Genomic DNA, 144,179 nt, shown 5'->3' with positions numbered 1-144,179 from the left:
GTGCAAATACCGATCCATTTACTTTTAGAAATAATATATGTATATATTGTAAACAAATTATAAAATGTGTTCCTATCCTAAACCTAAAGTCTTTTGCAGAGAACTTTGCTGCTGTGTGCTCTGTCCTTACCCAGCTGAGCTTCTCAGGGGGTTTTTGAATTGTCAGTGCCAGTGATCTGGGCACATGCACACTTTTTCCGGCAGCAGAGAGGCATCAAATTGTCAGGTTATTGCAACCACCTCTTACCTCTTAATGCTCACTGAAATGCAGTTCCATGAGTTCAGAAGTCATATTTATGATGTGTGAAACAGCCTGTCATTTTGCCTCCGACTGTTTCCAATATCACAGGCAGAAGTAAAGAAATGGAATGTTAAACAGTGTGAATGAACCGCAAATGCAAATGTACTCACAAAGCAAATTTAAGTCAGGGACTTTCAGGGGCTGCTTTTGTCTCTAGTCTCAGTTACATAATAATGACATTGTTGTTTCCCACAGCCGGCACAGTTCTCCATTGATCTTCTCACTGCAGGGAGCGTTTTCTGTTGTGAACGAGGCAGGTCTCCAGCACGTTTCTTTTTGTCTATTTTGTGTCTCCTCATCCTCCTGCCTGTGACTCAGAAATTTATCTGGAGGACAGAGGAGAGAGGAGGCTTGTTGACTAAGGATGCACAGATGTATCCTTTGCAGGATACTCCTACTTTACTTGGACTTTGAACAATTGCTGGGGCACACATGCAAAAATAAATGTGAATTTCCCACCCAACATATTTGTGTTTAATCAAGTTCCCTTTCTGTAAATTCAAACATTATACCATGATGTGAATTTTATTATCAGACAACATAAAATGTCATGAACAGTGTTATAACAGGCATCGGTAGGCCATAACAGAAAAGTGAACGGACAAGTGAAGCACAAATGCCTGAAGATATTTTGAAAGAGAAACAAACTTTGGGAAACAAATAAGGTGAAAAATGCAATTATGTATTACAACAAAGAGTCATTCATTTGGGGAATGTGATATTGAATTCAATTTAACTCAATTCCATTTTATTTATATAGCGCCGAATCACAACAACAGTCGCATCAAGGTGCTTTATATTGTAAGCTAGACCCTACAATAATACATACAGAGAAAAACCCAACAATCACATGAGCCCCTATGAGCAAGCACTTTGGCGACAGTGGGAAGGAAAAACTCCCTTTTAACAGGAAGAAACCTCCGGCAGAACCAGGCTCAGGGAGGGGCGGGGCCATCTGCCGAGACCGGCAAATATGAAAATTAAGAGATTAAAAAGTGCAATAGAAAAACAAAGCATCTTTGTAATATTTTTTAAATAATTAATGGCTATATTTTATGTCAATTTAATGTCACATTAGTCTATTGAATGATTTATTTCTCGTTATATTTTGTGATCAAGGGTGTTTTCGACCTTTTTGTTCGTCACACTTCCAGGTGCATTTGTTTGCACAGTTTGCTTCTTTCTTGTTAATTTTTAACAACAAAGAAAAAAAAGCAAACATCCATCCTATTATCCAATTCAGGGTTGCAGAGGGGTCAAAGATAAAGCTTGTCAAACCTTCTTAGCTCTATAAGTTAAAAAAAAAAAAAAAAACACAAAGGCTCAACTCACATTTGCCAAAACACATCTTGATGGCCTCTTTTAGGAAAATATTCTATGGTTTGACAACACAAAATTTGAACTTTTTGGGAGGTTTGCATCCCTTACACCTTAAACCTAACACAGCATTTCATAAAAAAGAACAGTTAAACATGGTGGTGGTGGTGGTGTGAGGGTCTGAGGCTGCTTTGCTGCTTCAGGACCTGGACGATCCAACATAATTGATGAAACCATGAATTCTGCTCTCTGCCAGAAAATCCTAAAGGAGAATGTCCATCAGTTCTTGCCTGATACAAAGTGCACTTGGGTTACACAGCAAGACAAAACTCACTAGCAAGTCCACATCATGTCAAAACAATGAAAATAAGGTTAAGGTTTAAGAGTGACCTTCTCCAAGTCCAGATTTAAATGTGAATAAAATGTTTTAGAATCACCTTAAACAGATTGTACATGTTTGAAAACCTTCCAGTGTGGCTAAATTAAAGAGAGTGGGCCAGAATTCCTCCACAGCAATGTGACAGCCTCATCATTAGTTATTGCAAATGCTCTATTGTAGTCCCTAGGTTTAGGTAGTGATTACTTATCACATAGTGACAGGTACGGTTAGACAGCTTTTTCTTTTTTTACCTTAATAAATGAAACCATTATTTAAAAAATTGATTTTATCATAACTTGGGCTATCTTAGGACTAATTTTTTTTTTTTTTGATGACCCCTAAACACGTAAGCATGATAAATTTAACAGGAAACAGTGAAACCGTGCAAATACTTTTTCACAGCACTGTATGTGTATTTTTATTTTTTTTACATAAACACAAATAGAAATATGAACTGAATATGTGATCAGCTAATTATCTTCATACACCAACTGTGGCAAAGGCACTCCAGCTTTACTGATATAAGGAAAGAAAACTCGTACTGTATGTGTGCACATCTTTCATCTTTCTTCATGATGCTTGCCATGGTGTTTTCTTAATATTCCCACTAGGGAGCAGCATTGAGAGGAAAAATGTTCAGCCATACATACACAGATCCATGAAAATGTAGAAAGTATTATAATAGCAGTTTTATTTGCAAATGTATACTGAGACCTGTAGTTGTAATTCCATTCAAGAAATATACTTTCTTATTCTTTATCATGAGTGAACACTGATTATTTTGTCCCTAAGCCAAGAAACACTGATCATCATTTACTTACATCTATGCAGGTAACTATAATTTTTTATCACTGCCCTGCAGTGCCTCAGAAAATAAAGACTGCATTGCTGCAGAAAAATTGCAACCGCTTCAGCATTAACAATCAATACTCACATCCGTCACCTGAATTTTGATGCACTGATGACCTCAGCAGGTTTAAATCTATTTCATGAAAAGGTGGCTACATGGGAATTAGCTAGTTTTCCCTGTAAATTATTCACAAAGTGATTTGATCTTCATCTAAATCTATAGACAGCATTAAGCTCAAAATGTTGATGTACAACATTTGGGGGAAAAATAGGTTCTACAGTCAGAATTTGCTCAGCATTGCCACATTTGCAGGATATGAGATGTGATGTGCCACTGTTAAAGACATGAGTTGCGATCTGGGCTTTAACTTGGCCAAACCCTAACATTTCCCTGGAACATGACTTGATAGATGACCCTAGCTGAACTTATTTTATTCCTAAGCCAAAGTGTTCTTTTGTAAACTTCAAGTAACATTTTTTGTCGTATCTGGTCTTTGGGTAGCTCGTATGTATTAGATTTGTGGACATCTAATAACTTATTTTAGCCATTTCCTTTGGGGTCATCTTAGCTGGTTTCCAATAGAGAACAGGCACAGTACCAATACATCTTCTTTGCCTTCCCCTGCTCTCTCTGGTAGCTTTCATTTTCACACTCCACTGTTTTGTCATAAAAGCTAAAAAAAAGGCCCAAAACTGAGATATTCTGAATGTCTGTAAGTGTTTTCATTGATGATGACAAAACCTCAGATGGTTAAGTGACAATACAGTGTTTTTGATAAGTTAAAGCAACACCAACCCTTTGCAGCTGTCCTCTTCATCCATATCCACCAAATGGTTGTAAGAGGATGACTAAAGCCGGGCAGCGAGATGACCATTAAGCAGAGGTGACACACTTGGGACACCACATGTTGCTGTTGAGCAGTCTGGAGTGTTTGTTGGATTAAATTAACGACACGCTGACGATGAACGGTGCCCACCTGACAATCAAACTCCTTTCAAACTCACTCAAGACATCAGGCAAGAGGCAGTGCTTTTAGGTATGGGATGGTACCATCAAGTCCTGTCAGCTCTTGAGATACACCTGGCAGTTTTCAGGAAGTTATTTTGAAATAATTTCTAAATTACACAAAAACTGCAAAGATACAATTACCAATCAAATGTCATGAGTTTAAAAAATGCCACATTTTACATTTCTACCACAACCTAAGTAGCAAGATGTGGCTATCAGTTCAAGATTCTTTTAGTTTGATCACTTTGTGGCAGCTGTATCAGGAGGTAGAGTTTTAGTGACACAAACCCCATCTTGTACAGTCCGCATGTGGAAGTGTCCTCGGGCAAAATGACGCCTAATTTTCCCCAGAGCCATGCATTAGAATCTGAGTGATGGTTAAAGGCATGAAATTAAGTGTTGCGTGAATCTCCAAGATTTTGTTGATGTCATTATCCCAGGTTTACATTATCAAGGGATTTTTTCTTTCAGTTTAAGGCAATATTTCTGTTTAATTTACACTGAGCATCATTCTGTGAGGATCTGTCCTATTCATCTGTCCCTCAGTTCTTTCTGCACTAAAAGAGAGCTCAGTTGCCCACATATCAGTTCAATTCAATGTTATTTATACAGCGCTAAATCACAACAACAGTTGCCTCAAGACGCTTTATATTGTAAGCTAGACCCTACAATAATACATACAGAGAAAAACCCAACAATCATATGACCTCATATGAGCAAGCACTTTGGCAAAAGTGGAAAGGAAAAACTCCCTTTTAACAGGAAGAAACCTCCAGCAGAACCAGGCTCAGGGAGGGGCGGCCATCTGCTGTGATTGGTTGGGGAGAGAGAAGGAAGGCGGGATAAAGACATGCTGTGGAAGAGAGCCAGAGATATCACACACTCACATTTATCTCCAAAAACAGCAGCAAATATTTTAATTAAAGTCAAATGTTTGAAAGAGAATAACAAACATGCATACTCATTTTATTTAGTTGTGTAAAGGCTTCTTAAAGATATCTTGTTCTTTTGTGTGTTATCTTTGTTAACTGGAGTGACATCCCAAAGGCATCACAACAGTGGACTTTTATGTTTTAGTGTCAGTTAATAAGCATGGTTTTGCTAACTTAACTCTCATAATCAGTTGATAAGATGACAATGACCCCTAATTATTTTATTTAAAATACTGTTTATATTTAAATATGCATACATATCATTTCAGGTTTTCACACACCAAAGGACAATAAAACTCAACACTTTCAGTTTTCTGTAAACATAGTTAAATATTTGCACAATTCTAATAGAAAAACTTACCATGAATAATTGACGGGGGTATATCAGGTATATGATCTTAAATGAGTTTCTTCAGCTAAATATAGCTATCCACGTAAAATCAGAAAAAAGAAGAAAATCCGAATATGACATAATGGAGCATAGGACAGTGTTCTCAGTAATGATATATAGGATCAACTTCCTACTTTTAGAAATATACTCATTAGAAAAGACACAAAGGTACGCAAGAAGTGCCTATTAACATTTTTAAGATTTTTTTTTCAAGTAAAAGGTATTATTTCTTGAACTATGGCTGAGACGGTCAGTATAGGACAATTTTGAGATTTGGCACAAAGTCTTTAAAAATAAGTCAAAGGAAGTCATGTTTCATTACAGGTCTATGTAAAACAAAGAAATGTTTAACCATTTAATAGCACTTTAAATGAGGACAATGAAAACTCACTAACTCTTGTTTATCTTGAACGCTGTACAAAAGTCTTTCTGGAGGTCTTTCAAAAAGTTTTTGTTTGGACACTGGCTGCTTGTCTACTTCTCTCTCATCCTCTGACCAACATCCCCTTGTGTCACACCAACCCTCTGCATGTCCTCCTTCACAACATCCTCGAACTTCTCTGTGCTCTTCCTCTTTTCCTACCTCAACATCCTTCACCCAGAATGTCCACGTCCCCTCCTCTGCACATGTCCGAGCCTTGCCTCTCTATATTTATCCCTCTGATTTACTCATTTAAAATCCTGTCGATCATTCCCAACGAATATTTTACATCTTCACAAGCCATAATAATAGCCATAATTATATATCTATTGCAGTGTTACCTAGTAACAGACCACTTTCTCCTTGCAGTGACAGCAGCCCTGTCTCTAAAGTATTCTCGGTGTTAAAGAAGCTGGGAACTGTAGCTTGCACTGAGCTGAAGCCCGACAAATGAAGTAGTGTTTCCCTTTAAAAAGATCAATCTGACGTAACGTGACGCAGATGCTTCCGTCCATATACCCTTGTGCCTCTCCTCCTCACGCGGCAGCCATCCAGTGCATCTCCCTGCATCCCTCCTGACTCAGCCCCCTCTCTCCCTCCTCCCCACTCCTCCTCGGACGTGCCGCCGCTCCATCAGGCGGAGCTCTTGGTGGAGGAAATGAGGGACACAACAACAACCGTGGCGATGGAAGTGTGGACGGACTAACAGCGCTATACGGGAAGCCGGGCACAGGTAAGCGGGGCCGGGTCAAGCCCGTTTATGGAAATCATCGGTGCCATCCGTGGATGCTGCAGAGCTCTCTCAGTGCGGAGAATGCGTCTGCGTGTAGTGGACAGAGTGGCTCGCAGCAGCGGTTAGAAATAATAAGTGAATGGAGCCCCCGTGCAGGGAATTTGTGGAGAGTAAAGCTCTTGGTTGTCGGGTCAGGCTGTTTCCTGGCCTGTCTGTTTGTTTTGGTGCAGCTGATGGAGGCATGATGATGATGATGTTGATGCGCAGTGCGCTTCCTCCGGCAGATGTTTTCGCGTCTTGTCATCCTGCGCGTCCATGTTTGAACTCTCACGGGCATTTGGGCGTCATATATAGTACACACTGTCCACGCAGCGTCACAGCAGACAGTTTTTAAAACCCCTGGCTCCGCATGCACAAGCAGCTCACACCAGCTCACACTCAAAGTGAGTGTCATCCATGTTTGCAGGCGGCAGAGTCGTGACGGGTTGCCTGGCGCTGCAGTTTGACCTTGCAGCATTCCTGTTTTTCCACTAACGTACCGTCCTGCCTGACAGATGACAGAGCCAGAGCTCTTTTTTCATGTCCACATGGCTTTTACTCTGATCATATCACAGAACAGTCTGGTTTCCGTGAGCAAATTCATTTGCGCACAGTTTCTTTTACGGGTTTTCTGACAGAGAGAGTGGCAGAGAAGCGTAGTCAGTGAATGGATGGAGTTATGAAGGAGTTTGATTGAAGATTCTGGCACAAGGATCTCCCTGAATATTCTTGGCACAGAAAGCATATTGTGCATTTCTGTGCCAGTGCTGACTGAAAGAACACTTTTCCTCCACTTTGTCATCATAAACGCTCAACGCTTTTTACAGTTAAGCAGGTAGACACTGAGAAGTACATCGTGTGCAAGCAAATACTGTTAAATACATTTGGACACTAATGCACTATGAGACAGTGAGCCCATTTTCTTTCATCTCTAGCAGCTTTTGCATTTTTTGTGTTGCCATGTTGCATGTCTTGGTAGTGATTGTGTCTTTTAGATTTGAATGTTCTACTTTTGTATATAACTGTCTTCAGTCTCTGTTTATAGGCTTTTGATCTTTATATGTAAGAAATGTTATTTTTGTTGTTTTCTGTCTCTTTGCCTCTACTTTTGTTTAATTTGCATCTTTGTGGAATGGTTTTGGGTGTTGTTTTATTGGATCTTTCATAGTTGTTTTGGGTCTTTGTAATTGTTTTTGAATCATTTGTTGTCTTTTTGAGGAAATGTGTGTATTTGTGCACTTAATTTTAAAGCCATTCCATCTTTCGTTGCGATTTTAAGTTCCATTTTCATGTTTAATTTGTTTGTTGTTGAGTCTCTTTTATCCTTTCATTTTGAATCTCTTTTTAGATACCCTTCAAAAAGGGGCTACCAGACCCAGGCACCCAAGGAGTCACAGGGGTTCTTGGGCATCTGAGCCTGTTCCTTTAGGACTGTTCAGTTCTCCAGCCACACTTATGAACCTTAATTAATTTATGAGGCCACATACGGTCAATACGTTGTCTGAAACAGAAGTCCAATGCATTGCTGCAAGCTGTAAGACTGAGCTGTCCTTTGCAGCATTGCCATCTTGTCAGCAGCAGGCTCCTTCCTTCATCCTGTTCCTCAGCGCACCCAGCCAATAGCCACTCTCCTTCTGGTCACGTTCCAAACAAGTGGCGGACTGACCGTTGCCATGGTGACGTAGTCACCAGGCAAAAAAGTGTGCCATTTATCCAGATGCACTCATGGAGAGTAAATTTTAGGAACAACAAGCAGAATTATTGATCCTTCAAGTGTGGCACTGCTCCGGTGGTCTCTCAGTATATGAAATGCTCTTTGTTCTATTTGTTGTAGTGTCAATCACACCTTCAAATCCATGAATGCTGCAAAGGAAGAAAGGGTATTCCCTTTTAGTACAGGTATAGCCCGCATGTGCAGTAAAGCATGTCACTTTGAATTCCAGTTGTTTGCACAATATTTCTACAGTAACTGGAGATAAAGTTTAGTGGCTATAAAGAAGAAAGAGCAGGGGAAATAGCAGAAAGCTTAATATTACATAATACTAAGTTTAATTGTATAAGTGGCTCTTCAGACCTCAGTTACACACCTAGAGACCAGTCTGCGGCCCTCTGGCAGCCTCGGATCTCTAGAGAAGAATGTGTACTCCCTGAGCAGATAGTGATTTGTAGCTGAAGGTTGCTGGTAGTCTTTAGTAGCAGTTGTTAGGTGAACCTGGTCGTAAAGACAATACTGCACAAGCAACCTTCATATAATTGCTTTGGTTGCTAGATTGCTGCAGTCACCTGTTATCTGCATGGAAGATGATGACTTGCTTGCAGACAGGGGTGGCTGTAGCTCAGGAGGTAGAGCAGGTCATCTGCTAGTCGCAAGGTTGGTGGATCTATTCCTGGCTGTTACTGCTACAGTCATACTCCAGTACATCTGTTGGAGTATGAACTCTGGTACTTCCATCAGAGTGTGAGTGTTCTTAGGTAGAAAAACTACATGTATAAATGGATGAATGAGGCAAGTTGTATAAAACACTTTGAGTGCTCAGGTAGACAATCAGCCCATTTACCAGATACTCGCTAAATAACCACCAAGCAGTAGTGAAACCTGAAAAAGTGCAGCACAAAGAAACTGAGAATGTTTGCTTTAATAAAACGTATGTCTTACTGCTGAAACCAACACATTTCCAAACACTGCAACTTTTACTATGAAGACAAACAGTCTCTCTTTGCATTCACACAAAATTCACCATCACTTAGAGACCAAGGCTAGTGATTGGTGGTTGCAAGGGGGTCAACGACCAGCCTCTATGCCTCTGTGACTTACTTTAGCAAAGGACTTAACAGGAAATGGCAGCAACCTCCAGTAACCACTCACCACTGGTTTCTCTAGTGGCCAGTGTTTGCCTGGTCACCAACTGGTGTCTAGGCCTGTGTAACTGGAAGCTAAATGTTGCTACAGGTAGATAAAGACAACCAATTTAACAAATTGAATCATTATTACAAATTGTTATTTGTAAGGTATTTTCAGTCACTGGGATGATAATCAAGTGTGAGTATGCACCCCTGTTTTTACATTACAAAAACAGAGATTAAAAAAGTCTCATCTTCACAACATGTTGGTGGAAATACACAAGTGAGATTTCTTATGATCTCATAAAATCTTCCAAGTTGTTCTACTGAACAAAGAAAAATAAATAAATAAAGGAATAAAAATAATGGTTTGGAACAGCCAAGTTCAAGTCCAAACCTTAAAGTTATGGAAGGAAACTTAGCAACATTAAATTATGTTATAAACTATGAAATGGGCAAAAGATCCTCCAAAGTCGATGCAGGACTCATCAACAGTTGTCCAAAAGATTAACTGCAATTATTGCTGCACAATGAAGTCAAACCAGAGGCTAAAAGCAAAGGTTGTAAACAATTTCCTCTCATTTTTTCAATTTATATGTTTTATTTTGGTCCTGTGGCAAATTGACGATCTGTTCTGTGTGTATTCCATCTCTCGCCCTTTCGTGGCTGTTCACAGTGAAGAATTGAGTGCATACGTTACTCAGGAGATGGTGGAGACCAACACAGAGAAAAAAGAGAGCAGATATTCTTCTATCCATCCAGTGTTCACAAAAATACCACTTCAGATGATACAAGCCTGAAATAGGCAGGAGAGATAAGCAACGTCAATCGACAGTGAAAGAGATTCATGTAGGCAGTGCTGAGTTGTACACTGTAATAATGTGATTATTGATTTCCTGCTTTTATCAATGCTCTTTGGTTCACACACACTATTAGCGCAATCATTTAGGCTGCAGCACTCTGGCGTGGTTTCATTTGCTGCTGCTTTGCTCACTAATGACAAACCTATGGTGTATTGGATATTTTGAGCATTTGACCTGATTAAGCTCAGACAGCCCCTTAGAAATCCAGAAGTGCTTTTTAACCAAAGCCAAATGAGGGCAAAAGTCCAATAAATGCCTGATGTAAGGAAACTATAAGAGCACAATTAACCCTGGTGAGCATAAAAGAGAAAAACAGAGTCTAATTATTATTCCTTCCCAAATCAAAAACCCTGGATTAACGGAGATGTTCGCACAGCACTGGCGGCACGGAGCACCGCTTTTGCCTCCGCGAACACATCGGACTACAAACACGCACATTACCAACTCCGGAAGACGATCAAAGCAGCCAAACGTGAGTACAGGGACAAGGTGGAGCAACATTTTGACAACCATCGGAGTATGTGGCAGGGACTAAACACGATCACAGACTTTAGAGGGAAAACCAGCACACCGCAGACCACGGCCTCTCTGTGTGAGGATCTAAACGTATTCTACGCTAGATTCGACACAGCGAACACCACGAGACCGGACAGTGTGCGCAGTTGATAGTGGACTTCCGGAGGTGCAGAGGAGTACACACCCCCATCACCATCAACGGCGCCGCTGTGGAGAGAGTGAGCAGCTTCCGCTTCCTTGGTGTACATCTGGCTGAGGATCTTACGTGGTCAGTACACATAAACAAAACAGTGAAGAAGGCGCAGCAGCGCCTCTTCTTTCTCAGGAGACTGAAGAGATTCGGCATGAGCCCCCGCATCCTCAGGACCTTCTATCGCTGTGCCATTGAGAGCATCCTCACTGGATGCATCACCACCTGGTACGGCAACAGCACCGCTCACAACCGCAAAGCTCTCCAGAGAGTAGTGCGGTGTGCTGAACGGATAATTGGAGGTGAGCTTCCCTCCCTCCAAGACATCTACAGGAAGCGGTGCCTGAGGAAAGCGGGGAGGATCATCAAGGACTCCAGTCACCCCAGCCATAAACTGTTCAGACTACTTCCATCAGGAAGGAGGTTCTGCAGCATCCGGTCCCGTACCAGCAGACTGAGAGACAGCTTTTTCCATCAGGCCATCAGACTGCTGAACACTTCATAGACACCTCACCCTCACTACTGGAACTTCAACATTATGCACTCCATACTGTACATTAATGCCACTGTTTTGCACATACCAACCTCTGTATATTTTATATATCTTATTTTATTGTTTACTTTATTTCATTTGTAAAACATGTATATACATACTATATACACACTCAAACACACACACGTAGAAAAACATATTTAGTATACACATTCAGTAATGTATATACCTTTACATATTGTACATATATTTATTACTTTTTAGATTAGCCATTTTTATATTTTGCTTGTTTTACATTATTGTATTTTGCACAACTCTGTTGCTTGTGAAGCTCGCACACAAGAATTTCACTCACATGTACTGTACCAGTGTACCTGCACATGTGATGTGACAATAAAAGTGATTTGATTTGATTTGATTGATTATATTTGTTCAAGGATTAGAACATTATTATTTTTTCTTTGTTATGTTAATTAGTAAGAGCACTGCTGTAGCAGCTTTATTGCTGTGCTCTGCTGGACCTTATTCTGCATGCACTGCGGCAATAGGGTGACTCTGCAGGACTGGCCTGATCTGCGTTTGCTGTTTTGACCTCCTTACTGAATGTGTGAACAAGTGTGTATATGCTCATGGCTCATGTTCATGGGGAAAGGCTTGTAAGAAAGAGGAGCTGGTCTTTACGTTGCCATCTGTTTTGAGAAACTGACATTGTGCAGCCTTTACTGCAGTGTGTATTTGCATCACTATCAGCTGCTGCTATAGAGACAGCTGAGCCAAGCAGAGTTGGGCAGAGCATAAATCAAATAAGTAGTGCACTTGATGCATTTGTATAAAACTTCCACAAAGAAATGCAGAGGATTAGTGACCTCTGTGATTGCTATGAAACAAAGTCCCAAGTGTCTTGTCGTTTTTTCCTTTAGCTGCGCTGTAGACTACAGAGACCAAACCTGACGACGGCTAACAAACAGATCAACCAGCAGATTTGTTTACATGTAATTTGTCCTTTGTAGGAAAAATCCAGGAAACCAGCACCTCTACCATCAACATCATAACCATGTTTTTTTTTCTTGTGTAAGACTGTTGGTATTTATAGCACTTATGGTGGAGGGTCATATTGTTATGTTTCCCCAGGTAGGATGCTACTAGAAGCTGCTGACTGTGCTGTATGTTAAGATAAAAGAATGAGTCATCATCCAGTGCGATAGAGACTGTTTACCTCGGAGAGCCGCAGTGTTCCATTCAGCCTACAGATTTATTGTTGAAATCAGATGAGGAGTTCACTGCTCATGAATTCTTCGCCTTCACTAGTTTGGGAGTAGTGTAGCAAATAAGACATAATTAACCTTTGACCCCTAACACTCGGAATATATCTAATTCTGACACTGTGACGCCGGAGCCAGCAGCTGTGTTGGAAAACTTCCTGGTGCCTAAAATATATCTATACATTTCTAACACTTCAAATGGACACAGTGATGGTGTTTCATTCATTGTGATCTGCTTTATTTTGCCACCTTTTAATTACATTAAGGTATTATTCCATGAAGAATTGTCATCCATTGAAATGCTAAAGATTTTAATTTAAAATAATTACAGAAAGGATTGCTTGTGTATTAACATTCTCTCTTTTTATGTGTAATAGTAACCCTGACCACAAGCTGAAACACATTAGTAAAGGACTGTGTTCTATATAATAACACTTGTTGCTGGAGTTTGACCTATATAAAAATATATCTTATATAAAAGATGAATGTCACCACTGTGACGTCATCCATTGCTTAGCTCGGGCCCAGCTTCTTTTATACGGATAGGCCATCTTAAACTATACGCTGATTTATCCTGATTTGCACCATTAACTATGACTTCAGTTGTTACTGGAATCAACCAATGGGAGACAGAGGCCTTTTTTATTAATAGACGTCTATGAAACAAAACTGCATTTTAAAACTAAAGGAGCCATTCCTTAGAAAGAATGCAGGTGTAAAGCTCTCCCAAATTGGGTTTCCGTTTAAAACCCAGGAAGCCATCTTTTATTTACAGTCTATGTTTGTCTTTTATTTGATCTTTCTCATTGATCATTGACCCCCTCAAGGGCAGGAGAATTGTTGAATTGTTACAGAACAACCACAGTTGCTTGGTAAGATCAACATTCAGCCCACAAGCACATCCAAACACACACCAGAGGTGTTGAATGGCTGTTCTGGAATAGCAGTAGTGACTCAGTGTTCAAGACCCTATGGCTATCAAGCAGTTTATGAACCTCTGGTTTCCAGCATTTTCCTGTTTATTAGATAGGCTTGCATTATGCATTCAGGAGGCTCTGGTAACTGGTGTGAGTCACACCTTCACACACACACACACACACACACAGCCTCCAGTCCCCCTATAGGGTCCAAGTCGTGAGTTATGTTACCACTGCAGTCTGCTCGATCTAGATGAAAGACTAAAGGAGGAGTTTAAATGCAGACTTGTGAGTCTGCATTCCTCTCACACATTATGCTGTGCATCCTGGAGTAAGTCAGATCTTTGTTACTGTTTAGTACTGCCTGTATGTACTTTCACGTACTGACACTGCAGAACATTTGTTGCAGATGCTCTGAGATTCATCAAGGTCACATCATGGTTGGACAACAAGGACACGCTGTCTTTCATGAGAGACAATGCACTGTGTGTTCTGCTCCAGACACATGGGGGGATGAATAATCCTGAGTTTGTGAATGTGTGTGTATGTAATCATGCCATTCCATAGTCCTGTGTGTCCAGAATCATCCTTCTTTCAAACCTCCTTTATTCTTTTCTCAGTTACCACTCTTCTCGCAACACGTGCTGTCTTCTCCTTTCATCTCATTGGCTCCTCTTTCCTCCTCTCATCCTCACGTTCTCTTGTCTCTTACCTCCTCTCTTTCATATACCAGCTTTGTGTTTCCATGTCGTCAGCACAGAAGCTGCTTGCCTGTTCAGCACACTCAGGCTGGGTATGGTGTTGCATAACAGGCCTAACTTAATAAATCATCTGCATCATGTGGTCTGGTGTGGTTTGATCTGTGGTGACAGCAACCAAAGCAGGATGATATGCTGACTTGAAGTTAGATATAAGATAGTTAAGACAGCTAAGATTGGTAGATATGAATTGTAAGATTAATAATAGAAGTAAATTTTTGCTCTAAAAAGTCAGAAACAGTGAAGTTAAGAGAGAAGGTTTTAAAGTGTCAAGGATCTTAGCCAAATGGTATAATTTAATGTAGATTAAACACACTTCCATGCTGGTTTCACTTTTCAGATCTACAAGTCACATTCATTATCTAGAGGAGCTTCAGAGTCCAAACACAAAGAAGGTGTCTTACCAGCTAAATTCATCATTTATATACAAATCTAATAATTACAAATACAAAACTAATAATTAATATAAAAGGTCCAGAAAAAACAGTATCTACTAGCAGAATAAGTTCTCTTGCTTATTTAAACTCAGCTAGTTGAATAAATATCTCTGTAAGCTGAAGCATTAACATTTCTCCTCACTGTGTCGAAGGAGCCCAGAAAAACAATGCCATAGCATTTTTCTTCCAACACCAAACTGTACAGTTGGCACTCCGGCAGGTAATGTTCTCCTGACATTTGCCAAACCAGACTTGTCCATCATAGTGCCAGATAACGAAATATGATTCATCACACCACAGACCACATTTCCACTGCTCCAGAGTCTAGTGGTGGTGTGCTTCACTCCACTCCATCTGACACGGCATTGTGCTTGGCAATGTATGTTTACATGTTGCAGCTCAGCCATGAAAACCCATGCCATGAAGCTCCTGGAACATGGTTTTTGTGCTGATGTTGCTGCTGGAGGAGATTTAAACTACATACTATAAAATTTGCATCTGTAATGTTAGATGGGCTGACACTTTGTGTCTATGTTGCCATGGTTCATAAATGCTTCCACTTTGCAATAATACTACCTACAGGTGGGATATCTAGGAGGAAGGAAATGTTGCAATTGTGGCATCTAATTACAGTATGACGCTTGAATTCAATGAGCTCATTAGAACAACCGATTTTTCACAAATCTTTAAAAGGACATACTGTGTGGCTAGGTGTTTGATTTTATACACCAGAATATATTATACGCTTGAATTTAAAGATAACTGTGATCCAGTACTTTTGTCCCTATAGTTGATTTCCAGGTCACGTCACACCATCAGGACCCATCCATCCATTCTCTTCCACTTATCCTTTTCAGGGTCACGGGGGGGTGCTGGAGCCTATCTCAGAAGTCTTAGGGTGAGAGGCAGGGTACACCCTGAACAGGTCGCCAGTCTGTCACTGGGCTAACACACAGACACAGACATCCATTCACACTCACATGCCCTTTGGGCAATTTAGAGTTTCCATTTAACCTATCCCTACTCACTACATGTCTTTGGACTGTGGGAGGAAGCCGGAGTACTACAGTAGATTCTCTGTGGATACATTTTTCTGTGATCTGCTCCTGAGGCTGGCTGTCTGTCTGCTTTGTGTTCATACAAAAACACTATCATCTTGTGTGTGTTTTCATTAGGATAGAGATTTGTGCCACTGCGCGGGTCTGTGGTTTAGATTGCTCACTGCTAACTATGCAACAATACATCTTAGACCAGCTTTAAAATCATGATAGAGAGCCGAGGAACAATGGAAGAGGATTTAAAGTTAGAGCTCAGATATGGATGAGGTTCTACAGTAGGTAGATTATTAGTATCGACAGGATTTGACTGAATAACTTTCTTTCATTCAGCTGTCTTTGTTCGCTGACTTTAGAAGCGGAAGAGAATATGAGCGAGGCTTTTTGAGCCAGTCATGGTTGATAGGAAAACAACACAGCAGAGAAGTGTTAATGCAGGAAGCTGACTGACAGCAGGCGTCCTGCGTTTCCACACATGCAGAAACCTGCCTCTCAAGGGCCCACCAAATTGTTTGTGGTGTATTATTGATGAGAATAATCCTCCTCTTTCCCCCCTCTAAGTTCTTCTTTCATCCGCTTTTCTCTCTCTTAGCCTGTCTTTCTCTCTCACAATACAACTCAGCAGGATGTTATTTGTAAATATTTTTGGACCTACTTACACTACAGCTGTGGCAGAAACCTGAAACATGTATATATGTGTACATTTACAGATTTCTTCCTTCTAAAAGGGAGTTTTTTCTTCCCAGTGTTGCCAGGTGCTTCCTCATAGGGGGCTGTAATATAAAGCGCCTTGAGGTGATTGTTGTTGTGATTTGGTGCTATGTAAATAAAACTGAACTGAATCTGTCCGGATGCAGATGCAACTCTCACTTCTCTTTGCTCACCTCTGCCACTGTTATTTGACCTGGAAACAGACAAAGAAGTGGTGATTGGCTAGTTGTACCACATGATTGGAATGTGATTTGTTGCTGAACGCTGATGTCCACTCTGTGCAAGCTAAGTGTCAGCTTGTGTCAGTAGCACAAGGGAGCCTGATGAAGGCATCTATAGTGGTGCACATGGGCAGTCAGCAAAAATCACGCTTTATTTGAGTGTGTAACAGTCCTCTCTTTCTTTGTGTGACTCTGTGTTCACTCACTGCCCATGTCTGTTTTCTGTCAGGCTCCAGGCTCTCAGTGTAGAGCTGAAAAACTCAGAGAAAAGGTTCGAGCACAAGAAACCCGAGACGTTGCCTGGCTCCATGTCTGCCCCTGCTCCGCCCAATCAGAGGTCTACATCGGTCTCTCGCCGGTAAGTAGAGTGAAGACCTGTTTTGTGATACCAGTGCTCACCTGTGATAATTATGGGCTTTCTGTGCACTGCAAGGTAACCATGGTTGAAAGGTCTGCAGGGAATAAGTATGTCATATTGTACTGTAGTGTCTCAGAGCCCTGAGAAATAAGTAGAGAAAAATTCATTTTAGTGATTCATCGTTTCTTAAATATTTTCTGTCTGTAAAATAAAAAAATAAGAAGCAAAAAATGAGATTCATCTGCTAAAAACCAGTAACTTCTTTTTATTGTACTCAATTCGACCACAAGAGTCTAAGTGTCCTGTCTCATGATCTAAACAGAGTAAAAACTATAAATACTAAACCATCCCTGGGTATTGTGTGGCTTGCAGGCAACATCCAGGCCCAGCCTGGTGAGGTGTGAGGTGTGCGTGAAGGTCAAACATAAAGAAGTACACATTTTGCAGTTTATCTCATTTCAGACACCAAACACTCTTCAATAAACTCCTCATCTCCTGTCTTTTGCAATTTTGTGAGAAATCATAATTCAGCTTTTTTGCTTTTACTTTAAAGGCAGCTGCTTTTTTTCACTAGTTTAAAAACCTGTGTGCGTGCAATTGAATCCAGCATCACTGTAAATGTTAGTGATAATAGCGTTGGTGCTTTTATTATGCCTGTTTCACCTTTTCATTGCCTAACTGTAACATCTACACTTACCAGTAGCGGATAATAAAGAGATAAAATTAATATTGTGCTGAAATGAGTTCAGCTTATTGGTGCAGTCCTTGCTCTCCAGTTTTTTCATATAAAGCAAAGCTGTATTTCCTTTGCACGAGCTTTCAGAATTATCCAGAAAAGAAGCTTTTTGTTGGCCTCTGAGACTCCACGCTCCCTATGAAATTGTGATGGGAGACTTGGGCTTTATATCAATATATACTGATTCCCCTTAAACACAGAACCTGCGCTTACATTGTTGGCTCATTTTTATCCCAATAATTTGATTCTCCTGGTAGATTGCCCTGGTCATTACTGAAATGAATTGGCTTCGTTACCCACAGAACTTTCCACTCCCATCAGTGCATTTTTACAAGCATGGCATTATGCTCAATTGCTCCGCAGTAAATCTTTTTGTGTAAATTAGACATAAATTTGGAGTAAATACAAGTGTCAAAGACTGGAAAAACTTTTTTCTTCTGTTTCACAGATGAAAAACAGATTAAGGGACAGATTATCCTGTCAAAAACGAATTTTGAATTGTTCTTAAATCGTCTTAAGTCAACAAAGAAAGCTGGATTAGAAAGCTGCTTTTCGTGGATGTCATTGATATCTTTGCTGGTTGGTTAAAAAGTTTTCAAAGAGTTTTAACTTAGGACCATCTTTGGGATCTACAAGTTGAGCATTGTTAGTTTAAAACTTTTAGTTTTTCTGTTATCAGAGACCAAAGTCTCGGTCTCTGATAGTATTTAGGAACCATCGTGAAATGGAAGGAGAAATAGAAACATGTTCTGTAGCACGATGGATTGGCGAACATATGGTTCCCCAAAAACATGCAGCTTTCCAGCAGTGATAATAATATATACACATATAATAATAATAATAATATACACAGACAGGACTACATCAGAATACATACATCTCAAAATATCACCTTTTTATAATGTCCCTTTCTAATCTTGCTGTAGTCCAAAATAAGGTCATGCTAAACAAAAAAACAACAAAAGCACATTTAAATCAACAGTTATTATCTCTACTACTCCCAGACAGAAACATTGCCGTATTCTGGCTCAGTCCTGAAGACAAACCATATGGTGCGATGACCTATGGGCATCTCAATCCTGGCTGCCTAATGTCAGCCATATGTGGGCAACAGATTAGCTAAATGTCAGCCACAAGTTAACCAAATAAACCATAAGTGGCCTTGAGCTGATTGAAAAATATGGTTTACAAAAACATGTGCAGGACTACACCATTCACCATGTAACACATTTTTTGGTGTTGTGTTTATTTTAATATCTGCTTATTCAAGGCTTTTTTTAATGTTTTAATATGATGTTTTAGTATTAGCATGGATTTGTATTACAAGCAAACAGACCAAAAAATGATCTGGCCTTTGATAACAGCTCAGCATACAGATGTGTGTGGACAGCCTTCATCAAGGCAAACAATAGCTGCTTTGTGGAAACTGAAATATGAAAATAATTTCCTGGTGCTTGATAAATACAAGACCAGTGTTGGTCAAGTTACCTGAAAAAAGTAATTAATTACTGATTACTTCTCCAAGAAAGTAAACCCGTTAATTTACTGATTACTTATTTTCAAAAGTAATTAATCACTTTTATTACTTAGTTACTTTTTAAAAACATGATACACAACCTGAATACGTAATAAAGCAACAGACCTTTCTGCCCAATTCTAATTTTTTTCTGCATAATCCATAATATAAAATTGAATCAAATGAAAGAGTGTCTTTTATTAGGTTTAATCTTTTAACTTTATGCACATTGCATCAAGCAAAAATTAAATCATATGCAACTGTCTTTGACTTGAAGAAATTTGTTTAACATTTAAACCTATTTTCTGCATATTCCAGCATATAAAATAAAATAATTTTTTGTGTTTACACTCACTCTTTCAAATAGATGCAAGTAAAACACAGCAAAAATAAATAAAATAAATGAATAAATAAACAAGATTCAGCGGCACTAACTCCTGTCACTCTTAAGTCTGTTTTCACCTGTTTTGCAGGAGTGGGGCCAGTGGAGGTTTGCCCGGTGTCAGTGGGGGGGAATTTCACATCCCCAACAGTATAATATTATGTGTAAGAGCACCCTGTGTGTGTGTGTGTGTGTGTGTGTGTGTGTGTGTGTGTGTGTGTGTGTGTGTGTGTGTGTGTGTGTGTGTGTGTGTGTGTGTGTATTTTATCTTTAACAAATATTCATAGTCAATGTGGTGCCACTTTTTAATAAGTGAGAGAAAATAGGGTGTTTTAAAATTAATTGACAGTTGTTTTAAACGGTAATAAGTAATTTAACTCCATTAATGAGTCCTTTATAAATTCTAAAAATTTTTAATGAGGCGTGGGGTGTGCGCCTTTAAGACTGCAGTGGGAACTGCGAGACTTGAGCTTTTTCCGACACGGTTAGCTGTCAGTATTTATGAAGGATTAAAAAAATATAAATGAAAAGTTAAGGCAACATTTACTGTTACTGTTACAATTTGTAGCAGCAATAATTAAAAATTTACAAAATTACACCACCAAATGGCAAGCTGGCATTGCAGTTAGCACTGAAACTCAGTTATCAGTACTTTCAGTAAAGAATGTGTAAAAATCTTCTGAATAAACAGTTAATGAAACTGCTGACTGCAAACCAGGAAAAACTGGCATGTGTATTGTAGCTTTATAATAAGTCAAATTGTAAAAGACCAACATATCATATAAATATATCTGTCTTTATTTAAAAAGTGGCACCATGCTCAATATGTTTCTGTACTTCCTGTAAGTAACTCGTCTAAGACTTGTTGATGAATAAATGGACCTAAAATTGAGAACTAGAGTGCTATGAAAAGTATTTGCTGCCTTCTTCTTTTTCTTTTTTCTTTTTTTATTTACTACATTTACATGTTGAGATCATCACACATTCCACATTCATTGTGCCCTTTCCAAATGAGGTAGCACTCTGGAATCTCGTCCCACAGTGTCCTTACAATGACAATAAATCTTACAAATTTTAATATTAGACAAAGATAAACACAAAATGCAGTTTTTAGATGATGATTTCATTTATTAAAGGAAATAAGTTATAGAGAAATAACCTTCCTGGCCCTACACGGAAAAAGTAATTGTTCTCCCTAACTAAATAATGTATTGAATAGAATAGAATAGAATAGAATAGAATAGAATAGAACAGAATAGAATAGAATAGAATAGAATAGCTCTTTATTATTTACGAAATTGTTGTGATCAACCACATTTTTTGAGTTCACTTTCACTAGTCCACCCCTCAGCTTGTGTCCTGAACGTTATGCAGCATGTTACTAATCCAAAACAGTAAGTCCAACTATAATTTTGGAGTGTTCAAAGTAAGTCTGGATCTAAATCCAGTTAAGATGTTTTGGCAAACATCTTAACCTCTTTTTTGAATTAAAACATTTCTGTAAAGAAAAGTGGGCCAAAATTCCTCCACGGTGATGTGAACGACTCAGTGCCAGTTATTGCAAACGCTTGATTGCAGTTCTTACTGCTAACGGTGGCGTAACCCGTCATTATTGTTCCACCAAGGCCAGTTAGGTTTAGATAACTTTTTTCTTTTTATATGAACTCGGTCTGTTTGTCTAATTTTAACATTTGTTTGAAGGCTGTGAGTGTGCCAAGAAGAAATTGGGAAGGGGGCAAATACTGTTTTCATAGCAGTGTATGTTCTACATGCTGTAAATAGCAACCAACTTGAACAGAGTTTATTGAGTATATTGATGTTCTCTCCTCTAGCCACTGGACTGACTTGGCCTGTTTACTGGACACAGGATAAAGGATAAGATGTATTTCTTGTCTGTAGGGACCACTGTTGACTTTTGCGCAACCATTAACTTGTTTCGGAATGTGAATGCTGCAATAATATTGTATGCATAATGTGTTGTTATATACTTAATGCATGAGTGATGGACATTGCTTTTCTTCTGTGGTCCAGTTTGACACTACCAGTACTTTAATACCACAGAAAGTCAATGTGTCGTTTCTTTCAGCTGATGTGTTAAATAGTCTTTGCTGTCATCTAGCTGTTGCTTGCTATGGTGTATGTGTTGGGCACAGACTGATAAATGGTCTCTTAAACTGGAGCCAAGCTGAATCTGTCTGGAGGGTTTAATGTTTTTACAGGAAAAGTTGTGTAACTGCAGACGGATCAACGTGTAGTTGTGGTGTCCTCCTCTCTCTTATTTATTTTCCTCAGATTCAACCCTCTGAAGGTGCTGCAGCCCAAACGTCGCTTGCAGCAAATACTGGCGTCCTCGCCCGTGCCGGTACCCAAGCCGGCGTCTGGGTCGGGGACTGCTGTGCCAGCCGCCACAGCACCAGTGGCCATTCCTGTGCCCGCGCCCCCTGCGTGAGACACACTTCAGTTACAGTCTGAGAGAGCATGCTCCATAGCTGTAGCTGTAGCTTTGGCATGCACTGTAGCCACTAAAACCAAAACTGGAAATTAAATGTTGGAAAAATAAACAACAGCACACAGGCAACTTAAGGTTCTAACCTGTGATTAATGCGGTGAAACGTGGTCAGGTTAGGATTAATCTTTGCAGTCAGGTGTGTGGCTTCTCCTGTCAACATCACCTGTTGCAAAGCTGCACAGCTCACCTTTTAGGGAATTTCAATGTCAACGATCAGGCAAGCGGTTGACACAAAGTAGATTTTTTATTTGAGTCTCCTGATGCTGTGAATCTAGTTAATTTCTCTTTTATTTGGTAGTTTTCATGCTAAAAAAGATGTGTTTGTGAGTTTAATAAAAAGTTGGAACAGAACAGATCCAGATCTACCGTAAATGGTGTCATAGGATCACAACTGCTAAAAGTCGATTTTTTATTTGACTGTTGTTTGCACTGAAGACTTTTTCTAAGATGCAGTACTGAAACTCAGAAGTTGGGATAAATATTTATCCCCAGCATAGATAAGAATAATTTAGCAGACACAGACATGTATGTGCAGGTAAACTGAAGAGTTTACCATCAGTAGCTAGCTTGTTTAGTTAGCTAACATTACCTCTGGATACTAGATGGGTACTTGCATGCAATCAATGCTAAAAGACTTATTCTTGTTATACAGCGTAGAGCTAGTTGATGACGTATAAGGTATAGTCCTGTTATTCATTAAGATTTAGCTTTAAACTATGTAAAGCAACAAGAGACTTTCAAAAGGTCTATGTATTGAATTTGTCAAAATCTGCTATATTTTGGTTTACTTTAGATGATGTTTGCTACAAGAAAACCTGCACCATGCTACTGTTAACATAAACGCTAAAGGTTTATGATTAGTTTAGCGCAGAATTAGCATAATTCTTTATAGTGCATTAAATCTTAAAGCCAAGATTATCCTCTGTTGTGGACACAGACATGGACTGCTGGAGACCCATAAGCCAAGTAGTCATTCCTCTTATACTACTTTGTCACCTGCTTGTTCTTCACCTGGGGAGCATGCCTATTTGGTGCATTGTAATGTAAAAATGTGGTCCCAAAAAAGCAGGCATGCCTGGAGTCTATTATACATAGGGCTATAGCAAAATGACTTCTGTTTGACTTCATGACATCTTTATAAACATTTTTTGATTGGAGTTGTGGCCACGGTTGCTATTTTCAAGACTTGTCCAAGCAACATGATGTACTTTTTAAAATAGATAGATATAGATAGATATAAATAGAAATAGATCCATCAATAACATAAACGCCTTGTGTGACTACCATGGATATGATAAGTCCTGACTGAAGTGTACAAAAATCAGAATGGTAATGTTGAAAATGCTCAAACCAAATCAGAGGGTAGTGCCATTGTGGCTACTTTCAGCACATGTATACAGTCTGTGGCCTGTAAGGAGCACAGAAAGTGGCAAGAACTGTGTGCGTGTTGTTGTGTCACATCACCTTCGAGTACAGAGTCTGTGATACTATCATGTACTTAAACGCAAGAATTGGTGCTAATCTTTCAAGGATTAGGTTTAGTGGCTACATGCACGGTAGAAATGGCACGTTTAATGTGCATACTGTGATCACTGGTTGACCGCAGCCACTCACTCAACAGCACTGTGTGAAACACTCATGTGCAGCAGCATTGCCTGTAATGCGAATGTGCTTTTGGTTTATCGAGATATTGTTTACTAAATCAGTTTCAGCCTCTTGAGCAAAGTTGCTTTCGTAAAGGAATATCTCTTCACTCCTCTCCACCCACTCATGCTAACACCTGACAAGTGGGAAATGCTTGCCTCAAGCAGACAACACTCACACCCCAGATATTAGTTCCATCCCAGCAGATGGCTGGGATGAACTGTCACGCCCTAAACACTGTTGTACTGTGTATTTTATCCCTTTCCAGGCTCAGTGTTTCTGCTGCTTCTCTCTCCCCATTTCTGTGCTATTAAGTGTTGAGCTGTCAATATCTGGCTTCCTCCCTAATTATGTAACACAGGACACGGTGACTCAGTTCAGTAGCAAAATATACAGTAAAAAAATGGAAACAACAGACGTGCGTTCATTAGTAGTTTAAATAAAATGTATCTGCCTATTACAAACTGTCTCCAGCGGTTTATTACATAATCCAGGTGATTAAGGTTTTTGTTCTTCTTACTTGACCTCATGCGTAAAATTACTTTTTGGAACCTTTGCTGAACATTAGCTGCATACTCAAACAAACCCTGAGTAAAAGTATTAATCTTTTACAAGGCACTCAAAATTCAAAATTTCATTTATAGTGTTGCAAGAGTTTTTTGTTTGTTTCTTTGTTTGGTCATTTGTTTGTGCACACATGTGCATGCATGATTTCATACACCACTAGTTGGACTTGGTGTATTGCTTAATTTTTTTTTAAAAGTAAATTTAAAAACTTTACCAAAGGTGCTTGGTGACAATAACAGGACAGAAATCAGCTTCTTCTCCGGTAACTTCCTCATTGTGTCGATGGACTTAAGCTCCATTGTCTTAGACAGCAGCAGACCATAGCAGTGCTTGTTCTGCTCTAGAGCCCTGGTGAAGTCAGCTTAGCAGCATTAGTTCCAAAAGTCTTTGAAGTTTTGATTATTGTGGCCCTCAAGCTCACAGCTGAACTCTGAGATGATTAAGACAGCCACTTTCCAATATCTAATAATTCAGTCATCAGGTGTTTCTCTAGTAACTTCCTCAGTTAGTAAAATCCTGTGACAATTAAAATCAGTCAAACAGTTTTGACCTGCAATTGGCAACTGTGCTCTTCTGAGAGTTCAACATAGCAGCAATTGAACTAGTTCTCCACCAGCTGTGCATTTTGGTTTAGAGTGAACCTCCAGCTTGTTCCAGATCTACAAGATTAGCATTGTAAGCTGCAGTCCATGATGGTGGAGCTGGAGAAAGAAAAGCTAATAGAAGAAGAAGCTGAGGACCCCCCAAACAGTGAGATGGTCACTTTGCCATCACGGAAACATGACGTAGTTAACAAATGAACTTTCAAAATAGAGTGAAACGAACTCATGAGCAATTAAAAAGTTCAGCCAAATTGCAAAAACATTGTGCTTCATTAGTTTTTCTGTGTTGGTGAAATAAGATATGTAATTCTGGGAAACACTGACTGTCATACTTTGCTTTATACATAAAGTATGATATATATATTTATATATATACATATATATGGCATGAACAGCAGAAAGTTTAAAGACAGAGACGAGTTATATACAAGACTATGTGCATGTTTAGTGTGGAGTTTTCGTGTCCTGTGTCCAGTACCATCATGGCTGCTCTGATTGACCCTGCTTGTCCTCCCCTCCCAGTGTGGTGTCCAGTGATTGGGCAACAGTTATGTCCTTGTTAAAGAACAACAGTAACTCAGTTGGTGAACATTCATTATAGACTTTAAAACCACACAGACGCTGACAGAAGTTGCCAATCACAGATAACCCTTTTTTTTTTTTCTATCTACCACTGATATACTTAAACTGTACTAACAAACTGTGTCATGTTTTGCTGGATAGTAAAAATGCCTAGAGGTGAAAATATATATACACCACTAATTCTACTCTTTGATATTATGTGGTTTTACTTGGTCTCTATAGTGGTTTTGCACAGGTGTTGGTTGTCTTAAAGTTAAACTTTTTTTATTCACTTGTTTAGCTAAGCTAGTTTGCACCTGTCATCAAAAGTGGGGGGAAATTTCTATAAGTTTGCTGAGATATTTTTGTGAAAGTGTGTTGCGAGTTAGAATGGGGCGTTTATGAATTATTGTTGTTGCCGCTGCTTCCATGTTACTCTTAGAAGACCTAAAACATTTTATCACTTGTAAATTGTGTTTCAGGATGCAGTGTTAGTTTACATTCCAGTAAAAGCCTCATAGCAGTAAACTGCTCCTATTAGCGGTGCAGTATAGGAAGCCAAACAGAGGAGCCTCAACAGTGAAGCACGGCTTTTAGAAATCAAGCACTCCTGAGCCACTTCACTGTTTGAGTTCTTACACTTTAAAATTATGCTGAGATATGCTAAATGTCAACCAACCTTACCTCCCTTCAGTGTGCAGCAGGCACATTGCCACCCTCTGTGATTTAACACCTTCTTGTTTCTGGTCAGGTTTGACTACTGCAGGTTCATAGAGTTAGACTACGTGCCCATGGAGTCAAGCTATATGGTGTCAATGCGCCCAACTAAAGGCTATGTATCGACCAAGTCACCGACCAAGGGATACGCTTCCACCAAGTCTCCGGATCGCCACGGTCGTTCAACAAACTCTCCCTCTACCCCTCGCTCCCGGTCTGTCCCGACTCGCTCTTCTTTCCTCCCGATCAGTCTTGATCCTTTAAAGCATGGGAATGGCAAGATGTTTTGCACTGCTGTAAATGTTTTGTGACGCCACATTCTAGAAAACATCCTGTCTAGTCTGACTCTTTTCTTCTTTTCTGTCTGATTGCTCTCTTTTAGTTCCCTTCTGGTGAAAACTTTCTTTTTTCATTTAAGTAATGCTAATTTGATGTCCTTTTCAGTTTCAGCATTGTTGTGAGTGCCAAGAGGAGTGTGTGCATTTGTTTCCCAGGCCGACATGCTGAAATATTGTACTCTGTGTATCTGTGTAAACCTGTGTTGTATAAGCATGTTGGTGGACCTGGACTGAAGTGTTTTCCATTCATTTCTGTTTGACCTGTGGATCTGTTTGTCATGGTTTAGCTTAGCAGCTCACTTAGTGTCTGGACTGTGGTTTCATGGTGTTGCCAGGAACACATTAACATGTCTCCTCTTACTGTGTACCAGGCGCACTCCGGCTGCGGCCAGTAATAGAGATCCCTATGGAAACGCTTCTCTCAGCAGCAGCAGCAACTCAGGCTCATGTAAAGGCAGTGAATGCAGCCCAACCAAAGGGTAAGAGGTGTAGCACATTTCTACTAGCTCTTGTACCAGCGTAGTCCCAGTGCTAGAGCTAAATATGTTTGCAATGCGGGCCACCGATTCTGCTTTCTTCCTCCTAATGTTTCCCCAAATTCCAACACTAACATTGCAAAATAATGACTTCTCTAACTTGTCAAATTGTGGGCTTGTTCTCTAACAGCAGTGCACCACAAACTCTGCACCACTACTGCATTGGTGGAAAAGAGGTATAACGTTAATGCCTTGGGATAGAAAATGAAACTCTTTGTGACTTTGTCAACTCAGTGAAAACAGAACTTAATATGATTTGCTGTCTTATTACCTCAATTAGCTATTTAATTAATATCGGTCATTTACAAAAATGAAGAGATATGGCTGCCAATTCACATTTCTGGAATCATTTTTATTAACTATTTTCTGAATTTTAGCGATGATATGACACAAGCAAAAATTATTTACTCCAGTTCGCTTTCTAAAAGTATGAAAGGGCACATTTGCAGTCTCTTCTTTTTTCAGTTTATGCTCATTGGTTGAATATGTGAATGAAAATATGGTGAGTGCTGTTAAAAAGGAAAAAAGCCCACATTACTGATAAAACAGCAGCTCTGAGCCCCAACCTACTATTTTGAAGATAAGCAAAAAGTTATTTGTGATATCATCATCACCGATGATTTAGACCTCAGAAGGTTAAGAGTGTTTGAAACTCTTAATTCTTAAAATAGTGATGTTAACATTTCTTCCATCACTTCTTTCTTAACATCTCAAAAAATGGAAAACACCACTTATTCTTTACATAAACTGAAGTTCTGTCTCTTTTAGACGCCATCAGAAGTACACGTCATGTACAGACAACCATGGCATTCGGCCTCCTCCACCAGAGCAGTACCTCACACCCCTTCAGCAGAAGGAGGTGTGTATCCGACACCTGCGGGCCAAGCTAAAAGAAACCATCAACACCCTGCAAGACAGGTGAGATTCTGAGACAGGATGAGAGACTGGCAGGTCCTATAAAGCAAGGTTTTATGTTAGTTCTTCTTAGATCTTTTATATTGGTCTGTGCTTCTTACAGGTTCTAACCATTTCTCTGTTGTCACCCTCTTAGGGACACAGAAATAGATGAGTTGAGAGGCCGGCTTTACAGAATGCAGGAGGACTGGGTTGAAGAAGAGTGCCACCGCGTAGAGGCTCAGCTGGCCCTGAAGGAGGCGCGTCAGGAAATCCAGCAGCTCAAACAGGCTGTGGATACTGTTCGTGCCAGGCTGAGCGATGCCGGAGGTATCAGTGGAGATGTAGGGGTCCAGAAGTACTTTCAGGATATCAATGCTCAGAACCACAAGCTGGAAAACCTTTTGCTGAGTATGGAGTTGGCCCAGGCAGGATTAGCAAAGGAGGCGGAGGCTATGCCAGGCTGTCGGACCCGCGTTGGGGGTTCAGCACCAGCATCTGTTTCAGGAGAAAGTCCTGGCGGAGTACCCAAACTTACTGTAGGAGGAAGAGGGTCTTGCTCTTGTGATGGCTCCCCAGCCCGATCTTTAACTCGGAGTTCCACCTACACAAAGCTGAGTGATCAGGCACTGGCGGACCGCAATGACAACGGGTCGGACTTTCCTTGTCTCTCAGGCGACGGCACCCAGGACAGCGGCTTTGTGTGCTGTGGGGAGAGTAACATCCCCAGCCGGGCTGACCTTCTGCTGGAGGCCGCATTCCTTTCTGAGGAAACAGCATCTTTACTTAATTCCTACACGCAGACCTTCTCCCACTCTCTTCCCCATTCTCATCCCCACTCTCTGCCAAACTCACTGTCTCACACCTACTCACATACCTTACCTCATTCTTTCCCTCACAATTTGTCCCACTCTGTGCCGCATACTATGCCACACTCTTCTACGTATGAGAAGCTGTGCACAGGGGAGGGGCTGGCACCCTTTCGTTGTGGTCTGGGTGGAGTGAGCTGTATGAGCCACCCCTGCCTCTCCCACCACCATCTGTACCTGCACCCTTTAAGGGAGACTGGCATTCAGACAGAAAGCTGCCCCATCCCTACAACAGCAGGGTATCCCTCCGATCTGGACACCATCGCAGAGCAACGTACTTTCCGGTCCCAGGCCTGCAGCCCCACTTCAACCTGGATGTCTGATGAAGGGGACGAGGAGTTGGACTCCATTACCACCACAACTTCAGTAACCACAGCAACAGTCATGAGTACAGCAACAGAGCCAATCCCCAAAACTCCAGTGGTCCCATCTTTACCACGGTCCGCCACTGTTGCGTGTTCCATGGAAAGTCCTGTGCATAAAGAGAAAGAGTATTTAGAGGAGGAGGAAAAGCAGGAGAAAGAGGAAAAAGAGAAGGAAGCTTTTGTGGCAGAAGAGCAGGTGGAGATAGTTATGATCAAACTGGCAGAAGAAAGGCAACAGATGCTGATGGGTTCAGTGGGAGAGAAGATAGAAGGGCAGGGTGCGGAAGAGAAGCCGGCTCAAGGAAAACTCTGTGATCTTGCTGAGATGCCAGCAACATGGCAGGGTGAGCTTAAGTTAAGAGGATGCTGTGGAGAAGGCAGGCAGGGTGGGACATCATTTGAAAACCTCGGAGTTGTGGACACGCAGCAAGAAAGCTGTCCTTTACAAGAATCAACCCAGGTAGAGACACCTCACCTGAGTCCGAGTCACCAGAGATCTTCTCCAGCTATAGAACAGCCTCACACAATCCAGCCAAGAAGGTCTACTTCCCATGAGGAGATAGGTGGTGTTACAGTGGTGGAGGTGCACAATGAGGACAATGATAACGGTGAAACAAAAGAGCACGGTGCCACAGGGGACACTGCAGAAGAGAACGGAGAATCATCTAGCTCTGGGACGATTCAGAAAAGCTACTGGAGTCGTCACTTCCTAGTTGATCTGCTTGCGGTGGCCATTCCTGTGGTGCCGACGGTGGCGTGGCTCTGCCGCGGTCCAGTCCGGGAAGGACAACCAATGTATCACATAGGATCACTGCTGAGAGGCTGTTGCACTGTGGCGTTGCACTCACTGCGCAGGGGAGGCGGGCTGAGGCACTACCCCGCAGGCGGGGGAGACTTAGGGGGATCACAGATATAAGAAGAAAATCTGTTCAGCACCTCTGTGGCCCTTAACCACGACCTTTCCTGTGTAGGTTTTCTCTTGGAAGATTCAAGTGCAAGAAGACGAGGACTTCCTGTCCTGCAGTTTCTGCCAAGAATAGGCAAGACGGGTATAAGAAACAGGAAATGTGAAGCTCTTGGACTGGCAAGCTCTGCCCTGTTTTGGTTCTGCTCCGCAATGTCGGTCACCCAATGTTCCTCAGCCTTGCTACCAAGATGTCTGCCAGCTCTACTGGCTTGTGGAAAAGTAAATGAGCTGATTGAAGTGAATGATGCCTGGATCTTTGATGCTGATTGTTTCTTTTGATCTTAAATGCAGGGAAAACTGTAAAAGATTCATTGACTACTCAACCTATGAATTCTAACACATTTGAATGGTTGTGTGTGTATATGTGGCATATATGTATAAGAGCTTGTATACATGTGTAGCCAAGTTACAAAAAGCTACAGCTTCACCAAGTCATTAAGCAATGACTGAGGGGAAAATCCACTCTAAATCAGAATTTACATGTTTCCTACAACTGCAGACGGTTTTCATTGATCTTCAAGACTGAAATCTCAGAGTGTGTCTGCCATCATGACAGGATGACGTAGACACAAAACTCAGGGATGTTCCGAGGGTAGAAACACACAAACCTATTAAATTTGCTTCAAATCATAAACATTTTCCACACCCAGCTGTGGCCAGTTCAGTTGTGCTGCCAAGTTAAACTCTACTTACTTTTAATCGTACTATTTTAGTATTAAGGTTTTAGTTCTCTCTCCTGGCCAAAGAAGCTTTTTGGTTGAACTCAACACCCCAAAGGAATGTTGTTCATCATTAAAATGACGTCTGCCAAAAATCCTATGTAGATGTTTATTAATCAAACACAGTAGGTGAATCTGAGGTGTGTATACATCAACTGCATAGAAGCTGATTTCTAATTTTCTTTCATGCATTTCATGCATTTAGCAGTTTGAGGCATCTAAAAACAAAAACCATGATGCCATCACACTTAGGATGAGACTGTTTTTAAGATAAGATAAGATAGATCTTTATTGTCACTGTTACAAGGACAATGAAAGACAGTTTGGCATCTCTCCATTAGCAGCATGTATATTTTTTCTATATTAAAATTACTTTATAATAAAAGATAAGAGACAAATTTCCCACCTGTGGGACTAATAAAGGTTATCTTATCTTATCTTATACACAGATACATGCAGATGCCAGAGTCTTTTCAAGCTTTTCAGAAATGTGTAAATGTAGCATTTCCACTAAAAGCTTTTTTTCCTGGAAATGATTGATTTAGGCCATAAAATTGCATATGTCGCCAAGCATTCTCATCTACTTATAATATGCATAACCATCACTTGAAACAAAAAACAGGCTTTGTCCTTGTTGAACGAAGTCTTCATGTTGCGCCTTTTGTAGGCAGTTATTTAGTCTAACCTGCCAATTAACCTGATAAAAGCAAGTACCTTGCTTGATTTCTGCAATTTTTTTCTAAAGACTGCTTAAACATTTCCCTGTACTCGACGTTGACGTTAGAATGTGCACTTTAATTTCTCTTCATCTCTGCATCCCCAGGAGGCCAGCCAGAATCTCATTAATAATGAAGGAGATGTTACTTATTATAGAAAGTCCATGGGTGATTTACCTATTCTGCCATGTTCGTTGTGTTTCTACCCTGAGAGCATTACGATTAGTTCTCCTAAATAAATAAAGCTATTCAGATTTATTAAACTCAAACTAAGATCAATACCACACTTATAACTATACACTAAAAATAAAGCTCAGTTGAGAGCCAGCCTGAGTCTTTGCAAAGGTAAACTCAAAAGTTATAAAGCAAAGCTCTCTAAATAAAATCTTAGATTTGTTTCTGTAATCCATATGAGAGCTTTTGTTTCTGTTGTTTTCATTTTATGTATCTATTTATTTATTGGGGCAGTCTACTTGTTTGGGAAGGTGATAATAATAACATGCATATTATATTTTAGGGTGGAATATTTTCCATACTCAGTCATATTGTCTCATATGGGCCTTATCTGCTTAAGCTTGTATTCAAAGCAAAGTTGCCAGAACCAATTCATTTGGTGAAAATAACAGACCTCAGTTTGTGTTACTTAAGTTTAAGTTTGTGTTACCTAAAGTCACCTGATTAAATCTAATTGAAATGCCATATCACGATCAAACACTTTGTTTGTAGATCCTCACCGGCTCACTTTGGTATCTTAGTGTAGCTCTGAATGGAATGAGTTGTGCTCAGTCTGTGATCTGTGCTGTATATTTCTGCTAAACTTAATGCTCTTGTGGTGTAGTTTTAACTGTCACTCTGGTAGTATGTATTCCAAGTCAACTGTACAAGAGCTAGTCAGTCACTGCTAATAACTCAGCTTAATTTGTCTAACAGATCATTCTGAAAGGCATTTATAGACATCGTGTGCTACATGTCAGTCGACAGTTCAAATGTACATTAATAAGATGTCTGGGTTTTAAACGCACTTAGCATCAGGGTATTTTTTTTATTTGTCTGAATGTGTGCATCACGAGAGGACTATGATGAAAGATGAATGTGTAAATGAGCAAATAAGCAAATCATGGCTGGATAACTGAATGGGCCTGCTGGGCACAGATCTAACTGCTAAGACTGCTAGAACAAAACAAAAGGCTTCCAAGAAGTTGGAATGGGATCTGAAAGCTCACTAAAGAGCAATATGGCTGCAAGAGGGTGGAAAACAAATTGCCAGTAGATAACAGACAAAAATGCTATGTAAATGGACTAATTCTTACATAACACTTTTCTACTCTCCCAGAGTACTCATGCCAGATTCACCCAAGCACTGTCTTCTATGTTTTTAAGTGCTTTCTAACTACCATTCACACACATTGATGCTGAGATGGGAGAGCAACTTGGGGTTATTATCTTGCCCAAGAATATTTGGTATGCAGACTATGGGGAGCCAGGGATTGAACCACCAACCTTTGCAATCAGTAGATGACCTGCTCTACCTCCTGACCTACAGCCACCCATCAGTCATATGTCAATATGAATGATGACAGAGTTTAAACTACTCCAAAAAGAAACCAAGCAACTACAGAAATGACACAAAACAACTGCAAGAAACGTAAAACCAATGCAAGAGATGTCTAATGACTACAAAAAGATTCAAAATGACTTCAGAGAGACCTAAAGTGACTACAAAGTCATGTACAAGGAAAAAACATAAAGAACCCTACAAAGAGACAGAAAATGACAACAAGTACTAAGGTCTGCAAGACAGCTGGATAAAAAAAAAACAGAAAGCAACTACAAAGAAAGTGATATAAAATGACCTCAAAGATGTATAAAACAAACAATTGTAGAGGTGCCTAAACTGTACAGAGATTAAAAGGACTTCAAAGAGATTTCCCAAATGACTTTGAAGCAACAAAAACATGCAGAGAGAACACAACTGTAGAGAAGTCTAATACTTAAAAGAGATGCAAAATCACTTCCAAGAGATTTGAAGTGGCTACAAAAATATGAAAAAATGTCTTCAAAGAGAGCTTAAGTAAATACAGATAGATGTGAAATTATATCTAAATGACTACAAAAAGATGTAAAAGGGCTGCAGGAAGAAGAAAAACAACTGCACAGACATAAAACCACAAAATGACACGGAGACACAACCACAAAGATGCTTAAAACAACTGCATACAACTACAAAGACACGCCAAAGAACTTCAAATACATGTGGAACAACCACAAAGAGAACCACAGTGACCAATAAAAGAAAAATCAACCACAGAGGGAAATCAAAGCAGCGCAAAATCACCAAGATGTTAGTGGAATGTAAAGTTACAAGCAGATGCAAAACTACTATAAAGTAACACAAAACAATCACACAAAGTATCTACAAAATGTTTTGGTCTTCAGTGTAAACTCCTGTGCCCAGGGGGCGTGTTTGAATAATCCCTCCATGGAATAACTCTAAATCTGTCCGTCCCGATTTAAATGTCGAATGAAAAATGTTCCAACACAACCAGCAAAAAAACAGCAACTCAAATTGTTCTGCGTTTAAAAAAAGACTTTTATTCTTTTTTCTATTCTATTATTTTCACCATTTGGTTTATATGTTTTGCACTATTGTTCACTTTATGAATTTTAAGCAATTACTTGAAGTTGAGATTGTAACTTAGCACTGACAAGTTTGAGGTTAGCCTGAAAATTTCATGTTCTTCATAAAAAGTCATAACTTTTTCAACATAAGTTGAAAGTGAAAAGATGAGTGGGCATCTGTTTCTCTAATGACAGATTCTAATGTACTGGTCCTCTTACCTTCAACTCCACTTTTTATTCTGGTTACAGAACTAAGCATTGTGTTGATGAGATAGCAATTGAAGTTGCTATCTCATCAACAACTTTCATTACATGAAAGTTAGTATACTTAGTATACGTTAGTATACTTTCATGTAATACTAACTCGGTTATGATTATTGAACAATTTATTGTCATTTAGAATATTTCTGGTAAATCTTATATGATTTTAAATTCCAACAAATGTGTGTTTCTTTAAGAAAGAAAGAAAGAAAGAAAGAAAGAAAGAAAGAAGCAATTTTCAACCGAAATTTTTGAGCTGCACTGTGTGTGTGAGCTCACTGAGCATTTTCTGATTGTTCTGTTCTGCAGTGACAGTTTAAAGTGCAGCTGAAGCAAATATTAGGTGTAAATAAGATACTGCAGACATGCAGGTAGGCTTTTTCCTGTGAATGCTGTAAAGCAGTATTCTCTCATCTGTAATAAGAACTGTTTATTTTAGCTCTTCACATTTACATACATTTATGTATTAATATACATAGATGCCATAAAATTTCTAAAAAGCTCTCATTTCTAAAACATACATTTTTTCTCATACTGTGTGATCCGATTATGTAGTTGTCAGATGTCAGTGACAATCATGATAATCTGAATTAATCCATTGCTATCCATGAAAAGATTGAATGAATGCCTTATGGACACAATCACGAGGTTTTCTCAGCATCATTTGCATTGTTATGATTTTTGCAAGAGCTGTGCGCCCATCATCCAGCTGCATTGTGGGAAAGGTTTGGCTAAAGATAATGAAGAGGCTAAAACAATTCCCTGTTTTACCAAAAGCCATAAATCTGTGAGGGAACTGGTGTGACAATGTGGAAAGCTACCTCCTCCTCTCAATATTAATGTATTATGTACCAAAATGTCTAATATAATAATCATGTAAGTGATTACTGATGTAAACCTGCACTGTACTTTGATGTGACAGTCGTCCGCTGTTAATTGCAGCTGACTTTTGGAAACAGGATGACAGAAGGACCAAAGGGTACATCTACCAAGCAGCAAATGAAAGGTGGCTGGTTTGATTCCAGGCAGACACAAATTTTCTTTGCGTCAGAAAGGTCATCTGGTGTAAAATATCTGGTGCCATATCAAACATGTGGAACTACCTGCTGTGGTGACCCCTTGTAACAAAGGAGCACTCAAAAGTAGCTCTTTAGCAAACAGCTAATTGTTAATGGTAGCAGCAACCATCTCAGCCGTCTTCGTTTAGCACCATTAGGTGGGCACATGTTTATTCTCAAGGCTCCTGTTCCTGAAATGTTTAATTGAAATACACATGCTAGGTAATGAAGATTTGGCAAGCTGCTTTGATAATGACTTTAGTCTCACATGCACAATTTGAATTAGATGTGGATATTTGATCTTCTTGTTTAATTACTTTAAAATCTAAAAAAAAATGGAATGCAAGGTACCATTCTTGAGCATGATAAAACGTATTTTGTGCATTCGTCTTCTTTTTTTTTTCAGCTATAGTAATATCTTCCAATGGTCACTTTTTAAAGATTATTTTGGGACTTTGGAGATTCCGTATTAGCAGCTTTAAGTCTATTGCATTAAAATATTCCTGTGGTGTATTTTTACCATGTGGAACTTTAAAGCCAAGGAGAATGCCCACGCTGGTACTACAGGTGTGCTGAAAAATATAGCTGTACCCGACTCTGTCCCAAGATACACCTGAACTTCCTGTTGTAGTGTGCTGTTATGTCAGTGTACAGTGCGTGGGGGTGACTGATTATATATACATGTCCCCTGTAGACACGTGATTTTAAATGCATATGAAAGGACTACGGAGGATGTTTGGCTTTTTTTTAAAAAAAATCAGACAATATTTGAATGTGTACTGTCACTTTACGCTTTAGTCCTTGTCTGACTGTGTGTGTTCCCTAACCTATGTAATAGTAACTAATGTAACAGAGGTGGAGTCATTTAACATCCTTCCACTGAGGACATTCAATGCCTCGTGTAGGAATTTAGCTGACATCATAAATATTGCCAGATAATATCACGTAAATGAACTATTTTAATGGCAACAGTAGTGTGTACAGGTAAAGACATCAGTAGGCTACATCTTCCACCACACTGTATAAAGAAAGAGCAAAAGCCCCTATATTAAAGAGCATGGAGGAAACCTCTGCTTTGCCTTTGTGTTTATTCCCACACCAGCTGATCTGAAGCAACACGAGAAATGCAATGCCTTGAGACCGAACACGAATGTGAGCAGAAAGACTTTATTTGTTTACAACATTATCATGGTTACATTCGTATATAAACTTTTAGATTTTTCTAGCGTTTGTTTTTACAGAATGACAGCGTTTTTGTTTTGTTTTTTAATCAGATTGCATACCTAGAAAATTAAAGGAATACATGCATCCGAACGTGAACAGCATTAAAAGGAGAAATTTTATATAACAAGTAGAAATTCACAACTGTGAGCTCTGCTGAGTCTTGCTGTGCTCATCAGTCAAGGAAGGAATTTTACAGAGGATAGGCCTTTAACAAAACTTAGCAGAGGACAGCAGTTCACTGGATAAACCCATGACGCGTAATTTAAATGCTTTCATTTGACCGATTGATTTTTCAGCATCAAATTTAAGCTTTTAGTTTTCTCTCGTTAACATGAAGCATCACAAACACAACAATTATGAAAAAAAATTGTTGGAACTTGAAATGGATATAGGAGAGAGGACCTCTTATAAGGTTAATGGAAAGTGCACTTAGTGGGTCCGCCTGGCGCCGACCCCTCCAAACAAACACCAACTGTTTCCTCGATTCTTTGAAGCACAAAGCCTCACAGGACTCCTGCAGCCTGTGGTGCGCTGGGCACCTGCTAACTCATGTTTTTTTACTCTGTCATAGCTCTTAAAGAGTGTTTGTGGACAGTCCCAGCTGCATAGGTTAATGATAATGTACTGCTGCTCCCTTTCCTTACACTTGCTCCCCAGAATGTGCACACGCACTATCTGCAAACTCAATGTCAGAGGCTGGAAATGCGTTACAAGGATATGTCGCCATCTCTTGGAAAAAGCGGAAACTGCTACTCAGACCTGGGTGGTGAAATGTTGGGATTCTTTTTAATGTTGAAAGAAAAAGAAAGAACAGTAAACACCACCATCACTTTCACTGGCCATGTAAAAATGACTGTACACTGGAACCCACAACACACCTCTTCATATGAGTCTGCAGGTGTTAATTCAGCTCAGATTATTTACACGTTAGCTCTGATGGCTGTCCGTCAGCTTTTACAGCATTATGAAAAGGTGAATGACTCATCTCCACACTGAGCAGGAAGCTCTGGACTCATGATGGTATGCATGGCTTTTTAAAAAAAAACATTTTTTTTTGTTTTACTGTCCTTGATCTCAAATACAAAACAAGAAAAAAAATAAACATATCAGAGTACTAGGTTAACATATAAAACATACTAATGTCAGCAGGTGAGGGAAATGTAGAAAAGGTAAAGAATAGGAAAAAAAAGGCATCTTAAGATTATGTTAGAGATGAGCAAGGGCAGGGTTGGTGATTGTGATGTAGGAGGAGGTTTGGTTTGATGACAGAAATAGAGAAAAAGACATAAGGAAAACAGAGAGAAAGAATCTGCACTGTAGACATCTTGACATCCTCTAGTCCTCTTCCTGGTCCTCACACCTCTGGGACAGAGTGATCCATGGCTGACCGCATCAGGCCAGAGGACATCCTGGAACACAAGCACACAACCTGTCAACAAAACGCTGCATGGCTTCCTGATCCCTTGAGCTGGGCACTCAGCTACTCTTTAGAGGGCATCACTGTTTCACTTGTGGCAATAAGCACTGTCTGCCTCAGTGCAACCACACTTCTGAGCATTTAATTCTCTACCCCACCATCACTAAACCAGGGTCTGTGTTCATGTGCACGGTGTGGCAAATGAGAGACCTGCGCCATGGCCCTGTTGTCTGTGGATCAGGAACAGCAAAAATGCCTCACAGATAAATGCCTTCAAGGGACTTGAAGATAAAATGTGAAAGATGACATTCTTGTGGAAATAATAACCATTATGTTTTTCTTTTCTCCAGTACCAAAAGCAGCACTGATAACATTGGAGCTCATCTGTATTCTGGTCTTCGATAATTAAGCCCTGTGGTCCATTTCATACCTAATTTCAGTACACATCCCTATTAATTACTCATTTAAACCTTTAGATTTGCTCAAGGGCTGACAAGTTACTGCAGTAGGAAAACAAAGATTTGCTGGCCAATCACAGAAACAATTTGAAATCATCTAACCGTGGTAAGCCGTATGTTAAGATAATGTTGGCTAGTCAGGCGAGAGGTGACTCAATGTGACTCTATGGCTTATTCCACACAGATCGAGCCAAACACACTGGGTTTGACTTGAGATCAGATGTTAATAACTGATGAATGGACAGAAAAAGTCTCTGCTGCAGTCCTACCTCTTAACCATGTGCTCGTAGACAAACTTGGGCATGATGGTGATGGTCATGGTGGTCGGAGAGGTGGTCAGGATGTCTTTGATCTGAGAATCCTGGAAATTTCCACACAGGCAGAGGGACATGTAAAGGCTTTGTGTAATCAGTGCAAAACAAACACTCGCTTCACAGTTTCACTCTGTTGTTTAGACGTATTCCAGGAAACAAGAAAACAAACAAACAAACACTTAAGAAGAGAGGAGACAAAGACTAAAACTGAACCGCCATGTGTAAGTGGACACTTTAATATGACCCATGTACTCAAAATCATCAAAATCAAAATAATTTCTATTTTCACCAACATTGCTTTAGCATTCAGTATGCACAGCTTTTCAGTCTTAAGACCAGGATATGTTTACATGTGGTATGGTCTGAAATACAGCACAACTGCTCTACGAAGGCCGAGGGAAGCAACACAAACACAGGAGTAGCTGAGGAATTGGGGTTTGTTGTTTGAAGACTTGGCCAAACAACTACCAGGTATACAAGTACGACAGGAAACTTTGCCTTTACGCTTTGTCATTTTCAGACCTTTAAAAACAACCTACAAGTTGAATGCAATAGATGAATCGTTACATACAGGGGTTTACATATTTGTTCCACCAGAGTCAAGGGATGCAGGGACAGCACATGCTGCTACTCTGCTGAGCTAAGCTACTCATTAAATGAACTAAGGCTCAAGCCCAGTCACCACATAAGGCATTGTGTTCATCATAAATGGTCTTGTAATTGGCAGCTGGCTGCTAGTGGACATTCAGAAGTGTAGGTCACTGTCTTAATTTGTTTGCCACACTGTCACATATTTTGCTTTGGGGTTTTTTTACATTGAAAAATCATTTCTTGTGTGAAGATCAGATGTAATAAGATCTGGTCAGTAAAATCTAGTTACTTTCCAGGATAGCTAAAACTGTCTGTACAGATTCCTCCGATATTGGTTTCCCTTCATTGGCTCCCTGTTAAATCCAAAATTGAATTCAAAATCCTGCCCCTCACATACAAGGTCTTAAATAACGCATTATGCATTTCTTCTTCAGTCACCTTTCTCACCCACTATGTGTTAATAGACCTCTCTGCATTGATTCATACTTATAAATCTCTGGCTCTCTTCCACAGCATGTCTGTCATCCTGTCTTCCTTCTCTCTCCCCAACTGGTTGCAACAGATGGCCCCGCCCCTCCCTGAGCCTGGTTCTGCTGGAGGTTTCTTCCTGTTAAAAGGGAGTTTTTCTTTCCCACTGTCGCCAAAGTGCTTGCTCATAGGGGGTCATATGATTGTTGGGTTTTTCTCTGTATGTATTATTGTAGGGTCTACCTTGCAATATAAAGCACCTTGAGGCGACTTTTGTTGTGATTTGGCGCTATATAAATCAAATTGAATTACTCATGAAAGATGAACACTGCATTGTGACATCTTCCACAAATTAGTGATGCTTCAATCTGAGTGTTTTTGTCATCATCATCTTGTTTTAACACTGGAGTGAGGGGCAGATAAAACTGAGGAACCGCACAACGTGATGCTGCATGCTCAAGGACTAGCAGCTTATCAATCACATGATAAAGCATGACCTGATCTATGATCTTTATTTATTAAATGACCAGACTTTAAACTACAAACTAAACTCATTAGCTCATCACTGAAGTGTTTACTGCAGTCACATAGACATATCAGGGGAGCTGAAGGCTATTCTCCCAAAGACTTTTCAGACCTGGATGCTACATCTGTCTTTTATATACTGTATGGAATTTGCCAGCTTTTATTCACATTTTTCTATAGCTTGATTGTTTTTTTATTTATTTTTTAAAACATCCACAAAACCAACTTGCCGTGATCTCATTGGATACTGGAATCATGAATCATGGTTCTATGAAAGGTCAAGTGGTGCAGAAAGCCAGAAATTTTCAAAAGCAAAGTGAATGCTTCCATAACCATGAGCACTGCAGAGGTGCATCAAATCGATGTGCAAACAAACCTGAGATAAGAACATGTTGCAAACCTGCATCACAGGGTAGACAGAAACTACGCACCCACTGGAAGCAAACTACTCAACACTTATTAAACACCTCAGAGCTGGGGAGCACTGCACTTACTTAAAACTGCTGGCCATCCCTGTGTTTTATTACGTTCTCCTATTATGGGAGCAGCCATCTCAGTGCAATCTTTAAAATCAGTCACCAAACATCTGATGAGCATTGCAAACATTCTGAAGTCACTGTCATTTTCAGTCCATGGTATTCTCTATACTGAACTTCATCTATCATAATACAGATTCCACAATACACACAATATGACAAAATATGCTACCAAACTATTAGATGAAAAGCCTGATATTTGCAGGAGTGAGAGTCTGACCTTGAGTCCGATGACATTCTGTCCGTTGATTTCACAGATGTAATGTTCAGTCAGCACGCCATTGCGGGCAGCAGAGCCATCTTTGACCAATGAGGTGATTTTCCCATTCTTGTAGATGAAGCCCACGTGACCAGAGCTATCTTTGTGCATGGTGACGGTGCGCTGAAATGGCCTAGAGACACACACAGGAAACATCAATAATCCATATGCAGAAAGTCTTAAAGCTTTTGCTATAAAGCAGCATACAACATGCCTTGCATCACAGAACTGTGACTCAGAAAAAAGCATTTCATAACAGTCAAAAAAACAGAAACTAAGAGGAGAGATGACATGTGTGAAACAGTCAGAAGAGGGAGCCAAAAATCTCAGCTCCACAGATGCTATGATACTGCAACAAAACCCCAGCAGTTTAAATATTTTACAATTTTACATTGGAAATCTGCTCACACATCGATATCACCGAGGATATCCTGTTACAGATTCAAAATCCAAAGTGTAGCACTTCTGTATAAAAGGCAAGGTAATAATACATCGGCCGAGTAGTCAGAGATCCTTTGATCCTTTTTGTGTCTGTTCTGTTTTGATGTGTCTGAGTTTTAATGTGCACTGTAATATTTATAATTTGCAAGCCCGCAGAGAAATTAACACGTTCGCGATAATTTGTTCTTAAACAAATGGTGCTACCACTCAGCCTCCTATAGGAACACCGTAGGATACACTTATGGTATCAATTTCAAAATGCTACGTCGCCTCATTCTCAAGTTATCACATTCACAAACATAGGTGTCCAACTGTTTTACCACAGTCGAAAATGAATTTTTGGTGACTCTAATTTCTGAAACAAAACTGAGACTGAAACCAAATAAAAAGTCATCTTATGATGTCAAAGTCATCTTTGACATCAACACTGAAACTTAATGAGCACCCTTGAAAGTCAAAGTTGGACGAACAGAAAAACTATGACAAGAAAAACATTTCATGAAAAGCTTATTATTCAAACAGTTACTGGTGACCTTGTGAGAACCAACAGCACACTGTAGATGCTAGCTTAAAATGGACAGAGTCTGCTCAACTCCAGCTCCATATTATTATTATTTCAAATTCACAGTTAAATGTAATGCTTGAGTTCAGGATTTCTGCTCTTGGCAAATTGGTAGCAGAGAACTCCGCGGGTCTATGAGACCAGAAGTCTTTTTCAACTACAGCTATTGCCATCTGGTGGCCTACAGAAAGAATGCAGGTGTAAGGCACTGGCTTCATGGCTTCACGACCGACATGCACATATATATAGAAAAGCACTCCACTTAAGCTAAACACAACCATGGACAGAACATGTAAAGTGAATAAGACCAGCTGTATGACATCTGTTATGTTCGAAGCATCAAGTCCTGATATAAGGTTTGACAAGCCCTGCTGCACACTACAAGTCTCCTCACCTGTCCCTGACCACCAGCTCAATGCGGGTCTCAGACGCAGCCTTCAGAGCCTTGTGGGCCTTGTCCGCACTCCATCCAGCAGAGTTCTGCCCGTTGATCTGCAAGACCTGGTCCCCAAAGCGCAGCCCAGCCAGGGCAGCGGGGGAGTTAGCCTGCACCAGCTGGACAAACACTCCCTGAAAGAAACAGATAAAACATTCAAAGTGTGAATAACGGAGGAAGAGACAGAAAACAGATGCAGGTAGTGGAAAGAATACAAAGGAAGGTGACAAGGACACAGAAATGGGCCATAAAAAGGTAAACAGGATGTTTATGTTCTAACTATCCAATGAAAATGTTTTGTTTGATGGATCTGCGATATAAAAATACATTTGATAATCTCTATTCTTAGGTCTCTTCTCTGGATTCTATGTTAACCTGAATGCAAAGATGACTATACTCCTTGGTGCAGAAAGAAATCAAGAGTGCTTCATTTCAGGTCCACATTGATCCCCAACACACGTATTTCAGCTTACTTCACATAGGGCTCATTGTATCAGAACACAAAGTACATGATAACTTAACTACATTAGGAGCCTGTTAGCACTTTCAAGCTACCCGAGCTGACACTCCATCTGTGGTTTGTTGCTGACTTTTTTTTTTAGGTTTAGATATTCTAATAATTCACTCACGGCATCCCATCATGCCCATAAAAATGGTTCTGTCTTAAAAATGAAACAAGCACAAAAGCAGGTGGTTTCAATAGAGGCTTTATGAGCTTTATCAAAACACATAAATGCTGTGCCCAGTAGTAAGTTACTCATATGATTTCAGGTAGCACAGCCACACTTACAAAGTAAATGTGTAACTAGACCTTAAAAAGAAATACGAACCTATAATTTTTAAAAGAACTGTAACACCAGACTAAAAGAAATCAGCACAATAACAGTATTACCCACCAGACACAAGGCACCAGTTTATTCTGTATCATAGAGCTGATGTCAACACAAGACTCATATGACAGCTTCATAAGCACGCTCAGATGACCGACACTATCATCTCTGTGTTACTCACTGACGTGTTCAGTTATTTTTTATTTTTCTGATGCAAAGTATCACACAACCCTGCTGCAAGGTAAGAGCAATTCAAACATTTCCCTCTGCCATGCTGCAGAATTCTATAATTACCTCTTCTTATCAATTCATATTACTTGGGCAGAGAACAGGACCTTGTTCCTTTGAACCTATAATAATTATTTTCCATTCAATCATACAGTGTCAACACTGACCTTCAACCTGACCTAAAAAAAATCTTGATAAGCCTCACAATGTTCTCTCAGAGAAGCCTCCCCAGCTTCCAGGTTAAATCATTTCAACTGGGGTCTGTATTACAAAGCAAGCCCAACAAACCAAGGATATCTTTTCCCCATTTGACTTCACTTACCCTAAAAAAAGGGCACTTCAGCCAGGGTTTTCCAATCTGGCTATAAACATGTTCACATGAAAAAATAAATGCAGAAAAGGGTAGAAAAACAACAACAACAACAACAAAAATAGCCCACTGCAGAGTAGTCACATGGTAAAAGAGTAATTATTCATTTAAATATTTTATGTAGATATTACTTGAAATTAAAAGTTAGCTAAAGTTATTATTTCAACCCATTTTCACTAGTAATGTTGCTAAGTTTATTTATACTTATAAGCTGTCACCCTTCATTATTTTGGCCTTCGTGCTTTTGGGTTGTTCCTAAGCTGAGCCTACTGACAGCTTTGCAGGCTGTCTTCTACATGCAGCATCATCTACATGAACTGCACGCAAGTTTGTGTAGGTTCTGTACCTCTCTGTTTAGCCAAATAACACCTTAAAGGACACAAACATACTACTATAAGATAAGCTTACACCTTATGTTTTATGGCTCCATGCAGATTTCTTTGGGTTGCTTAGAAATGGTTCTTTTCACAGTAAAGGTTGGAGACCCCTGATTTAGAGTGACTGCTGCCTACTCAGCACACACACACTGCAGTATTTCTTTGTGAAGACATTCATTAGCATTAATCTATTGCTAAGCCTCTTACTTCCCAAGTTTAACAATCATCAAGAGCCAAACCCAAATCCTAGAGAGAATTCTACAAATTCCCCTTCATGTCTGGATGGAATGCTGCAACTCATAGTCTGGCCTTTTGGCACAGCCACATTTTTAACACACAAACAAGCATTCACTAAGCATTTCCTTACAGCTTTCCTCTATTCAAAACACTATTTATGAGTGCCTGCATGTGGCACACTTAGGGGACATCTGCTATAAAAAATATTCAGAGTTACACTGTCCCTGAATAAGCTCTGCTCTAGTTTAAGTAGATCAAACAGCTGACAAACCACTAGTGATCTATTCGCTGGAAGAAAAGATGTTTCAGACAGAGTTTGACCCACATCACAACTGTGATCCTGTGCTTAAGAACGCAAGACATTAGTGTGGATTTCCTCAGTCACTGGTATGGTGTCAAAGGGCTGTTAATGACAGTCAGCCTGTGCTGAATAATTCATGAACGAGTTGGCTTTTGGCTGTTGACTCACATTGTCGATGGCCCTGAGCCGGAGTCCAACCTTCTTGTCCTGGTCTTTGCAGAGGATGATCTCCCGCAGTCCTGGGCGGATTTCTGCCCTCCTGATGCCGATGTCTGCTCCGGTCACTGGCCGCACCATCCCTCCGACACCTGAGCCAGGGGGCAGTGCCACTTGCTGGTAAGGGCAAACAGCGAGGAAGGTGAAAAGGATAAAAGACGTGGGTTAAAAAAAAAAAAGAAGTAGCAGTGGTGATTTAAAACAGATTTAAGAGCAAGGCTACATTAATATTCAACTCAACATAAAAAGGAATGCTGCATCACATAGAGTGGGAGGATTCGGTTTCATCTCCTCCTCCACCAGAGAATGACACGCTTTAGGCTTTTCTTTCGAAAACTTCTGTCGTTAATATGCTTTGAAATGAATTTTTAAAAAGCAGGAAAATAACAGTGGAGGTGCAGAGAAGCAGCAAATGGCAAAGAACTCAGATGGTTAAATGCCAGGTGACAAAACTGAGCGGAGTGTGTCGTCGCCCCCCCGCTCCTCCACACACACACACACACACAGTGTTGGAGGGGAGTGAAGAGCTCACACCCTCCCACACAGTGCTCCGGGCCTGCAGTGAGTCATTCAGTAATGTGGAGCTCCAGGAACACAGTACTGTTGCACTCTCACTACTCCTACATCCAATAAAAGCAGGTTTTGAGTCTTTAAACATTGCTGGTTTGATGTGAGATTAATTATGAAGTTTTAAATTAAATGTGACCTGAATTTAGTGTAAATAAAATGCCAAAATGGCTATTTTTTTTTTTTAACCACAACTGTTAATAAATAAAAAAGGAACACATGCCATATATCCACACATAATGTGGTAGCATGAAGATCAAAACACACACACACAGTTATAATACTTACATTGTCAGCAACAGGCACCAGGGCCAAGTTCTTCTGCACTTCATCGCTGTTGAGGGCCAGCCCCATGTAGTCTCCCAGTTCCTCCAGATTTGGGTACAGGCCTGGGAGAAGAGGCGGGACAGAGAAGGAGGTGAGTGGGTCAAAAACAAGGTCAAGAAGGAACTGAAATAAAGGGAGCAGTTGGAGGCAGACAGAGCAGGTAGAAGGAGGTTGATGTGGTGAGTAGGAAGGAAAAAACGAGCTTTCTACATAATATGCTACCACTTAGCCACAGTATATAGCGAAATATCATCTTGATCCACTGGTATGTCTGTGACCACACCTCTAAGACCACCAACACAAATCTGGTAATGTTGTGTGATAAAACTCAAAATGAAGATGTCAGTGGTTCTGAAACATCCTAGCATTGGGACCTCATTTGATCCTCATTTAGAAATTAATGTTCAATCAGTGGTCTGAAGTCTGTTTGGTATGATATGGATCTCACTTCTGAGAAACACACAAACAAGAACACTGAGGGAAGATTGCTGCAATACAATCAATAAAAAGTTTTAGTGTCACACTCAAGATCATTCGTGCTTTCCTCTCAGTTAGATTATTGTAGTGGCCTTTTAACAGGTATCGATTAGAAATCAATTAGTGAATTCTACATTGCCCAAAACGTGGCAGCAAGATCTAGGAGGACCAGGAAGAGTGCACATAATACCTCAATTTTGCTCTATCTTAGTGCTTTTAAAGCCCTTCAATGCCTGGACCCAGACTACACTATACTGGAATTGCTGTCCCTGTACCCATCAGTGTACAGCCTGCTAATTTCTCCCACTTCATGCTTCTCAGTTGCAGAATGATGTGCCTGGCATACTCCAGCTCGCTTCATCTGTATCTTTTTTAAAATCCCCTTTTAACGACTTAGGAGCAGACCTGCTTATAAATCATTTACACTTTTTTAGTTTATTTTATTGTTGACTGTTGAGTCCCACTATAATTTATTCTGGACATTGCACTTGACTCTTGCTGAGAAACTGGTAACTTATCCTTGAAGTTGAAATTTTTGCTTTTTGATCATTTTTATTTTCTTTGATTTTCTTGTTTGTTTTCTTGTTTTGGTTTTTGCCAAAATGATTATAATGTGCACTGTGTTTTGTAGCACTGGTTTTGATGAAATCCCATACAAATACATTTTAATATTTTTCAAATTAATGCAAAAAAAGTAAAGAAGGTAAAGAAGTGCTACCCCTAAACATAACAATGAAGACAGGTTTTAATCTCCCTCCCGCAGTCACAGGTTTACAAACGATTTAAGTTTGTTTAGCCGACCACCTTCTTTCCAACACTTTATATTTTATTCATGCCATCCATCACTACAAGGGCACAGCCTGCGCTATTAAGCTTTCCGCTGAAGAAATTTGATAATGAGCGGCCTGTGTTGCTGTGCAGTACAACCATTCAGACATCAGCACTGAGCTTCGTGTTATGACATCAAGCCCTCTATAACCTGCTATGGAAAGGTTTGCTTGCTGCTTGTATGTGTCCATTGTGTGTTCTTGTTTTGCCTATTTAAATATCCCAAAGATATAAAAATATAAACATGTAATTTCATGCAAAGTGATGATACATGCCTGCCTGAATTTCTTTATTTTGGAAAAAGCAAAAGGAAGAATGTGTATGGTAGTATTCAGAGGAGGGAAATAGGTATCAGCCAAGTTGCTAAACACCTATGAAAGTAAGAATGAAAGCCATTTAATTACAAGTTAATCCCCATGTATGATGTTCTTATGTACTTTGAAAGCACATGCAACCAAACCCAGAATGGATTGCCAGCAAATTAAGTCATATGTCTACCTGTTCTGTAGCTAAAATTATTAGTAGATTAAACAGGAAAATAATGAACAACTGGTAGCTGGTGGTGTAATTCTTGAAGTAATTTACTCACTGCTGACATGTTACCCGCAGTTACCAGAAAAGCTACAGCTTCAATTAGGAAGTGATTAAAGAGATTTAAACTGTACTGCCTGTGTGGGGGCAAGTGGCTTTTTTCTTTTAAATAATGGTCTGTGACCAGTTGTGTTTGACCCTATAATTTATCAGGAAGGTCTGACAGGAACTCATTGCTTTTTTGCCTTTTCTGTCAAAGGTTGTTGCTATTGGATTCTGACTTCCTGTTTTATAATCACAGAAACTTTTTTGAAAACCAGTGAGGTCGGTTTTCTGAGGACAAAAGTGGAAATGAAACAAACTAAGCAGTAGATAGGTGGTATATGTTGAGCGCACCAGAGAGTATGACAGGACAGCAGGAGGGAGTAGTTTAATGATTCTGATCTATTAATACATCACTGAGACATAATCTTAATATCATATTCTTATGTTAACATGATTTGAATATGCCACTTTAATAAAATATACACTCCACCTACACACTCAGAAATCCCCCAAGGCACACTAATAAATGACAGGTCTGATCATGGTATGGAAGAGAAGCATAGAGACAGAGAAGCACCCACAACTCGTTGGTCAAGCCTTAAGCAAACAACAAAATATGCTAATTCAAAGTGCAATCCTACAATAGGTCCTAATTAAAATCACTGAATGTGCTCTGTTATATCAGAAAATGAGAATACTTTGTCATAACAGTTGGCCTGTCCTCTCTGCTTTCCTGGTCTATCTTCCTATGCTCTCTTATTTTATCTCTTTGGTTCACCTCTCCCACACATGCCTGCTCCACATGCTCCCACACGGGCAAGTATTAGGAATGATTTCTCCTTTTTTATTCAATGATGTTTCGTTGTCCTCTCAAATTAGCAAAGCAAAGAAAAGACTACTGGGGTGGAGTATCAACAGTAACAACCTGTGAGCTCTGTAAACAAGGACCTGAATTCAAATTTCCACACTCCCAAGGATGATTAGGATTAGGGCTGGGCTATATCATACCGTTCACGATAATACCGGTGTAATTTTGGGCAACGATAGGAAAATGAAATATCGCGATAGAATATGGGTAAAACGCGCATGCGCAGTGCCTATGTTTACATACGCACATGGTGGCGACGGAGAATGAGAAGAGCAAAAGTGGATCGTTAAATGAAACGGATGAACCAGAACTGGTTTGTAAAAATGCTGCAACTTCAGTGGTGTGGAACTGGTTTGGCTTTCATCCGTCAGATACACAACAAAGCACTATTTTTGGTAGAGCATGCTAGCGGGCCGTCGTTATTACCGTGTTATTTGGAAAATACAGCACACTTAAAATCAATCCTTTGATTTTTCTGAAAATCGACAGTGCCCCTTATAATCCCGTGTGCCTTATGTACGAATTCTGGTTGTGTTTACTGATCTCGAAACGATTTTATGTGGTACACGGCGCTCGAAAATCTGTCAAATGTTTTAGTACGACTTTGCTAAGCTACGAAGCCGCACCGCTTGATGGATTGTCGGAGCATTACGGCTATCGTAGGCAGGCGCCTCGCGGAGTGATACATACTGTGATTCAACATAATATTACCGTATTATGTGTGTATAACCTCTTTTTAAGTTCTGTGGATATTATACATGGTTATGCTGAGGATATGTCGGCCAATTTCCACTGGAAATGCCTTTTGGTTAAACTGTCAGCAAGGAATTTGCATTTGCACTGTTACATTTTTATATAGCTTTAATGCACATAAAAAACAGCTGCTTGTTTAAGTGAAAATACATTGATGGGGTTTTCTGCACTAATAAAGTTGTGAAGTTGTAAAGCATTTTGTCTCGTGTCAATTATATTGTCAGTTATATCGTTATCACACATTTTCAAATGTATATCGTGATAAATATTTTTGGTCATATCGCCCTGCTCTAATTAGGATGAGGATGAAGGATGTCCTGTTTTACTAGAACTAGAAATCTCCTGTCTTAGAGAGAAGCTGAAAAACTATTCTATGCATTTATAACATCTAGGATTGACTACTGTAATAGGGATAGGGACTAGAAAGAGAGAGCATACTGTTAAATTCAGAATCGAATTTAAAATCTGTCTCCTCACATATAAGCGCTTGAAAAATATTCAGTCTGTTACTTGGTTATTTGAAAAGTAGAATGGGAGGCAGAGCCTTCAGCTTTCAGACTCCTCTTTTGTGGAATCAGCTTCCAATCTGGATTTGGGAGACAGACACCTTCCCTACCTTTAAGATTAGGCTTAAAACTTTCCTTTTTGCTAAAGCACATAGTTAGGGTTGGATTAGGTGACCCTGAATACTCCTTTAGTTATGCTGCAATAGGCCTAGGCTGTTTAGGGCTTCCCATGATGCACTGAGCACTTTTTCTTCACTCACCTCTTTTTATTCTCATTTAATATTAGTTATTACTAATATTAATTACTATTAATATAAATATGCTTGCTCAAAAGAGGTCATCTGATTGTTGGGGGTTTCTGTCTATTATTGTATGGTCTTTTCCTTAGAATATAAAAAACCTTCAGGGGATTGTTGTTGTGATTCCGCGGTATAGTAATAAAACTACATTAAACTGAACTGTTTCTGTTCAGTTTGTTCAATCGAAATGACAAGACACCCTGATATTGTTATTGAACAAAATGAGTATATCCAACTAGGCTTATGTCGATCATACTGCCCCCTTTTCACCTCCTCCTCTTCCTCCCTCCTTTTCAACTCCGCCTCCTCCTCTCCCTTTTCCCTTCATGCCCTGTCCCAGCACAACTGCCAGAGCCAGTCTCCATGGTGACTCATAGACAGCTATGCTGAGGTAAAAACAAAAGACGGAAAAGCCCACAGGACTTTGCATCCAAGCAGAGAAAGAAGAAATTGAATGAGTGGGAGAATGGGATAAAGGGGAGTGAAAATAAGTGGTTTTCTCTAATCTCCAAAGGCCCTTTTGCCCACTTTTAATCTTTTGTGGGGTCGTCATTTCTCTCGCCTTGCTTCCACCTAAATCCAACCCACTGCACAGTTCAGGCTTACATCCAGACAAAAACACAGAGAAACAAAAACAAATGCACAACAAAACAGAAACAAGTCACAAAAAGACAAACAATAGAATGTGTGAGGCCCCTTTACTCTAGTTATTTTCCTAAATAACTCCTAACACCAATCCCAGTCCTTTATCTTCCCCTTGTACAACTGCAAGGTTCTTAACTAAAAGCTCCGAAACACAGGCCCCCCACACAGAGACACAAACACCAAGCAACAGAAACAAGAGAAAGAGAAACCAAAAGACAAAGAAAAAAAAGGTGGTGGTGAAGGTTTTTAGGTGACAAAACAAAAACACTTTCTAAAGATTTTTAACAGTGTAAGTGACACTCACTTGATCCTGGCATCCCAGCAGTGGCAGCCTGGGGCTGGTAGGTTCCCTCGGTGATGGCTGGCATGGGTGTGGTAGTCTGGGCGAACTGGGCCTGGGCCTAAAAAGCAATCAAACACACAGTGATTTTTAAATACTGAATTAGAGATAACTGGGCTCAAACCAATACGTAAGTCTTTTACTGCTGGTAAGGAGACTGACTGAAGGATTTCTTCGCCTACAACAAATATCAAATGGCTTTGGAGTGCAAAAATTTCCATTACTGTAAGTAGTTAATTTCCTGATTTCTTACAATGTTCAAACTTAATGTGGTATTACTGGGCTATACAGCTCAGCTTGACTTCTGCTATTCCTGCTAACTTTAAAAAGTTAAAAAGAATTATTAACTTTTAGGCTTATACCATTTTCTACAACCTTAACAGAAATTTTGACCAGGGGTTCTTAAACTTTTACACTGCCCTGAACATCTTCTGTGGCAGGCAGGTTTGATGCTGATATCACAAAGTTATTTAGCACTCAGTGATTGCGATGCCATGTGAGTGCTATATGTTTATTATTATATGTTTTCTGTTCTCTCTGATTCAAGTGCCGAGTTATATTAAAGTCAGAGGCACAAAGGATAGGTTAAAGGTTGGTGAATATCCAAACCTCCTGAGGAGGGACAAGTTTTACAAACCATTTTATTAAATTACCTCCAAAAAGGTCCCATTCACTGCTTTAGAAGCTATGGTGACTAAAGCGAGTTTCCAAAGAGGCTCTACAACATCAGTAAGACTTCTCATTTTGAAAATGAAAACCACATTGGGAGCCTATTTGTATATTTTATGTCACCTGTTACTTACAAAGCCAGCACCACATTTAATATAGATTCACTTCAAAACCCTTACCTTGATGACCTTGTCGACCTTAAGGTCCTCGAGTGATGGGTACAGGGACATGCTGTGGAGATAACACAAACGGCTGTGAGTGGAAATAACAAGATAACAACCCAACCAGATAAGCATCACCAGCTCCTGACGAAAACACTGTCTTCATGTTATCCATTACAACTCAATGTAATTTGGATGCTAGTGTTTGAAACAAAGAGTAATAACACAGATTAAGAGTGAATGATGCACACAGTCAAACACTCAGAAAGCCAGAGTAAGAAACTCTGCTCTTGTGCACTTCACCACTGAGTAAAACTGTATTTCTGGCAACTTTCTGGGGCAACATGGCATGTGTGTGCATGGGCAATAGGAGGAAAATCCATGCTTTCTAAAATAATGAACTAAAACAACACTACAGATAGTTAGAAGCACATAAAATAGTAAATAATTGCATAATAACCAGTAAGGCTGGGCCATATCATACCGTTCACGGTAATACCAGTATAATGTTGGGCAACGATAAGAAAATGAAATATCGCAATAGAATATGGGTAAAACGCGCATGCGCAGTGCCTTTGTTTTCATACGCACATGGCGGAAAAAGCATGGCGGCGACGGAGAATGAGATGGGCGAAAGCGGATCGTTGAATGAAACAGATGAACCAGAATTGGTTTGTAAAAATGCTGCAACTTCAGTGGTGTGGAACTGGTTTAGCTTTCGTCCGTCAGATACACAACAAAGCACTATTTTTGGTAGAGCATGCTAGCGGGCCGTCGTTATTACTGTGTTTTTTTTAGAAAATACAGCACACTTAAAATCAATCCTTTGATTTTTCTGAAAATCGACAGTGCCCCTTATAATCCCGTGTGCCTTATGTATGAATTCTGGTTGTGTTTACTGACCTCGAAACGATTTTATGTGGTACACGGCGCTCGAAAATCTGTCAAATGTTTCAGTACGACTTTGCTAAGCTACAAAGCTGCACCGCTTGATGGATTGTCGGAGCATTACGGCTATCGTAGGCAGGAGCCTCGCGGAGTGATACATACTGTGATTCAACATAATATTACCGTACTGTGTGTGTATAGCCTCTTTTTAAGCTTTGTGGATATTATACATGGTTATGCTGAGGATATGTCGGCCAGTTTCCACTGGAAATGCCTTTTGGTTAAACTGTCAGCAAGGAATTTGCATTTCCAATGTTAAATTTTTATATAGCTTTAATGCACATAAAAAACAGCTGCTTGTTTAAGTGAAAATACATTGATGGGGGTTTTGCACTAATAAAGTTGTGGAGTTTTAAAGTATTTTGTCTAGTGTCAATTATATCGTCAGTTATATCGTTATCAAATAGCAAATTTTCAAATGTATATCATGATAAATATTTTTGGTCATATCGCCCTGCTCTAATAACCAGCTGCTTTTCCATTGACTCCCTCATCTTGTGGTTGGTCTCCAGCTCGGCACACTCAGTGAGCTTTTTACATGTTTTAAAGACTTCTTTTAGCAACTAGTTCAACTGTCGCTGTATATCGAGATGAAATAAATCAAATCAAATACATTTTCTTCACCCTCAGAAAATAACTGTTTAGCAACCTCACACTCTGTATTATCATATTGCCAAACCGTAAGCACATTAACACAGATTAAGAAATAGCATTTGGCCAGGCGGTGAATAAATCTAAGATAAGGTGGAACATGGAACAATTTTCCATAGTTTAACATTAGCAGCAAAGCTCCAGAAATGAAGAACCTGGCAACTAATGGCCAGGTGAACACACAGGCACTGTCAATATATGTAAAGGACCATAGAAAAAACAAGGTCACTTATTCCAATGTGTGTCACCTAGGGACACAGTTATCTTCTTCAGTCTTGTTTTAACACTGGATGAATGAAGGTGTGCACATGTGTGTGCTGACTTTGAACTCACATTACCGTAAATGACGTATTCTGGACAAAGTACAGATGACACAAGGTATTTTGGTAGAATGTGTACAGTGCACAAAAGTAGGACAATATATAAGAAAGTCTTTTAATCATCTCCTCTAAACTGTGGTAATGATGAAGGTCTCTGCTAAGGTTCAACAACATTGCACTGAATAACACTCAGGTCTGTAAATATAAATGAGTTGTGCAGAGCACAGGCTGCTTGCCACACAACATAATATTGAGTCAACACAGGTGGAGGAAAAAAAAACTTATGGAGAAACACATAAGCAGAGAGTATTAGCTCTCAGCATCCTACAATGGCAAAAACCATTATAATGCAACCTGGACTCCTTTGTGGTTTTAGTCTAAACAAAATTCAGGCCAGAAGACATTATCATGAACACAAACAAACAGCTGGGTGCAACAGGAAGAGGAAATGAGAGGTAGTAGACAGTCAACAGTCCAGCAGAACAGGCTAAGACATGCAGTGGCATGGTTACGCATTACAAGGAAGCATGTCTGCATCTGGTGTCTGTTACTGTAGAACCTGCTCGCTCATTTGCTTTGTTATACAATAATGCTCATATTTTCCTGTACTCTGGTGCCTGGTAATCTGACACAACAGGAAGTTCATGGATGCTTCTACAGGACAACACCTTATGTAAAAAAAATTTTTTTAAAAAGTTGGTTGTCCAAAGTTTATGTAAAATAAACCATAACATCCTCTGGTAACATGCTCAGGTAGCATGTTGACTCAGGTCCTGGCTTCAAACCAGCAGGTTTCTTTGGGTTCCCATGCTGATTCATCTCACCAGGACATTGTCACAAAACAGATTCTCAAGAGTTTCCTGCTACTTTAATTTATTTTATCTATTTGCTCAACGTTTTATCCTTATTATTTTGTAAATTGTTATGTTTGTTGTTGTTATTGCTTGTGTACAGTGTCCTTGAGTGTTTTGAAAGGCGCTTTCTTAAATAAAATGTATTATTATTATTATTATTATCATTATTGAAGTAAGTGGTGATCTTCACCGTATATTAACCAGACTCCATTTTTGACCCATTCTTTTCAGTTTACTATCATAGCCAGGGGAGGACAGACATTTGTTTAGAACTCTTAAAGATGTCCAAGAAGCAAGCTCCTTTAAGCGATTACTTTGGCGTTCCTCCACCTCCAAAGAAATGTCAGAAGGAGTCCAAACCGCAAAAGAAGCGCGTATTCTCGGAAAAGTGGTTGCAGGAGGTGAGCTGGCTTCAAACAAATGATGAACGCACAGAGATGTGGGGCAGAATATGCGGCATATTCCCATCATGTCTGTCCTCCTCCAGAAAATCTTATGTACGCAAACACGCGTTGCAACTTCTTATCTGGTGCGCGTCTTTTATTTTGACAGCGCATGCACACGTGCGGACCACTTATGTGCACCCCTGATCATAGCAACCTAAAAGCAAAAGATACTTGTATAAGTTAAAACCTGAACATCTGTCCCAATGTTTCTTGCAAAACTGGTTTTATAAATAATAGCTAACTGTAATTGCTATTTTTCCTGAAAACAGTTTTATAACTTCTTCTTAATAATATTAACATCATAATCTACTTTTCTTGTTAGGCACCATTTTTCTCAAAGAGATTTTATCCAAAACCAATCATTCATTCTGTAATAAAAACAAGCTGCTAACGAGATTTCTTAATTGGAATTTGTGACAGACTCACTGCTGGAACTGTATGTTCACTAATTCTATTTATGGTCACTGCTCAGCAGCCCATTCTGACCCTGGAAAACCCCACCTTTGTTGGTCTTGCATTCTTTAAATAACCCAGAGAACTCTGCAACAATTCCACTGTACTTGACCAAATACCAGCACAAAAAAAGAAAAACAAAACAAAACAAAAAACAAAAAAACAAAAAAAACCACACTTACCCACACATTACCACGTGGGAATATATAATAGTGAAAAGCGGAGCTTCATAAACTTTATCTGCCCACTTCAGCAGCTGATTTGCTGCCACATACACCAAAAACATTGATCTAAAAAATGACTATAAATGTCAACACCACAGCAATAGCAAAGCCTGGTTTCCATACAAAATCCATATCCTCATATTTACCTTAGTTTCACTTCATATTTTATGCTTGGTCCACAAAACCCCTCCCACACTGGTCCAGCCCCAGTTGCATGAGGGCAAACGTAATCATGGATCTATATTGCAAACTTCATAATCTATCTCTTTTTAATCGATAGTTTATCATTAGTAGCTGGAAAAGGTGAGCAGTAAAAAAGAAGTGTGGAAGGTGGAAGTAAATGAGTTTTACTGAATATGTCCACTGTATCTGAACACTAAGGAAAAGCACAGATATCCTTTTCTGAAAATAAAACTTCTTTGCCCCACATTGTGTTGAGGTGTACACTACACAACAATTAAGCTTTTCAGCTTGTGATGTGTTGTTGTTGTTTAGTTTCCAAATAACAATCTGCAGACTTCATACATGAAAGGTAACAAGCAGCAAAGAACCGGGAAAAGCAGAGAGCATTACAAATGGAAAATGTTGCAATGGATGAACTTTTTAAACCTCGTCATTTTCCAGCTACACCCATCACAGACAAACATGCAGACTCACACACAGAGGGCACTCATGGCATATACCCAACTACTTTGTAAAAAGTACTTTTTTAATTGTTACTGTATTTCATGAGAGGCTTTCAAAGACTTTCATGGATGTACAACATGATGATCTTTTTCTTTTTAGTTTGGTAGCTATTTATGTATCACGGATATTATCAAATATGTACCATTACATAATGGAAACAGTCTTGTTTATGACATCAACACTAAGATTGCATTTACTGACAGCAATAAAAGGTGTTTATCTCTTGTGACATAAATCTTGCACTTAGGGCTGTTCGATATAACGATATATATCGGATGACGATATAAAAACGTCTATCGTTTCATTTTACGCTATCGTTTGTTTCGTGGTGTCGCAAAATAAACAGTTTACGGCAATATTTTTTCATCGTTTTGACGGTCACTGTAGTGGCTATATTAATTTCTTAAAGTTCTCTCTTTCTCTTATATTTAATATAACCACACTACTGACGGACAAGCGCCTGTTTTTATGCGTTGTGGTTAGCAACAACGACAGTAACAGCATCGTGTGTCCGCTTGCTTATGTTCCACATAAACCTTTCACAATAAAGCTCAAGATCCTGTTGAGACTTTTCAAAATAAACTGAATCACGTGAAAGAGCAGATTATTACGGATGAGAAGTAAAAAAGAGCCGCCAGGTGTTAAAAAAATAAACCTTAGACTAAAACGTTAGAACAGTCTTTTCCCCGCAGCACGCCGTGTAATAAATACTCACAAAGAAAACGGTGGCCGTTACAACTTATGTCTAAAAATGTATAGTTTCATGCATCGGTTAAAACACTCGACTCCAGCTACATGACGCGCAGCTGGAAACACTTCCTGCAAGACGAGCTGCCCGAGATTCACAGAATTTACAGAAAATGTTACATTTTTGTGATTTATATCGTTATCGTCGACGATAGAATTCTTATATCGGGATATGAGATTTTGGTCATATCGCACAGCCCTACTTGCACTGGACACCTTTTCAAAGGTAGTTGTACTTTTACAATTCCAGTCTTGTATCTCCCCCAGCAGCAAGCTGATGAGGTCGCTGTTATGACCAGCTATTAGATAATTTATCTTGTAGTGAGACGTACTTCAACTGTACTGCTGTCGACAGCAGCTGGTGACAGTAACCCTTGTTATACTCTGGAAACCCGCTGCAAGCTAGACAACCACGGTGATCAGAACCTCCAGCAGCTGGAGAACTGGTTCAGGTGCCGCCACACTGAGTTCACAGAAGCTGCTAAGCAGAACGGTGACCACTATCACAACCTGCAATTCAAGATCTTGGAGTCTGCGTCCATGGACAGGATGAAGAACTGACTGGAGAGGCAGCTGACTATTGATTATTTACTGCTACAAATGATAAATATATTACAGTTTATAATTGTATTCATAAAAGCAGTGGTGTGCGTCAATGCCCCTCCTGGCAGTAAAAATACATTCTAATTCAGTTGAAAGACTGTAATGTGTTCAAGAGCTCAAAGACTTCAATAGAATTTTGGGTTTTTTTCCTAATGAAGATTTCTTGGTTTCCATAACATGAATAATTTTTTTTTACTAAATACCCACTGCTCTCAACTACCAAAACACTATCTGGCTCTATAAATTATTTTTATTTTATTAATGTGCAATGGCAGTTAATGGTTCATTGAGGTTAAAAGGCCAACATTCACTACCTGGGGCTGCAGATCGCTGCACCCTTATCTCTCTCACTTGCTCTTTATGAATGTGAGCTGTAAATGAGCAAAAAGGAAAGTAAATATATGACAGCTGTGCTAAGCAGTGTTGTTCTGCAAACCTTTGACGCTAAATGAAAATGAATTAATAAAAAAATAAATAAAAAAGAGCGACTCTATGTAGGCTTTGTCAGAATAAACTGGAAAATAACCAAGCATTTGAAGAGACGTGTAACCATATTCTGCACCAGGATGTAGACATTAGCATGGAAAAACCCAAGGCTATTGGTGCTAGCAGTGCTAATGTTAAACAAACTCTGGACTTTCTACTTCTCTACAAGCTCAGTTGTCACACCGTGACAGCTAACTGCGTGTCATGATCACAAGACATCTGGACACATATTTATCAAAACAAAACAGGAAATTGGTGAGGAGGATAAAGGACAACTAGGACCAAACTAGGACCAAAACTGAAGCTGAATGACAGAGTTCAGCAAGAAAGACAACAAAATGGAAAAACTAAATGGAGTCAAGTTAAAAAATAATGACTTGCTCTCCATCTTGCAAATGAACCCATCACAAACAACTTCCCAAAGAAAGCTTAACCACATACTGAGGTAAATATAGCCAATCAAAAAAAACCTGTTGTTAGCAACTCGTAATACAGCACATGACTTATGGTGTAATGTCCATATGTCATATGATTCTTCTGAAATAAGGGTTACATTTTCAGTACCTGAAACTACTTTGCAGTACCTAAAATACTTAAATGTATTTTGAGTATTTTTAAATACCAAACATTACATGGTAAATGCTTTGTAACTCGCTGTATGATGCATTACCAAATTATTGTACTAATATGTGCAATATATCACTATCCTGTGGCAAGACATGCAGTCAGACACTGAGCTTAACGCCAGTGAATAAAACTTGAACTCAACCCGTAAAGTAAGCAAATCACTTGACCACAATAACATCTCACTCTCTCAGCTACTCCAGCCAATACTCTATTCTCTTCCTCCCAGTCCTCACATACAAGTGCATCATTGTGCCAGTGGATACAGAGGCACATTTTTGTACCTTCTACTGTTTACTTTTCAGCTCTGTTTGTTTGCTCTCCTTATATCCCTCCTTCATATCTGCAGGTTTTAGGTATAAGGGAGTAACCGTGGGGGGAGAAAAGGAGAGTCTGACCAACTTTTGCCATGACACAATCCCATCCTTGACTCACTTCTGCATCTGCAGCTTAAAAGAAGTGGGCAGCTGATATTTTCATCCTGATCCTTTACTCCATCAAAAGCACCAAGCACTGGAAATTTCATCAGCTAAATGCGCTAAAGTAAAAGCATTTATACTGCAGGTTGTCTGTGGCTGGTTATAATCTAAGAGTGTTAGATTATAACCCTTGTGAGGAGCATTTCCCCAGCCTGTATTGTGAAAGTTTCACAATTCACAAAACTTCTTTCTTTTTTTGACTCTGCTTTTTTGGGATCTTAAGATAATTTCGAAATAAAGAAACCCTGTGGGAAAAAAAGCCAAAGGGGAAATAGCTCAGACATTCATCTGAAACCTACAGGGCTGTGACTAGGCAACCATTTCAAAGAAAACTTACACAACACAAAAAGTCCATATCACATGACTTTAAAGCAAATCTTCATCTGCATACACTAGAATAAGACATGGCCAGGAACAAAGCTTATTATAGTTCACAAAAAACACAACTACAAACAGGTAATAAAAAAAAGTTTAATTTGAAGTAATTTGTTTTTTATTATTAACTTGTGGGCATGTAAAACTATGTTTTTTGAAACTGGTCATAACTGAAAGTCAAAGGTCGTATGTATTGTACACAGACTGCATATAAAAAACAGCTGTAACTTTGAAGTCTGAAAAGTGAAGCCAAATCAGGAGTGCCTGAGACCTGAAATGTCTCTAATCGTCTGCAGGGGGAGATTCCTCACAATAAAAACAGACATCTAGTCGATGGTCGATCTAGTCCATGGAAAATAACCGTACTGCTGACCTAATCCATGACCTAAATAAACACTTTCCTATTTCCTGAATCCATGTTCTATATTGCTAGTTTTGAATAAAATACAATGTTTATTTTGGAAATTATGGTCCCCAAAAGAATCAAGAAGTTGGATAAAGCAGCGTATTCTTTACAGAATGACTAAGCATGACAGTAGGTGGCTTTACAGTAGCAGCAGCCATCTTTTATATTATTTTACATTTATATTATTGTTATACCTAATATATTTGTTATGACTTGCACTTGACAAATATGCTCCCTCAACCCTTCACTTATTATGAATAAAAACTAAACTAATACAATAGTAGCAAAAGTACTTTTTTTTCCTTTTCTTTTTTTAAAGAGCACAAAACTAAAGAGCAGACCCACTGTGGAAACTAAGACAAATATTTAAAAAGAAAAGAAATTAAAACAAAAATAGACTAAATAGTCTATTTTTGTCTAAACAACAATAACTCTGTCCTGGGAGTGTGAAGCAGGATCGAATAGAAGAGTGCAAGCAAAGTCCAAGTTCCCCAAAAACTAAAATACTGAATTAAAGCACTTTTCATCACTTCTATTCAGCCTGATAATATGGAGCCAGCGAAGCAAAAAGCTTGGATGGATAGTGGAAAGAAAAGAGAAGGCCAACTTCAGTAAGCCTGAACGAATTGGTTCGATCTAAGAATGTGGTCTTCCTGGCAGCTTATTCCGGTCTACTGACATGGCTGGGAAAACGAAAGAGGGAGGGAGAAGGACTGAAAAGGTTAAAAAAAAAAAGCCCACACCCTTGCTAATGTGCCCTATTTATCTGTACCACGTTACATTACAGGACTTAAGATAGCTAGCATACCGTTATGCTTTAAGCTGTTGTTTTAACGCTATAACAACACAGGAACTGCATTTTTCAGACGATTGGTCAGTAATATCAGGTTCGCCATTGCCATAATACTCTAATAACGGCTAAGCGTCTTTATGACTTTAATGAGGTCGTTCAGTTGCGTCTAAATCATATGACAATCATTAAGTTTTACGACACTAAAGTGTTGCGAATAACCGTTAGCTTACCTTACCGCACAGCAATTAAATATTAATGAGGTGCTTTAAGACGACGGGTACATTTTGGACAGTCATAACGCTGCTAAAAAAATAGCTTAAATGAGAACACACTTGGAGGTGTGAATATCAAGAGAAAAGCAGCGGAGGAGCCGAGAAGCAGACCCCCTTTGTTCCGACATAAACAGCAGGAACGCAGAGAGCTAGCCGTAACGACGTTAGCTTGTAAGGTACACGAAGTCAGGATGTAACAGTTAATACTAGGAAGGCTTTGCTACAACAATTTGGTAAATGCCGTCTTACCTTTTAAATTTTTGGTTTAAAAGTCAGCTTAAACGCTCCTGAATTTCAGATAGCAGCGAACGCCTTTATCTTTCTTGCCTCTGCTTCGCTGTGGCTCTCCGCCGATCAAACCTGAAGGGGACTTCTGGAAAGTGATGTCACTCCTGGCTTCCTGGTCGTGCCAACCACGTCAATCAGTATTGACGTTGTAAGCCACGCCCAGTATCGGTCACATGAATATTAACTCACCAGGACCATAATTATACGAAAACATTGTGATCATCGGTAATTAATGATAAGACACAACAGTTCATTTTTGTTCTCTTTGGGCAGCATGAGTCTAAGACTTTTAACTCAAGCGCAATTCAGTATAAATGAATCCTACTGTACTGTGAAGAGGACATGCTGGGTTAAGCTAAAAGACAACATGGACTTTGTTTTCAGAGCGACGCGTCATTGCAGCTCATGGAAAAAAATGAGGTTAAGTGATTATGTTGCAAACTGCTTCTTCAGTATGACACTCTTAACTTCAGGTTACATGCATTTCTTTCAAAACTAAACGTTCACTCAGTGTCCTTTGTAGTGGACAGCAAGTCTTACTAATACCTCCATCCATGTCAATATTTAAGTAAGCTGAGGGCTGAGTGAGGAAGGAAGGACTTTACTCATAGTTGTAGAAGAGGAGTCAGACTCAGACTTATTGCTACCAGAGTACAAAGTGAGGGAGGGCCAAACAGTAATCATCAGCCAAAAAAAGTGATTTTCCAATGTTTCTATGTGTTTTTTATGTCTGATATCTTTGCTTATGTCCGTAAATAGCCTGTAGTCAGCAGGATGTATCAAATAAAGAAATCACCTGGTTTGCAAGAGGCTTTATGACTCAGCAGTTTTAAACCTACTCTGTGTTCTACATCATAATCAATCCAGTCCTTTTTGGACACTTAAAATACTTGACTGTCTCAGTGAAGTTAAACTGTGGATGGCAAATAACTTTTTAAATTTGAATGATCATAAAACGGGAGCAATTTTATTTGGCCCGCATTGCTCTATTGTTTCTCCAGATGCTTATTTCGGTGTTTTGACCTCCCATCTGAAAAGTTCAATCGTAAATCTTGGTGTGAATTTTGATTCCGCACTTACCTTTGATGGTCATGTAAATGGGGTGGTAAAATCGGCTTTTTATCGAAGGTCCAGCCTTTCCTTTCCAAACGCAGTTTGGAAACTCTTATTCATGCCTTTATTACCTCACGTTTGGACTATTGCAATTCCCTTTTAATTGGGGTTGGGTTGGGCACCCTGTCACGCTTGCAATTAGTGCAAAATGCAGCGGCACATTTTTTAACTGGTAGAAGGAAATTTGACCGCATCACTCCGGTTCTGGCTTCACTACATTGGCTTCCTATTGTTTTTAGGATCCATTTTAAAGTCCTTTTATTGGTTTTTAAATCTTTAAACGGTCTGGCTCCTGTTTATTTATCCAATTTGTTGAAGCCTCACGTTCCTACTCGCTTGCTCCGTTCAGCTGATCAATTGTTGTTGTCAGTCCCTAATTCGCAGCTGAAACTCAGAGGAGATCCAGCTTTCTCAATTGCAGCTCCGAAGCTTTGGAACAACCTTCCCCTTCATATTAGACAAGCGTCTTCAGTGCAGGTCTTTAGGTCCAGATTGAAAACCTATTTTTGTTCCCTGGCTTTTAACTCTGCGGGAAACTGACATCCCTCCTATTATTTTATACTATGTTTTGCTTTTCTTTGTTTTTGTGTTGTTCAGCACTTTGGTCTGCCTGGTGCGTTTTTAAAGTGCTATATAAATAAACGATGATGATGATGATGACGATGATGAAATAAATAATTAGCAAATGCTATGCATATTTACAAAGGCATACACTGTACACTCAGAGGAATGTAACCATAGTTATAAATGTGCAAAAGTATGTCTTAGATTCTAGAAGCAAACCAAGTGACAAATGGGGAGACATTTTCTCTGGCTCAATGAACTCATCACAATCTTGAACATTTGACTGTGAGCAGACAATATCATCAACACGTTTCCATTTATTTTGCAGTTTTCCAATAGGGCCATGCTTTAAAACTAAATGCACAAACTGATGTGTAGATGACCTCTTTTTAGTTTGAAAGATTCATGGTGAGTACTTCTCAAAGACTGACCTGCACAGGCCCATCCATTCAGTGTCCCCCTCATTCATGCTGGTTCCCATTTATGCTGCAGAAGCACTAAACTACTGTGAACTAAATAATTAAATTGAGCTTGCATTGCAGTACTTTAACAGTGATATGGGTATTTAAATTTTTCATTACCATACTGCATGGTTTAGTGTAAGTGTATCAGTAGAATTCAGCTGAGGGAGCACAGTGACTTTACTGGTGGGCCCTGTCAATAATGTTCCTACTGTACCACATTTTCTTCTTTAATTCAACTTTCCAATTAAATGCTAACCGGAGCACCCTGTGACTGGTGGAACCTGTGGCTTAGGAGGTAGCGCAGGGCTTCTTCTAATTGGAAGGTTGGTGGTTCAATCTTTGGCTGCTCTAATCTGCTAGTCTAGTCTAGTTTTTTCATTGAAGTGTTAGCTGGAGAGAGAAAAATGTGTGTCTACTGTCGTGGAATTTTGTAAAAAAAAGAAAAGAAAAAAAAAGTCTGCAACACGGAAAGAGCTGTGGTCAAGCTATTTATTACTGCGTACAGGAGAGCCAACACACATCAAACATCACAGTACAATGTCCTCAACAGTGTGTAATGAATGCACAGTTTGTTATTATTTTGACTGGCTTTCTGTGCTGGAGGTACAGATCAGGTTATGCCATAGGTTAAAACACAGGGTCTCAGAAGTGTCTACACTTATGACATGAATAAATCTACAGTGTACATAATGTATATTGCACTTGTATTGTATATTAATCACTACTGTACTGGCTAAATAAAATCATTAGCAACATGTGTGAACAACCTTTGAGTAAGAAGTCATCTCACTTCTGCTTCCTGTGTTCATAACTATGCATCACAAATATTTCAGAATACAAAAGTCAGAATGACGTCCTCTTCAGTACTTAAACACAGCCCATATTGTACTTGGGGCATTGTAAAGATAAAAGAATGTACTAAAATGTTTATGATTTTTTATTGACTGGTTTGTCCTTGTTGGCAGCCTCTCAGCTGGTACAGATGGAGGCCCTGGGAATTCAATGATAGATTAGTATTGCAAATGTGCTTATGCTAAGAGATAATAACCATTTGAATTTATACCTAAAGTGATGCACGGGAAGGGTAGAATTTATAATTTAATGAGTGCCATATTTTAAGCACAAAGCAAATGTGCATCAGAGGGGTGTAGGGGAGATCAGTGGCGCTTAACGTCACAGTGCCATGAGGGCGGCTGTCTTTTTATCTGGCTAGATCACTGTGCACTGTAAAAAATAAGCTAAATAAATAAATAAATAAAAATAAGGGGGCGCAACATAAAAAGAAAACATTTTAGTAACAAGTTGCACAACTTCTTAAAAAAGTGCTGGTCAAACATGGAGCTTCATGTTGTCATTTATTTGACACAATCTTCAAACAGTTAACAATGACAAGTGGTAAAAAAACATTTTATAGTTTAAATGAAGTTTGCTCAAATTATCTCTTGTCTCAGTTCAAGCTGGTCCAACTTTTCTCCCAGCTGAAATGTAAGTTTGCACATTTCTATTTAAAAATGTTTTTATAACAAACAAATCTGCAGAAAGAAATAAAGAAGGGTATTTTAACAACAGATAGAATTTTACAAGCTGATAGCAGTAAACATTTATGAATACTAGTTAACACTGTATGTTAAATGATGGTGTTAGTACAACAAAAGGTCCATAAAGACTGAAGTGTGTCTCTATTCCTTTGCATATTCCATATTCCATATACAAAGGTAGCTGACACTTTACAGAAGACCAAACATCATAACCAAAATGTGCTTAATAGTCAAATATGGATCCAAACATCTGGAGAGTCAGACTGATTTGTAAACAGAGAATAGTGTGAGCTCTCAGCAGCTGACTTTAATAAGAAGGACAAACGTGCCAGAGGAATTACCAAATGGATGTCCCGCTAACAGTCTGCTATCCCCATGTTGGTGTTATTCTAACAATATCTTGATTAATACTGTTCTAAGACCATCATTGCAACTGATCAATAACATTTTGTGACATCATGTGATGCTTTGTGACTCAGGGAAAGAGTGGAGCAATACTAAATGCTTAGTCTAAAACTCCAGGTCCTAGTCCCTGGGTTCCCAGATATTTGTAGCTGTCCTCGATGTCTGCAGTGTTGCCTCCTGGGAATACATTCCCTCAGTTCTGACTACTTTCCCTCTCTTATTTACCATCTCGTAACATGAACATTCAGAGGTCATTGCTGTATATTCTAGTAGTGTGGATCAGTGAATCGACGTCTCGCTCACTCTTGACATACTATCACCAGTTAGTTACACAACTATATATATCATATTCAGGTCAGACTTTGGGGAGTACCCCTCATGAATCTTTGAAACTAAAAAGAGGACATTCTTCTGCGTTTGCATGTAATTTTTAAGCATGACCCCCCAAAGCATGAAAATTGCAAAGAAATTGGAAATGTGTTGGTGATATTGTGTGCTCACAGTCAACTGTTCTAGTGTATAATGAGTTCATTCTCTACTTATAAAATGTCTCATGTTCGTCCAGTTTGTCTCCTGCCTTCGCTCTGCAATTTAAGACCATTTTTTTGACTACTGTGACTACATTTCTCTGTGATGTAGTGTGCATATATGGTTGTAAATATTGAAAAGCAAGGTGACTTAAATGCCCCTTGAAAAAGTAGGTTGCTAGTACAGGTCTGCTGGTGACCCTGACTCTGGATCAGTATAAAGCATGATTCTTTTTATATATATTGTAAAAGATCGCTGATTTATTTATTTATTTGCATTATACCATTAGTATAAGGGCTAATTTATACTACAGAGTCGTACTCTTAAAAACTGACATAGATGTAACTCTGTCTGTGAAGCTGAATTAAATAAACAAGTGCTATAAATGTCTTAAACATGTTTAGCGCCATCGTGTGTGAGCACAGAATGCTTGAGTGCGTCACAGCACCCAGCATACCTCCACTCTTGCCGGTCATTCCACCTTTGCTTTGGAGGACTCATCGGAGGCAGCGGGGGAAGACAGACGGTTTCCTTGTACTGCTTCGTCGGCTTCATCTTCATCTTTTATAGCTATGCCCCGCAGACTGTTCATTTCTCTGTGCACCTCTGATCTCTGTACGAGTAGGGGGAACAGCTGTGATTTTTAAAATACATTTTTATACCAGGTGATCTCTTCGAAGCTTTTACAGCTCTTTCGAGATGATTATGATCAAAATTGGAAGAGATCGGTATTTTAATTTATCATCCACCTCCTGGGTCTGCTCAATCTTTTCTGTCAGTATTTCAAGACTTTTTAACTCCCACTATTGGGTTTGGCATGGTCATAACTGTTAGGGACTTATATTCATGCAGAGGACCCATCAAATAGTATCACTAAGGAGTTCCTGAGCATTACAGACTCTTTTAACTTTGTTCAACATGTATCAGGGCCTACTCATATTGCTGAGCATACTTCGGACTTGGTCTTCACTTATGGTGTATCCCTTGACCATTTGAACATAAATGAAGTTGTTTTCAGTGACGATAAGTCAGTCTCTTTTAATGTATCTTGCAATAATTCAGAGATTCTTGGCTTATATAATAAGTCAGTGAAAGAGGCTAAATACTCTTATTTCAATAATCTCATAAATTGTCATAAGAATAATCCAAGGGTATTATTTGAGATTATCAACAGTATTGTTTGTTCTCCAACTCAGCTGTCTGATGATGATTGCAATACATTTCTCAATCACTTTGTAAATAAGTTGATGGACTTGAGATCCAAAATCTCCTCAAATGGCTCCCTTCATGAAAATGGTCCTTGGTGCCCTGGATCATCTACTTCTTTTTCTCCAATTACAATGAATGGTTTAACTACAGTAATAGGTCAAATGAAATCCTTGTCATAATATCCTTATATATATTACCTCCTTCTGTCCTGTCTGGGACTCACCAGCAATGGTCCCACATTGCTGTCTGTCATTAACAGTGACTCATTAATACTGAGCCAAGGTTGTGTTCCATCATATTGTAAACACGCCAAGGTAACTGTGAAGTAACAGATTCTGAAGAAACAGAATCTTGATGCAAGTTCTACTGGTAATTATTTGCCTATTTCAAAATTGCCATGTAGAAGCAAATTATTAGAAATTATTAGAAAGCAATTGTAGAAAATTAGTTCTTGGGCAGCACCATGGCTCGGTGATTAGCACTGTTGCCTCACAGCAAGAAGATCCTAAATTCAATTCCACCACCTGGCTGGAGTTCAGGTGATGAAGCTTAAAAGACATATACTGCTGATTGTCATCGGCATAGAAATGATAAGAAATGTTATTAAAAGATTGAATAATGCCAACTAGAGAAAGCATGTAGAAAGAAAATAATAATGGATCCAAAACTGAACTCTAACCTGCAGGTCAGGGAGGTGAACTTGTTTGCTCTAACAGTGAAGGTCCTATCAGATAAGCAGAAACCCAGCCTAAGGAAAAACCAAAATACACAAGTGAAAACTTTAAGCGTACTAAGTAGGATTTTATGGTCAATGGTATCAAAGGCTGCACTGAGATCAAGCAAAATTATTACAGAATAATTCCCTGCATCAGAAGCCATTAAAAGATCATTATAGATCTTCAAGAAAGCAGTCTCATTGGAGTACTTTTGAAAACCAGACTGAAAAGAGTAAAGAATCTGTAATTTGCATAGTAAAGATCAGAACTGTCCATCCATTCTCTTCCGCTTATCCTTGTGAGGGTTGTGGGGGGCTGAAGCCTATCCTGACAGGTCGCCAGTTTGTCGCAGGGCTAACACATAGAGACAGACAACCATTCGCACCTATGGGCAATTTAGAATTACCTATTCACATAACCCCAAACCATGCAAACTCCACACAGATGTGAAATTTAAAACTGAGGTCAGAGGTGAAATGTGACATGATACTTAGATGCAAACTAGAACATGATATTTTGAATCCCCATATTCCTGTGTCATTTCCTGAATGTTGCTAATACAAAGGTAGCAGCATTTTAAGCATAGTTTTAAAGATAAAAGACATTTTATTAAAGATTTTACTTATTTGACGTTTAGAAGTAATGTGATATTTAGAATCCTTCTATATTCCCTATATGCCTATATGTTGTCAATAACAACTATAACCAGAAACACAGAAGGGAAAAGGTTTACTTAACATGAATTCAGGTGTTAATTCATTATTTATCTTCAAAGATTTTAAGAACACAGTATTGCTTGCTGTCTAGATGAAAGCAGTTATAAAAAGATTAAGCCAACAATATAAAATGTATTCATTCAGTATTAATCCAACTGGTCTTTTTGCAGTGCAGTAACTCATGCAGAGTTCCAGTCAGCTTGAAGCACCATATTCTTACTTTCCCCCCAGTAAGCTCATGCATCCTGAGCACCTTTTAAAGGTTCCAGATGGCACCAAGTGGAATTCTAGGAGAGATAAAAAATATGCACAAAAGCTTTTATTTAAGCTGGTATTTGTGGTAAAATAGTTTCACAAGTTATTGATTTTTAAAGTGTTTACCTAATGTTAATACAATTTATTATATAAGCTGCTCATCAGTTTAGTTGTCTAGGTTACCCCACCCTTGGCTTGCAGGTCAGTGAGCAGCAGTCAATAACCAGAGGCAGCCTCTGAAGCTATGTGCTTTTTATTTTATTTTGTCTGTTGATCTTCAGCATGATGATTGGTCTGCATTTTATCACGCCCCAAATGGTAATAAATCAAATACAGTGGAGTAGGAAAAAAAGCAAAAAATAAACTTCAATAGGCATGTGGAGAGTACTTCTTTTATTTTAAATATGTCTTCATTGGTTTAGCCTGCATACAGTAATGCATCAGCACAGAACTACACAGTACATAGGTGGACTGCTGTCACACCAGTTGCAGCTTGGCCAATATGCAACATCAACAGTCAATATCAGACAGCCAGGCCAGCAAATCCCTTCATTTAAACTCCATTTAAAACTACTACTTTTTTTTTTAGATACAAAAACCACTAGGACGCCTGTGTGTCAGCAACTTTTTTATGACAACACAGACTTCAGTTAGGCAGTGTGGTACTTTACAGTGGCAAAAAAATAAAATATAACTAAAAAAAGAAGAGAATTTATCGTCACAGGTTGAACATCAGCCATGTTGATTCTAGAGATAGAAAGTGAGCATCTGAAAAAATACACAATTGTAATTGTTCCACAAAATAAATTAGGGAGGTTGCAATTTGACTGACACCCTCCCCTTGATTTCAAGCATTTCCATCCTATTTTTATAAGACAAAAATAACCAAACTTCCAATTGACACATGTTCCCACAAATCCCGTTGTTGCACCTTTCGACCTGTGTATGGCTTTAAATGGGGTTTAAAGACTTGGCAAGATGAGAAGGCAGTAATAATAAAATCAGATGCAAAGCTTTCAGCATGTACGCACTAAGTTTCCATCAGGCCTACAACATGCAGATAGGGTAAAGTAGTAACCGTGTATCTGGTGAGAAGATTTAGGCACACATGAGAGCTATCTACAACTGTTACTTGTTCTCTTTTGTGCCAGCTTAAATTCGCAACTTCAATGAAAAAGTAAACACAGTGGTGTTTTACAGAAACTACGTTCCTGTGTCGCACCATTAAGGCCTTCCCTGACTTTCACAACAAGTAGCCATTAAATTTAACCTTATGCCTATTTAATCCAATTTGAAGCTGGGCAGGGATAAAAATGTGTGCTTTTCATATGTTTTTGTACTTTTTTTTTCCTTTATTTTTTTTGGGAATACAACAAGCTGTCAAACATATAACATCAGTATGGGTTTGACTTATAAAGATGAATGTTTCGGCTAGTGGTTCATTGGTAATGTACTTTTCAGCGTAACCATGCACAACATTTCTAAAACACAAAGAAAAGCAATTCAATTAGCATTTTAAGATTAAGAACGTGGAGGTTTTTAAGGCTATGACCCATGGTTTTTCTAGGAGGAAGAATAAGATGGAAAAACAGAATCAACTCAGTCACAGAGACAAAATAACACAAACTGTCATAGTTTGATGAAATAAGTAGTGGAATATTGACTTGAGCCTCAAGTGCAGACTCTCCTAGCTTCTCTCCTGGTCGCCCGTGTAGGAAGTCCCCTGTGATGACAACATGAAGGAGAACATCTTGTTTAAAAACATTTTAGGATGTACAGATGGAGATACCTCTGACACTTTAGTTTGGATTGAGATTTAAGAGTCATCTTACCAAGCTTAAGTGTTTAACAGCAGTATATACACTCAGGGCACTTTGTGGAATAAGATAACCCCCCACAACAACCAGACAATCGCCTATGGACAAGTATTTGGCAACTGGGAAGGAAACACTCCCTTTAAACAGGATGAAACTTCCTGCCACGACCAATTCAGGGGTAAGGGTAAAAACAAAGAGTGTAGGAAGTCAATTAAGCATAAATGCTAAATGGATGCTGTGAAAAATATTTGAATAGGTGCACTTCTTGGATCCAAACTGGATTTGACTGAGGTGGTACTTGAATGGAACATATAATATATATGAACCTTAAAAACAAGTATCAACTTCTAGGTTACAGAATTAAAGGCCAAAAACTTCATTTCCTCTAATGGCCAGTTTAAACTGGCTACAAACAGAGCTTTAGCTGTAACATTACAACCTGGTAACAACCTGGAGAAATGGTTTTGTTCTTTATAGCTAATTTCCACATTAATAACACTTAAAGTTAGGGGAGTGGCCCAAAGCTGTCTGGTGTCACATCCACTAAGCTGATTCACTGTCATTAAATTCTATTTTTTAGTATTAATTACACTAATTATGGGGTATCTATGTCTTCATGTTATACCTGTAGAGTTTTAGGAGCTTGTAAACCAAGCTTTTGAATGTCAGCTAAAAACTAAAGCTAGAAAAAAAAACACCCACTGAAGTAGAAGAAAACAATGCTAACACTGAGGCTTTAAAAAAAAAAACAGAGCCCAGAAAGAAAGTTAGAATGTAGCCATAACTAGCTAACTAGCTACATTATAACTATAGCTACATTAGCTCAGTTTTCGACCCAAATTTAGCCAGTTCATATTCATGTGTGAACATGTTAGTACTGTAACATAATGAAATGCTATAATAATAGGTAGTGAGTGAATTCAATACATGCTGCAGCTACAGTGTGTCATGTAATGTGAAATAATGAACTAGCTACTGAAGAAGCTAGCCAACTGTTACGCTATAGTACTGTGTTAAAGTAGGCTAGTTGTGTCCTGTCAGGACAAAAAGAAAAAAATTTAAACGACAAAGGTGCAACAACAACAGCTCATCTGTGGTGAGAGGAAAGCTCTAGGACAGCCTGAACTTGTGAGTGTGCTACCAGTTATTTTCTCAACCACAACAACCCTTGTATTCTAGCCTTATGAGTTTATGGGGCTTTTGGGTGGCTGATTTTTTATTTGAATCCTTGGGCAACGCCAAGTTGCTCTCCAGTGTGTTTGTCAGAGTATGAATGTGTGTATTTAGATGGAAAGCAGTTAAGTGTAGGAAAAAAGTGCTTGCATGAATGGGTATAAAGCACTGCAAGTGCTCAAGTAGAGTCGAAATGCATGATACGAGAACCAGTCCATTTATCACTTGTTGTGCTGCCCTGTGTGTAATATGTAAGCTAGCTAAAATGTCTATCACACTGTGACTTTTTACAGACTACTTACACAACATAAAAAAAAAAAAAAGGCAGTGGGTTTGTTTCACTCCAAACCCAGCAGCTCTACATCAAAGATGAGGGTGGCATTAGGTGGGATGATGCCCGGATGGCCTTTGTTTCCGTAAGCGTAGTCAGGCGAACAGGTCAGCTTGGCCCTCTGACCAACACTCATCTAGATGCAGGAGGATGAAGAGGAGGAGACAGAAACAGGACAAAGGCAATGGATTGTTATTGAGCACTTGTTCTGCTAGAAAATACAGTTAATTGGATCATAATGTAGTCTCTGCAGTGGAAGTTAGATAATAAGCCACAGGGGACAGTAAAAATATCTTGTTTACTAATGATGCTTCAGTTTTCCTCAATCTTATCCACAGTGCATCTACTCTGACTGCTTTACTGCACAATGGCAAATCAATCTAAATGCCCTGTGGGTATATTAAAGATCACACTGAGCACACAGAGAACTTGAAGTTGCTACCATTAAAAATACAGGATGTCCACACAGGCAGCACCAGCCACCTCATCTAAATGCTGCACGGCTGAGCGGGTGAGATATGGAGCTGTGTCCTTGCTGTGTTGGTGCACAGAGGAACAGAGTTAATGGAGAGCTTGGTAAGTGAAAACTCGATAATGGAACCATGTCAATAAATTTATGTGTTACAGAAGCAAAATACATCTCTTTGAAACCATCCCAGTTACATTTGCCTCTAAATCATGACTGCTGAAGCTGCCGAGCTTTATGACTTTTCCCCCAGAATCTGATCCACTGGCATACAATACACTGCAGAACGTCCTCTGAGGACATCTGAATAAATTCACACAGCTTATAGACCAGCTTTAGATTCATTGCTTGATCATTATTTTATATGTGCTGTATTGGGGTTTCCGTATGGGGTACTAGATACAAATTTAAGACTTTTTAAGACATAATAAAATGTTTATTTCCTTTCTGCAATCAAGCCAGTCCAATGTAAAACCAGTGGGAACAATAAGCTCAGCACTTATTTACAAAGCACATGAGCGGGTACATTGATATCACTGACATCACCACCTCATTTTAACCTGCTGAATTTCATAATTGACAGTAATACAACTAACTAGTTACATGACCTGGAACCAGACAAGTAGCAGAAACACAGCTTTATGGCATTTGCTCCAGGTATAATGATGATGTTTATAAACAGGTAACAACGAACACGTGTGAACAAGCAAACTCTGAAGGGCACGATTTTTGGTCCTGGAGCCTTTCTAAAGTCAGTTTTTTTAGGCTGTTTCTAGTCTGGGTCGTTTTGGCTAATCGTGAATGAATCTGTTGGACTGCAAGTCTGCAAATAGCCTAAGCAGAAGTCAAAAGACATTTTGCAAAATGCAATCTCAGTTGTCATTTTTTGCCCGGTAAGAATTTTACTTCACACTACCTCTTTTCATATATCTGCTTTCATGGTGAGACTGTTTTTTTCTTTTGTTTTTGTGTCCAGCCCATGCGCCACTTAGCAGACAGTTAATCAGAGTCCCTGAACTGTTGATTGAAATTCTACTTTGTTTTTTTTTAGTGTTCAGACTAATTAGCAACAGCATGTCTGCTAACCAAACTAGCTAGCATAATGGTGATAACTTAGCACTCCATCCTCGCCTGTAAATATGGTCACTTCTCGTGGCGATCGTGGCTCAAGAGTTGGCAGTTCGTCTTGTAATCGGAAGGTTGCCGGTTCGAGCCCTGGCTCGGACAGTCTCGGGCGTTGTGTCCTTGGACAAGACACTTCACCTACCGCCTACTGGTGATGGCCAGAGGAGCCAATGGCGCGATATGGCAGCCTCGCTTCTGTCAGTCTGCCCCAGGGCAGCTGTGGCTACAACTGTAGCTTCCCTCCACCAGTGTGTGAATGTGAGAGTGAATGAATAGCGGAATTGTAAAGCGCTTTGAGGGTCTTGAAAAGCGCTATATAAATGCAATCCATTATTATTATTACTTCCAGCTCCAAAAGAACTACAAAACCAGTGGAACACGTCAGCTTTGTTATTTCCATCTTCTCAGCAGAGTCGATGGTTGTTAACCTGACTCAAAATAAGCTGAATGAGCATAGATGTATCCATGTTTTATTGAATCATCATCAACTTCAGTGAATGTTGTAGTTAAACTCCACCATCTTGGACTGCAGCTGGTGAAGTAAGCTTTCTTCTGTTGTACAGCTTAGAACTGCAGAACATGAGCCAGTTTGGTGGCCTTCCAGCTTGCAGAAGATCTCCATTGCTTAGTAAGGAGTACGAACACCAGCAGCAGTCCAAGATAGTGGAGTTGGAATCTTTCCAAACACAGGACTAGATCCTTCCTACAAAGCAGCAAATGGATATTGAAGACTGCCACAACAGTAACCTACCCAGTGACTCAGCTAGTAGGGAAAATACAAAATGGTTAGCAGCAAATTAACTTCCCAAATAAAAGTGAGAAGATTATGGCCTAGTAAACTGAAGGTGGGTATCACTGGAGGGATAAATATATAAAACTAAAACGTGCTAACCCACCATGTAAAGTCTATGATGGAAAAATGTAATGCTACTGATAATAACCTTTTTACTGCCTTCTCAGACCTTCTCCAGCCTACCTGCACTACGCCCTCTTCCCAGCCTCGGATCACTTCCTGCTTGCCAATCTTGAACCGGAAAGGCTTGTCTCTGTCACGAGAGGAGTCAAACTTCCGTCCGTCTGTGAGAGAGCCTGCAAACAAGGAAACAGTAAGATGGAAGTACAGTGTGTGAGAGAAACAGAAACAGCTGCTGGTGCACGCCCTCATCCTGCTGTTGAAAAAGCCAACCATTACCCCTGAACATGCACAATTACAGGACTAATCACTCACAGAATGTTCAGGCCGGCTAATATCTAACGTGTACAAGTTGTTTCATAAAACCATTGCAAACAGTGATGTCTTCCAAGTTTCTCTGGCATCCATCATCTCTGCTGTGTTTATACAGAGCGCACAAATAAAGGGATTCTCAGCATCTCAGAAATAGAAGCTGCAGCTGTCTGCATGGTGGGTTTGAGTGTGAGTCAGGAAAATGCAGGCATGGGTGCACAGAATAGCAGCCCTCCAATACCATTTCCGCCATCGTTATTACTGTTATTACCACCACCGTGGAAGGGTGTGTGTCTGTGTATGTGGTTGCTTGATGCAACATCACACATATCGATACGCAGATCAGGAGGCGAGGTGGCAAGATGCAGCCTGTAATCCCAGCGGCATGGAGGGTGTCCTGTCCTCTTCTGGAAATCTAGATATCAGATTATCTGGACAAGCTAAAGGTCCCATTCGATCCGAGCACTGCAGTGCAAACAACCCAATAACGACTTTCTCACACGCCGATCATTTCCTGGATGCAGAGCTGCTCCGAGACCCCAGACAGACCAAGTTTTGATCTTCATACAGATGTCTGCATCAAAAAAAGACTCGCTTGTGTAATGGAATATCCTGTTTCATGTCAAGATAACTTTGTAGGCTTGCAGGAAGGGAGACGGCTCAGAGAGGAAATCCTGCAGATTGTGGGTTATTAAAAAGGAGAGAATGCAGTCTCAAGCCTAAAAACAAGTTTTAAAAAATATGCTTTGCCTTGCAAAGCCCAAATGAGCTCTGACTTCATGTTACATAATCTCGAAGCAAAGAGGCTTGTGTTACAGGGTGAGTTATGTCTGTCTCACCAGGCAACAAGCTTTGCCAAACTAAAAACAGGTGCAGACAAATATGTAGTCTAGTATGCTGGGAACTGCACGACATGATCTACATTTTACTCTCTTTTAATACACTGCAAAGCATGCTAATGATATCTGTCAGTCTGTCCACTGCTTTTACGTCTCAACAGCAACACGAGGAAGGATTTCCATGAAGTAGTGTGCAATTTCCACAAGAAAACTCTCAATGACTTTGCTGATCCACAAACTTCATGCTCCACTATGAGTGCCTTGTAATAAATTAGCTTTTCATATAGCACTATCTAAGGAGAATTTTGATTTATGCAAAACTTTGGCAATAGAAAAGGCCACAAATTTGATTGCACAAATTCTGCTAGCATGCAAACCCGCCACACAACCGACTGCTAAACCTCAACACACAGTTTTAGCATTGCATTGCTAGCGTTGCGGAGCTCAGATGGGAGAGGAGTCCAGAGAGTAGGGCTGCCACATTGAAAGCTCAGCGGTACGGAGGTTAGAGCGAGGGACAGACCCATGGCTGAAGATCGTAGGATCTGAGACGGCGTGCACGGGTGAAGGAGGTCAGACAGATACTGAGGGCCAGGGTATGGAGGGATTTGTAAGTGAGAAGGATCTAGTAAGTGATGTGTGACTTGACAGGCAACCAGGGGAGATTAATGAGGGTTGGGGGGTATGTTGCCAAAACTTAGTCTGTTTAAATGAGAGCCAGTATAAAAGATGGACACATTCACTCACTGGATAGTTAGTCACTTTTCTCTATCACCAGTGTTTTGAAACCAGATGTGACGAGTGAGGGCTGGATCTGACTGTGAAACCCCATGCTTATTAGTTAATAACGCTATACTCTATAGGTTATAGGCATGTTAATATTAATAGGTCAGTATACGTCATTAGTCAATTAAACGGTGCTACCAATTTGCTAATGTCCACAATTTGTCATGGACGAGTGTTCACATAATCCTTCTTTATCCACTATTGTGTTTGCCAATCAGTTATGCTATCAGTCACTACTTTAGTCTTTTTTAATACAGTATGATGTTCAATTTCAACCCAACTCCTCCTCCCTGAGCCTGGTTCTGCCGGAGGTTTTTTCCTGTTAAAAGGGAGTTTTTCCTTCCCACTGTCGCCAAGTGCTTGCTCATAAGGGGTTGTTCTAGTGTTGGGATTTTTGCTCTAATATTAAAGGATCGTTATCTTTCAATATAAAGTACCTTGAACAACTGTTGCTGCGATTTGGCACTATATAATTAAAACTTAAATGAATTGAACCTTTTCAGTCTTCATCTGCACCCTGTGGCTTTGGATTATTAGTTAAATAACAAAACATTTTATGCTGCCATCCAAGTTGACTCCAGTGAACTGTAATAAGCTTCTTCCTTTCTAAGCATTTTTTCTTTAAAAAAAACAAACAAACAAAAAACAACTGAGATATTAATTAACACAGAAAATAAGCCTTAGCAGCAGACTGTGCTGTACATCAGTCCTACAGCTCTATCCTGGTGGCACAAAGGAGGGGTTAAAAATAAAAGATGTGACTAATATTGCTAACTCTTGTTCAGAGTGACGAAGTGACCAACATTCAGTGCAATTCTCCAGAAAATAGTAGAGGATTGAGCCTGCTATTATTACAGTCAGCCAGACGGTTATAATCCGCTCAGCTAAACGCCACCAACCCCCAACCCAACGACCCCAGAGAAACTCCAACAAAGACAGAAAAGCGCTGGAAATCAGACGGGATTTAAAACCGTGCTGTCTGGGCTCCTCTGGTCTGTCTGTCTGGTCCTCTGAGTGAACCCTGCGGCGGAATCAGTCTGCGTCCCCCCTCCACCCCCTCTTTTGTTAATTCTCCAGACAAGACAAATGACCACATTCATCCAGTGATCTTCATGAGGCTGTAATGGAGCGGTCGGCCCCAGACTGAGGCGCGCATTATTTTACGCAGTGGTGAATCCAGAGCACCGTCCCCGGGACACACCACCACCTCCACCACCACCTCCACCTACTGTTGCTGATGCTGCTTTGCACGTTTTCACCTACCCAACACACCGAATGTGCGGGGAGTAGAAACGCGACGAAGGGGTTAAATTTCCACGCAGCTCGGTCGGTGACTGACAGTAATACCTCTTTGCCCTACTGAGAAATCACTGCCTGGAAAGGTCTGAGGCACAAAATATGTCTGCTGTGCACACTTTGTCCGGCTGCACGTTGCTCTCAATCCAACCCTCACAGCGTCCCTGCGAGGATTCTCATCATCTCCTGCGATACTTTCAGGATTATCACGCTGAGCTATTTTTCAGAACGGGTTGCCCACAGCCGTCACTCCACTCGGACGGCCTTCCTGTGAACCCGCCGGTGTGCCTAACGTGTACAGTGTGTCCGTGCACGCACAGTTTAAGTTTGTCACGTCAAACTCACCGACATAATGCACCACGCACGTCTGTCCTTTTTTGGGGAAAGTCCGTCCTGTGGAGAAGCCAAAAGAGAGCTCAGCATAACATGCACATGACGCAATTAAGGCGCTGTTTCTATGGCTGCACGCAAGCACGTTAAAGTCTACAGCAGGCTTTACCGTCACCGGGGGTGATGGTCTCGATTTCGACTCCCATTTCAGCGCTGTGCGTCCTGGAGCTGCTGCTGCTGTCCCTGAACACGGCAACACTCCTCCCGCAGTCCGTCTGTCTGCGCGCTCCTCTGGCGGATGTTCCACATCTCTCTCTCTCTCTCTCTCTCTCTCTCTCTCTCTCTCTCTCTCTCTCACACACACACACACACACACACACACACACACACACACACTAGCGTCAATGGCTCACATCAACACTTCCGCCCACGACCACCAAAGTAAAACCCAATCTCAATCACTGGAACGGACCCCTGGCGGCCACAGGCCACCCGTTTTCATATTTAGATGAATGTTATTAGAATAAATAAAATCAGTTTTAAAAGTGAATAATATATTGTTCAGATATTATCTTGTGATTTTAAAAAAACAAGATTAAAAAAGTTTGCAAATAACAAATAACAGAAAAAAACAGGCCTTCAAAAAGGAAAAACAGATCACAGCGCACTGGGTTTAGTCTGGGCACTAGCAAGTGCTCCTTAAATGCAAAAGCACAACGTAGCAAGAAATTAAAAAAGTTACGTTCCATTCACTTCTGACTGAAAGAAGAATCAGAACTGACCTGCTTCTTAGGTTTTAACTTTCTTTCTCCATGGTTCATTTTATTTTTAACCTTATGTCTAAATTTTATCTTGCCATGTTTATTATATTATTAAAATATTATTTTATTGCTGCTATTGTTCTTGTACTATTTTACGGTGACCTTGGGGGTCTTAAAGGCACCTATAAATAAAATGTATTATTATTATTATTATTATCATCATCGTTAAACTGTAGCGCAGTAGTTGAGACTGTTATGCTGAAGTCACTATGGATGTGTGTGTGTGGCCTCTGAGATACATCTTAATTCAGAATACAGTAAGCTTAAACTGTATGTGAGAACAGGAAAGGAAATATTTAAAGTGGAAGCTTTTTTTATTCATGAGAATGATTTTAGGTTTATTAGATCTAAACACTATACAGTGAGTCACGTAAGACAAACAATAAAACACTATTAGAACAAAGGGGGCCCATCAGATCTGATCAATAGTCAGATATTACACAAAGCTTGACAGTTCCATAAATCCATCTACCATGTGTTGCAGATTGCTCAGACCTCCCTCTTCCCACACAACACTCTTAGCTTTCCAAAGGGGCACTAAGAGGATATCAAGCCAGCCAAGAGACACAACTGACAATCTCATGTCCAGCTGGGATCGTCTCCCTCCATTTTGGCATGCCCAAATCCAAGGAGGACACCTAGATTAGAAACCACATCATCTGCCTTCCTCTCAATTCTTACATTTTAAAAATTTCAACCTCACAGCAGAAATAATCATGTTCGCAGTCTGACAGAAACCAAGTCTCTACAGATATTTTCTTAAGCGCTATACAGTGGGTAAATATTTTTAGAATGCCTTTGTTTTGTTAAGGAAGGTAGCCACTTTGAATAGCCGGCAGCTGTGTGCCAAGCTTTACCTCTGCTAATTAGAGTTGGACAAACAATAAAACCTGCTGCCAGATGCAGAGAATCTGTGTTTGCTTCAGTTTTGGTGAGTTCAGTCCTAGTAGTTGATAAGTCTGCTACTTAGTAGTTGCTAGCAGATGTGTGTATGTGTTTAATGTTGCATCCATGCAGTTCATTGATGCACCTTGTTAACCAAACATGCTAACATGCAATGATAACTTAGGCTTCTAGCCTCTTGTCCAAATATGGTCACTCCTGAAAACAAACCAAATATTCTGACGGCCAAAACATCCAGAACTCAAAGGGCGACGTACCCGTGACAACATCCTTCTTTTAGATACAGTCTGTGTGCCAGACTGACAATGGAAATGGCGGTATTTGGCAATAAGCTGTATACACACCTTTGCTGGGTCCATGTGTAATTTCTTTTGGGAAGTCTGACAAATGGAGGGATTTACACATTAGAAAACCAACATGAAATGTGGTTACATCACTGATAAACTCATTGATGTCCCCCAGGTGAAATGCTAACATTATCTAGCATAATTATAATTCATGTTTTCTCACTTTATAAAAGCAGCAGATATCCCACTAACAATAACAAAAACACAAGACCATAATTTCTTTATACATCAACCATAAAATGGATTTATTTCACCAGAGGTCCAAACATATTTTTGTGTTGCCCCAGGATGCATAGAAGATGTCAGTGTATCTTAGGAATTCAACTTCCGCTAACACAAACCAGTGTTTACAATCTAAATGTTCTTTTGCTCGACCATTGGTTTAATAATAAAGCCATGTGTAATTGGTTTTCATATATCAAAATGCCTCTGTCTAACTGGGACAATCTTACAATCGGTGCGAAAATGAAAAAAAAAAGACGAGGAAGTGATGAAAGGAGTTGATTTAAAAAAATAATTCCATCTTCATTTAAACAAATGGACAAGTGTGATTGTGGAGGTGCGTAAAGAAGAGTAAGGCTACTGGTAAAGGTTGGTTTGGAGAGAGAAAAATCCTTGATGTTTTGTTCCATCATCACCCATTTCTCTCCAACATGAATGTGTGGAGAGAAATGGAAACTTGTACAAAGCCACATCATCATGCTATAATAAATTGGCTTTGGTTATGTGGTTCTGGTCTGTGCTGTTGAGACAGAATCAAAGTGAGAATCTGTCACGGTGTGGATCTGCCAAAGCACGGCTACTGACAGCTGATGGGCTGAGTTAAGGTCTACAGAAAAAGAAAAGATGGGTTAATGAAAAACAAACAAATCTTTAGTGAACACCTTTATAACTAAACTGTCGTTCAGACTGCATCTTCAGGCTCCGACAGGCTCTTACATGAACTCTGTTCCAGTCTGGAGAGTTTTAGTTTCATCCCCGTTACCGTCTTTCACAGACGGGGAGAGGGGGAGAATTTGGGGGGGACAGGGCTGTGAAGCAGAGTGTTAAGTTTCACTTTAGAAAAACAAAACTGAGAAATTAGAAGTCCATACATAAGTCTGTTTTCTCTCCACCCTCGATAGGGCAGCAGGTTTCAAAGGGCTGCTTAGCCACGCCACAGGGAGAGGGAGGAGTGGAAGAGGGGGGAGGGCAGCTGGAGGAGGGCGACAGGGAGAAGGTTCAGGGGGTTGATCTTCCTCTCTCATCCTCACTTTAGCCGCTGGACGATTACAGCGTTGAGGAGGTTGGCCTGCTGCAGCGTCTGGCTCTCATCCATCAGCTCCTTGTTAGGGAAGGTGGTCATCAGGACAAACTCTCTGGCAGCCATGGCGGGCCGGGCCGCCACCACAAAGTGTCGCAGGTCAGACACCCTGAGAGACACAAGGACACGGCAGGACAGGAAAGAAGGGTTACATGACAGGATGAAATCTGACAATGTTAGCTTCTACTCTTTGATACAGGACCGATTTCACCTTCTTCGATTATTCAGGCTGGTAGCACTGACCAAGCTAAATGTTGTCCACAGACTCGTGTACCACAGTTTGTGTATCTGTTTCTTTCTCTCTTCTTTAAGAACATGGTTTGTGTTGGTGTAAAATCACAGTGTGTAGGGTTTATGAGACAGGGATTCACTGATTTACAACCCCCCAAACCTTGTGTCCCTAATAAGACACTTGAAACAACACAATGTCTCTGCCTTAACAATCACAAGGACTGGTTGCATAACTGGGACCAAATATCTACAGATCTTGTCCTCTTCATATCCATGTCCAGCAGAAACACATGCAACTTAAAACATTTTTTACCTGTGGGTATGGTTGAACTTTTGGACCAGCCTGCCACCATCAGCAAGTCTGATCTGAATGTTAGTGACGGGCTGGGAGGGGTCGAGGGTCACTGAGGCACTGGCTTGGGCCTCGTTGGCAGCTTGGTCCTGCTGGGAGGTGGGCGGAGCTGAAGTCAACTCTGGTGTGGCGCTGAGAGAAAAGGGCAAAAAAAACCCAAACATGACCAAATTGAACAGAGGTTATGAATGCAAAAAATACACAACGTATACTTTAAATACATGAATGTCAACATCTGAAGAATAAAGTAGCTACTGATTTGGTTTGCAGTTATTTTCCAAACATTTGTCTGAAACACTTTAGTTTGGGTTTTGCTTTTCCATTTGCTGCTTGCTGTTCGATATTACTGGGGTTTTATTCAATCAAACATTTAACTATTCAAATTACATGCACCTGCAGTCCCGTGGACAGCAGACGATTTCATGGCCTGAGGAAAAGGTTTTCAGCTTTGAGATTTTGTATCATTTTCAGATAATCACCGGCCTATAAATTGTACCACAACAATGTTCTGGAAAACTGATAAAAGTATCAAATATCCCCATCCACAAATAAATAAAGAAAATCAAATAGAGAGAATTTCGATATATTACAGACTTCTTATTTTATGTTAAAAGCTCTCTTCAAACTTTTTTTTTGTGATCAGCATTTTATTGATTTACAACAGGGTTGGGGGTGGGGGGGTGGGGTTACAGACATATACAGCAAAACTGTAAACTGCAGTAGCAAAGCAAACATTGGTCACAAGGCATGGGGACAGGAAAGAAAAACCACAAAAACACAAAGTTACAACCACTTATTGCCTCTTCCAGGAGATAACTTTGGATGAGAAGATTTTCTAAGCTTCGACAGTCGTGGGTCGAGCTTTATTTCATTTTGCTGTGGTATGTTCAAGATTAATGATACGGATAAGACATCGTATCCAGAATGATTCCATACAAATGTCAGGACTGAACCATTGCTTTGTAATTGTCTTCTTTGTACTTACTGTCAACATGCACGACTTATGCAGGTTATTAGTAACCTTGGAGTTTCTATGACCCATAGAAACCAGTAATTCATCCAGATGATTCATGATAACTTGAAAAACGAGGCAGACTGGCTCACTGGCCTTTATATGAATGAAGTCTGCACTGAGCTCAGTCAGTGCTTTTTTAAAAACCATACAATAGAAACAATACAGCTACAATGTTAAATCAAACGTCATCCTCACCTCCCCAGCTTCTGTCCTTCACCTTCAAAGGCTTTGAAGGCCATCCTGGGCTTGGTAAAGTCCTCATCTCTGTGGTCCTCCATGTCTAGGTTGACTTGGCCCCCTCGAGACCGCTGTCTCAGCTCAAGAGGAATCTCTCTGTGGGATGAGGATGAACGGGTGAGTGTGGAACTAACATTCATCAGGACATAACACAAGCCGAAAAGCAAATTACTGAAATTGCAAACAAATAATAGATTTCAGCTAATCTCACCCTCTTCTGATCGCTTCAAGGAAGTTGGCATTTCCAGGATCATCGTAGCTTCTGAGTTCACCGTTATCCAGACTGAAACCGGTCTTCCACAGCTTAAGCACCACATGCACCTAACACACACACACACACACACACAGGAATTATTCGATACGGATGCAATTTTCCCCACAGCCATTTTTTTAAAGGAACAAAATTTTAAAAAGCAATACAATAAATCACCAAACTGTCCACTGTTGGTAGGTAATGGAAGCATGAACGGCTTCAACACGCACTTGACACTAGCACATTAACCTTCCACGTTTTGTTCTTTTGTGGTCTGATAGTCATGAGCCTTGAATCCAGTTGGAGCTTTTCTGTGTAGAGTTTCCATGTTCTCTCTGTGCCTGTGAGGGTTCTTCCCAGGCACTCTTTCTTCACAGTTACAACAGGTGGCTGGTGCCTGGTGCCTGTCATAGTGGTAATTCCTGAAACAGATGGTGGACCACCACCAGAGGTGAAGGAAGTCCATTCCGAATTCAGGACGAGTTGCTTCTCCAACTAGAGGAGATGAAATATCTTGGCTTCTTGTTCGCCGGTGTGGCAAGTTGATTTTGACGTCACATCATGTGTCCACGCGACAGAGTCTTTGTGTTGTGTCGGCCATTAGTCTTCCTCTTGATTTTTGTAACTTGGTGCGTGTACGAGAGTACGATCTTGTCAGTTTTTACCATGATTCTAACGATATTCCAGTACAGAAGCCCAGAGACATTCAGATATGCAGAGGGAGAGGCTGGAGTTGTTTGAAAAACTTGGCTTCTGGTTGTGACTTCTTCATCTCCAATATCAGCACTTAGATGGCGATATTGTCTGAGTAGCGACACCTATTGTTCAGGAGAATACCGCAGTGTGTCTGTGAGACAAGGTTGTGGCGCTGAGCAAAGCGACCATTACAGCAGGTACACTGGCACTTTGAGACTGACAGACAGATTGGTGAGGAGTTGGAACTGAATGAGACGCTGTACCCACCCGTTGCTCTGAAGAGACCCGAGCTGTCCACTCACAATTCAATCTACGTTCCTAGCCTTAACTACAGTCACAAAGTCACAGATACAAGCGTCAGAAATGAGTTTTCTTTAAAGGCTGGCTGGGTGGAGCAGAGGCGCAGCTCCTCCACAAAGGAAAGGGAGCCAGCTGAGATGGTTTGGGCCTCTGACTAGGATGCCTCCTGAAGGCCTCCTAGGTTAGGTGTATGATTTGCATTATTAATGCAGGACAGGACACAATGCAACTCTAAATATAGAGTTATTCTAACAAATCTAGCGGTGATTTCTTAGAATAATGCTCTAAAATCAACTCCTTTTATTTCGTACTGTTGGTGCTGCTGAAACATGCATTTATATACTTTCAGGCAAACTGTGCTCTGCAGAGTGCATTCAGGCTTGATACATAATTGCAGCATATTTGCCACAGAGTGCCTGTAATAGTGCAACATCCCTGCAGGATTTGTCTGGTCTTAGTGGCTAAAGAGACCTCTACTCAGCCTACATATTCTCTCAGATTTATGAGCTACTTTTAGAGCCAATATACTTTTTGAAATACTCTCAGAACAACAACTTATGTGCATCGTGCCTTTCAGCACTGGTATGCTTTGTGAGATGGCCGTGAGTGCAGTTTATATAACAAAGCAACAAAACAAACATCTCGGCTTCCTACCTAAAAAGTGTTATGTGACTCTACTCATGAGGACACTCTTTAGGATTTGATTAATGATTAGTTGGATTCCTGGAACAGGATTAATTACCCTTCATCTGTTACTGTCTTGTTTTATTGCTATAAACGTAAGAGCCCCAGGCTTTCATTGACTGAAGTCTACTTTGGAGCAGATTCAGAAACACAGGACAGGAAACAATGCAAGGACTGAATTACCCACAAAAATAAAGAAAAAAATCTACACTCACATCCTGCTGCCTGTTGGAAGCTTGCCTCTCACCAGCCACATAAGTTGACTCCTCCTCAGGGGCTGCTCCTAGCCTGTAACCTCCGCCAACAAACGCCTAGAACAACAAGTACAATCAGAACAGAGTAACTGATTTACAGACACAAAAGAAATCTGCTAACAGGAGCAACATAGAAGAGAAGGAGCCTGCCATGGACAGCTGTTCACAGTAGTTATACTTCACCTTAGCTTTGCTGGGCTCCCCCGGTCCTCTCCCGCTGCGGTCCAAAGGCACAGCTCCATGTTCCTTCGCCCCCTTGAACAGATCCTCTACCACTTCATTGGAGCTCTTTTTCTTAGGAGGTCCCACAATCTGTTGCCCACTGCGCTCTGATCCTCCTGCAAAAAACCTGAGAGGGTGGGAATAGAGCTAGTTAGAGGTCTTTTATAAACAGAACAACAGACACTCTGGGGAAAGAGAGAGAACAGTGTTCTACAGGGTCGCATGTCACAGTGTGAGAGTGAGGATAATAAAGCCATAATTGCAAAATAAAGGTTGAAAAACAACAGTGTTTCTGTGCAAAAACTAAAATCCTTGTCCTTTGTGCCCAATAAAGACTGTTTACAGTGAGTCTCTTGTCCTGCTGATGGACAGCTGGCCGCAGTAATCCTTGTTCTGTGCTGCAACCTTTATAAGCTTGGCACAGCACAGGATCTGGTTGGAGTGGTCCTCCAGCTCACAGTTGGTGTCCAGAGCAAAGGTACTGTCCACTAGTAAAATAATTGCAGATGGTTCTGTTCTCTTGGAGGAATGACAAATAAACTAAAAGTCTATTGGTGTATGCATAGTATGTGTGTTTATGTGTGATTTTTTAGGAGTAAGCTTATTTAGGTAGACTAAAAAACACATTTAGTGATTTATCTTTACTTTTTCATCCACCTGAGAACACAAGGCAACTGACTGATTATTCAACAGTCTCCTGGCTTTTATTTTGAAAGTCAACTTGCTGCTAACCAGCTAGCTCTGGTCTTTCCTGTCTATCCTTTTCCTTACAAACAGGCTAGTCAGGTAACTCCTACATCTTGGACTATAAAGTGTACATGGTTTTATTTAATAATTTGTAGGAGGATCACCACAAGAAAGACAAGTTCAGAATCTTTCAGACAGATCTCAACTGTGTATAGAAAACTGAATGAAGCCTTCATGGTGGATCTACAGGGAAAAAAAACAATTCTGAAACCAACTGAGAAGAAGGGACAAAAGTGCTTAGATCAAGAAACAATGAATGGACTACCGACCACTCAGTACAGTAACTGTATGAGTGAGAAAAGCAGCCATATGTTAGAACTTATTCAAGGGTGTTAATGCCACTGTTTTGCACATGTCCAACTACCAACCTCTGTATATTTTATATATTTTATTTTATTGTTTACTCTATTTAATTTGTAAAATATGTATACACACACACACACACACACACACGTAGAAAAACATATTTAGTATACACATCCAGTAATGCATATACTCTTATATATTGTACATATATTTATTACTTTCAGATTTAGCCATTCTTATATTTTGCTTGTTTTACGTTATTGTATTTTTGCACAACTCTGTTGCTTGTGAAGCTCGCACACAAGAATTTCACTCGCATGTACTGTACCAGTGTACCTGCACATGTGATGTGACAATAAAAGTGATTTGATTTGATTTGATTTGGACAAGCTTCATGTGACAACCTGATAGAGTGGAAAGTTGTAATCAAAGCTAAAGGTAGAAACATTGAACAATTTCAAATTTAAAGCACTTTTCTCAATGTGTCTTTTCATAGCTTTAAAGTTTTGATACATAATGAAGAAAATAGGCAAAAGAAAATGGAACATCTCTACTGAGTAGTCCTTTGCAGCGTATCAGCTGTTTGGACAACAAAGAAATAAGATGAGCATACAGTTGCACTGGAGACGGGTGTCTGGGTAGCCAACTATGTGCACATTGTTCTAGTAGTCAGACAGCAAGACAAACAATGTAACCAGACTTGAAAACTGCACAATCTACAGTGCTGCATTATATAATTCTTATGCATGTTAAATAGGGCTGCACGATTTTGCATAAAATGAGAATCACGATTTTTTTGCTTAGAATTGAGATCACGATTCTCTCACGATTCTCTTTTCCAATATAAATATTTATTGCACTTATTAACTGCACATCAACTTCGTGACAGTTGAGAATGAACATAAAAACAATAAATGTCTCACATTTTGTCGTTGCCGCAAAATGTTGTACTGCTTGAAATTCCGTCTCCACCGGTCGTGCAACAATAGAAAAATAGTTGCCGGACGGCACTGTGTAGCGTTTGTCTAGGGTGTTGATCATTTTCCTAAATCCCTCGTTTTGCACAGTGTTGATGGGAGCCATATCTTTAGCCAGGTGATAAGTGATAGCCTCCGTAATTTCTTCGTGCCTGCGGGAGTTCGACGGGTATGGGGAAACGCTGTATAAGGTTCCCGTTATTGATGTTTGGGTGGTTGACCGGGACGAATTTTCTCCTGTCACTTTCTCGTCATCTCTCACGTGCTCTCCGTTGTTTTTTCCCTGCCAATTTTAGCAGCCAGCTGGCTTCTGTATCACGTGGTATAAGGCTCCGCCCTTGTCCTTTGTTGAGCAGGAAGAGTGAGCGCTTGTTTTCATGCAGATTATGTCCCGGATCAAAATGCAGTACAATCGTCATCTTTTTTTTCCTTTTTTCTTTTTTTTTTAAATCGTTGTCATTTGGAAATGAGATCGCACATAAGTATGAATTGAGATCGTGATTTTCTAACGATTAATTGTGCAGCCCTAATGTTAAAGTGTGTCGCCTGGATGGAAACAAACTTAAAAAGATAGACATGAAACGAAACTGACAACAGGTGCGCTGTGGAGGCAACAACAAGACAACAACAAAGAGGGAATTCTTTTGCAGACCAATGCTCTCTCCTTATCCCTCCTAACTGATTTTATTTTCTAAAGCTGGTGTCTCTGTCTAGTAGCATGTGACCGTACTGACAGCTCCTTAAGTTGCACAGGTAGTCCTGCAGACTGACTTGTCAAGAAGTTGTCAAGAAATACGGCACCATTTCTACAACAGGTACTGTCTCATGCTACCATAGAGGATAATACTACTAACAAAAGGAAAACTACAAAAAACAATCAGCATCAGAGGTAAAGAGAGAGCAGCTGCTGTAAAGCCATTCCCTGGTCTTGTTGTTGTCTGTATACTGCACCTGTTGTGACTGTCATTTGCACCAAAGTCAGTAAAATTGATTCACAATGGTTTACACTTCCTAACTGGATCAACTGATATCCCTGAAGTTTAACTGACTTTGATTAATACGGCAATGTGTGAATGTCCCTTCACTCATTTTGAGCTGTGTACATATTGAAATAAAGACACTCCCCCCTCCTCCAAACTATCCCAGAAGCCACTGTGAACTGAGAAACAGAACCAGAAGAAATGTTAATTATAAATGACATCATTACTGACTCTGGAATAAAATACTCTGTGTTCTTTAGCTCTTTTTGCTTGGATGAAATGAAAAATGACTATGAAGGTTATCAGTACCCCCACACGGTCCCCTTAACAACTGCACTGATCCAGCAGAAGAATCTGTTGACACAGCAGGAAAGCGACCAGCTCCCAAAGAATGAGGTGTTACCAAAAATAGTTTGGTGCATTCTGGAACCACACCAGCTAGGTGTGACTTTGTACCATCCATCCACAGCTCAAACAGACAGCAACATCTGTCACACCCATTCTGAAAGGCCTCCGGCACAAAAAGATATTCACCTCCTTTGCTCGTAATTATCTATTTGAGTATTATACTGAGACACACTGAAGCTTTTCTGTAACTCAGCCTAAGAGAGCTGTGGTCTTATTTCCACACCTTTTAAATGAAATGTCACACTCACTAAAGATAATAAACAGACAAGAGGGAAGTACACTTACCTTTGGCCTTCCTCTTCATCACTCTCATCCTCTGCTTCATGCATTAGATCTCTGAAGGAGGTCACTCTGGGCTGACTACTGGACGATAAAATTGTATAAATACATGTACAAGTGTCCTGTACTTAGACAAAAACGTCCCTCTTATAATTGTGCCATTACATTGTGATTAAAGCACTGACAGGCTGGATGGAGACTGTACCTGGGGCCTGCGGATCGGGACACCGAGGAGCCTCCCTCAGGCTGGGGAAGTGTCACTATGTCATCATCGGCTCCGTCTTCAAAGAAGCTGGCGAGTGCAAGCTGAGGATGCAAAACGAGCATGCAAATATGACAGCACGAAGCAGGTAGTAAGATAATATCTGACGAGCTCCAGATGCTACTGTACACCGCTCCGGTAACACGTCAGTCAAGAGCTCGCGTCAGACATTCTCGAGGATTAAGCGATTTAGCCAGTTTCACTGACTTATTTTCTCTTTCTCTTTGTACACTGACGACGCTGGTACAGTGAAGAAACTGACCGTGTCTGTGTTATCTTACAGTATCAGACCACGCAAATACTGTGGATATGCGTTTATTTCCCTAACCCACCCCCACACACGTTATTCTCCCATGGAGCAGCCCATACGATCAGGGGCAGGTGGCTACTAATAATAACCATTTTATTTAGCGTTGCATGCTAACGCTAGCTAGCATGAGTCAATAGGTTTACGGCAGACCAGCTTAGACAACACTTAATGGACAATCTTCTTTATGATAACACAGCAGTAGTTACTGCACGCGTGACGCTGTCAGCTGACTAACTGCACGCGTGAATTGTTGCTGATGATAAGAAGCAGTCCGGCCATTGTCAAAGGGTGACTTGCACAAATTACCGGCAAAACCCGGCTAACGTTAGCCGTCGAGCTACTGGTCTGGCACATGCCCGGTAACCTGAGTTTCCTTCATAGGGTCTTTCCTACAGTCCACCGCAGCTCCATGGAAGACCGCAGAAAAGCCGTACCTGCAGATTCCAGCCGGCAGACTCCAGGAAAAAACGGGCCCTCTCCTCATCCACATCAGTAACAGCGACGAACTCCCTCACTGACTCCTCTTGGTTCGCCATTTTGATTCGCTCCTTCAATAACTCGTCCGCCTCCACCTGAGGAAACTAGCAACAGATGATGGTTCCTATCCTGTTACAAACCAGACAGGAAGCAAGTGTTAAAACACATCACAGTCAAAAAAAACGTCCCATGTGGTTTCAAACTGTATTTTATTTTTTTCAACGAGTATCAACAGCTCTCATAATTTTGAACACAGTGTATTTTTATAACAATTTCCTGCGTTGTTAACATGATTTTAAACACTTGGTGGCGACATACCCACAGGTTAAACTGAGCAGTAACTCATGAGCGTTACACTGTGTAATGTTTGTTCCTGTGTATGGAGTGTTTTAAGTCATTACTTATTCCTCAAGGTAAAGAATATATATATTATCCTTTTCAAACTTTGCTTCTGAACCAGGACAAAGAAGTCTATAAATTTAACTGCATTGGATTATACATTTGCATTTGGTTCAGTTCCAACTGGGGACACAAATCCCTTTTGGGGTTACATCAGAAAGAGTATCTGGTGTAAAGGCTGCCTGCTGGGCTGACCCCTTGTGACAAGCGAGTTGCTGGGAGAGAGAAAGAGAAAAGATCACCTCTTATTTTAAACAGACTATAACAACTTTCTAGCTTTTCTTCAGACCCTGTCAGGGTTTTCATCTCATTCTGTCTCGTTAATCTGATTCCATTCCAACAAGCTCTGACACATCAATGTGGGAACTTCTAATGCCACCAGCAGATCGTAATCTGCATCTTATACCATTTTTCAGCCAGCCCCTATCTCTAGTTTATATTTTTATGCAAGTGCTCCGTGAAACAAATGCTGGCTGAAGTGTCAAACACCCTCACCTCTGGCAGAACTGCTCCAGGAAACATGTTCCTCTGATTCCAGTATGATAAGCAGATGGTGAGAATATTCCCATGGGTGATAGGCTACCTTTGTATTCCAATAAAGTGTTTGATCGCAGGCTGGTCAGATGGTACAAAGCAATCCACATTCAGACAGATTTGGACCGTCTTAATTTTTTTCTGGGGGGGAGACATGGGTTGGTGGGGTTGTTCGTGCCATGTGCTCTTCGTTGTTTGATCTTCAAGGCTAATTAATCTGTAGCGAAGTGAGAAAACCCTGCTGTCACATTGGTAAAGCACGACATCCACCATCCCCCAACAGACGCAGACAAAAGATGGAGATAAATAAAGGAAAAATACAGTGAGGAAGTTTAAGAGGCTGTGATCATATAGTTTCCCCTTTGGATGTTTTTAGCTTCAGGCTCTGCGTAATGAGGCAACAGCACCCAGATTCAAAGCAAGAGAGGGAATGATATAAGGAAGAGAGTGAAGTGTAAACCTGCAAACCAATGGAGGAAAAACAAAAAAAATCACATGCACATGATGTATAAAGTGAAAAAGGAACAAGACCAGAAGTAGTTGTTATCATGTCCTAAAGCCTGTCACACACCAACACACATTAGAGTCAGCCTCAACCCATGTCACGGCTTGACATCAGTGAATCTCGCCTCAGGAAATCCTGAAGGCGTGAGTGCTGATTTATGTGTGTGTTTATGGTCCCATGAGATTGGAGGCTGATGTTGTCAAAGTGTAATGTTACAGTGAGCCTACAGTTGCAAAATGTTAGAAGTAGATGGCAGACATTAGATGTCAGCTGAAGTTAACTGGAATGTCACTGGAAGCGTCTGATGAACTAACGGACAGAAAACGTGACCTCCTCCCCTCCTGTGAATAGTAAATACATAGTGAAATGTAAATAGTGTTTTCACCTTTAAGGTTCAGTGGGACTGGCACCACACTGATATACAAGAAAATTAAGGTTTTTAACGTGTTTCTAATGTTGTAAGAGATTATTTGTAAGACATGGTATTTGCCTAACCAAGTAGTTTTGGTGGTTAAACTTAACCAAATGGCAAGTTAAATGGGTCCAGACAGAACTAAAATCTCCTCGACAAGATTTCAATGTGTTTGTGTGTGTCATTCCCCATTAGTGCAGATGGTTTTAGGCTTTTATAGTGGAAAGATTATTTCAGCAACACTTAAGATTGTTAAGATAGTTAAGATAGATAGTAAGAACACACAACAAATATTACAAATATGTGTCATACGCCAAAATAGTAGTGGACTCTAGAGCAGTGCAGACAAATTAAAAGTTTGAGAGATTTATTAAATAATGACAAACAAATACTGGAGGAGATGTCAGCTACGAGACTTCCTGGGGACCGTTTGGCTTATGAGGACTGGAACCACTGAGAGAGAGGAAGAGGCAGGTTGGCCCAGGTTAACCTACAGACAAGACTTCCACAGCACTGTCCCAGAGGGTTTTGCTTAATTCAATTCAATTTTATTTGTACAGCGCCAAATCACAACAACAGTCACCTCAAGGCGCTTTATATTGTAAGGTAGACCCTACAATAATACATACAGAGAAAACCCAACAATCATATGACCCCCTATGAGCAGCACTTTGGCGACAGTGGGAAGGAAAAACTCCCTTTTATCAGGAAGAAATGTCCGGCAGAACCAGGCTCAGGGAGGGGCGGGGCCATCTGCTGCGACCGGTTGGGGTGAGAGAAGGAAAACAGGATAAAAGACATGCTGTGGAAGAGAGACAGAGATTAATAACAAGTATGGCTGATCTGGGGAGGATACTTGGAAGGGAAGCACTGATCTGTTTTGTGCCAGGGCAGACAGGTGAGTAGATGCAGTAATTCTCTGACGTAGGATTCCAAAGAGAATGGACCAGCTAGATGAGAACAGGTAAGTTGGGCCACACAAGGAACACTGGGAGACAAGGAAATTGAGACTTTAGTTTGAAGGTTTGTGAAAAAACAAGAAAGTCACAGAGGAGCCTGATGACCACTCTAAGGAGGCAGACAATCAGATACTGGACGCTGGAGCTAGAACTTAGGTGCTGAAAATAAGACTGACAAACAACAGTGTGGCAGCTGAAAAACGGGACTCCATCCTCAGGCACATCATCACCTGCTTAACCCAACTTCCAACCTACTTGTTGAAAGTGGAATACCAAAACAGCAACTGGACCAGTGCAGGACCATGACTATATAATTGTTTAGCTGGAGGACTTTTTGGAGAAAATAAAAGATTTAGAGATTTGCTACCTGAAATGCATGTGTAATTTTTTATAACGACTACAATACTCCACTTCCGGCGCCCCCCGCCGTCGGCCGAGAAGGAGACGTTATCGACCATCTCTTCCTTCTGTAATTATTGGAAATGTACGGTCTTTGCCCAATAAAATGGATGAGCTCACGTCGCTAACCTGGTCACAGAGGGAGTACCGGCAATGTAACATCATGGTGCTAACGGAGTCGTGGCTAACACCGCTAACTCCGGACACGAGCGTGACACTACCGGGATTCCAGCTGCTGCGAGCGGACAGGACGGGAGAGAGCGGTAAGAGGAAAGGAGGGGGACTGGCAGTGTTTGTGAATGACAGATGGTGTAACCCTGGGCACATCACTGTGAAAGAACAACTCTGCAGCAGAGACATTGAGCTGTTAGCCGTTAGCATGCGTCCGTACTACCTGCCCCGGGAATTCTCGCATGTTATCGCGATAACAGCGTATGTCCCCCCCCTCGGCCAACGCGGATGCAGCCTGTGACACTCTCCACTCAGTGGTCAGCAGACTGCAAACACAATCTCCGAGAGCCCTCCTCATAATATCAGGGGACTTCAATCATGCCTCACTGGACTCCACACTGCCCACCTTCACCCAGTATGTGACCTGCCCAACCAGAGACAATAAAACACTGGACTTACTGTATGCCAATGCTGAAGAGGCATACAGTTCATCACCTCTCCCTCCACTGGGCAGATCTGATCACAACCTGGTGCACCTTGTCCCTGTGTATGAGCCCTTAGTGCGCAGGGAGCCACCAGCCACCCGCACAGTGCAGAGATGGTCGGAGGAGAGCGAGGAGGCTCTTAAGGATTGTTTTGAGTCGACTGTGTGGGAGGTGATCTGTGACGACCACGGAGAGGACATCGACAGCCTTACCACATGCATTACTGACTATATTAATTTCTGTGTGGATAACACCGTACCTACCAGGACTGTACGGTGTTTCTCCAACAACAAACCTTGGATTACCCCAGAAATTAAAGCCGTCCTCAAGCAGAAGAGGAGGGCCTTCAAATCCAAAGACAAAGAGGAGTTGAAAAGGGTGCAGAGAGAGTTGAGGGGACTGATAAGGAATGGGAAGGACAGCTACAGGCAGAAGATGGAGAACCAGCTTCAGCAAAACAACGTTGGTGAAGTCTGGAGAGGCCTCAGAACCATCTCAGGCCACAAACATCAGAACTCTCTGCCTGGGAGGGATGTGAGGTGGGCAAATGAACTGAATCATTTCTTCAACAGATTTGATTCAGCCATGAGGCAGTCTCCAACATCGGCTGCAGACTCACCCACCCCCACTGCTGCTGTTCCACCTCTGACACCTCAGACACTTCACACCTCCTCTATTCACCCTGCTCACTCCTCCCCACCCCCAACAATAGCATCCAATAGAGATTGACAGACCACGTGACTTTCGCGCATTGCATGCCGGGAACTGGTGGCAAAACAATCCAAGTACCGCATCAAATGCACGCATTTGCAGCACCGCAAAACGTTCATTTGCCGGTTTCAATGCCTTCTTGCTTTTTCTTTGATCCCCAAAAAAGGAATGTACAAAACGAAGGAGAACAATGCCGGTCCGTACAAAGACAGACTCGACGAAAAGGCAAAGAAAAGATACGAGGAAAAAATCAAAGGAGTGAAAGGGTTAGACCCTTACGAGCACACAGAGTGATCAAAAGACGTCAGCGTGCTGCTCAACTTTCACCGCGCTCATATTTATAATTATACAGTTCTTGGAGTGAGTGCATACACTCATGAAGTTTTTAGTAACTTCAGGTCACTGCAGCAAGCCCAGGTACAGTTTACCGACGGATGGGTACAGGACCTTGAAATGCACTGTGTAGAACACAAGACCATCGTACGAACAAAGGTAAGTTTACCAGTCTCACAAATCGTCTTCATAAATACACATTCGTTAACCGTTTATTAATAGGAACTTTGAGCTCAACGGGAATTAATTAGTAGTGGAAATAATTTCTGGTAGGCATTACAGAAATGTAGCAGTGACAATAATATTGTATGCTGTAACCGTACTGGGCAATTAGTGATACAAAAAACTGTTTTATCCTGTGAATAAAAGTATATGTTTTTGTCAATGTACCATGGTAATAACAGAAGCGAAACTCAATATTCTGTCAGGACAATTCACTATTTATTCAAAGCTGAATATTTACTGTCCAGGCCATCCGTCGCCTCTTCGTGACTTCGGAGACATGGCTTGGACAAATTCTCTTCCACGCCGGAATCTGATAAAAACCAATCGCTTTACCCGTCGGCTTCACGCGGCTGTCGTTCGCCCGGCTTGTGCAGTTAATAATACAACAGCTTCTTGCCATTTTTTGTTTCTTTTTATCGCTGTGTAACTGATTTCAATTGAAAGCCTGCTTGCGCTAGTACCTCTTGCCACGGATACCCACAATGCTTTGCGGTTTTACCCCTCAATGACGTCACATTTTCAATCTCTATACACAATCAACACAAGGCTCCAACCTGACTCTCTCAACCACCCAGGTTAGGAGGGAACTGAGGAGGATTAATGGCAAGAAGGCAGCGGGCCCAGATGGCATCAGCTCGAGGGTCGTCAGGTCCTGCGCGGACCAACTGTGTGGGGTGATGGAGCACCTCTTCAACCTGAGGCTGGGAAGAGTCCCACAGCTCTGGAAAACCTCCTGTGTTGTACCAGTGCCAAAGACTTCACGCCCCAAGGACCTCAACAGCTACAGGCCGGTAGCTCTGACATCCCACCTGATGAAGACCCTGGAGCGGCTGGTCCTGGCTCAGCTTCGGTGCCTTGTGAGCTCATCACTGGACCCACTTCAGTTTGCCTACCAGCCTGGCATTGGAGCGGATGATTCAATTCAATTCAATTTTATTTATATAGCGCCAAATCACAACAAAAGTCGCCTCAAGGCGCTTTATATTGTACAGTAGATAGCACAATATTAAATACAGAGAAAAACCCAACAATCATATCATATGACCCCCTATGAACAGCACTTTGGCGACAGTGGGAAGGAAAAACTCCCTTTTAACAGGAAGAAACCTCCGGCAGAACCAGGCTCAGGGAGGGGCGGCCATCTGCTGCGACCGGTTGGGGTGAAAGAAGGAAAACAGGATAAAGACATGCTGTGGAAGAGAGACAGAGATTAATAACAGATATGATTCGATGCAGAGAGGTCTATTAACACATAGTGAGTGAGAAGGTGACTGGAAAGGAAAAACTCGATGCATCATGGGAATCCCCGGCAGCCTACATCTATTGCAGCATAACTAAGGGAGGATTCAGGGTCACCTGGTCCAGCCCTAACTATATGCTTTAGCAAAAAGGAAAGTTTTAAGCCTAATCTTGAAAGTAGAGATAGTGTCTGTCTCCCGAATCCAAACTGGAAGCTGGTTCCACAGAAGAGGGGCCTGAAAACTGAAGGCTCTCCCTCCCATACTACTTTTAAATACCCTAGGGACAACAAGTAGGCCTGCAGAGCGAGAGCGAAGTGCTCTAATAGGGTGATATGGTACTACAAGGTCATTAAGATAAGATGGGGCCTGATTATTTAAGACCTTGTAAGTGAGGAGCAGGATTTTGAATTCAATTCTGGATTTAACAGGAAGCCAATGAAGGGAAGCCAAAACAGGAGAAATATGCTCTCTCTTCCTAGTCCCTGTCAGTACTCTTGCTGCAGCATTTTGGATTAGCTGAAGACTTTTCAGCGAGTTTTTAGGACATCCTGATAATAAAGAATTACAGTAGTCCAGCCTGGAAGTAATCAAGGCATGAACTAGTTTTTCAGCGTCACTAAGAGACAGGATATTTCTAATTTTAGAGATGTTGCGCAAATGGAAGAAAGCAGTCTTACATATTTGTTTAATATGTGCCTTGAAGGACATGTCCTGGTCAAAAATGACTCCAAGGTTCCTCACAGCATTACTGGAGGCCAAGGTAATGCCATCCAGAGTAAGAATCTGGTTAGATACCATATTTCTAAGATTTTCAGGGCCGAGTACAATAACCTCAGTTTTATCTGAATTAAGAAGCAGAAAGTTAGCGGCCATCTAGGTCTTTATGTCTTTAAGACATTCCTGTAGTTTAACTAATTGGTGTGTGTTACCTGGCTTCATGGATAGATAGAGCTGCGTATCATCTGCATAGCAGTGAAAATTTATGCTATGTCTTCTAATGATGCTGCCTAGGGGAAGCATGTATAATGTAAATAGAATTGGTCCTAGCACTGAACCCTGAGGAACACCATAATAGACCTTAGTGTGTGAAGAGGACTCTTCATTTACTTGAACAAATTGGAGTCTATTAGATAGATATGATACAAACCACTGCAGCGCAGTACCTGTAATACCTACAGCATGTTCCAATCGCTCTAATAGGATATTATGATCAACAGTATCGAACGCTGCACTAAGGTCTAAACCCACAAAATAGAACCGGAGTCCAGGCGACCGGGCCTGCTTTGAACACTCTAATTTTTTCAAAGTAAACGCTTGGTGCCATGATTACTGCAGCAGTGACCGCCTCACACTTCTCAGCAGCAGAGTCTTGAGTTTGGATGATGCCGTCATTCACCTCCTACATCGCTCCCTCGCTCACCTGGAGACCGCTGGAAGCACTGTGAGAATCATGTTCTTTGATTTCTCCAGTGCCTTCAACACTATTCTTCCCTCGGTTCTGAAGGACAAGCTGGAGAACTCAGGAGTGGACCATCACCTCACTACCTGGATTTTGGACTACCTCACCGACCGACCACAGTATGTGAGGACTCAGGGCTGTGTGTCGGACAGGGTTGTCTGCAGTACGGGGGCCCCACAGGGAACGGTTCTGGCTCCGTTCCTCTTCACCATCTACACTGCAGACTTCTCCCACAACTCCACCCAGTGCTTCCTGCAGAAGTTCTCTGATGACTCTGCTATAGTCGGCCTCATCACTGATGGGGACGACAAGGAGTACAGAGGACTGACTCAGGACTTTGTGGACTGGTGCCAACTGAACTACCTCCAGATCAATGCCAGTAAAACAAAGGAGCTGGTGGTAGACTTCCGCAGGCACAAACATCCTCCACTGCAACCACTGAACATCCAAGGTATGGACATTGAGGCTGTGGACAGCTACAGGTACCTTGGTGTTCATCTGAACAGCAAACTGGACTGGACTCATAACTCAGACGCCCTCTACAGGAAAGGGCAGAGCAGACTGTACCTGCTGCGGAGACTCAGGTCGTTTGGAGTGGAGGGCCCACTCCTGAAGACCTTCTATGACTCTGTGGTGGCCTCAGCCATCTTTTATGGTGTGGTCTGCTGGGGCGGCAGCATCTCTTCTGGGGACAGGAAGAGACTGAACAGGCTGATCCGAAGGGCCAGCTCTGTTCTAGGATGCCCTCTGGACCCAGTGGAGGTGGTGAGTGACAGGAGAATGGTGGCTAAGCTGTCATCCCTGTTGGACAACATCTCCCACCCCATGCATGAGACTGTGACAGCACTGAGCAGCTCCTTCAGTGGGAGACTGCGGCACCCACGGTGTGGGACGGAGAGATTTCGCAGGTCTTTCCTCCCCACTGCTGTCAGACTCCACAACAAAGACTTTAACTGATCAAACACACACATCCACAAATGTGCAATAACACTAAGTGCAATAATCTTTTCTGGCATCGTTGTATTTTTACTCAGTTGTATATAGCATTTTTATCTTATTGTATATTTTATTCTATTTTATTCTAGTGTATATAGTATTCTATTTTATTCTATTCTGTACAGTTGTGTACTGTATTTATTCTTATTTTATTTTATTTTATTTTAATTTTTGCTTCATAACTTTTGCACTGTCCACTTCCTGCTGTGACAAAACAAATTTCCCACGTGTGGGACTAATAAAGGTTATCTTATCTTATCTTATCTAATTCAGTAGCCTACTCTCTACTTATGTGTGGAATGGTAAATTCATGACCTTGCCTTAAAGGGGACATGAAATGCTACGCATATAATGGCTAATTTACACCATTGAGCCCTACTCTCAAAAACTGAAATAGATGTAGCTCTGTAAAGTTTTAAGAACATGTTCAGCACCATCTTCTGTCAGTAAGAAATGTGGTTGGTTGCGGTTAATAGACTTACATTAGTTTATGTTTGCTAACTAGTGATAGAATCGGTAACTCAGGGGAAAATAAGGACACTAAAAACTGAAGATCTGTTTAAGGGGATCACATTTGTGCTGCAGCAATGAGTTTTATGTTAAGAAACAGAGGACACACTGTCCACTTTCACTGCCTGTCTCTGTAACTCTCTGTCTCAGTGGCTGTTCGCTGTTTGGCTAGTTGCACTCAAACAAGAAAATCCAGCTATTTGTTATGCAGTATATCCTCGGTTTCTAAGCATAAAACTCAAACATAAAACTGTTGCAACCAGGGACACCACAGAAGTGATCCCTTGAGCTGAGTTTTGGTTGTAGTTTCCTAATTATTATTATTATTATTATAATAATCCAACAATATTCCAGCTTTAATCTAACATATATCAAATTTGTTGTTGGCCATTTCTCCTGCTCCCACTCTTTATGCTAACTGAGTTTTTTCATATTTTGTACAAGAATGCTAAATATAGTATTTCTCTGAATTTAAAAGTATGTAAATTGTAGTTTTTAATGATGTATTTAACATTAGTAGATATGATTAGATAGTAGATAAGTTAGATATGATTTCAGGTTCTATTGTAATAAAGTTACCATAGGATTATAGTTTCTGTTCATATATGTGCAATAGCATGATTATATTGTATCTTTCAGTTTTTCTTATTAGAGGTAAAAACACCTTCCTATTATAGGACACAGTAATTTAATTTTGAACTGCCTTCAGGAGGTCAGTATCCAGCAGAGCATTGAGAAAATGACAGTTTGTAAAAGAAAGCTGCTGTTTGAGGTTTGTTAGTCCAAGCGTCCATAAACCTAGAGGCCCCTGAACTTCCCTCCACCTCCCTGCCGCCCACTCTTCTAAATCATGTACAAGTTGCACAATCGCAATTACCAGTGGTGTCGTGTCATAAAAGAACCGCAGCATAGAACAACTCAAGACTTAGTGAAGGTCTACAATCTTCAGGAGAGCACCAAATCATTTAAGTGATGGCTACTTTTGAAGACTATGCCATAGAAATTCAAGGATTTATTATACTTACCACTTAACTCTTGACTGGTACTAACTTGTATCAGTACATATTTCAATAATTCGTTGTGTTCCTGCTCTTTATTCATCCTCCACCTGCTTTAGTATTGTCAAGCATAGCAATATATCTCGTTTGTCTTTAGGCAGGGAGTAGCTAATAGTAACAATTGCAGGCTAAAAGGTCAAGGCCTTGTGTTAACTGCCCTGTTAAAGGTCAGCAGAGTCACAAACAATTCATTCTGCAGAGAGGAATCCTGCAACAAAGGAAGCATATATGTGCAACAAGGTGATGCTGGGGATATGTCATAAAATAAATAAAAATCACTATAATTTCCAATCAAACTGGTAATTTCTGCTTCGATAGACACATCATGCTTTTATTGTAATCTGATATTATGTGTAACACATTTTTTAAAGTTTACTTTAAAAAATTTAAAAAAGTTTACTTTAAAGTTTATTTTAAAAAATGTTCTAAAAACACTGGGATTCTGTATAAAATGTCAATAAAAACAAAATCTAAGGGTTAAAATCCATATTTTATTCATAATAAAGCAGGGAAAACATGTCACTGTTTTCTATGTTCTATGGTGAATAAAATGCACATTTGCAGATTCTGTTTCTGTTTCATTTACATTTCCACAGCATGCCAACCCTTTTGGAATTGAAGGCGTATCCATGTTATATTCTGTAATAACAAAGCAGAGGATTCTTGTACCCCTCTAAAAGTTAATACACTTATATCGATGTCATCCCCAGCGGTGGTTTCTCATCTGTTGTAAGCACCAGTGCATTCACAGTGCCATACTAGTATTTCCCTTTGGGAGAATTTTTAATCCCACCAGACAGACGTCATAGAAGTCCAGGTGAAGTCAGACCTAACAATGGCTGCCCTGAGGGTCTCTGTCAGCACGAGCTTTTCTTCTCACCTATCATGAGTCTAACCATAATTACAAACTGACAGAGCTATTTCTTAGAATCTGGCTAATACATTACTGGGATGTCACTGACATCATGCACTAAAGTCACTGAGTGCTGGTGACTCAGGAACCATAGAAGTAGCACTTGTGGTTGTTACATGAACAAAAGTAGTGCTGCCACACAGACTGAACTACGTGCGTCACTTTAAAGCAAAGCATTCCAACTCCTGCATTCAAAAATGGAACGACAATTTCAGAATATTTGATGTCTTGCACCATTGCTACATATTTGCTATGTTTTGGTTTCCTTCTTCTACGACTTTGTTAGCACATAGAGATGCATGGTTTCCAGAGTCATTATATGAGAGTGTAAACGAAAAGAAAAAAAGCGGACATACTTGTTGCTACAATACTTCATGCTAAAAACTAACCAAAAGCCTTTATAGGCTCATTTTTCAACGTCACCAACAGACATTTGATTTTAGCTGCAAATTATTGCAACAAAAATTGTGTTCCAGCAGTGCTTACAACTTTTTTTTAAGTCTCCCTAGAAAAAAGTCTGGTATGCTCAGAAGATGTGTCCTTAATTTGTTTAAGTTTTGTCTATTTGTGTGTGTTTTGTCGTTGCACCGAGCTCTCGGGGCCTTCTTTGGATTTCTGGTGGACAGACATGCACAGGAGACTAGCCTTGCTCAGTATGTGTTAGATGATTGATAACATTTTTTCCACATCCACTTACAAGGTGCTAAGTATTATGCAAGTGATTGCGTTAAAGGATTTATGGATTTCCACTACTTTTTTAAAGAGAAGTTGCCAATGCGAACAAGATTTTCATTCTCCACCACTGAGTTTTCCCTTGAGTTTCATGGGCAGGGCGGATATCCACACATTATTATCTCCGTTTTTTTGTTGTCTTTTTTCTGTCTTTTGCTTCTGCCCATGAGGCTGTGTAGCCTGCACAAGATAAACATTTTGGTATCAGCAGGAAGAAGGAAAGAGGAAGGGCCTTATTATCTCCGTAGCCATTATATTGTTACTTTTTCCTCTGTCTCCACGGGTGCATCTCTGCACGTGCAGATACTTGAAAACTGCCTGTCTGTGCGTCCAAAAGACCAAAACCAGAGCCAGCTCCATTTTTATCTCCATGGCAGCAGACAATCACCTGATACAGTTGGCAGAACCGGGTCTGCAGGGACGAGACAGAAGCTACTGACCTACATATGACAAGAAGTGTAAATTGCATTAGGTTAAAGGGTGTGCATATTGTAGCAGATCATAGGGTATATAAATCAGCGTAGAGCAGCAGGGAGGTCACTCTGGCTGTAGGCACTGCAATGCTGTGAAGAGGGCCACTAAAAGGGATACAGTCCATTCTCTTATTACCCCAGCATGCAGTCATAAATCTGGCTGCCGCTCTCTCCACTGCCAGAGAGAGATTTACTACAGCCAGGATGCTTTCCTCTGCCTCCTCTTCTGTTTTCTCTATTCTTCCTTTATTTTCAAACCTCTGTCTCTTCCTTTTCCCCTCTTCCCTTCCCTGACACCTTTTTCCTCCCTCAATTTCCTCTTTTTCATCCCTCCCACCCCCACCCCACCCCTGTGTCATCGAGGGTCAAACACCCACTGCATCACATTGTAAATTGGGGACACACACTGACACAGCAGTGAACACGTTTTAATTAAACCCCACAGTGATTTACAGTTCACACAACAGCTGTAAAGCTGAAGGCTGCGACTGATGCAGAGTTCAAAAGAATATATATGTTGTTTATTAAATAAATTTATTTAATGTTGTTTCTGGTGCATTCTTAGGTCAGATTCTAAATCTACTGAATTTAACTGACTCAGGGGAATTAAGTGTTGAACAGGTCTCTCTATAGTGATGAAACAATGTATTATAGCTCACATTCAATACCTGCGTTCATGCAGCCACCTTGAAATGTAGAAACTTGTTGTAGAGATAAAATCCTTCTCTAAAAATGATCACACAACTGCTTTTTAATGCTACTCTGTCGTGGATTATATATGAGACTTTGCATAAAAGAGTGACACAGCTTCCATGTCTGAAAGGTGGAGCCATAAGTGCCTTATTATTAAATAAAACACAATTTTCATTTTTTAATTAATGATCCTAAACAGAGAAGGTTAAGGCTGGCCCTGTGATTTCTCGTGGTTTCTCAGTCAGACCACACACTCTCTTGTCAGGTCCACTTTCAAATGATCACAATGGTGTCTGCAGCTTTTGAGTTCACTAAGGTGCTACACTAAGCAATAGGAGATGCCACAGTGACTACATTGATTTCTTGATTTACAGTTGAGATTATTTAGTACTATAAAGTAGTTATTCAGTTGTGATTATTTATACGGTAGATGAATGGAAAATGGTTCAGCCAACATTTTGTTGTTCTGATGTCTGCTAAATATTTTATGGTGCATGTTGTGCATCCATAGTAAAATTACGCTTCCCTTCGATGACAAAAATGTTGAACATACCAAGGGACACTGCTTATATATGCACGCCTGCTGAAAAGCAACATCTGGATATTTATTTGTGTGTTATGTTTCACTTATCATATATTTTCTCCAATCTCCAAATCCGTTATAGATGTTTGGCGTCTAGGATGTGCATGTCTAAAGGACATCTTAGGAGGACACAAACTCTGGGGCACATTGCTGGCTGACCTAATTACACTATCTGTTCATGTGAAGACAACTGTGTGTTTACATTTTTGAGGATGTGGATAGCTTTCCGTTTTGCACGTGTTAGCAGCAACCAAGATAAAATGGTCTGTGTTCCCAAGTTCTGGGACTGCAGAAACTGACAAGATGCAGTATTCTGTGTAGTGCACAGTATTCTGGTGGCATGCACATTTAGTTTACATTGTTTTATCAATAATTTATGTAAGTTGCTGGGGGTGGACCTGGTTTAAAGGTACAGCAAGTAATTTTATTTTTTTTTTATTTATTTTTTTTTTTGGGGGGGGGGGGGGTAAAAATGTTGTACTCATAAATATATATTGATTACTGTGTAATTACATCTTCCAACAAATTGATGGATTAATGAACATAGAATTAAACTATTAAATATACACAGGAAGAGGCACTGTTTTGTGGAAGCCATCCTGATGTCTGTCTTGAATGGATATCCCTGTTCTGCCTAATCATGTTTCATGTATCTTGCTAGAGGCTGGCCACATACAAAGTATGCCTTTAAATTACTTGATTACAAACAGCTATTTCAAATTGCATATGACCAATTAGGATTTGGATGTGGATATTTTCATCATCTCTTTCTCACTATGTCTATCTACTCTGCTTCTTCATCTCTCTCCTCCCTACATTCCCTCCTCATCCTCTTCCTCACCTCAAATTTCATCTCCTGTACTGAAGTCAGGGCTCTAGTACACAGAAACGTCCATAAACACGCTTATTAATTCCCAATTTTGTCGCAATTGCTTCTTGTCAGTAGATTAGACCCTCCCATCTCCGGACTGCTGACAACAAGCTGGCTAAACAACAACAGCAACAGCTGTTTATAAGCTAACATTATGCCAACTAATGTTAGGCTCTGGTATTCATGCAGAGAGGAAAACGGGGTGTAAGGAGTCAAGAGATGTACAAAACCAGCAGGGACAAGTTAATGGTGAACAGGAGAAAACAGACTATCTGGAGGAGTAGTTAGCACTGAGGGCCAAAGTAAAGAGCCAACAACATTAGACTTTTTTTTTCACTCACATATGAAACGTGAGGAGGAGAATGTGAGTCACAAACAACGTTTTAGAGTGTTTCAGCTGCATGCTGAGTGCAGACCCACACATCATCAGTTCATAAAGCTCAGTCAGCTGAACCACCTGATCCATCGCCTTTGGAGCTTGACGCCAGTCTCCAAGTTGGTCTCAGAGTAAGTCAGTTAGCACTTCATTGTGTCACTATGTCACAATGCCTCTTTTTCAGGTGTTCGCTTGCATAAACATACATTTATAAGTGCTCTCTATAAGTCAACATCATCATCTATATAAATTGCTAAAAGTGTGTTCAAGGTTCTGTATTATTCAATTTGCATTCTAATGTCCATTGGTGTATAGGATTGTTATTTATATTTATATGCAATTTATTATTATTAGTAGTAGTACTAGTAGTACATGTGCTGGTGTACCGGTGTCCTGCGGGTTTTAAATATGGGTCAACACACCTGAATCAAATGATGAGTTCATTACCAAGGCTTTGGAGAACTTCAAGACATGTTGAGGAGGTAATTTAGCTATTGAAATCAGCTGTGTTGGATCAAGGACACATTTAAAACGTGCAGGGCACCCTTGCTTTACTGCTATGTCCTCCCCACAGAAGGAGAAACAAGTGAGAGTGAGTTCTACACACTCAGTGTGAGGATGGAATGAAGAGTTTAGGACGGAGCCAAAGTTTAGGCACTGCTCTCACAGCTCTGAGCTATCCACCCAAAGTGCTAATTATGCACTCGTTCTGATAACATCTCCCCCTATCATTCCAAATAAACAAACTCTTGTAGAAGCTTTTTGTCAGCATTGCATTTACTGCAATTTTTCTTTCTTGAAGTAGAAAAAAGCCCACATTTTTGAAAATGACACCTGTAACTGCACGTCCTTTGACAGCTCGGAAAAATGACAATTCTTCTTTTGCTTTGTCATATTTTGAGTTGCATACAGATGAGTGGTTGAAAAGGACATCATTGGCTGGTTGCACGCTCTGTGCTTGTATTTGAAAGTCAAAAAAATGAGGGAACCATCAAGAAAGACTTAGCAAAACATAATAGAACCCAAGTGGGTCTACAGTATTATGACCCACTTGGAAAACATTCAACTGTCATGCGCGATACTCAGTTTTGTTTTGTTTTTTACCACACTCCAACAGTGTCTGCGCCATAACTGAGATATAGGTGTATTGTTCCTTTAATGCCAAGAACGAAAAAGCAATAAGTAAGTCAGTAAATTTCAAAATTAAAAAAAAGAAAAGATCTTGGCACGAGCATCCTTTTTTCATTCAAATTTGCTTGTTTTAGTGTTTGTTTTTTTAACCAAACATGAAGGCATCATGTGGTTTTAGTTGCTTAAAAGGAAACTTGAAACAAACAATATTTTAATGTTTATCTGTGCATTTTGGATGCAGGCACTTATTTAGTAGTGGTAAATGTATGGAGGGCTGCATGTGCCCATATAAACAGACCCTAATGTGTGCATCCACAGTGGAATTTAAAAGGAAGTCAATGAGCCGGTGTAATCATTGGTGCAATAAAGCCCCAGGAGCTGTGTGTTGCTGTTAAAGGCTGAACCTAAATCAAATGAGGTTAGAAAAAGAAAAGAAAACAGCCTTTAAATGAACCTTAAACCGTCAGACTCTTTGTGTGTGTTTTATTACCACACCAGACCCTTTAAATGTCCAACACTAACACTGTGCACAATAGTACACACTCTGTTTGGGGTAATACTACATGACATTCCACTAAATGCCCCCCAGACAATCCTCCTTTCTGCAGCTTTTCGGCATTTTTATTGGTCGTGAACGAGAGGAGACACCAGGGTCACCGTGGTAACCACACACTCAGCTGGATGCAGGAGCTCATCTGGCTGCATACGGACAGCAATGTCGTGCCCAGGAGGAAACTGCCCCAGATCTCAGTCGACATTTGTCAGCCTTCAGTGTCTGCGCGTCTAAGTTAGTGTACAGTGGACGTGTTTGTGGTAGGGGGAGGGGCAGGTGACTATGGTCTAGTTTGTTCATGTTCATTCATGACTTGAATAAAATGATAGAACGCATTAAGATTTGGGCTTTTATCATTTTTTATGATACATCATAGTTTGCTTCTGCGTGAACACGTTCATGTTCTGACACAGTTTCTATGTCAGTTTTATCTAAAGCTGTATATACTAAATTACATGTGGAATGATGATGAAGGATAACTAACTCATTTTCTGCCCAAATGAGGTTTTCTAGCATGCAACACAGATGCTATGAAGTGTCCTCTTTTTCATCAGAATTAAAGATTCTCTCTTTTTTTCTTGTGTCGTTTCATCTTCTCAGATTTTTTTTTGGAGGGGGATGGGGGGGTGGATTTCTGTTTCAGTCATCATGCTTTGAACAGACCTAGTTCCTCTCAGTCTACGCATGTGCTTATGCAAGCCACTGACACTGCATTGTTACACAGCGAGAGAAAAAACGGCAAAAAACAAAGCACAGAGTTGGAAAGAGATAGAATGATGAACAGGATTATGTACAGATGCATGGTTAGTTACAAATGATTTTCCTTGATGAATATTTGGTGAGCCAAATGATGAAATCAATTAACACCTTAGCAGCTACGCTTTCAAGTTTATATAAAAAACAAACCCAAACAGAAATGTAGTGACTCTCTGTGACTTCATTTACACATAAAGGTCAGTTTGCAAAACATTTAAGTATCATGTGAATACAAGAAAGGAGTGTCCTCTCTGATGCTCCTGCAGTAGCTCTGTAAAGTCTGTGATAATCAGTGCTGGGAGTAAATGAGCACACTGTTACATGTTACACCATATCCCTGTTGCTTTTGCTGCACCAAAAAAAGAAAATCCCTTTTTCATTTGGAATTTTTGCATCCAACTGTGTTCTAGTTGAATTTGAATATGATATGTTTTGCATATCAGGACATAAAACCTTAGAAGGTCTTAAAATAAGGTAAATCAGATGATTCCACAGAATCATCTTTTTTTTCCAAGTGCAGAGGTGGCGTATGAAACATTAAGGGTCAAGGAGGAAACACATTAGCTAGAATGTTAGAGAAGCAATTGCTGCTGCACATCAGTCTGGGAATGGTTGTAAATACATTTTCAAGATCCAGCTGAAAGGAAGAACAGGTAAATACTACTACTACTAATAATAACTTTTTTATAAAGTGCTTTCAAACAAAGTGCTGTACATGAGTCCGAGGTGGATTTTCCATTTGCAGGTTGGATTTCTGAAAGGAGGTGAAAAAAGAAAATCAGTGACAAGGGACTGACTACACTGAGGAGTTTCTGAGACAGAGGGATAAGGAATGTAAGTACACAAAGCAGGTTTCTTCCTGTTAAAAGGGAGTTTTTCCTTCCCACTGTCACCAAAGTGCTTGCTCATAGGGGGTTATATGATTGTTGGGTTTTTCTCTGTATGTATTATTGTACGATCTACAACATAAAGCACCTTGAGGCGACTGTTGTTTTGATTTGGTGCTGTATAAATAAAACTGAATTGAATTGAATGTAGCTTGAAGCAATGAGCCAAAACAAGAATTGTTAAGCCTAGACTTGTGTCCACATAGGTAGGTGTACAACCCAGCAGGGGGTGGATGGAGAGACAGTCTTTAAATACACAGAGTGTGCTGAGCCAGTTACGAGTCCTGCACCTCTTACTGACTTTTATGTGGTGTCTAGAGCTCAGCGAAGGACAAAACATCGTCTCTCTGAAATAAGGATAAAAAAATGAAGAGTGGTGGCAGTAATAAAAACCTCCAGTCGTTATCTTGGTGAGCACATGTTCTGTAAACAAAGCCTTGAGCTCTTTCAAACAGTTCAAATTACAAACGGTGAGCTTTAAGCAATATTTTATTTTGGCTCACAGTTGCAAACCTGTAAAGTAAAAACTATTTCATGGCAATATCTAAGGAGCAAAGCAAACACAGCATTCAATATATTAGAACACAGCATTTCAGGACCTTCATTAGGTTGCCAAAGGACCCTGAATAAAAGTGTCACAGATGTGACTTAGACATTAGTTAGAGGGTTGACCTCCCATCACTGGTCACATGTCATCACGCTTTGATTTCAGGCACACACAGGTGTGCCCTTTCAGGAAAATCAGCTTCAGGGCAGAGCTTCATTTTAAACAGCCCCTCGTAAAGAAATGTTTTGTGTGTGAGGCGCAAACCAGTCAGAAAAGGCTGAGTTAAAGGACGAGTGGCTAGTTTCAGACAGACATGAATCAAGATCCTGCACCAAGACCCAGTGTAAGAAAAATAAAGATGATTTTGAACCAATTGATGATAAACATTTGATTGACATTTTAGATGGTTGTGAATCAGCTTCTTATCTTAAAGTCTTCACAGTATCATATCACCCAAAAAGAGCACTTTACTCTCAGATTGCTGGATTACTTGTGGTTCCTAGAGTTTCTAAAAGTCATAGCCTTAGGTCTCTGAGCTTTTATTCTGAGTTTTGTTTTTGGACTTCTGACTTATTCTTTTAGATTTAAGACATATTTATCTTTTAGCTCTGTATTTGCCTTGAGTTTATTAGTTCCTAGAGCTTCATAGTTTTGTTATTTATATTTCTAGTTTTTGGTTTATTGCATTAGTTAGCTTTTTATGTACAGTCAGTCCCAGTCTCGTCTCTCTGACCTTTCTCTAGTGTCTCCTGTGGTAATCAGTCTTGTCTCTGTGTTTGTTTTGTCTCTCCATGTCCTGTCTATGTGGTTGTCTGGTTTCCCTGTCTTGTCTAGTTAATATGTCTTAAGACCTTTCCCCTGTGTTTTTCACTTCCTGTTCCTCTTATTATCTCTCAGTGTTTCATCCTTGGTCCCCCCCAGTCAGTCATGTCTCCTTGTCTATTTATCTCCAGTGACTGTTTCAGGTTCATATGTCTTAGTCTGGGTCTCAGTCCTACTGACTTCCTGTTTTATTCTGACAGTCCCTCATCCTGTGTGCACAACCTTCAGTTTTTGTTTCCCTGTCTCGTCAGATTCTGTTCCCAGGTGTGTTCACTCTACCATAATCTCCTCCCGTGTATATAATGTCATGGTGTGTGTAATTTGTGTCAGTCTTTTTTGCCTCTGGTTTGTTCCAGCTTGGGTTTGTTCTTGTTGTCTTTGCTGTTTTTCCAGCACAAATAAACACTGTGATTTAAAATTTACTTCTGTCTGTCATGAGTCCTGCATTCTAGGTCCACCTGCTGCTGCCACACACCCCAGTTCATGACACTAAAAGTAGAATGGGAGGCAGAGGCTTCAGTTTTCAGACCATTGTTCTGTGGAAACAGCTCTGAGTTTGGATTCAGGAGACAGACACCTTTTCTACTTTTAAGATTAGACTTAAAACTTTCCTTTTTGATAAAGCACATAGTTAGGGCTGGATTAGGTGACCCCGAACCCTCATTTAGTTATGGTGGAATAGACCAAGGCTGTTGGGTGCTTACAATGATGCACTCAGTGTTTCTCTTCACTAAGTTCTTTTCACTCAGTATATATCTTTGTACACCACACTGGATTTCATCATTAGTTATTATTAATCTCTGGCTCTCTCCCACAGTGTAGCTTTGTCCTGCCTCCCTGCTCCCATTCCTAACCGGTCATAGCAGATGACTGCTCCTACCTGAGCCTGGCTCTGCTGGAGGTAGGAAGGATGTTTTCCTTCCTACTGTCACCAAGTGCTTGCTCACAGGGGGGCATCTAATTGCCTTGGTTTATTCCCTATTCATTTAGCACCATAGAGCGACTGTTGTGATTTTGAAGTATAAAACTGAGTTTAATTCAGTTGAATACTACCATCTCATAGCAAGAAGGCTCTGAGTTGTTGAAGGTTTTGTAGAATGGAAGAGGATAGCTATTTTATTGTCATTCAGAACATACACCAGATGGTACACATTAGAATGAATTTTTGCATTTACTTGCCATTGGATTAATCCAACATAAATAAATCTCCAATATCAAATATATATGTGTAAGAATATAAGAAAATGTGTCTATATACACACATAGAGGAAAGAGAAAAAAATTGTCCTTTCACTTATATTAATAAGTGCAGATTAAATTTATCTTCCAGTCTTCATTACCTTAGGTGCTTTCCTGCCATGTAGTTTATAGTGCATTTCGTTGTTCCAATAAAGTTGTGCTTTGAATTTTGTATATTTTCACTGTGTGTCAAAACTGGTGGTTCAGCCCTCTAAAAAGTCTCAGCTGAGCCTTTTGTTCTATTCTCATTCAAATTAAGGGCTTTGTACATGGCAGTGTTATTCAAATGCTTACATGTATGCCAGGTCAAAAATAGCAGTGAGACACCGCATTATTTGAGCTATTCACTTCTCACCCTCATTCAAATCAGTTTTAAGCAGGGAGAAGCGGGCTGAGAAAAGCCGGCCAAAGTTGTGCTGCAGACACTTGGTGTCAGTTACAGAGTCGGCCAGCACAGAGAAAGCGATACCCGGCCTGTGTGTGGAGATAACAAGGAGACAGAGGCACGGCCCCAATCGCACATGAAAAGGATTTTGGAGGTTGAGTCGAGGTTCTTTCTCCCCGGAGTCCCCTCCACCCTCTGCCACGCACACATGTATACACACACCAGGCATCACACACTTCTTCCCTGTCTTTCACTCTCTTTCATACATACAAATGTAGCTCCTGGCTGCCTCCTCCTCCTCCTCTCTGATTCTCATGAAGACAAAACAAGTCCTTGGATCCTGCGACACAATTGCTGCCGTGCTATCTTTGTACGTTTCCCTGCTGTCTCCTACTTTTTTCTTTTTCTCTCAAGCTGCCTATCATCCCTCTCCCGTTTTCCTCTCCCATATATATGCTCTTTCTCAGCTTTTTATCTTTTTCGATTTCATTAAACAAGTGCATGACAGTTCCCATCTTGTTTCAGTGTCATTCTCAATAAGTTAAGAATCGAGATAAATATAGTCTTTTCTATGTGACAACTTCTTCTACCGAGCTTGATCCCCACCTCCTCTTTTCCCTCGCCCCTGTTTCTCCTGGTGGGGTTTCCTACAGGTCTTCCAGAGATCTGCATTATCAGACAGGAAGTAGTTGTGAGTGGCTTCCTGTCCTACATACCCAAGCCAGCATAATGGTGCCAAAGCAAAAAGGAAAAGTCAGACTGTTTATGAAATATTCAGTGGATACAGCCAAGAGCTTGTTTGAGCATAACATCAATTTTTAATTGAGGGCCTCAGGAGGCATTCTTTACTATATTTTGCTGTGCCTTATTTGGGTCTTAATGGTTTTATGTGTGTATTTATACTAGTATAATTACCCCGTGTTTTCTTAACTGCACAGAGCGTGGTTTGAGGGATACTAAATTAAATATTTCTGCATTCACCTCCAAATTTACTGAGAGTTAGTGTCATTTTAATGAAGGTGGGTAACAGTATTGTGTAAAACATGCAGATAAAACAGGGGTCCATTCATTCCTACAGCTGTGGACTTTTGCAGGCGTTGACCTTTTTAGGCTCAAAGAGCCTCTACAGAGGTCTTGTAAGGGGAACCAAGAACACTCACATCCAAGATTTTGGATATTTTCCAACAGTCCTTTTTTGATAAGTTCAGTTTTTTGTTTTGTTTTTTATAAAGAATATTTGTAACTGACCAAAGTGATCCAAATGTTTCTGTGTGATAGTTATAATAGGAGCTGTTTGAACTCTCCACATGGTATGGAAAGGAGCTTCAATCCTGCTTTTATTACCTTCTTTACCGGACCATACTTTGTAAAACGAGAAGAGAAAATGCGTACTATAATTCATTACAATGATAAACAGAACTGACAAAGTGCCACATTTAATGTAAATGTTGATTATGTATTGATCATGTTGATTAAGGCATTTTCCGTTTTATGTCATAACCTGTTAAAATATTTTGAATTTTCAACAACAGGCTGTTAAACTCTGAACATTACATGACTTCTTGCAAAAGAACATAGATTTATACAAGCTTCCTAAATCTACATTATGAGTTATATTAGTAATTTGTTTTGCATTAGTAATGAATGCTGTTTTATTGCAGCCTTTAGGATTAATTTAATTTTATAAATGAGTTACACTGGTGCTAAAGAGAACCACAGAATCCATAAATGGTAAGATGACAGCTTTACAAAGGGCTTTAAAAAAGTGCAACAAACTTGCTTTCTAGGCTGAATAAAGATCTTCTAAATTAGTGAGATGCTATTTCCTCTCCAGCGTATCTACATTAAGGTGTACATTTGAGATTTATACCAGCATTTCTGATTTGACTTATAGGATGTAATACTATAAACAAGATAACAGAGTAGAGTTCAGATAGCTGCTCTGTGTTGTGTTGGCACAAGGAATTGAAGAAGAGCACTCTGGAGGAATTATATTCTTAAACTTGTTTGCAGCATTTTCAGAAAAAACATCTACTGTAATGAAATGTATTTTGCACTCTTATCTCTATGCTAATTAAAATACTCTTACTGTGTCATGTGGATAAATGTGCACGTTCTTTTGCCAGAAAATTGCAACCACTGCACATTAAGCCATCCAACCAAAGTACCATTTAAGCACTCATTCTGATAACATCTCTCCCTATTATGCCAAATAAACAAACATTGTTAGAAGCAACTATCACAGCAGGCAAAAAACATTGCATTAGATTGAGCACAACTTGCAGCTGACTGCAAGCAGCAAATCTTAGTAAATCACATTTGAGTGATTCATTTTAATGTTCCCCTCCTGAAAGGGAAACTCCTACAAATACGTATGCCATAACGCCAGCCACAAAAATACCCAACTTTCAGTCACAAACCTGACATGAAAAATTGGCCTGACATGTAAAATGTCAGACTGAAAAGAACTAAACTGAAGCTGGTATTTTTGCATTGTATTATTCACCAGAATGTGTTGTGTAAGTCCGTGCTAAACATTTACCATGTGGTTGATGTTCTAACTGAAATAGTTAAGAGCACTGAGTCACAGACAGTTTGTTGTACTTCTGATTCATTCCTGACAGAGCAGTTCCAGTTGTGTCACTGCTGGAATTTTATTTTTCTCTCAAGAGAAAACCCCTCCATGGACATGCTCAGAAGATGTCTTTGGCTCTACCTTCATATGTGAACAAATAATCTCCAGATGCAAATCCTCTCCGTGACCTCCTTCACATTTCCACCTCAGACACTGCATCTGATTTTAATTTTCATTTCATTTGTTGAAGACTAAAACAGGCTGGATTTCTCTCACTAAACAAGAAAAAGAACTAAAACAATGCAGATGACATAATTAGGCTACAAGCAAAATAACAATCTCACCATCTGTGAGTCGAACCTCAGATCCAGGAGGAACAATACATTTTTCATCCTGGTCACAGAAAATTGGAGCAGCTTTGGACGCCTTGAGGATATTTGAAGGTGTGTGGGAGTTTGCCCAACCAACTTACACGTGTTTTGTGGACTTAGAGAATGTCAGTATGAGGTTTCTGGCCTGTTGCTATGAACCATTCGGCCTGGGTGTTTGGCTTCATCAGGTGGTGGCCTCCAGCTCTCACTGGATCTATATCTCTTATATCTCTGGGCTGGTCTGGCAACACCTTGGTTTTACTCAGGATGAACCACTGGAAGAACCAGGCTCAGGGAAGGACAGTCATTCATGACTGGTTGGGGGTTGGGACAGGGAGACAGGACAAAAGGTACACTGTGGAAGAGAGCCAGAAGTCAATAATAACTAATGATTAAATGCTGAGAGGTGTGTATACGCAGAGAGTGAGAAGAGGTGAGTAAAGAAAAAACACTCAGTGCATCATGGGAATCCCCCAGCAGCCTAGACCTATTACAGCACAACTAAGGGAGGATTCAAGATCACCTGATTCAGCACTAACTATAAACTTTATCCAAAAAGAAGGTTTAAGACTAATCTTAAAAGTAGTGTTTCTGTCTCCTGAACCCAAACTGAGAGCTGGTTTAGAAGAAAGTGGGGCCTGAAAGCTGAAGACTCATTTCTCCCAATGAAATGAAACTAATATGGGAGAAATATGCTCTCGTCTGCATTTCCTCTTCTTCATACTGTAATAGTTGTATTTTTGTGTAGTTGTTAGGCTTGTTGTTACGAAAAGGTTAAGAGGAACTGCATTTTTCAGCTGTCTACACATGCTTACATTATATATGTGCTCTATGCCCATAAATGTATACATTGCATATGTTTATCCTTTAAGTCCATCTCTCTGCATTTCATATGCCTTGGTTCAGTGATTTCTGCGTTGAGATCTGAGTGCTACCACAATGCTGATCACATACAGCTCATTGCTGACACATATGGAGGACTGGTGCCACAGTATACTGTTGATTCTTGTTATTTGATCATTTGGATAACCTCCATCATTCAGTTCTTGCAAAAACAGATTTACACCTGCCCCACTGGCAAGCGGCTCAATACAACAAAAACATGAACAAGCCTATTTGGGCTTGTTCACATTTGTCAACCATAAACAGACCGAAAAACACAGTGCACTGATAGCAAGACAGAATGACATATCTGTGTGTTAATCATAGTGAATGACAGTTAAAAATGGGAAGTAAAAGAGCAAGCACAGGGAGAAAAACGGGGAGGAACATCTAACTGTGTACAAAAACAGGAAGCTTTTAGGGTTTTCAGAAGTTGCACAAACGTTGCATCTGTTGTGTGTTTGCTGTCTGGCATCAGAGATGCTGAGTGATTTAGGTCCGATAAGACACCCACAGGCACACTCCCTGTTAGCTGGAGGGGTTGTTTTTCTGTATAGGTGCATGTGTGAGTGTGCAGACTAGAGCTCGCACGCTCTTGTTCTGTGTGCGCTCGGTTCTCGCACCCTTCAGCTGACGTCTAAGCGATTGCAACAGGTGACTCAGCCTCGGAGTCATTTGTGGGAAAGTGTGTATGTGTGCGAGTGTGTTGAAGCGTAAAGTGTTTTTTGAGAGGGTGGGGGTGGGAGGAGGGTGGAACTGGAGAGGATTTAAAGTAGTTGACAGCACAGTTAGGATGAAAAGATGAAAAGTGAAAGCTTAGAGTAACATCTATAACAAAAGCAATTTAGCTTCATCATCTGTATTACACTTTGAGCTTTTCTGGAGCCACTTTGGCCTATTTTTATAGGTTACAATATAGACTCGCAGCCCACAACACTACCTTGAAGACAGGATATCTGACGTCTCTATCATTCCAGTTCTGTGATTAAAAGTGACTTGCCCATTCTTATCCCGAGCATGTTAATTAATGTTGCTTTCTCAAACTGCTGGTGTGGCCTTGATGCACTGGGTTACATCATCAGTGAGACAGGGCTGTCACTCCCAACTCGTCTTTTTTAAACAAGGTTAATGTTACTGTTGCAACCCCTGAACCTCAATGATCTAACCCAGCCGTCCCCAACCTTTTTTGCCAGACAATATTTTCACGGACCGGCCTTTAAGGTGTCGCGGATAAACACAACAAAATAAAAACAGTACTGGTACCGAAAAAAAGAAGATTTATTCATAACACACGTGAAAAGACCCAGGAAAACCGAGTTAACAATAAAAACGATAACAAAATAACGCTAAAAACAGATAAAAACCCTGAAAACCATACATTTCACACCTGAGCCTTGACTCTCGCGGCCCGGTACCAAATGACTCACGGACCAGTACCGGTCCGTGGCCCGGGGGTTGGGGACCGCTGGTCCAACCCTAACCATGCTCCCTGAATATCTCTGAAAATATAATTTGTAATGCCTACATCCAAAAAAAGTACCTTTTAGTACTGAAACCTAAAATAATACTATTTAGTACCCAAATCCTAACCAGCTACAGTACCATACAAAAGACTTGAGCACCCCTCATGTATTTATATTTGGCTTCCAAGGAGCTGGAGTTTCTTAATTTTTTATGTGGTCTTGAGCAATAGACACTGGACATTAGGTGCTTTTTTAAACATTCAGTACAGTCATTGCCCCTGACCATTTTCAAAGAAATATTTTCTTCTTTTTTTTTATTAAGACACTTAACACTGACCTATGAATCATTCAAGCAAGACAGCTCAGGCTGTGTTGAAAAGTAAAGGTCGTCATACCAAATATGGACTATCAAGCTTGTTAGAAGTGTACTGATACTATTTCCACGTTTCCATGTTTCAATAAACCTATATCCCATACTCCTAAAAAAATGTAAAGAAATGAGTAAAAGCTCAAGACTTTTGCACGGTATTGTACTTTTTTAGTGTCTCAACTCAACCATGGAGTTTTCAGTGACTAAACGTAGCAGTATAAGTGAAAGACTTAGGCAAAATGAAACAAATCTGCACATGAAATCATCACTTTGCCAAACAAAAAAGTCTCCTGGATCATAAACCTGCAACTTATACCACCCTCACCCCTCCATCTACCTTATATAGATTACATAAACCTCAGAAATGAGACCGTTATCTCTCAGTAGCTGATATTACTGAAGCTGCTGTGTTAGAGGATTGACACCAAACGCCACTTTGTGCACAGTGGGGAAAATATTTTGCAAGGGATGCTGAGGCTGAACCAGACCTCTGACCTCAATACTGAAGTCAGTTTTCCTATGAAAAACCAGAGACAAGACCAGCTTCAGAGACAACATTGAGGTAAAAAGACAAGGCAGAAAGCAGATGTTTGGCTCCAAAACAAACGGCTACTTGTCCTTCAAGGCTTTATTGACGTGGAGGCAGCAGAAGGAACAAGGCCTTGCAGTGTGGAGAAGATGACAACATGGCTGTTATAACATCCATTAAGTGTTTAGCTCCCTTTGGCCTGGAGGTGACCATGAGAGAACCCTGTCTCAAACCCAGACACACACATATATACACAGAAAGCAGTCAGCCACACACACACCCCCACACATACAGACATGCACACCGTCTCCAGTGAAATTCCACACTAGGCCTGTGTGCTGCCTCAGGTTACACTGTGGTGTATGAACAGCAGCCGTTCAACTGATAAGGTGTCTTAGAAAAACAAGTCAGCGATAGAAATGTTCCTGCTGGAGTGTTTTAACAAGCAGAGAGAAGAAATGTTTTGTTTTTAATACATTCAGTTTTGAACTAATGCTTCAGGGGTGAAAAAATTTCCACGACTACACGTGCGGACACAAGTGGAGATTCAGGCCAAACCTTGTATTCATCATTGGCACACTGGCTCCTATCAGCTGCTTTCACTTTAGTCCCCTTCCTTGGTTTGCTTCAGATTTTTGTGTATTTTTTTGAATGGAACAAATTTCCCCTTGTGGGACTAATAAAGGTATATCAAAAGCAAAAAAGGGCTCCTTCTGGTGAGGATTTTGCAAACATGGAGACACTGTGAGGTCATGAACTCATGTCAAAACTTAATGTTAACATTTTTGCTACTGCCATCTTGTTTTTTTGGTGTTAGAAATAACAATATTTGGAAAAGAGGTTACTTAGTAATCAGCGAACATTAACAAGCTGCATCCATAATCTGTATAGCTGCAATGCACACACAAATATACGTGTCATTCAGTGATAGGCAACAGAGTGATGATACACTGGAACTTCACTAAACAAAACTGAAGGACAGACTTCTTAGATGGGCTGCATCACACAGCAAGTCATGTGCTTCAGAGGGCACCAACAGCACAAACACCGTCGAGAGGTCCAGGTCAGTGACTCCAGCTAGCAGACTGTCAACACTACTGTAGTGTCACGTCAAATTTAACAAAATCCAAACAGGTTCAGTCTTCATACAGTTGGTATCAACTTGCTTTTGAATGCAGTAAAGTTGGGTACTTTAACAAGGGAGTCTACTTTTGGAGGCTGCCTCTAAAGAACATTAAAAGAAAAGCAGTTTTTGACACTTTCTATAGCTTCATTCTCCGGACCTGGAGGTTCCTGCTCGTGTGGAATACGCCCGCTTGTCCCTGCTTGTCATCTCTATGCAAATTGGTAGCTGTCCACGAGTGCAATCAATGCTTCAGTCTTCCAATGACATTTCAGCCATTTTCATCTCTTACTGTTCGTAATACCTGGCCATGTGGTGAAAGATCGAGGTTACGCATAGAGTAGCTACCCTTCAGCATTCACATGGAGTTACACTTGTGTGAGTGAGCATATAGGGACCAAATGAATATCAGCCACCTCTGAGGCTGTTGCATCTTAAACAAAATGTCATCTCCTTCTAACTGAGATGTCAATTTTTTTTTTTTAAGTGCCATTTCAACTGTTTTTATTTTTACCACTGCTTTTTAACATTTCCAGTAATCAGCTTTCAGTGGTTACATGTCAGCCAGTGTTTCAGCCACATTCATCTTAATCTTTAACTGACAGTTGCCTGTATTGCTTTATTCTCACAATCTAACCTCTTTTAGCCATTCTGTGTCAGCTGAAACTTAGGTTTCAGCTTACTTAGGTAATATTGCTACCTGATCCTTGTATGCGTGTTCCTACCTCTGCTAAATTATTTTTATTCTCGGTAGGGATGAAAATTAGTTTCCCACTATGAAGTTTATCCCTGCAGCTTACGAAAGTCTATAGTAGAAACAATTCTGCAAAGACAAGTGGGCAAAAATTCCTCCACAGCAATGTCAGAGACTTATTGTCAGTTATGCAGACACTTGATTGCAGTTCTGGCTGCCAAGGGTGGTGCAACCAGTTATTAGGTTTAGGAGATAATTCCTTTTTCACACCAGCCCAGGTACGTTTGGATCGCCTTTTTCCCTAATAAGTGAAATCATAATTTAAAAACTACCTTTTGTATTTACTCGATCTATGTTTGTCTAATATTAAAATTAGTTTGATGATCTGAAACATTTAAGTGGGAAAAATATGCAAAAAAAGAAAAAAGAGCAAAAAGAAAGAAAGAAAGAAAGAAAGAAAGAAAGAAAGAAAGAAAGAAAGAAAGAAAGAAAGAACATTGCATATACCTTTTTTTGAAAGCACTGTGTAGGCCCATGTTACATGATCCATTAGGGCTGCTTGCCAACCCACAGTCAGTATAAAGGTGGAATTTTACATTACCAAAGAAAATCGTTAGCTGAAATTCTAATTGACGAATCACAGATCTAAAATTAATTGTTAATAGATTACCACGGTAAATCCTACCACAATACTGCAAACTGCCCAGTTTATCCTGCACTCAGTGTCCATTCAAAACCTTGAACAACATGGTATTATCATCTTTGGTTTTTTAAATAATTTCAGAATATGAAATATCCAGATACAATATCTGATTTAGTAGTGTTTGGTTGTGTTTTGGCCAAGAGAACATTTTTAAAAACTAACAGTTGTTTTGGGCTTATAGTTCTTCTCTCATGAGCTTTACTTATTTCATTGTTTCAAATAGTCAAAAAATGTTACACACAGTGAGATGTTAACCTAATCCCTCTGTTTACCATAAACTCTTCACTAGCAGCCTGCTGGATGTTAGGCTGTGTTTACAATACCAGTGAAAAAAAATGGCTACGAGTAATTTTTAAATGGAAAACAACAACCAAACAAACTCAAACTCACTATCTGTGGCTGCTGGACAGACATCACATGCTATGTCACATGCTAAGTATTATAGCTGAGCTGGCCTAAACGTTTTTCAGTAATCCAGTGATTCAGTGAAGCGTAAAGTCATCATATGCTTCCATGTTTTCAAACACAACCAAACCCATTAAGGAACACTTGGGCAACACTGCAACAGTGACTCGGCAACAATGTAATGAGTCATGACAGGCTGATTTGTAACTTTGACACTGGCGGTGTGAACACAGCACAAGAGTCCCACTCTGTCTGTGTCACATAGACTGTCTCTCAGCCTCATCTGACCTCCTTGCTTCCTGCTTCCTGCTTCCTTACTTGACAAAGAAGCAAAGCAGACAATGACATGGTGTAACTATAGAGCATGGTTACATTTCGTTCATTCCAATCTGAGTATTACTAAATTCTTCACAAGAACACACTCTCATTTCTTTAGCAGAGACTTGAATGTATGCTCATAAAGAGTGTCAGGGCTTATCTCTAAAATCAATCGGGCCTTTACATGCTTAGTACGTTGGCATGTGTCATATTTTCAGGTGAGTTTTTACCAGTTCAGTCAGGAAACAGAGTATGTGAAGAAGCAGTGATGTAAAACAGTTTTTACAGAAACTGAGACGTCATACGTCTCATGCTCGCTCACAGAGAAGAATGTGGGAAAAGTACCACTGATGACTCACAGGACATTCCACAATATACCTGTGTGGAAATGCTGCTATGAATCAATGGACAGTGTTTGGGGTTTACATTAAGCCATGTGTGCCATGTGGTGAAGGAGTTAACAGTTGAAAGCAGACGTGCTAAAGAGCAGACCTTCTGCGGAGACTGCTGCTTGATAAATTTCAACTTTAAATTACGTTTTGTAAATCAGTTCCTGAATCGCAGATGTTCACAAGGTGTAATTCAAATCAGTGCAGCTCAAGTCATTTTTCAAAGCAGTCCAGTGGTGGAATTTGAAATATCATACACATTTATCAATGTTTTTATGTGGACATCAAACTGAGAAGTTTCTGAGCTGAGCTTGTGCCTGCTAGCAGTCTTGGTTCAATTTCCGAGCTCTAAGTAGCTTTGGTTTTGCTGCAGCAGGAAGCTATTATGTATAATATTACAGAAAACGTTTTACTCAGATTTAGACAAACTTAAAGACCAGTGTGCACAGTGCCACTGGTCCACTGGTCAACTGGCTGACAGCTGGTGGATGTCTTCTATGACCCTATTTTTATTCTCCAGTTGCTGGTGTCCCTGTAATGAGGATAAAATGTGCTACATGAGTAGCCTAACATATAAGTCTTACATATAATGTGTGTTTTTCTCTGCCTTTTTCCACCCAATTTTGAACTCACCCAATGTAGTGCCAGCTGCTTGGTCTAGTATTCAAGTGCAAATTTATGGAACATGTTTGCGTAGCTCATGAGGTAGAGCAGGTCATTTACTAATCAGAAGGTTGGTCTGCATGCCAAAGTATTCTCAGACAAAATTCTAACGCCAAGTTTCTATCTGACGCATTCATCGGTGTGAGAATGTTAGAAAGTGCTTGGGTGAATGAGGCGAGTCGAGTGCTCAACGTCAGTAGAAACGAGCTACTTATAAACCAGACCATTTTCTGAGAACTGGCTTAGAAAAGGAACACCAAGTCCAGGAAGTTGTTATAGTGACTGCATTTTGAAGTTTAAAATTTGTAAACTGGCATTTCTACATCGTTTTTTATAATAGCAGGTATCCCAGTGTACTCCTAAAACCAGCCCCAAGTCCAGAAAAATGGGAAGGGTTGTGTCAGAAAGGGCATCTAGTGTAACATTTCTGCCAAATCAGACAAGCAGATCATCATGAAAGAGATTTACTTATCAGATCAGACACATACTGTTCCCAAAGATTAAGGAAGAGGAGAGGGGGGAGGTATGTTAGGAGGCATTGAGAGAGAAGGAACGGGAAGAGGGTGGAGGTGAGAGTAGAAACTTTAAATGTAGGGACTTTGACTGATAGAGGAAGAAAGCTGGCTGATATGATGGAGAGAAGGAAGGTAGATATTTTGTTTGTGCAGGACACCAGAAGGAAGGGACACAAGGTCAGCAGCACAGCCAGTGGATTGAAGTTGTTCTACCATGGTGGAGATAAGGAAGAGAAATGGAGTTGGGGTAATCTTGAAGGAAGAGCATGTGAATAGTGTGAAGGTGAAGAGAGTATGAGACAAGATCATGAGTGTGAAGCTTGAAATCAAAGAGGTGATGTTGAATGCTGTCAGTGCATGCCCCGTAGGTTGGATGTCAGTTGGAAGAGAAAGAGGAATTCTGAAATAAGATGGATGAGCCGGTAGAGTATGTCCACAGGGGTGAGAGACGGTGATTGAAGCAGAAGATGAAGGGAACAAAGGTGATGAGCAGGTGTTGGGTAGGTAGGATTTTAAGGGGAGAAATGCAGAAGGACCATTAGTAGCGGACTTTGAGAAAAGGATGGAAATGATGTGCACATACTTTTTTTTTCCAATATAAAACAGGAAGTTAAGATGTTTTAATGTGCTGAAAATATTTTCAGGTAATAAGGCTGGTATGCAAAGATCACTCAGTGTGCTGTTTATTTAATTTAATCACCCCTCCATCTCTTTTAGTTGACTACAGCACTAGAAGACAGTCTAACTATTAGAAATATAATTTTTTACTTTCCGATTAGACGAATAACCAAAACACAGCAAAAAGGACAGCATATGCTGCAATCACATCAGGTGAATAATTTGTATCATTACTTTTCCCAGTGACAGGTAGTGTTAAGGATTACAGTGGAGCGTCAGTCGGTGACAGCCAGTGCAGGGTGGAGAACTGTTGCAGCGTTCCATGACTTTGTGCTACTGAATAAGAGGACACGGATTAGACGACTGCAGGTTGAGTACTTGTAAGAGGATTGGTCATGTGTCCTTTAGTCTGTGGGGGAAACAAACAGATGAACAATAAACCAGCTGTAAGCCAGGAGTCAACAACAGTTTATCATAATCTGCCTTCATCTCTTCCTCGACCAACAAATTCTACTTATCTGTTTTCCTTCTGTACCCTTTGCCCTTACATTACACTAAAAGAGTTTTGCAAAGAATATAATCGTTGGTTTATCATAACATATGTTCTATCGCTCTTCGTTCTCTGTAACCTCCGTGGTCTTCATCTCCTGTCTCCTAAATCTCCCTCTTTCCACTACCCAATACTCTGTTTAACCCCTGTACCCCCTCAACCCCCACAGTTCTCTGGTGTACCCAGCAGACAATATGAAAGAGGTTTACTATAATCATTACTCTAATCACCCTTTCCCCTCTGAGTACCCCCATTTCTCTTCAGTATAATGAGGAAAATTGTAGGTCATCAGGCAGAAGCCTTTGTAAGCTGAACTGTTCAAGATAGGCATTCGCAAATAGAATCCCTTGAGTTTAATCCATAACATAAAAAGCACCACTATCGAGGTTTTAAACTAGAGAAATGGTAGTGTTTGCAGAGTGTAATAATAACATGACAACATCTTGAAGGGTAGACTTATTTGTTCTGCTTTCCATATTCTCATTAAAATGCAAAAATAAAAAAAACAGAGAGAGAGAAAGAAAGAAACAGTGCTTTCTTCATTGTATTAAACAATGTCTCAAAAATAAAAAAAAATACCAAAGACTGAGGGAATAAAAACAGACAAAATGCACACCAGACAGAGACGTGTAATAGGGTACAGCTGAACTAAATTAGATACTATCAAAGGTGGGGGAAAGTACAAAGGAGGCAAGTAAAACTAGAAAGCCACTGGAGAAACTAACTTTCACCATAAAGCAGGAAGTAAACTGAATGGGAGACCAAATATAAACTGCCAAAAACAAAAACACCAAGGCAAAGACAGATGATGGGGTGGAAACACCTTCATGGACACAAAGAACAAGAAGGAAGAAAAAGGAAAAAGAGAAAAAGTAAAAGATTTATAAAAGAAACCATGGACAACTAGAAAAACACACAGGGCTGAGATAGGTTTGATTAGATATCACTAATCAAAAATAAAGAGGTGCAAAATGACCACTAAGACACAAAAACCCCCCCTAAACAAAACAAGTTCAGATGATCAAAATAACACCAAATGACATCATTGTTCACAGTGTGACGTGAAAGCTAACTTAAAGAAACACAAAACAGTTGAACAGGGATTCAAAATGACCAAAAAGAGACACAAAACAGTCACAGAGACATAATCACACACAGCATAAAGATTTCACTAGTTTGTGAAATCTGGTCTGAAAACCTCGAGATGTCCTGTCCCTTATCTTTGTTGTTTTAAAACTGGATGTGATGAGAGAGGGGTGGTTCTTACAGTGCAACTCCGCACTCATTGGTTAATGGCTCGTCCATCACAAGTCATTAGCCAGTGAACATAATATGGATAATCCTCCTTTCTGGCTCCAAAATGTATAAAATTAACCTTGTGTTTTATTTAGTACAACCCGAAATGAGTGACTGAGCCTGTAAAGACATCAAGAAATTGTTTACCGAGGTCAGGGCCAGGGGCTGTTTGCCCATAGACTCCAGCAAGCATTTGAACAATGGATAACTGTTGGCTGGCAGTCTTTTCTCAAAGTCTAGTCATGGTTGAAAAATAGCTTCAGTGTCACTGTGACTTCAGTTCGAGTTACTTACAGTTAGGTCCATATATATTTAGATACTGACACGTTTTGTCTTTTTTACCTGTTTACTGAAACATATTGCAGTTATAGTTGTGTACTGGACATGGACATAATGTGTACACTTTCATTTGCAGGTATCCACATTTAAATTGGATGAAGGGTTTAGGAGTTTCAGCTCCTTAGCATGTGCCACCCTCTTTTTAAAGGGATCAAAGGTAATTGGGCAATTGACTCAAAGGCTATTTCATGGGCAAGTGTGGGCAATTCCTTCGTTATGTCATTATCAATTAAGCAGCTAACTTCAGGCTATGCTAATAGCCTGCCTTAGCTGCATAGGCTAATAAAGTTGCTAGAGTTAAGAGTCAACTAGCCGACTCAGTCCAGACTTCAACAATCCACCTGCTACATTTCTTTAACACATGCACAGGTTTAATGGTTAGTTAAATGCCAGTGCTAGTATTACACCTGCTTCGAAGCTTTATCAGAATCAGAATCGGAATCAGAAAGGGTTTTATTGCCAAATGTTGAGCAGGTTTACAACATTAGGAAATTGCTGCGGTACTTAGTGCAAAACATACTGTCAGACAACGCTTCAATAAACATAAAAATTAAAATTAAAAGTGCTAAGTAGATAGATATATACATGAATGCAGGTGGTGATCAGTGCAAAAATGGAATGATGCAGTGAACACAGTGTACGGTCATGTGTATGTGGTGTGAACAGTCATATGGTTATTGTTCATGAGTCCAACAGCAGAGGGGAAGAAACTGTTCTTATGGCGGGAGGTTCTGGTGCGAATGGACCGGAGCCTCCTGCCTGAGGGGAGCAGGTCAAACAGACTGTGTCCAGGGTGAGAAGGGTCAGCTGTGATCCGAGCTGCACGCCCCAGAGTTCTGGAGGTGTACAGGTCCTGCAGAGTCCTTATGCTATGCTAAGCTGATCAGCTCCTGCCTGTAGTGCCATGTTTAACAAATGGACATGCAAATGGGTTCAGTGTTTTAATGTCATTTTTGCCAGTAAAAATATGGATTTCCATTTTTAATATCAAACAATTGCTTTGCAGACAAAAAAATGTAATAATGAGCAAAAATGATTCAAATTTCTATTCCAATTCCATATACTTGTAAGCATTTGAAGTGACAGCTAGTAAATGAAAGTGGGTCTCATCTTGTCAACAAATCAAGCTTTTCTGTAATTCAAAGGAGATGTAGATAAGTGTGTGCTATGCTGCTGTCCCCACAGACTGAAGCTCTGTGTTCATGTTGAAAGCTGCAGAGCTTCTGTCTGGACTTGGAATTTCATCTTGTAGCATCTTTCTTTCACTACTCAAAACTGCTACACCCTCACACAGGCATATACAGTACATTAAAGCCTCCCCCCATCTGACATGTTATGCATTAGCAAATATATTTCTTTTATGCTTATTCTCTGATATTGTTCAAACTTCTTTTCATTTTCACAACCTTCAATTTATGGAAAAATGTTGGGGCTAAACCCTTTGACTGATAAAATCGCAGTCCTCCAAAGGCTTGACTTTCTATTTTCATGTAGCGCAAAGAAATTCACATTCTCATAAAATCCTTTCACATGGGACACATGTCCTTTTCTTTTTCTCTGTGATCCCCTTTTGTTTGACCCTCTTTGCCTGAGCCCCTACTCCTTTCCCATGCTAATATCCTCCCTTTCACACCCACAGTTTTATCTCTCTGTCTTTTTTTCTTTTGCCACTTTTGAAGCTGATAGTGGTAATATTCAAGAATCTTTTTTTTTTACCTGAGCAGTGCATGCTTGGTTTTTTTTGCTCTTTCCTTTGCCTTGTCTGTTGCTCAGTTTATCCTTTACATTAGAAAAGTGTTGTTTTATTTTGTGTTACTCATTTGTTAATCTATTCATTTTCTATTGTGTTAGAGGGGAAAAAGTCTAAGCAAAGATGTCCTCTTCCCAGCCATCTCCTACACTTTATTTAGAGGGATACCAGAGGTCACCTAGAAGGATGGAAAAACCATTTTACCTGGCTCCTTATGGGTGCTTTTTTTGTGCCTCCCACTGTCCAAATACATGCACATTGAGAAAATCAGTGATGATGTGAGATAAAGCGCTATACAAATACAGGCCAGGCCATAAATCCCTCGCACACAGAATGTGATTTGTGTTGTAAAGTTGTAAAGTTTAAATATTTAAACAGTGGATCTAAATGCCAGTTCATTGCATTTCAGTCACAGCAGTGGATATTCCCCATGGTTATTGAGAGTTATATTTACATTCTTCACCACCCACCAAGCATCTTAAAATATTGCTCCATTATACCATGTAGGAAGGCTGTAAGATATTTTGAAAGTAGAAACACAGAGCTTGCTTACTGCACAAAGAAATCATAATAAAATGGAGAAAAAGCACCATTACAGTACATGTATGTAGTTGCAGACATCACAGTGAACATTTGGCAAAACATCCCAGCTACAGGTGTAATGGTATGTGAATTCATAACAATCCAGTACATGACGTGTAGTTTAGGATGTGATTTTTTATGTTTTTGTCTTGGTTCAACAAGTCCTGTTAGCCAGTTCTCGATAAATTTCTGTTTATGACAACATAGCACACTGGATAAGTAGTGCTTCTTTTGCTTGCCCTTCCTGACAGAATGCCACCCCTAATAATTCTTTGTGTATTAGTTGCTGCACCAGTTCTTTGCTTACTGTTGTGATCAATCCCCCTGACAATCACAATAGTGTTGGATGGAAGAAATGCCAAACTGCGTGTCCAAAACTGAGGCACATAGCAAACTTTGATACTGGATAGCACTGTACATAGCAAGGGCTATACTAAATATTTGATGGTTTATAATGTTTTTATTACAACATGCTGACGTCAGCCTGTTTTTATTACAATATAATGACATGAGCCTAAAGGTCAAGGTCAGTTTCTTAGCCAAACAAGGTACCTAGGTACTAATGTCCCCCAAGGTCTAGTTGAGTTTCACTAAGTTAAATCAGCTCGAGTTGTTATTGGTATTTACAGACAGACAAACAGAACTGATTACATTCTCCTTCCCTTGTGGGAGAGAATAAGTAGTTAACTAATAAATATTTTCAACATATTTTTTAGAGGATCCATCACTCACTTTCAGCTCTATATTTTGATTCTTGAGTCTGAAATAAGCTGTTTCAGCCCCTAATTCCTTAGAAACAGAAGGTTTGAAATCTAAAAGTAGACAAAAACTGTCTGAAACTAGATATTTAATCTGAAGCTTGAGTTTTGGCTCACGGGGGCACTGACCTCATTACTTGAGACCTTGGAGATGTTTACTTATGAGGATTCACTGAGATGTGGTTATTCTACTGCTACACCTACCATTTTTCAGATAGGCAGGTCACCCCAGTGAATGAAGAAAATACTAAAAAATACAAAGAAATAATATGCTGAGTTTCATAGAAGCACATTCCCACCCCACTATCTCTTCCAAGTGCCTTTAATGCTTTCATTTTCCACCACTTTCATGCATCAGCTAAACAGCTGAAATGTGAGCTGCAATGTGTGCTCACATCCAAGATTTTTTATTAACCAGTACTATTTGAGGCGTCTACTTTTCACATGAGAATCTTTTTCATGAGCAACCAAATTTGCCATTTTCTGCTTTTTTGATCCCCTCAGCCACATGTAAGGCCATGTGGAAAAATCACACTAATGGGGTACATACTTGTCCCTCTACCAGTGAATTCTGCAGAAAACCCACATGCATTTACTCAGTTAACATGCCAAATCTGAACAACCAGTTTCTGTTCTAAAGTCATGGGAGAGCTCGATCTTGCTAAGGGGATGCACTGTGTATTAACAAGTATATTAGTGTGTCACAGTCCCTCAGCATGCATGCACAGTCAGGTCAAAGAATGTAAACAATGTTCATCAGCTGCTGCTACAGTTGCTACTCTTCTAAAAGCTGGTGCATCCATAATTCATCCACACATGCATCCACACACACCCATGCATGTCTGAAGAAACACTTCCACACCTATCCAGACGCACAGACTCACACGGAGGGCCAGGGTTACAACCAAACTCCTTACGGCATCTCTGTTTACATATTTCATGAGTTCGCTGTGCAAGAGTGTGTCTTAAAGAGAAATGCTGCTAAATTATGAGCCCAAAGGTGGCATGTTTCAGAGGTCACATGCTGAGAAAAGAAAAGGTGAGAGAAAAAAACAGCCAAAAAGCCATGCATATATTATGTTGTCTGATTGACAGTAAGATACTGAAAGGCTCATGGGACCTTACCTCGTCAGATGTAAAAGCTTCTCAGGTCTGGCACTTAACAAGACTGTTATCCTCACATGCAAGATCCCCTGTTGTTTCATAGCATTAGACACACATGCACACTTTTAGCCCCCTTAAAAGCCACAGTTAAGGGAAAAAAGGAAAGAGCTTCAAAATTTTGACACCTTTTGCCAACAGGACACATCGATCAGACAAAAAGAGATATAGTGGGGGGCAAGGTAACATTCAGTCATTCCACCTCGTCTTCACAGGAGGCAGCTGTGCGATCGAATGCTATGGCACAAGACCACTTAGGTTAAAGGCATACCCATATTCTGTCTATCCTCTTTTCTTGCCATGTTTTAATCCCCATTTACCCTCAAATCTGCCCAAAAAATTCCCCAAAAAAGTGGCAAGGGAAAAAAGAATCCCATTACAGCATTTTTCAAGCAGCCACATTTTGATGGTGTATCCCAAATAAACCAGAATCATGCAGTCAGGCCACAGCCAAAACACCTTAATAATGCACTGTTTTAGCCCCCTTCCCCATATCCATGCACATACAATACACCCAAACTTTCTTTCCTGTCTTGCAAAAATTCCTTGGCTCATTCTGGCGACCTAGTTTACAGCCCTCGCCTCTGAGCCACAGAGACTTGGTTCCTTTTGAAGATGCATTGAGCAGCACAGCATGACAAGCCCATTATAGAGCCGGAGGAGGAGAAACCGCTCAATTACCAACTGGCAAATCTGAAGGGAAAAGCAATGTGCACTATTCACTTAGCCATATCAGTTTTTATGACTTAATAATAAATATTCTCAAGTGCTAGGTTACACACAATGAGTACAGTATTTTCTCTCAGCGAACGACAAACTCACACAATATTCACCAATCTCACTGGTTTGGACATTTGGACATATCATCCAGTGTGGAAACACTAGCTGATTTATCTGCTTCTGTATCAGAGAAATGCACTGATGTCATTGTGTTATTGCATTTTAACTCTCACTATCAACACTCATACGCTGCTCATAAACACACCTACACACTGTCTGTCAATTTCCCCGGCGCCTGATATGTTGCAAAAGTCAGCATTTGAGAGTAACAAATATGATACAATGAGTGCCAGAGTGGTTAGCCGCACGCTATTGTGTCTAATTTTATACCCACAAATATGCAATCAATGCTACCATAGATACAGTGGCGTTAGGAGCAACTTCTTTGCATAGTAGAACTGCTCTGACTTTATTCAGCACATATTAGACAATAAGCATTCAAAAACCATTTTTCTTTATAACCTTACGGAAACAATCACAATCTAACAGTCATTACTCCTTTGGAAAATTACTTTTGAAAGTAAAAACGAGCTTCAAGTCTCGTCGGGTTATCGCTTGGCCACACCAAAACATGACACAGCAAAATGACATGCACATCACAGTGATTGTCACAAAAATCAAAACAAAAATACATATAGCCACACTGAGCCAACCGGGTAGACACAAGGACTTGTCAGGATCTGGAGGTTTGACTGGAAAGTTCCATCAGGCACCTGAGTTCCTTGGTCTCCACCCCTGGGCGGAGCCATCATCTCTTGAATTCGATCTCAGTGAGATCTTGCATTCACTCACTCACCTCACACATTTACCTCAGACTCGGTAAAGTTAGCATACCTGGTAGCCAAGCTTCAGGGCAAAGTATTGTCGTGGGCCGAGGCATACGTGTCCGTCCATCCTCTTCCAACCTGCTCTTATGATGACTTTCTGGGTGAGTTCAAAAGGACCTTTGTATGTATCCATGTATTGACTATAGAGGTCTCAACACCATCACCATCAAAAACAAATACCCCCTGCCACTCATCAGTGCTGCCTTCGAGCCTCTTCAGGGGGCCACAATTTACAACAATTTACAGCCGTGTGCATTCTTTTCACGGCCAGCCGAACGTAACTAAGATGTTGGGGACAGAGAACTATTAGCCATCAAACTTGCTCTGGAAGAATGGCGCCACCTATTAGAGGGAGTGGAGTACCCATTCACTATCTTCACCGATCACAAGAACCTTACCTACCTTAAGACAGCAAAACAACTGAACGCCCGCCAGGTGGTCCTTGTTTTTTGATCGATTCAGATTCTCAATCTCTTTCCGTCCAGGCTCCAAGAACACAAAGGCCGACGCCCTCTCCCGGCAATACAGTCCAGATGAGGAACATCATGAACCTGCTCTGGTGCTGCCTGCTTCCTGCCAGGTGGGCTTCCTGTCTTGGAGTGTGGAAGAGAGCATTCAGCATGCCCTGCAGACAGAGCCCGACCCAGGAACGGGCCCCCCGGATCGTCGTTTTATCCCTGCGGCTGCTCGCTCAGCAGTGATCAGGTGGGCCCATGCTTCTCGTTTCTCTTGTCACGCTGGAACAGGTCACAGCATTGCTCTCCTTAAGCGCCATTTTTGGTGGAAGACCTTGGAATGGGATGTGAGGGAGTATGTTGCCGCATGTGAAATCTGTTCCCGAAGCAAGACCCGGACTCAGCAGCCCTCTGGACTCCTACAAACTCTTGCCATACCTTCTCGCTCCTGGTCACACATCTCTTTGGACTTCGTGACCGGGTTGCCCCCATCCGCAGGTAAAACTGTTGTGCTTTCTGTAATAGACAGATTCTCCAAGGCCGCACACTTCATTGCTCTAAACAAACTTCCCACCACCACAGAAACTGCTAAGCTAATGGTTGATCATGTTTTCCGGCTTCATGGAATCCCTGTAGAAATCACGTCAGACAGGGGACCTCAGTTCACTTCTCAGGTCTGGAGCTCGTTTTGCTCTGCCATAGGTGCTCAAGTCAATCTCAGTTCCGGTTACCACCCGCAAACCAATGGTCAAACAGAGAGACTCAACCAGGAATTGGAATCCACCCTCCATTGTGTCACCAACCATAACCCGGCTACCTATCATGGGTGGAGTATGCACACAATTCTCATGTCTCAGCTTCAACTGGTCTGTCCCCATCTGAGGCTTCCCTAGGTTACCAATCTCCACTGTTTCCTACCGAGGAAGCCGAATTGGCTGTGCCCTCGGTCCAACACCATCTCCAGCGTTGCCGGAATGTGTGGACCCGAACACGTGAAGCCCTGAAAAAGGCGGCTGCCCGCCACTGCCAATACAAGGACCGCCTTCGAACTTCAGCACCCAGATAAACCCCGGGGCAGAAGGTATGGTTGGCAGGTAAGGACGTTGCTCTCAAGGTGTCATCTTGCAAACTGGCACCACGGTTCATAGGACCGTACACCATTCACTCCATTATCTCTCCCAGCGCAGTCAAACTCACTCTCCCGGCATCTCTACGGATACATCCAGTTTTTCATGTTTCCCAGATTCGAGCGGTCCACTCTAGTCCTTTGTGCCCACCTTCTGACCCTCCTCCACCTGCCCGGCTCATCGATGGTCACCCAGCTCACACGGTCGGGAGGATCATTAATGTGCGCCAGCGTGGTAGAGGTCGCCAGTTCCTGGTCGACTGGGAGGGCTACGGTCCTGAGGAGCACTCATGGTTTCCTCGCTCTTTTATTCTTGATCCCGGTCTGATTTCTGATTTCTACAGGTCGCAACGGAGTCTACAGCCGGGTCGGCCGCCTGGAGGCGTCCGTTGAGGGAGGGGTACTGTCAGGATCTGGAGGTTTGACTGGAAAGTTCCATCAGGCACCTGAGTTCCTTGGTCTCCACCCCTGGGCGGAGCCATCATCTCTCCTGCAGTCCTGCACACCTGAGGCTGATTCTGGGTAATCACGTTGAGGATTTAAGCTCCACTGAGACTCTCCTTTTTTCATGCTCTTGCTACTTGTTTTGTCATTTACTCTCCTTGGATTATCCTCACATTCCAGAACAATACAAAGGACCTCACCTGCCTGCCCTCCAGCCACCACTCACCACCTCAGGTACAGCGGAACTCAGGTCAGCCAGCCTTTGCCACTACTCACCTGGATCCTCACCGCCTCTCCCTCAAAGCCAAGTTCACCCCGACTACCCACGCACCCGCTCTATCCCCGTCGCTACCTGCCAATTCCCCGTTCACCCCACTGACCCACGGCCACACCATTAGCAACACTTTGCCACAAATTCACCTGTTGACCTAATAAATAAACACTATAAAATATACGAGCCGTCTCTGTTGTGTTTATCTGCGTTTGAGTCCAGTTTAGCTATCGGCCTGAGGCCATTGTGACAGGGACCCTGACAGACAGTTGGTTCTAGATGGCTGCTAGTGGCCAAACTAGTGACCATTCTTTAAGTGTGTTAGCTAAATACTAACAGACTTGGGAGCTGCAAATTTTATTATCATGAATTATTTTACTAGAAGATTCTGCAAGTATTAAACACTCACAGTTAAAGTCAACGTTTGCTAGCCTGATTGTGTTTGACTGTCGGTTTCTATCCTCAGTGATGTAAAAGTAAGGATTATGTGTGATTATGCCAGATTTTTACACAGAGGCTTTCATTGGTTGGTCTGACTGATGTAAATTTCATCATCAGAGAGTGTGTGCAGAGGTCTGTGTGGATGTCCGCATGCCTGCCTTTTGTTTGTGACCGTGAGGATTTATTCACAGATAATTTACATCACAATGCACCAGTGGACTTCAAAGAAGTACAACATGAATGACTACTCAGCTGTCGGGTCTCCAGCTGTCCCTGTCTGTGTCTGCAATCAGAGTATAATTAAGGCATGAGACCTGCTTGTTTTGGAGACAAGAAAATAATACTCTGTTGACACATATGAATACTTTTTAATGTGTGTCAGTTTTCTATTACTTTCTTTATCCCCTGATTGCAGTACTTGGGAGAACAATTTTAAAACAACAAAACAAAAATTATATATTCTGATAGCATAGGTCAAGACAATAATGACTTAGACCTTAGAGAATTAACCAAATTGTTCATTGTGGCACAGTTATTGTTGTAAACGGGTGCATCCTAACCAAAAGCATGGATTCCTAAACCAAACCAAGTAGGTCAAAGTACCTAAACTTAACTAGTAAGAGAATCAAAAGTGAAAAGCAGTCAGTCTTGTTACAGTCCACCTGGAGACTGGCACATACTCCAGTGCTTTTTTTTCTTAGGGCATATTAGTGCTGCAGGGTCCACCAAACACTCTTAGATAAACAGCCCTTCAAAGAACTGTTTGGGGTTTTTTGTAATGTTGTGAAAAGTCACAAAGCTGGTCTTGACTATCCCCCCAACACCCACTCCAGTTGTGTAAAGCTTGGTCCTTGTTGCTTTTGCAGCTTTGCATCAATCCAATTCGTGTTTTTTCCTGCATGTTTAGACACGTAATAGCAATTCCAGTTTTAATCCTTAAAGGTAGAAATCTGCTCTAAAACCAAGCACATGACATTATGTCTGACTTCAGTAAATAAATACTTAGAAGTTAATGTCTTGTTAAAAACTCTACGTTCTACATCAGTTTTTATTTTTGTCATGTGAGGTAAAATCGTTTGTCGCTCAGGGGAAACAAACAGGGCTCATGTGGCCTGCAGAATATACAGTGCCTAGGTCTAGTGAAGGGACATGTACTGCAGTGGTTATTAACCAGAAAGGACATAATGATAACCTTTGGCCTGAAAAACTGATGATAGCAAACATACATTGCATCCACACTTGAGCACACACCCACACAAGTGCACTGAAGAAATTCACTGAAGCACACAGTATTTTAGATGCAGCCACCCTGCACTGATGAAACTGCAAGCATACACACACGCACATAGAGTTAAGCCCCTGCACATACAGATCTAAATGCACGCATACACACATGAGATGAAGACTCATTCTCAAACACACACACACAAATCCATTGTACAACAATAGTGAAATATTAATCTGGGTTCACAGGCAGACTCTTCCTCAGTTAGATGAGCCGACGAGACGAGAAACAACATTCAACAGTAACCTACATATCATGCTGGTTCACCGGGTTACGTCACATTAAATCGCTCCAGTTATTTTACTGTCTTCCACAGCTCTGTGATAATTTAGCAGCAGTCTTTTGGCTGTGTAATGCTGACTTGGAAGGAGAAAAGAAGCATTAAAATAGAATAAAACCTGTGTGACAAACTGCTATGACAGCTCCTTTTTAATCAGTTTGTAATGCTGGTGAACTGACATTTGATGAAACTGAATCCTGAATATCTGGAGCCACTGCAGTGTGTGTTACTGCAGCTCTAGGTCACCACGCACAGCTTGGATGTGAAACCGTACATGATAGGATGCTGCTGCTCGTACTGTGTTTGATTCACCACAAAATCCTTCATTCTCTGCTTCAAATGCTCCATCATCATCAAAGCATTTTGTTGTGTGTTTCAGCACCATCAGAGATATTTTTATACATGTGTAATAAAAGGGTTTAGGGTCCAGGTGCATTGGGCATATGCGTTTGATGTAAGACACATGAAATTAGACTGCAGGAGAAAAAGCTAATGTGTTTGTGCGACGTTCTGCACGCTTAAGTGAAACAAAAGAGATTTAGCTTCATTGTGCAGCCGAGTATAAGCTGTGCAGCCTCATGCAGGCGGTTTTACAGACATAAACTCACACATAGTCAAAAGTGGGTTAGCTTGTGCATGTGTAACTAGAAGAGGGTTTTTGCTTTGTCTTCTCAAAGGATGAAAACACAGCTGAAAGAAGTAAAATAAAAACTGTCACTGTTTGTATGTGTGTGTGCATTATTTACACTGTTTGAACACCCTGAGCGTGTTTCTGTCGCCGTGTGCGTCTATGCTCCAGGCTCTTCCTGTCTGGCTTTTTTGGTCCCAGCTGTTCTCAGATAGAGGGAACAATTCAAGCTCGCTGGATTACAAGTTCTGGTCAATTTGTGAAATCGCAGTTTGATCCTTGAGAGGTTTCCAGACACTTTACTGTCTCGGCAGGGAAACGGCGCTCGGATCAACTTGAATATTTTTACCCACTGGGAAAAGCTCCACTGGCAGGGACATTGCTTAAAGTTGAGATGAAGCCATCAAGCTGGTTTTATCAGCACGAGTCGTTTTTTTATCCACATCACACATAAAATTTTTGCATTTTAATACAGATGCAACATGTTTAAGTAGGATTTTCTAATCCACAACGTCATAGCTGGTATAAAGACACTTGGCAAAGAAGACTTGGCTGGCGATCCTCTTTATTAAATGCTTTCCCATAGTTGAGTTCAAATGACAGCTGCACGGGCGATTTACTGTATTGCTGAATACCAGCTGTGATCCAACGGTCAAAGACAGCTGGCATGCACATATACATTTCCTGTGGCCATGAAGGCCCCGTAACCAATCACCATAATGATTCTAGTAGCACACAAGGAGTCTGTGGAGGCACACGTGTCAAACACTGGCACAGATATCCCAAAAAACAACCCTGCTCAAGTAACGCATTATCACTCCCAACTCGTCACAAACTGATGCTTAGTCAGGAACCCCACTCGTCATATTTTTACACAAGGGGCTGACTTGTTTAGCGTCATTTTCTGACTCACAGCAACACTCCTTTATCACTGACGAGGAAGTCCCTAAATGCCAAGATTATTGAAGACCTTGCAAAAAACTTACATAATAAACATGAGCAGCAATACTGATGTTCCACGACATTATAGAGTCTGTGAAGACTCATAGAGGAGTTCGGTGCCTACTGAAGATAGCATTTTGAGTAAATCCCATGCATATAACCACAATATTAAAAACCTCTGACCTCGAAGTGAAGAACGCTGATCATCTTGTACAGCGCAATCTAGTAAAACTTTGGAACTTGGCATTCATGCAAATGTTGGATTATATTTAAATACATGTTAAATATTATGAAGAACATTAGTGTTTTAATATGTGAAATATAAGTTATGAATATAAATTATGAAGTAATCTAAAATACTTTATACGGTATATTTATTTACTACCGGTCAAAAGTTTTAGAATAGAGCAATATTTCCAGCTTTTTATTGAAAATTATGCAATTTAATGTCTAATTGCATTCTGAAATGAAAGCATATAACAAATAAGCAATTGGAGTTTTATTCTTTCTACAATAGAAATCGAATATTCTTCAGAAAGTTCTTCCCATATCTGTTTGCAGAAGTCCCCATGAACATGTGGCACTTGTAGGTTGCTTTGCTTTCAATCTTCTGTCCATTTCATCCCAAACAAGTTAGATGGGGTTTAAGTCTGGAGACTGTGCTGCCACTCCATGTTTTCAAGCTTACAGTCTTGTTCTTTTTTCCTCAGGTAGTTCTAACATAGTTTGGACTTATGTTTTGGGTCATTATCTTGCTGTAGGATGAACCCCTGACCAACTAGGCGCATATCAGAGGGTACTGCATGGCGCTGCAGAATGCTGTGGTAGCCTTTTTGGTTCAGGGTGCCTCTCACTCTGTACAAGTTACTGACCCTGGATCCAGTAAAACCGCCCCAGACCATCACACTTCCTCCTCCATGTTTGACAGTTGATGCCACACACTGTGGAACCACCCTTTCACCTACTCGACGACCTACAAAGATCCTACATGATGGATCAAAGATTTACAATTTTAATTCATCGGTCCATAAAACCTTCAGTCTTCTGTAGTCCAATGGTGGTGTGGCCAAGGCAAGGCTCTTTGTCTTATTCTAGCGTCTTAGCAATGGCTTTCTTGCTGCAACTTGTCCTGTCAAACCTGCAGCTCGAAGCCTTCTCTTCACAGTTGAAACAGAGACCCTTACTATGACCACTATTAAGCTGTGCTTAAAGCTGTTGTCCTTTGAGCCACCTATCACACAAGCTGTTAACTCTCAGAAACTTGTCCTCTGATTCAGTTGTGCCTTTGCGTCTGCAGAAGGACAGACCTCTTCCTTTCAGTGTTTTCCCCAGTTCCTGAGTGGCTTTTGATGGTGAAGGAAATTGTACTCATTGACACCTTGACTTTTTTTGCAATTTCCCTGTAGGAAAGACCTACATTTTTAAATGTTAGGATGGTCTTACTCTTTTCCATTGTTAATTGTGATTTTCTCGCCATTTTTGTAGCAACACACTACTTTCTGCAGTACAATACTGTTCAAGTGATGCTCATGAGGGTATGGTACAACAGTGTGTTCCAACACTGCTTTTATGCCGACAGAGGGGGTTGTAAGTAATCCAGAAAAGATGGAACACCTGTAGGAATTAGTAGCACCAGCTTTCAAGATTGATCAACCTCCGCTGCTGTCACAATCTGGCAGAAGCAGACTGTGTGGCGTGAGGAGGAGGATCCAAGTGCGGACACATGAAAACAAAACTCTTGTTAAGGCTGGATTAAACAGTACAAAATAAAAGGCAGTAAAGCTAGCCGAAAACTAGCTTTACTTTGTTGTGTGGGTCAACTTTGCTAGCGAGAGACAGAGAGAGGCGTTGAAAGGCTGCTCCAACGGAACTTATTGTTTCAGAGGAAAACACGAACACGGTGTACAGTCGAGTCTTAATAGCTTACTTACAACTGGGCTCGTCAGGCACTCTTTTTGGCTGCAGTGGTTATTATTATATTTACATGCTTCCAGCTCCCGCTTCTGGTCAGTGACAACTCGTACTTTTCGACTCTCCTTTTTCTCCCTCCCTCGTGCTCACAGACACATAACGAGTATGGCAGTCCATTCTTGCTGCAGCACGGACTACACTGCCCATGAGGCTACATTCTTTAGGGCTATGGCTGAAACACTCTGCCTATTGCCTTCATATTAAATAATTTTTTGAATAATAATTTTTAAAAATATTTCTTCATGTCATTATGCGGGCCACAAGTAGGGGTGACATGGGCCATGAGATTGAGACACAGGCATTAGAGCCATCGGCGTAACTTTGTGCTGAACATTGGGGGGGTCAAGATCAATGTTCCCTCTAAGCTGCGCACGTGCGCAATTGCGCACTGCTGGCACGGTCTCTGCGCAAAGAAAATCTGTGTTGCGCACAAAAAAAAAATCTAACCTGAATTGAAATTAAAATTAAAACTTTAACACTTCTGTTTTGCAGTGTTAGTCAGTAAGTGACCGGCTGCTCCCGTATGGGATTAGAACGATGCCACCTTATCCCATAGTCCAGCCAATGATGCGATTCACATTCGTATATACGCAGCCAATCAACGTCGTTGACAGGCTATGACAGCGTCCTTATGTGCCGACACCGGTGTTTTAGCTGGCAAAGCGGTGTGGCTGATGTGGAGTGAAGCCACGTTAATGACAACGTGTACAACCATTGGAGATGTGAGCAGGACAGATGGAACAATTGAAAAAGGGAAACGTGTGGACTTTATACCAGTTTTTAAATTGTGTTGATAGGCCACGTAAAAACAGAGTTATGATAAAAATATATACAATGTTTGGTTTTCTTCCTGAATACTGTCGTTGTTTATATTTACTGCGGGAAGAAACGGTAAAAACGGCGTTTTATAAGGAAAGCGCTCAAAAGCACTCTCCGCCTGTGAGCAAAAACATTGGTCGAAAAAAGTACCATGTCGACCAATCAAAAAATGATATGGCAATGTGGCATCTAGTTGTTAAGAAACGGGGGGAAGTTTTAGGAGTGACAGCGGTGTTTTGAGATGTGAGAGATTTGAGACCTATAGCGCAAATCTTGTGTAGTTAGTGTGTAGTGTAGTCAATAGTTTTGTTGTGTGTGTCAGAACAATGAGGCGACTGCTGAATGTTACATGTGTTACAGGGGTGATACATCTCCTGCTGTCAGGCCTGCAGGTATCAGGCTGTTGTTCTCCTTTATCTCATAGTGGACAGAAATAATTTTTTTTTTGGAGTGGCACAAATGATTTGTGTGGCATCAGATTTGATGCAGAACAGCTGATTGTTCTGTAAATAGTTTGAAATAGTTTGAAACGCATTTTTATTCACTAGCTTTTGACTCGGTGGTTGACTGACTTGTATTTACTTATATTTTATTGTTTTCGCTATGTTTATTATTTTATCGTATTTATTATTCTTATGGTATCTATTATGTTTCTATTGTTCAGCACTTTGGTCAGCCTTTAAAGTGCTATATAAATAAACGATGATGATGATGATGATGATGATGATGATGATGATGATGAAATGTTTATTTAAAAACGCCTTGGCTGCATTAAAAAAAATAGCTGCAAAAAACTTTGTTGTTTGCAAAACTCAGTAACGTTTTTGAAGAAGTAACTATATAATTAATTGCCCAACATTGGTCATTATATACTGTATTTTTCAGACAGAGAGTTACAGGACTCTCTCCCAGACCACAGACTCATAATACAAGTCAGAGCTTTATAAAAAAAAGAAAAAAAGAAAGTTGTGTTTTCAAAATCGGAGTTCAAGTTATTTTTACTTCCAATAGTGTTAACATACTACACAGGTCATGAACAAGATTTTTTAAATTTTCATTTATAAGTGGGCTAAAGCAGTTAATTAAAAGTAGTCTAACATAAATGTAAATGCTGTAATTTGATTATTTTAATAAACCATGTAACTTGGATGGATTCGATGCTGGCATGACCACAGTGCACACGTCTGATGTCGCTCACAGTGGTCCAAGGGATCGCTCAGGGAGTTTGTGTGTTCGCTCAGACACATGAAAAATTAGAGGGAACATTGGTCAAGATCTCTGTCTAAATAAATAAATAAATCTGGGTAAATTCCCAGATGATTAAACATGCAACTAATACCTGAAATGAGTAAAGAAAATCAACAGCCTATTTATGCACGATAATTCATAATTTTATTGGGGGGGTTATATTGGTTGGGAGTGATTATTGGGGGGGTCCCCTGAGTAGAGCCTCTTAATGGATGTTTTATTTGGGTTTCCACCGGCGTGGAATTACCAAAAGAGGGCATAGCCAAACATTTGAAACAGGAAAAGACTGCCATGTAATCCATTTATTTCAACAAAGTAACTGTATTCTGAATACCACCTTTTTAAATGGTAACTGTAACGGAATACAGTTACTCATATTTTGTATTTATATGTATATATATATGGTCTATTAATATCTCAGAATGTCATCACAGAATAGTTTCCACGTACACATCTGGCCCTGCAACAAGCCTCTCTGTTTCGGATTTTCATGTTCATCCATTAGTAAATGGGTTCTCTGCAGGTGCTCTGTCTTCCCCCCACAATCCCACAATTAATTCTAAATTGGCCTTAGTTGTGTATATGAGAATGAGTGGTTGTCTGTTTCTTCGTGTTAGCCCTGCAGGGGTCAAGTGACCAGGATGTACCCTGCTTCTCGCACTATGACACCTGGGACAGTTTTCAGCTATCCTGTGACCCTGAACTGGAAAGAGGGTAGCCAGCAAACATGTTTTCTTAATTGTTACTATTAATTGTTTAATTTGCCATCCACAGCAGAAGACCTGAACAGTTGAAGTAACAGCAAGTTGGAAAATTAACTATAATGCAGTTGTGTCAAAAACTGGGATTTTTCATTCAGTCAGAGGTTAGGTAAACATTAAGCCTCTGGAGATCAGCCTACTTTCTTTTTGCCTAACACACACTTGCCAGGCACATTTGTGTGCGTCTGGCAGTTTTTCAGAGGCGGGTACACTCCATGCATCCGCTGATTACTGCTGAGGGGAAAAGGAAGAGAGATTTTGTTTTGGCTGCAGGAAAAAATTCTGTCCAATTACTTTAAAAAAAAAATTTGTCACGGTGCTTTTAAGCTTTGCAATGATGTATATTCAAATCAAAGTTTCCTTGGTTGTACTTTGCCCTTTTCTTTGAATGTTCTTTTAGGAGTACAGTTATTTGGCAATTGTGTCCTCCCTCTAAGGCACTGGCTGCTGTACGAAAGATAATTTACATGAGAGCAAAATGACTGCAAAGGATCCAAATCCACGTCTGTTTGGTGTTTGCATGTTGTTGTGTTAAAGCTCAGCAGATTTGTTCACAGATTACTTGGCTGAGTCTGAGACCTCAGGTCAGTCCAAATTCTTGTCGGAATGTCAGCACATAAAATCCAAGAGGCATGAGTCATAAAAATGCCAGGGCAAGGAATAACATTGACAGAAAGAGAAAGATTAAACAGATAACAGAGGAAAAAAGACAAAATACTGGCGTCAAGACATTTTTTTTGAAACTGTAATGAAACAATCGAGGCATTTATATGGGTACTTTTCATGTTCAATACTTCAAATTTGACCTTTTCTATTTGGTTCCCTCACTACCTTTACAGCTCCATTGGAAAAATTAGGTACTTTTCAGATTGTCCTTTGTTTCCTTTAACTCTGGCAAGGTGTTTCAGACTGTTTTCAAACTTTCCACATCTGTCTCCGCCATGTCCAGCCAAGACTCCTAAGGCTCCAGCCACATAATCCTTGTTTACTTATAACGACAGACTGTCCAGACAACCATTTGAGTATTTGAAGCAATCTAATTCTGACATGCCTGTAAATATATATCACATGACGTTTATACTTGGCAGGTATGTTTGTGGAACAGTGGTGGTAAAAACTAGATACATTGTTACTACAACATTTCTGGCCCCGTAGAGGAACACGTGTAGATCAACAAAGTTCACGTAACCATTAGGTT

The 144,179-nt window shown here is 40.4% G+C and overlaps 4 protein-coding genes across 8 annotated transcripts; 1 reads left to right on the top strand and 3 right to left on the bottom strand.

Annotated features, from left to right (window-relative positions):
* Positions 1–6,132: 6,132 nt before the first annotated feature.
* snphb (syntaphilin b) lies at positions 6,133–33,829 on the top strand. 4 transcript variants are annotated; one of them, XM_063463041.1, is made up of 7 exons: positions 6,133–6,332; positions 16,865–16,993; positions 21,920–22,072; positions 26,262–26,441; positions 26,937–27,044; positions 27,870–28,019; positions 28,153–33,829. In XM_063463041.1, exons 2-7 carry the CDS (start codon positions 16,944–16,946, stop codon positions 30,143–30,145), a joined length of 2,634 nt encoding a protein of 877 aa, XP_063319111.1. In that variant the 5' UTR covers positions 6,133–6,332; positions 16,865–16,943; the 3' UTR covers positions 30,146–33,829. The 4 variants fall into 4 exon arrangements, with proteins under 4 accessions (XP_063319111.1, XP_063319112.1, XP_063319113.1 ...); XM_063463042.1 differs by lacking the exon at positions 21,920–22,072; XM_063463043.1 differs by lacking the exon at positions 26,262–26,441.
* A 2,893-nt stretch (positions 33,830–36,722) lies between these two features.
* Positions 36,723–62,140, bottom strand: sdcbp2 (syndecan binding protein (syntenin) 2). Its single transcript, XM_063464399.1, has 9 exons — positions 61,993–62,140; positions 52,394–52,445; positions 51,510–51,606; positions 46,215–46,315; positions 45,312–45,476; positions 42,759–42,934; positions 41,323–41,494; positions 38,938–39,029; positions 36,723–38,202 (listed from the first exon to the last, which is right to left on the bottom strand). Exons 2-9 carry the CDS (start codon positions 52,442–52,444, stop codon positions 38,148–38,150), a joined length of 909 nt encoding a protein of 302 aa, XP_063320469.1. The 5' UTR covers position 52,445; positions 61,993–62,140; the 3' UTR covers positions 36,723–38,147.
* A 7,777-nt stretch (positions 62,141–69,917) lies between these two features.
* On the bottom strand, positions 69,918–79,233 carry fkbp1ab (FKBP prolyl isomerase 1Ab). Its single transcript, XM_063464208.2, has 5 exons — positions 79,097–79,233; positions 78,943–78,990; positions 75,428–75,540; positions 72,832–72,996; positions 69,918–71,262 (listed from the first exon to the last, which is right to left on the bottom strand). Exons 1-4 carry the CDS (start codon positions 79,131–79,133, stop codon positions 72,868–72,870), a joined length of 327 nt encoding a protein of 108 aa, XP_063320278.1. The 5' UTR covers positions 79,134–79,233; the 3' UTR covers positions 69,918–71,262; positions 72,832–72,867.
* A 1,981-nt stretch (positions 79,234–81,214) lies between these two features.
* nsfl1c (NSFL1 (p97) cofactor (p47)) lies at positions 81,215–91,376 on the bottom strand. 2 transcript variants are annotated; one of them, XM_063464493.2, is made up of 9 exons: positions 91,249–91,376; positions 90,448–90,548; positions 90,249–90,326; positions 86,507–86,672; positions 86,285–86,380; positions 84,348–84,457; positions 84,095–84,232; positions 82,846–83,016; positions 81,215–82,410 (listed from the first exon to the last, which is right to left on the bottom strand). In XM_063464493.2, the coding sequence occupies exons 1-9, from the start codon at positions 91,348–91,350 to the stop codon at positions 82,248–82,250; spliced, it is 1,125 nt and encodes a 374-aa protein (XP_063320563.1). In that variant the 5' UTR covers positions 91,351–91,376; the 3' UTR covers positions 81,215–82,247. The 2 variants fall into 2 exon arrangements, with proteins under 2 accessions (XP_063320563.1, XP_063320562.1); XM_063464492.1 differs by having other exon boundaries at positions 90,249–90,323.
* Positions 91,377–144,179: the final 52,803 nt, after the last annotated feature.

The sequence above is a fragment of the Pelmatolapia mariae genome, linkage group LG20 (assembly GCF_036321145.2).
Source record: "Pelmatolapia mariae isolate MD_Pm_ZW linkage group LG20, Pm_UMD_F_2, whole genome shotgun sequence".
Lineage (NCBI taxonomy): Eukaryota > Metazoa > Chordata > Actinopteri > Cichliformes > Cichlidae > Pelmatolapia > Pelmatolapia mariae.
The sequence above is the reverse complement of the archived record's forward strand: the minus strand, read 5'-3'. Positions and strand labels throughout refer to the sequence as shown.

Excerpts from the sequence above, each read along its gene's own strand:
- snphb (XM_063463041.1), top strand. The coding sequence starts at position 16,944 with ATGTCTGCCCCTGCTCCGCCCAATCAGAGGTCTACATCGGTCTCTCGC. Across the intron at positions 16,994-21,919 it reads TCTACATCGGTCTCTCGCCG|ATTCAACCCTCTGAAGGTGC; the intron begins GTAAGTAGAGTG and ends TATTTTCCTCAG. Across the intron at positions 26,442-26,936 it reads CCCTCTACCCCTCGCTCCCG|GCGCACTCCGGCTGCGGCCA; the intron begins GTCTGTCCCGAC and ends ACTGTGTACCAG.
- sdcbp2 (XM_063464399.1), bottom strand. The coding sequence starts at position 52,444 with ATGTCCCTGTACCCATCACTCGAGGACCTTAAGGTCGACAAGGTCATC. Across the intron at positions 51,607-52,393 it reads AGGTCGACAAGGTCATCAAG|GCCCAGGCCCAGTTCGCCCA; the intron begins GTAAGGGTTTTG and ends ATTGCTTTTTAG. Across the intron at positions 38,203-38,937 it reads TACGAGCACATGGTTAAGAG|GATGTCCTCTGGCCTGATGC; the intron begins GTAGGACTGCAG and ends CTTGTGTTCCAG.
- fkbp1ab (XM_063464208.2), bottom strand. The coding sequence starts at position 79,133 with ATGGGAGTCGAAATCGAGACCATCACCCCCGGTGACG. Across the intron at positions 78,991-79,096 it reads GACCATCACCCCCGGTGACG|GACGGACTTTCCCCAAAAAA; the intron begins GTAAAGCCTGCT and ends GCTTCTCCACAG. Across the intron at positions 72,997-75,427 it reads GGGAAGAGGGCGTAGTGCAG|ATGAGTGTTGGTCAGAGGGC; the intron begins GTAGGCTGGAGA and ends TCCTGCATCTAG.
- nsfl1c (XM_063464493.2), bottom strand. The coding sequence starts at position 91,350 with ATGGCGAACCAAGAGGAGTCAGTGAGGGAGTTCGTCGCTGTTACTGAT. Across the intron at positions 90,327-90,447 it reads TCCCGATCCGCAGGCCCCAG|TAGTCAGCCCAGAGTGACCT; the intron begins GTACAGTCTCCA and ends TTTATCGTCCAG. Across the intron at positions 86,673-90,248 it reads GATGAAGAGGAAGGCCAAAG|GTTTTTTGCAGGAGGATCAG; the intron begins GTAAGTGTACTT and ends CCACCCTCTCAG.